This window comes from Pleurodeles waltl, chromosome 7 (genome assembly GCF_031143425.1).
Source record: "Pleurodeles waltl isolate 20211129_DDA chromosome 7, aPleWal1.hap1.20221129, whole genome shotgun sequence".
In the NCBI taxonomy this organism is placed as follows: domain Eukaryota; kingdom Metazoa; phylum Chordata; class Amphibia; order Caudata; family Salamandridae; genus Pleurodeles; species Pleurodeles waltl.
In genome coordinates this window covers 1,425,041,517-1,425,185,695 of record NC_090446.1, presented here as the reverse complement: position 1 = coordinate 1,425,185,695, position 144,179 = coordinate 1,425,041,517, and the positions used below count along the sequence as shown (strand labels likewise).

Here is a 144,179-nt window from a genome sequence, read left to right as displayed (position 1 = left end):
GTAGATTGGAATGTTGGTGCTGCGGGCTTTTACCGGCCAGTAAAAGCCCGGAGCACTCCATGGAGTTGCCAACATTCCAATGTTCTAATAATGTTTTACATAAAAAAGGATAATTCTTTTCAAAGATCTACTTTAAGATTTATTTTTGTGTCTTACCAGAATAATCAATTTTCAATATCAACCTCCACTTATCGATGCCCTAATAATGATTTAAGCTGTATTATCAAGGTTACGATTTTGAGTTTGAATAGTAAATCCATTCTTACATCGCTGTGATGAGCTTGTCAATGTAGTGGCAGCACTTTTGTGGCAATATATGTACAGATTGATATTTCTGTCTTAGATATTTTGAACATATATAAACAATTAACAGAATGTTGTTATTTTTGTACTCAGTGGGAAGTGTCTATTATTAACATATTAGATTTCTCTTCTAACATTTCAAGTTAGGATGCAGATAATATTTTTAATTGCTTTAGCAAATCTGTAAGGTTTCTCACATATTAAAAAATAGTGGCTCTAGAGATCAGTGATAAACATGCATGTGTTCCTTAAGGTTGGAGTAGGCACAGTGTAGTGGATGTAATGAAGGGTAGGGTGTTCAACGTCAAGGAAAAAGGCCAATGTGAGGTGTCCACCCACGTAGAATGCATGGCTACATCACCCAAATCACACTTGCTCAGCAGTGATCCATCTTGTAATGCACTAGACAGGTAGGCCTGAGACCTCTTATCAGGGAAGTAAAATGCTGAGGCTTTGTGTTTAGTCCCTAAAACTCTATGGGCCCTACGACATTACACCGACCATCCTTCTCCATGCACGAAGGTCCTTGCAAGCGAAAATAGGGACAAAGGCAGGCAAACTGCAGGGCATTTTTTCCTGAAATAAGGGCACATGATTGCACACATTTCTGACACGGCAATGACTCGGTGAGTGATTGAGTATACAAGCAAGTGGACGAATAAGTGAAATGATGAGAGAATTGTTGGTGAATTACTTTGTATAGGTGAGAGAGAGTATGTTAATGTGTTTAAACGAGGCAAATGAAAACGTTTGGGGAATTTAGTGAAATTGTGAGTGAACAGCTCGGTGAATGCGGCAATAAGAAATGGTGGGGGACTAGGACCACTGGCAGAAGTGTGTACATATTGTTTATAATAGATTCAAGTGTGGGCTGTAGTATTTAAAGATGGTAGTTGGATTTCTTAAATATGCAGAATACTGTGTGCTGCAGAGGACGTATATGTGTTTTTAATGGTGCATTTGGTACAAATTCAGGTTACAAGGTTTACATTTTAAAAAAATGGTTTGACCTTTGTGAGTACCGCAGCTAAAAATATTTCTCTTTTCAATGTCTGGCCACAAGGGATACAGATGAATGTATGTATGCGGATTATTTGCTGTAAAGCAGCTGGGTCTGCTGGATGCTGCCGCAAAGTAATACTCGGTGTCTGCCTAGTTCATCACTTGGTGAACTAGGCAAGCACCTAGTATTGCCTTCCTGTAGCATCCAACTGACCCTGCTATATTAGAGTAAATAACTTAGACCCAGTACATGTATGGGGGGAGCACCATATTTATCCTGAAACCATACAAAATGTTCTCTCTAATATGGTCTAAAGTCCAAGCAGCATGAATATTTAAGTTATTTTAGATAGTGTACACACATTACTTACAATGTGAGTTTCAGCTCCCTCACAGAACCTTCCAAGCAAATTTAGCGCTCCAGTGTTCCCAACCTCTCTCTAACATGGCCGACCAATTTTACCCTTGACCTAGCCATAAAAGGATATTCGACCCACTCCACTTCCTGTTTTCTTGGTTCTGCTTTGCAGACTCTTTAAGCAAGTTACAGGTAAGTGGGTTGAGGTCATGCTGTAGCAAGCCCTTATATACCGTACAAAAGGTCCTGCTTGACAGACTCACTTGAATATATTTATCTTTCTTTGTTAATATTGCTATTTTACTCAGATTGAAAGTATAGGTGAAGCCCTGCCATAGCGGGCTCTTACGGTGATTTGGTGAAGCCCTGCCTTAGCAGGCCCTCAAACTCTGTATTGCTAAGCTGTCGGCTCATCCAGGTAGCGGATACTCCAATGGTGTTTTGGGGGGATTGCCGACCGGAGGGAGGTCTCCCTCCAGGAAGATTGGAGAAGTGGTGCAGGCCAAAACTGCATTGTTCTGGTTGAGCTATTTTTGTGCTACATGCAGCCTGGTATTTTAGGGTGCCATTTTAGGCACAGAGCACAATTTTGGGGCAGGTGACACGTGGTTTGCAGTTAGCGGTAACTTTTTTGTTTCCATAAATAGTGCAGGTGGTTAGAGTTGCATGGTTAGTCATAATGCGGGAGAGGAATATTCTTTAGCCTTTTGCGAGGTGTTTCGAATCGTGGCTCAGCACAAAGGAAATCCCGCCCCCCCAAAAAAAAAACTAGGAAAAGAAACATCAACTTACCTTCTGCGACAATGTCTTCTGATGACTTGGTACAGCAGGCCCTCTGACTCCTCAGAGAGGTGGGCTACATGTATGTGGTCCGGGAGAGCGCTCTGACAGACCTGCGGCCTGCATGCATGGCAGAGAGCAGTGTGGGGGCAGCCATATTGACCTCCTCACCACCATGCCATGTGAGGAGCATCAGGCCATAGGTAAGGATGGAAGGCCACCCACGTTTGCGGCGAGAGACCTCCGTTGTGGGCAGAGAGGAGCAGAGATCGTGCCCATCATCGCTGCTACCCAGGGACGGTACGCCAAAGAATACTCAGCATGTCCATTCCGACGAGCAGGAAAGAGGCTCATGCGACGCACAGGGGTAGGCCCATGGGAGGGGCGGGACCTTGCAGAGCTCATGTTTGGAGGCAGGGAAGGGGACGTGGAGGGGTGGGATGACGGGAGGCATGATAAGGATAGACGGGGTGGGTGGGGGAGTGGAGGGCTTCAGCCATCACCTTGGTGATAAACCTGGGAGGGAGGGAGCAGAGGGGGACAGGCTGGTTCAGGGAGCTAGGAGCAGGCTGTGGGTGGGGGCATGGGGTATTGGGAGAGGAGTATGGATGGAGAGGAGGGAGGAGGGGGTATGGTAAGTGAGGACATGGATTGCGGAAATGCAGTGTCCTCATGCTGGCCCACCATTTTAGAGTGCAGTGATGAGAAAGGGGAAGAAGGGAAGCAGAAAAAAGGAGGTGAAAAAGGGAGGGAGAAGGGGAGGGACATTTAGTCGTCAAACCACCGTTAAGGGTATATGGCATGAAGGTCTTGGGGGATGGGGGTTGGATTTGTGGGAGGTTGATGAGGAGGGCTGGGAGGGTGCTCAGATATTCGGGAGGATGGGGGAGAAGGTAGAGAGTGCAGGAGGAGGACGGGCCAGGGACAAAAGGTGGTAGTAGAGGGGAAGTAGATCAAGGAAGGGATGGTGCCATCACATCAGTCCTGTTTTATTATTGCCAGGTGGAGACAGGTGAGAAAATGCGTGACTTATGCAGCCAAGTATGGATTGGTGACCCTGGGGAGCTGAGAAGGTGGGGCCACGAGCAGCCAGCCGGATGTCGTCAATAGAGAAGGAGGGCGCCCAGTTGGGGCAAACTAAGGATGCTTTTTCAGGGCCGTGTGTTGGTAAGGGTAGGGCACCCACTGGCATTCGGCATGGAAGAGGCAGCAACCTGGTTCTACGGAGTGGCATAGAAGGCTGGATAAAGCCCCTCGGCGCAAGTCATTGGAAGGAATAGCATGGATGCAGGGAAGCAGTGAGGAGGAGGCACTTGGGGTTGAGGCACCGGATGAGTATGGTCCAGCTAGTATGGAGTCAACCATTGGGCTTTGAAGAGGAGAGTGTAGAAATGATCCACCTGGATAAGTGGAAGGCACCAGGGTGGTCGCCGACCTTGACGCCAGGTAAGGGTGCAAATACGGTGAATGCCATTGTGTCAGTGGTGATTGAGGCCAAGGAATTTGGCGGTGGCTGGGAGGCCCGTTTGCTAAAAGGAGTATTTGTGACAGACGTGGAAGTGTCCACAGATGATGGGGGAGATAGGGGTGACAAAAATGTATCAAGTGGGGCAGAACAGGGTGCTAAGGTGATGGGGACAGGTGATGCAAAGGCGGTGGAGACAGTGGAGGTGGGCTCTACGGACAGTAGGGAAAAAAAGGAAAGAAGCTGCCTTACATGGGCACCGTGAAGCCACTGGGGGCCCACCTTCTGTTAGCTACAAAAGAAATTTTTTTGAAGGGAGAGTATGTAGAAATACTCAACCTGCTGCATAGGGAGGTATGGTCGAAAGAGGGGTCAAAGGAGGAGGAGTATGAGCTTGCAAAGCACCCTAAAGTTCCGGTAACAAACGAGAACTGGACGGCACTATTCTCGATGTTTGCTAGTGTTTACTGCAAGCACTATCCAGAGAGATTGGTCAACCTAATTAAGTATATGGATATAATCCAGAAAGTGCAGCTGAATTATGGGGACTATGCGTGGGTGCAGTATGATGTGGGGTTTTGGCACCAGACCCCAATGTTCAGTGGGGGGAGACTGACTCAGACTTGTGACAGCATACCATGTGCCCAAATAAGTTTGGGAAGACCATCTTTACAGCCAGTGGGCTCCCTATTATCTTTTGGCCCTTTCGAGACCGCCCCACCTGGGTGAGGGGGGAGCAGCAGAAAAATGCACAGACGAGAGCATCAGTAACTAGGACAGCCCAAAGTGGGATATGTTGGGATTTTAACAAGCGGATGTGCACTCTGGAATATTGTACATTTAGACATTCATGCTCAAAATGTGCAGGACCACACACATTTGTCCACTGTTATGGAAACAATGCCCCCTCAACAAGCGCAGAAGGACAAGACCAGCCATAGTATAGTGGAGGAGCCCAACAGGGATGGCAGCCACCAGCAAAGGGGTGAGGGAGGCAAGATGCTGTGGGAAAAGGGTTGTACTCCAGTTAACTTAGAGAGTTTTTGACTAGTACAGTATGACAAAAAGGATGATGTAGAGTTTTCTGAGGGAGGGGTTTACTTGGGGGTTCAGGTTGGGGTACATGAGACGAAGGGAGCAAGGGTGGGCAGAGAACCTAAGATCGGTGAGTGGCAATGAGGAGGTGGTGAGGCACAAGTTGGTGAAAGAGGTGGTGGAAAGTCACATGACAGGCCCTTTTTCAGTTTGGCCGATGCAGAAACTTATTCTGTCACCTATTGGTGTGATGCCCAAAAAAGAGACGGGCCAGTTCCGGCTCATACAACATCTATCGTGGCCGGAGGGCACAACAGTGAATTACTTTATTCTGGAGGATTTGACAAGAGTATCATACGAACCAGTGGATGTGGCCATTGAGATGGTGGAGGCGTTGGGTCCCCAAGCACTAATATCAAAGACTGATATTAAGTCAGCATTTAGATTGTTGCTGGTGCATCCAGAGGATTTTGAACTCTTGGGCATTCAGTTTGACAGGGAGTGGTATGTGGACAAGGCATTGCCAATGGGTTGTTCGATTTCTTGTTCCTTGTTTGAGTACTTTTACACATTTCTTCAATGGCTATTCACAAGTGTCACAGGTCACAGAGCGGTGACCCACTAGCTGGATGATTTCCTCTTTGCAGCGCCCTCAGGTTCTAGGCATTGTGCAGATATTTTAGCCCAATTCAAGAGTCTTACAGGGGATCTGGGTGTGCCCCTGGGACCCAGCACAGCATTATCCTTTTTGGGGATAGAGCTGGTTCAAGGCATTGTGCAGAGATTTTGGGCCAATTCAAGAAACCTGGATGTCCCCCTGGCCCCTGAGAAGACAATGGGACTCAGCACAGCGTTATCTTTTTTGGGGATAGAGCTGGACTCAGAGGCCATGATGGCCTGCTTGCCTGAAGACAACAGGACTGCTATGCTGACTCTGGCAGGACACAAGCTACTTCACCACACGTGAGGCTTGCAGCAGATGCAAAAGAGGACTTGCGCATGTGTTGATCTTTCTGCAATCCTTCAGAGGAATCCCTTTAAAGTCGTGGCAGGAGTGCGAGTGGGATGCACACATATTTTCAGATGTGGCATGCACAACAGGTTTTGGCATCTACAATGAAAGACAGTGGTGTGCTCAAGAGTGGCCACTTGAGTGGAAGTAAGGGGGGAAGAGCAGAGCCTTCTTTGATCTTTTTCCTCTGGTAGTGGCAATTTATGTGCGAGGGCAAAATCTGGAGCACAAAGGAGTTGTTTTCAGGGTAGATAACTTGGCAGTAATGCACATGGTGAATAGGCAGTCGGCAAGGGATCCACAGGTGTTGCAGCTGCTGAAGATATTTGTCTTGGGTTGCTTGTGCCATGATATTTCCTTCAGGGCAAGACATGTGCTGGGCATGAACCATGACATTGCTGATGCTTTTTTACGTTCACATTGGGGAAGGTTCCATGGGCTGTTCACGGACGAGGAACTGGTCATGCTTCTCTTGGTGGTGAATTCTTCAGCGCCTTCCACAAGGCTGGCGTATTTGCTAGCATGACTGGAATTTTTTAGATCTTGGGCAAGAAGATGGGTGACAGCGGCTGAGCGAGTAGAGGATGTAGTGCAGTTCATTATGGACTTGATTGGGAGTGGACAGTCAAGGGTAACCTTTGCAGGTAAGTTGGCAGTGATTGCCTTCGTTGGGAAGTTAGTATGGGGATATCCACTATTTGTCGGGGAACTAGGACAGATGATTCTAGAAGAATGGTCCACAGAGGTTGGTCACAGGGGGATAGCCAGAAAACTGATTATGCTAGGTCTGTTAAAAGAGCTGCTGAAGACCCTCTGCACAATATGCTTTGGGGAGGAAGAGGCATTGCTGTTTGGGAAATTTATGCCCTGGATGTTTTTTGGAGCTTTCAGGGTCTTAGGGCTTTTGGGGACAAGACATTTGGCGACTATAACCTGGCAAGATGTGCATGCAGGCCAAAAAGCAACGGATCAGGCAGGAGCTCATCAGTATTCTTAAAGAAGTACCCGGTAAAAGGGATATGCCCTTTTACCGGGTACTTAGGCAAGCAGTTGTAGGGTCAGAGCAAGGAACAGTTGGGATGTGTTTTTCAGCATAGGGATGGGAGGAGAGTAACATCCTTCCAGTTACTTGCTGTCATGAGGAAGTGCTTGACAGCATTAGGCCGCGACGCAGCTTTACTTGGTACGCAATCCTTTAGAATAGGATTTGCTACAGAGGCCAGTGGGCAAGGGTGGGGTAGGTCAGCAATTATGGGATTGTGGTGTTGGAAGTCATATTGCTACGAGCTGTATGTGCACAGCAGGGGGATGTTGAGCTCCAGGAGAAGCGTCTAACAGTGTGTTTTGCCTTCGCAGGTGTCGTTCCTGGCACCAATACGAGCTACATCTTGATTTGGGTAGTGGGGCATTCATTTATAAAGTGGGTCCAGTGACAGGCAAGGAGGACAAACATTGGGGAAAACTTGGGATTAGACCAGGAGCCCTACAGAGTGCACTGGGAGGGAAAAGGTGAGATGAGGTGCTAAGAATTGTTGTTGGTGCTGGAAAGATTTAAATCTAGGGGCATATGCATAGACCTGCTGTTATTACATGTTGGTGGAAAATGATCTAGTGATGCAAATGGGCCTTGATATGATGAAAGCCATGAAGAGAGATTTACAGGAGATCCATAGGCACTTGGGGGGGGGTTGCCATGTGATATGGACGGCATTTGTCCTGCGGAGTTCCTGGAGGGGAGCTAAGAAACTGGGGGCCATAGAGTGCACGTGCAAGAAGGCTAACAAGAAGATGAGGGGCCTTTGCACCGAAGAAGGGATCACTTATTTGTAGCATGTAGGCATGAAGTCAAATGTTGCATTAAGAATTATGCTAGTTGCATGTTCATATGTTATGTTGCATCAGAAGGCTGTTAATGAAAGGAAACAGTTTCAACGAGGAGTAAACAGTCTGAACAGTTTGAGTACTTGATGGCAAGGTTAAGCTTAAAGTGTGGGGGGAGGTTAGGATAGGGGAGGGGGTGAGTTTTGTTTGGTGATTGGCTGTATAGTAAGGTACTTCATTTTGTAAGGCAAAGGCCAGGTTTTGGAATTGTAAGCGCAACTGTTTTCCAATAAAGCTGCCTTTTTCACACACAAGTAGTGTCAGTGTTGATAATTCCCCCTCTTTCCCAAGGTGTCTTGCTGTTGCTGTTTTATTAAATGCAGGCTTCTGACTAGTGTTTCATCTTGCTGGGAGATGGCCAGGAAGTGTTTATGAGGCTACATCAGTGTCAGGCACCAGCCGCCGTGGGTTATCAGTGCCCTCCCACAGCTTCACTCTAATGGAGGCACATGCCTGGAGGGTGTCAGGAATCAATGTGCTGTGCCTGGATTAGGGGCATTGCGCCTGGAACAGGGTTGTGCTATGTAAGAAATGCAGAACCACATGCCTGGATGCAGCAGCAGCACAGAGGGCAGCACGCACACCGACTGCTAATGTTTTGAGATTGCTAGGCAACAGGATAGTTACGTGTTTGTCATGGCAGTCTCGTTGACTGGTGCCTCGAAAAGCTGGCAGTCAGGGTGAGTTTTGGACTGTGATTGCTGTAGGCATTATAGATTCTTTGGTCCAAGAAGACCGGCAGGCCCTAGTGGTGATGGTTGGACTCAGCCTGCTTCAGCCTTCCATCAGGAGAAACAGCTTATGATTCAAGCTGCTGTGGCTGCAGCTTTCATGGAACGTGCCCAACATGCAGATTCTGGGGGTCCTTCCTCTGCTTAGAGAAAGCACATAAACCCTTCTTCTGGTACTGATGTGGAGGAGGATGATCTGAGAGGCAGATATGTGCAAGGCAGGAATTGAATGAGGTCCTGCAGCATATTGAGGATAATGTGGCATTTACATTACCTCAGGTAGCAGAAGAATAAGAGGATTTCTTTATGCAGTACCAACGTGAGAGCTTGAGTCCCTCGCAATGCATGCCTCCATCAATAAGATGTTGGAAAATGAGTAGCAGGACATTGACAAAAGTTATTTTACATGTTACTTGTGTAAAAGGTATTAGATTCACAACTCTGGTAAGGAGTTTCCGCTGGCAGTGTAGGCGGATTCCCTGATGACAGGGCTGTCCTCCCAGGGTACTATAATTTCCGAGTATGCCTCCTCACCAAATCTGGAGGACAAAAGGGTAAACTAGGCAGTGAAGAACTCGTATGACACAGCCAGTTTTTCCATTAAGGCTTCTGCTTATCTATCACAGATTATCCAGTCTTTGAAGAAGGACTATCAGAATCTGGCAGAGCTAATGGAACAGGGGGTGGCTATCATGCCCACCCTGGGTTTGATGGAACAACAGATATTTTTTTTGATACATTGGGGGAAGCAGCAGCATCTGCTGGCACAGCCATCCAGGCCAGAAGGCATATCAGGTGAGAAATTGGAAAGCAGATGTGGCTCAAAAGGCTCTGGTGATGAAAATTCCTTTTTCAGGGGGAAAATATTTTGGTTCACCATTGGAGACAGTGAAAACGTCTATAGAGGACAGAGGATGGTTGGGCCTGACAAGATTTTCTAGAGGACAGGTCTTTAGTGGTAAACAAGCCTCTGGTCAGTCAACGTCATCCAGGGGCTACCAGCCCTTTTGTGAAAGGGGATGTGGCTGGGGTGTCTTTTCCACAGATAAATCTGGTCTCAAAAATCAGATGGAAGGGCTGGTCAACAATCGAAATCAAGACTATCAACACATCCCCGGCATGCAGATTCCAGGGGGGCGGTTGGTTGTCACAGCTTCTGCACACTTGGAAGAAGTCAATCTCAAGTCTCTGGTTATTGAGGATCATCAAAGAAGGCTACTATGTGGTTTTCAATACTCCGCCCAAGTTTTTTGTGCACACACCCGTTTCATCCAAATCCGTGAAAGAGGGCTGCCTTGTGACTGGTATTCAAGACCTGTTTTTAAGGCCGCATTAAGTGAGTGCCCCATCATTATATGGGTCAAGGAGTATATTCCATCCTCTTTATGTTAAAGAAGGCATCTGGAGATTGTGCTGAATCTAAAAAAGGGTAAACTCTTTTATTCCACAAATTATATTCACGCTGTTGTGTTTACAGGAGATGCTGCCTTTTCTGAATCAAGGGGAAGTAGTGGCATCCCTGGATCTCTAGGATGCATATCTCCATGTTCCAATCCATCCCTCGTGTCAGAGGTTTCTTAGGGTGTTGGAAAATGGGTTATTGGTAGGGCAGGTAGGTACCTACACCTAGCAACAAGCCACAAACCTCCACATAAGTACAGTTAGGTGTCAGTAAATTAATCCCAGCTCTACCCTTGGTAGCTTGGCATCGAGCGTCAAGGCTTAACTTAGGAGACAAAGTGTAAAGCATTCAAATATCACAAAACAGTAATTAAATAAAACACAGGAAACAGTTTAAAAATCCAAAACCAATTTATAAAAATAGCTTATATTTTTATCTTTAAAATGACACAAAAACGATTAAAATCGGTTCAGGGGAACCGGAGATATGAATTTTTAAAGTATTATTATTTTCTAGCGCTTAGAAACAAAAAGCGCCAATCGGGTCATCTGGTTGCACCAGGACCGGGGCAAAGTCAAACTTTCAGGCCGACCGCGATGGAGCCCTGCTCGGCTACAAGTCACGGGAGGCCTCGGTTAAAAAGTTACCTTCTGACTTAGTCTCTTTTTTGATGTTTTTCTTCCCCGGGACGAACCTGCCAGTTGGATCCGACCTCCTGGAGCCCTTGTCCGGATACGCGAAGTCGGTTTCCTCGGTGGTGATTTTTACCTTCGGACTTAGTCGTTTTTTCGAGATGAAAATCCTTCGACCGGGGTAAACCTGGATCTTGATCCGACGTCCGTGGAGCCCTTCTCGGATACGATGGCTGGAAGGTCCCGGTCAACTTTTTACATTCGGACTTAGTCTCTTTTTTGGATGTTTTTCTTTACCGGGACGAACCACGAAGTCAGGCCGGGTTGCGGTTGAGGCAAGCCGGCTAGAATTTCCGCGTCGGGTCGGTCACTTTATGGAGCTTTTTTTCAAAAATTCTCCAATCTTTTCCAAACTTCTGGGGCTTCACCCAGATGTTCTTTTAAGGTTCTTTTGGGGTCCACAGCTCACCCCAAGGGTCCAGAAGTTCTGTGATGGTCCTTGGGAAGTGCGGACTTCAACTCCCAGAATGCACCTGGCGCAAACTCCTTTTTGGCCACTGGACAGTGGTCAGCTGGTCACTTTTTCAGGAGTTGGTGCAGGGGACTCTGGATAGCAATTTTTCACCTGTAGCAAACAGGGAGTCCCTCCTTGAACCAGTGGAAGCCAGGCAAAGTCCTTCTTGTGGTGAAGCCCAAGTGTGCAGCTGGTGCAGTCTTTCTGAGTGCAGGGTCCAGGTGCAGGCCAGGGGTCCAGCAGGGCAGTCCTTCTTCTTCTTTAGTTCCTTTCTTGTTGAATTCTGGAGGGGATCTGAGGCGTGGGTGCAGGTCTGCCAGTTTTATCCTTGCTCCTGGGTGAAAAGCAGGGGGGCCCTGGTTCTCCAATCAGGGACAGGGTCGTCCCCCTGTGATGACCACTTCCTAGGAAGTGTGGCAAAAATCCATCCCAGAAGGCAACAGTCTCTAAAAATCCAAAATGGATGAATCTGATTTTTGGAGGAGAGATCTGGCTGAGCCCACCCACTGGTGTGGCTAAAAATCATAAACACACCCCTCTCCTGCCCTCTCCTAATCTAATCAAGGGGGCACCTAGCTGTCTGGGGTTGCAGGATGTGGGGGTGTTGCTGGGTGCTCCAGATGTCCTTCTCTGCCTTTGAAGACCAGTTTGGCAGCCCTCCCCCTTCCTGCCTCACCATCTGCTGAGGGGAGATTCTCTCCCCCAAGCACATTCCTTTGTGTGAAGCCAGGCCACTTCACACCTCATTAAAGTAGCCTGGCAGAAGCTGCTGCAGGCTGGCCAATCAGAGCACAGCAGCAAAAACAATGCAGAGCTGAAATTGGCAACTTTTTAGGTAAAGTCTAAACTTTTTACCTGAACTAGTTATATTAAATCCAACAACTGGAAGTTGTGGGATTTATTATAACAATCAATTTGATACCAAATTCTTGGTATGTAACATTTAAGGAGACTTTAAAATTTAAAATAAAGTCTGCCCATTCTAGCCTATGAAGGCCATTTACTTCAATGAGGGAAAAACGAATTTGGCTGTTTTTACCTCACCAGGGCTTATAAATCTATTTTTATAAAGTCCCTGCTTATAGTTACATGGCACCCAGCCCTAGGGGCACATAGGGCACACCTTAGGGGTGACTTATATGTAAAAATAAGGTAGTTTAAGACTTTGGAAGTACCTTTAATTCCAAAGTCGAATTTGCATATAACTTTAATTTAAAAGCAGCCAGCAAGGCAGGCTTGCTTTTAAATTGACACTGGGCACCTCAGCAATGCACCTAGGTGTGCACCACCTATGCTGTGGTCCCTAAACCTACATGCCCTACCATATACTAGGGACTTATAGGTAGGTTAACTTAGCCAATTATAATTAGCCTAATTTGCATATCCATTTTACACAGAGCACTGGCCCTGGGACTGGTAAGCAGTACCCAGGGCACAGCCAAGAGTCAGTAACCACCAGTACCTATCCAGAAAGAGTGGGGGTGATCAGGCAAAAAAAAAGGACTTTCCTACACTGCCCCCCCCCAGATGAAAGGTGATGGGTACTAACCTACACCCTGGTAGTCCTCATCAGCTAAGTGGAAAAACCTGGAAAGGCCATCTGCATTGGCATGAGCAGTCCCAGGTCTGTGCTCCACTGTGAAGTCCATCCCCTGTAGGGAAATGGACCACCTTAACAGTTTTGGGTTCTTCCCCCTCATCTGCATCAACCATCTGAGAGGTCTGTGGTCAGTTTGTACACGGAAGTGAGTGCCAAACAAGTAAGGCCTCAACTTCTTCAGGGACCAAACCACAGCAAAGGCCTCCATCTCAATGGCACTCCATTTTTTCTCTCTGGGGAGTAGTCGCCTGCTGATGAAGGCAAATGGGTGATCATGGCCCTCTTCATTAACTTGTGCTAACACTGCCCCAATCCCTTCCTCTGAAGCATCTGTTTGCACTACAAACTCCTTGCTATAGTCAGGGGCCAGTAACACTGGTGCTGAACACATAGCCTGTTTTAGGGTGTCAAAAGCTTTCTGACACTCTGGGGTCCAAATGACCTTCTTGGGTTGTTTCTTGGAGGTAAGCTCAGTCAGAGGGGCCACTATGGTCCCAAAATTCTGAACAAACCTCCTGTAATACCCAGTCAGGCCAAGAAAGGCCCTGACCTGAGTCTGGGTTTTTGGAGCCTCCCAATCCAGGATAGTCTGGATCTTGGGCTGGAGAGGTTGTACATGGCCTCCACCAACAAGGTGGCCCAGGTACACAACAGAACTTTGCCCTATCTGGCACTTGCTTGCCTTGATAGTCAGGCCTGCTTGAAGCAGGGCCTGAAGCACTTCCTTCAGGTGGACCAGGTGGTCCCTCCAGGTGGAACTAAATACAGCTATATCATCCAGATAAGCTGCACTAAAAGATTCCAACCCAGATAGGACTCTATTCACCAACCGTTGGAAGGTGGCAGGAGCATTTTTCATCCCGAAGGGCATCACCTTGAACTGAAAGTGGCCCTCTGGTGTGGAAAATGCTGACCTCTCCTTAGCTCTTGGACTTAAGGCAATCTGCCAATATCCTGAGGTCAGATCAAATGTGCTCAGGAATTTGGCAGCCCCCAACCTGTCAATGAGCTCATCAGCTCTAGGTATGGGGTGAGCATCAGTCCTAGTGACTGCATTTAGACCTCTGTAGTCCACACAGAATATTAATTCTTTCTTCCCACCTTGGGGATTAGCTTTGGGCACCAGTACTACTGGACTGGACCAAGGACTATCAGAGGGCTCAATTACCTTCAGGTCCAACATCTTAGCCACTTCAGCTTTGATGTTGGCCTTGACCTGGTCAGACAGCCTGTACAGCTTGTTCTTGACAGGCAAGCTATCACCAGTGTCAACATCATGGACACACCAATTGGTGAGTCCAGGGGTCAGGGAGAACAGACTAGCAAACTGTCCCAAGACTTGCTTACAGTCTTGTTGTTGCTGATCTGTCAATTTGGGAGAGAGTACCACTCCCTCCACTGACCCATCTTTTTCCTTTGAGGACAGGAGGTCTGGCAGAGGTTCACCCTCCTCCTCCTTCCCTTCATCAGTGACCATCAGCATGGTCATGTCTGCCCTGTCCTGGTGGGGTTTCATCCTGTTTACATGTAGGATCCTGTGAGGATTCCTGGGGGTGCCAAGGTCCACCAAGTAGGTGACCTCACCTTTTTTCTCTAGGATTGGATAGGGCCCAGTCCATTTGGCCTGTAGTGCCCTAGGAGCCATGGGCTCCAAAACCCACACCAGCTGTCCTGGGTGATAGTCAGGCATGGTAGCCTTTTGATCATGCCAGAGCTTCATGAGCTCCTGACTGGCCTCCAGGTTTCTGCTTGCCTTCTTCATATACTCAGCCATGCGAGACCGCAGGCCTAGTACATAATCCAGCACATTCTCCTTGGATTCCTTGAGAGGCTTTTCCCAAGACTCTCTCACCAAGCACAATGGGCCTCTTACAGGGTGCCCAAACAGTAACTCAAAGGGGCTGAATCCAACCCCCTTCTGTGGCACCTCCCTGTAGGCAAACAGCAGGCATGGGAGGAGGACATCCCATCTCCTCCTGAGTTTGTCAGACAAACCCATGATCATGCCCTTCAGGGTCTTATTGAATCTTTCCACCAGACCATTGGTCTGTGGATGGTAGGGTGTGCTGAACTTATAAGTAACACCACACTCCTCCCACATGGCTTTCAGATAGGCTGACATAAAGTTTGTGCCCCTATCTGAGACCACCTCCTTTGGGAATCCCACTCTGGTGAACACACCAAGTAGGGCCCTAGCCACTGTGGGAGCAGTGACTGTCCGGAGGGGTATTGCCTCAGGGTACCTGGTGGCATGGTCCACTACCACCACAATGTACCTGTTACCTGAAGCAGTTGGTGGGTCTAGGGGACCAACAATGTCAATCCCCACCCTCTCAAAGGGAGTCCCAACCACTGGCAGTGGAATCAAGGGAGCCTTTGGTTTGCCCCCTGTCTTGCCACTGGCTTGACAGGTGACACAGGAGCTGCAAAACTCCCTGACTTTTTCTGACATTTCGGGCCAAAAGAAATGGTTGACCAGCCTGCTCCAGGTCTTGGCCTGTCCCAAATGACAAGCTAAGGGGATATCATGGCTTAAGGTAAGGAGGAATTCTCTATACTTTTGGGGGACCACTACTCTCCTAGTAGCCCCTTCTTTAAGGGCCCTTGCCTCAGTGTAGAGAACTCCATCCTCCCCAGTAAACCTTGTGGGTACCACTGGTATCCCCTTGTTCTTGCCTGGCAGCAGTCTGCCTCAGGCCCTCAAGAGTGGGACACTCTCTTTGTCCCTGGCACAAATCTTCTCTGGTGGGCCCACCTGCCCCTTGCAGTTCTGCCAAGTCAGGCAGAGTTTGCAGGGAAGGTGTCCCTCCCTCAGAGTTCAGATCCTCCCCCTCAGGGTTGGATTCTTCCTGACCCTCTGTACTTGTTGGGGCTGGCAAGCCAGACCCAGTGCCTTTTCTCTTTTTCTTGGAGGCTTGGCCCATTGTTCCAGGGTCCAAGTGTCCAGCATTCCCCTGTTGTGCTGCCTGTGACCTGGTCACAGCACACACCCATTCAGGGAGGTCCAGCATCTGTGCATGGACCCTTCTTTCCACTTCTGACCATTCAGATGCTTCAAGATCATTTCCCAGCAGACACTCTACTGGGAGGGCAGGAGCTACAGCTACTTTTTTAGGGCCAGTCACACCTCCCCATTCCAGACTCACCATAGCCATGGGATGGAGTTTGGTTCTGGTATCTGCATAAGTCACCTGGTGGAAGACACCAGGTAAGACCTGCTCTGGAGAAACCAGCTTTTCTGCGACCATTGTCACACTGGCTCCTGTATCTCTCAGAGCTTCCACTTCAGTCCCATTGACTTTAGGCCTCTGCCTATACCTCTCCATGATGGGAGGTAAGGTGGCCATAGTTGCAATGTCCACCCCACCCACGGATACTAAGGTGACCTCAGTGTACCCTGATTCCACCCCTGGGCCAACTTCCACCCCCAACCCTACACTAGCAATCCCCTGGGATTGCCCACCAGTGGGGGGCTTCTTGGTGCAGATAGCATCTCCTCTTTTATGTCCTGGCTGATGACAGTCAAAACACTTGCCGGCCTTAGCAAGCTCCTGAAACTTTCCTGCTTTAGCAGGATCATAATTCTTTCCCTGATACCCTTTCCCTTTAAAAGTGAATTGGCTCGGGGCTCCCCCTCCCTGAGAAGTTTTTGGGGACTCTTGTGAGGACTCTTTGGGTTTTTTGTCATCTTTCCCCTGGTTCTTCCCCTGAGAAGAACCATGTCCTCCCTTTTTCTGATCACCCCCTGGGGGTCTCTCGTTAACCCTAGTTCTTAACCAGTCATCTGCTGCCTCCCCCAGCTCTCTGGGGTTGGTCAACCTAGAGTCTACTAGATACTGGCGGAGCCTCTCTTGGACACAATTAGTTAGAAGGTGCTCCCTCATAATCAAATTGTACAGCCCCTCAAAGGTACTTACCCTGTTGCCCTGTATCCAGCCCTCCAGTGCTTTTACTGAAATGTCCACAAAGTCCACCCAGGACTGGGTGCTTGTCTTTTGGGTGTCCCTAAACTTAAGCCTATACTGCTCTGGGGTTAGACCAAACTTTTTAGTCAAGCAACTCTTCATACTGGGGTATGAGTCTGCATCCTCCCCACTCATGGTTAGGAGCCTATCCCTCCCAGAGTTGGGAACTAACTCCCAAAGGAGTGAACCCCAGTACTGAGGCTTGACTTTCCTCATCTGGAGGGCCCTCTCAAAGGCCCCCAGCCACTTATCTATGTCATCCCCCTCTACATAGGCAGGAACCACCCCTTTGGGTAATCTGGGGGCAAAACCCCCACCCAGGGACACCTCAGTTTCTTTCTCGCTGCTTCCATCTTTTTTTTCTTTGCTTGCCCACTTTTTCTTTTCTAGGGCAAGCTTATCTGCTTCCAAAGCTATGTAGGCTAGCTGGGCTTTCAGCTCTCTTTCTCTGATGGATGGGTTCTCTCCTCCTGAAGGGACCCTCTTCCTACCACTAGCTTTGGGTCTGCCCCTAGTGACTGTATCCACTGAGGACCGTTCTTCCTCTTCCTCACTTAGGCTCGGATGCCTTCCCTCCCCTGAGTGGTTAGAGTTAGCATCTTCCCCTTTTTCTTCCCCCTCTGGAGCTTCCTCTGTCTCTACCTCTACCTCTTGGGCCTCAGCCCATGCTGTCAGGGATTTAATCAGGATTTGCTTCCTGAGATCAGGGGTTGCAGGCAACCCTCTCTCAATACACAACCCCCTAAGCTGGACTACTGTCAGTGTGGGTAGGCTAGCCAGATCAAGCTCCATGGTTCTCTAGTTTTGTGTCAACAAAAACTTTTTGCAAAAATTGGTAACAAGAATTTAGAAAAATTAAAAAAATTCAATAATTGAAATTAATCCCAATTAATTAAAAAAAAAAATTAAAATTAAAAATTAAAAACAATTTTTGCATTAGGACAATTTAAAGGATTTTTTATTTGTTTTATCTAAAACTGTAACGTGATATTGAACACAAGTACAGGATCCCGTCGCTGCTTCCAATTATGTTGGAAAATGGGTTATTGGTAGGGCAGGTAGGTACCTACACCTAGCAACAAGCCACAAACCTCCACATAAGTACAGTTAGGTCTCAGTAAATTAATCCCAGCTCTACCCTTGGTAGCTTGGCATCGAGCGTCAAGGCTTAATTTAGGAGACAAAGTGTAAAGCATTCAAATATCACAAAACAGTAATTAAATAAAACACAGGAAACAGTTTAAAAATCCAAAACCAATTTATAAAAATAGCTTATATTTTTATCTTTAAAATGACACAAAAACGATTAAAATCGGTTCAGGGGAACCGGAGATATGAATTTTTAAAGTATTATTATTTTCTAGCGCTTAGAAACAAAAAGCGCCAATCGGGTCATCTGGTTGCACCAGGACCGGGGCAAAGTCAAACTTTCAGGCCGACCGCGATGGAGCCCTGCTCGGCTACAAGTCGCGGGAGGCCTCAGTTAAAAAGTTACCTTCTGACTTAGTCTCTTTTTTGATGTTTTTCTTCCCCGGGACGAACCTGCCAGTTGGATCCGACCTCCTGGAGCCCTTGTCCGGATACGCGAAGTCGGTTTCCTCGGTGGTGATTTTTACCTTCGGACTTAGTCGTTTTTTCGAGATGAAAATCCTTCGACCGGGGTAAACCTGGATCTTGATCCGACGTCCGTGGAGCCCTTCTCGGATACGATGGCTGGAAGGTCCCGGTCAACTTTTTACGTTCGGACTTAGTCTCTTTTTTGGATGTTTTTCTTTACCGGGACGAACCACGAAGTCAGGCTGGGTCGCGGTTGAGGCAAGCCGGCTAGAATTTCCGCGTCGGGTCGGTCACTTTATGGAGCTTTTTTTCAAAAATTCTCCAATCTTTTCCAAACTTCTGGGGCTTCACCCAGATGTTCTTTTAAGGTTCTTTTGGGGTCCACAGCTCACCCCAAGGGTCCAGAAGTTCTGTGATGGTCCTTGGGAAGTGCGGACTTCAACTCCCAGAATGCACCTGGCGCAAACTCCTTTTCGGCCACTGGACAGTGGTCAGCTGGTCACTTTTTCAGGAGTTGGTGCAGGGGACTCTGGATAGCAATTTTTCACCTGTAGCAAACAGGGAGTCCCTCCTTGAACCAGTGGAAGCCAGGCAAAGTCCTTCTTGTGGTGAAGCCCAAGTGTGCAGCTGGTGCAGTCTTTCTGAGTGCAGGGTCCAGGTGCAGGCCAGGGGTCCAGCAGGGCAGTCCTTCTTCTTCTTTAGTTCCTTTCTTGTTGAATTCTGGAGGGGATCTGAGGCGTGGGTGCAGGTCTGCCAGTTTTATCCTTGCTCCTGGGTGAAAAGCAGGGGGGCCCTGGTTCTCCAATCAGGGACAGGGTCGTCCCCCTGTGATGACCACTTCCTAGGAAGTGTGGCAAAAATCCATCCCAGAAGGCAACAGTCTCTAAAAATCCAAAATGGATGAATCTGATTTTTGGAGGAGAGATCTGGCTGAGCCCACCCACTGGTGTGGCTAAAAATCATAAACACACCCCTCTCCTGCCCTCTCCTAATCTAATCAAGGGGGCACCTAGCTGTCTGGGGTTGCAGGATGTGGGGGTGTTGCTGGGTGCTCCAGATGTCCTTCTCTGCCTTTGAAGACCAGTTTGGCAGCCCTCCCCCTTCCTGCCTCACCATCTGCTGAGGGGAGATTCTCTCCCCCAAGCACATTCCTTTGTGTGAAGCCAGGCCACTTCACACCTCATTAAAGTAGCCTGGCAGAAGCTGCTGCAGGCTGGCCAATCAGAGCACAGCAGCAAAAACAATGCAGAGCTGAAATTGGCAACTTTTTAGGTAAAGTCTAAACTTTTTACCTGAACTAGTTATATTAAATCCAACAACTGGAAGTTGTGGGATTTATTATAACAATCAATTTGATACCAAATTCTTGGTATGTAACATTTAAGGAGACTTTAAAATTTAAAATAAAGTCTGCCCATTCTAGCCTATGAAGGCCATTTACTTCAATGAGGGAAAAACGAATTTGGCTGTTTTTACCTCACCAGGGCTTATAAATCTATTTTTATAAAGTCCCTGCTTATAGTTACATGGCACCCAGCCCTAGGGGCACATAGGGCACACCTTAGGGGTGACTTATATGTAAAAATAAGGTAGTTTAAGACTTTGGAAGTACCTTTAATTCCAAAGTCGAATTTGCATATAACTTTAATTTAAAAGCAACCAGCAAGGCAGGCTTGCTTTTAAAATGACACTGGGCACCTCAGCAATGCACCTAGGTGTGCACCACCTATGCTGTGGTCCCTAAACCTACATGCCCTACCATATACTAGGGACTTATAGGTAGGTTAACTTAGCCAATTATAATTAGCCTAATTTGCATATCCATTTTACACAGAGCACTGGCCCTGGGACTGGTAAGCAGTACCCAGGGCACAGCCAAGAGTCAGTAACCACCAGTACCTATCCAGAAAGAGTGGGGGTGATCAGGCAAAAAAAAAGGACTTTCCTACATAGGGTCTTTGTGGGCTCGGACGATTACCAGTTTCAGGTACTCCCTTTGGCGTTATCTTTTACTCCAAGAGTGTTCTCTAAGACTATGGGCCTGCTTTAGATGTTGGAGGTAACAGGTCTGCCACCACTTTTTTGACGGAAACCCCATCCACCAGCTGGTGGTCCACCTACCAGATTTAGATGTTGGCGGTCTCATAGAATATAATCTGCCCAAGTCCCACCAACTCTGCCAAAAAATTCCCATCCACTGCAATGGTGCCATAGGGGATAGTGGCTGGCAGTGGGACTCCTGCCACACTTACCACCATGCAGATTTAGATGTGCCTTACCACCAAGCAAAATGTGGAGGTCTGACCACCATTTCTGACTTGGTGGATTGGGGGAGTCTAAGACTAAACTTAGACCAAAAGTCTACCTTTACTACAAGTAAAGTTAGACTTTCGGTCTCAACTTAGACTTTTGATGTAAGTTTACCTTTGTGAATTGGGCCCTTGGTCTGTACAGGAGAAGTGGGACCAGCTCCAGGCTGGTTGTCCCATGTACTACAGAGAGCAAAAAGCTGCTCAGTTGGCCTGTCTGGAGTTTGTGTCTTATCTCTGGGGTCAGCATGTTCAGGTCCAAACAGACAATCAGGTGGTGATGAAGTATTTGAATAATCACTAGCGTGGTTGCAGAATACAGTCTCTGTGGCTTCTGACTCAGGAGATCATATCCTGGGCAGAGAACAATGTGTTTTCGCTGAGGGTGGTGTATCTCCCAGGGAAAGAGATTTGGGAGGCAGACGGTGTGAGCAGGGTGTTTTCCCCAATGAGTGTTGTTTCTCTGACCAGGGAGGTGTTCCACCTGTTGTGCAGAAAGTTTGAATCTCTGATGGTGGATCTGTTTGCGGACCGGGACAATGCTCTCCTTTTACCCTTTTTCACAAGTACTCCCTGTGCAGAGGTGTAGAAGAGCGAGGCAATGCCATCCAGGTGGATGGGGGAATTGCTGTACTCATTCCTGATGATTCCAATGATTGCCAGAGTGTTGACCAACATCAAGCAAGGCAAGGCCTGTGCACCATTGGTGGTGCCAGGGTGGGTCAGATGCCCTTGGTATCCACTGTTGAATGCTCTGGTGGTTGTGGAGCATTGGGAAATTTCCAGCCCAATCTTATTCACTTAAGGGGCCTTCTCTTCCAGCGGATGTGTTGAAGAGGTTATACTTTAAGGTATGGGAGTTGAGAGGGTGAGCCTGTTGTCCAGGGGTTGTTCAGCAGAGGTGGTGGCCTTGATTCAGATCTCCTGTCAGCCGGCTACTCTGCAATTTTACTAGGCATTGGGGTTCTTTTTCCAGATGGCGTCTAGGTGGGGGTGTAAACTCTGAGTCTGTTGAACCTGTGAAGATGCCGGATTTTATCTCCCACGGTTTCACTTTAGGGTTGGTTCCATCAATGATATGGGCACAATGTGCAACCTTTAGGGCTTTCAGAAGTCTACATTTGGATCATTTGGATCCATTGGTGTTGAGGCTGATGAGTAGTTTCTTTCTGCAGCGCCCTAGATTGGTGAGCCCGGCTTGGGATCTTCACTCGGTATTGAGGGCCCTTCAGGCCCCTATGTTTGAACCTTTCCTGGAGGTTGACATTAAGTGTTAACTCTGAAAGTTGGTTTTCTGGTGGCAATTGTGTCATCCAGGAGAACCGGGGAACTGGTCTTTTTCTTTAGATCTACCCCATTTTTTAAGGTTTTTCTGAATAAGATTGTGTTAAGATCTGACCCCAAGTTTCTTCCCAAGGTTCCGTCATTGGTAAATAAGTCCTGTGATGTAATCCTTTCAGCTTCCTGTCCTGAGCCTCAGTCAGAGGAGGAGGATGGCTTACATTGGTTGGATGTAAAGCAGACGGTTTTGGTATATCTGGGGAGGACAGCTGGCTTCCAGAAGTCAGACATCTTGTGTTTGACATTTGGTCCAATTCGGAATGGCTTTGAGTCTTCCAACTCAATGTTAAGCAGATGAATAAAACAAACTATCTTGCTTACTAATGAGAGTCAAGGAAGGTATATTCTGAATATTTACATTAGTGGGCTTCTTTTAAGGGGTTGTCCATTGAGGACATCTGGAATGCCACAGTTTGGGATTCCCCTCATGTGTTTATGAGCCATTGGTTTTTGCAGGCACTGCTAGCATTGATTTTGCTTCAGCTGTGTTGGATATAGGCATTAGCAGTTGACAGCACTATGACCTGTGTATTACTGCTGGTTGTTCGTATTGTTTTGTTTCATGTGTGTTCTCTGGATTACATTTTGCGTGTTACATTCATTATTGATTCTGGTGTTCTTCATATACCCATCATGCCAAGTCTGGCTTTGGTATTAGCTCGCTTTGCAAGCAATGTGGCAAGGAAGACTGACAAGTAGGTAATGTGTTGATTACTTATTGGTAATTTCTTTACTCCAAGTAGTGTCTTCCTTGCCACAGGTGGTTTCCTATCCCTCCCTTTCCTTATTCATTTTATGGTTTAATGTGCTGTGGGGCTTGGGAGAGGAACAGGAAATGGGATGGGCCGAATCTCCTTTTATGATTAGGACAAGGATAAAGGAGGTCGGCCATGTTAGGGAGGAGTAGGGAAGGCTGGAGCACTAACATTGCTTGGAGGGTTTTGTGAGGGAGCTGAAGCTCATTTTGTAAGTAATGTGGCAAAAAGGACATAATTCAGAGTAATGAAGTTTACTGCCAAGTGGCCGGGGCATTCACTGATCACTGGGCATGCTTTCAATGCAGGATATCAAATAAGGCAGGTGGACAGTGCATTGAAACTTAGAAGAAGAAGGTATTTTCAAGGTAGCTTCTGCTTGTCTTGTGGTGTGACCTCCTTGGTGCTTGTGTCTTGCCTGCCTCACGTTTATAGGAGAGTATGGTACATTTAAATGGACATCTTGTATAAAAGAGTGGATTTCATTAACACAAACTCTAAAACTGTACAAATGTATTGTGATTTTTTACCAGTGCAGCTACAGTTTGGGGGTTAGCATTATTCAATACCATTTAGATGCAAAAAGTATGTAAGAGATTATGGGGGTGATTCTGACCTCGGCGGTAAAATGCCCTTACCGCCGGTCATAAGACCGCCATAACACTGCCGCGGCCAACCGCCACGGTCATTCTGACCCACAACGGCCAAACCTCCAAAAATCCGTCCTCCACTGCAGCCCGCCACATCGGCGGGCAGCGATAAACTGGAGATGACCTAACCTCCACCGTCACGCCAACAGAAATACGCCCATGCCATTACGACCCACGAATCCACACGGCGGTCATTCAAACGCGGTATTTCATTGGCGGTACACCCCGCCGCGGTCAGATTACACACACATCACCAAAACACAGCCACATTGGACAATTTGAAATACACACACCTGATACACATACACACACCACTCCCACACAATCAACCAACTATAAAACACACACCCACATCACCCACAAACCCCTGCGACCCTAATCACTGAGAGAAGGAGAGAGAGACACAGCAGACAATCCATAGCAAGACACACTGAGGCACACTACACCATCACACACACCACATAGTAGCACAAAGCACCACTCACCAACACACTCCTCATCACATACACCACCCCACACCTCACCCACACCACCCCATGGCACCCCAAAGGCACCCACGCTTTTCGGACCAAGAACTCCGGGTCATGGTGGAGGAAATCCTAAGAGTGGAACCCCAGCTCTTCGGCTCGCAGGTGCAGCACACCAGTATAGCCAGGAAGGCGGAGCTATGGCAGCGGATCGTGGACAGGGTCAACGCGGTGGGACAGCATCCCAGGAATAGGGAGGACATCCGCAAAAGATGGAACGACCTACGGGGGAAGGTCCGATCGATGGTCTCCAGGCACAACATCGCGGTCCAGAAGACTGGCGGCGGACCCCCACCCACCCCTCCCGAATTTACATCGTGGGAGCAAGAGGTCTTGACCATCCTGCATCCTCAGGGCCTCGCAGGAGTAGCCGGAGGAATGGACTCTGGTAAGTCCAATCTCAACTACTATATCCCCCCCACCCCACCAGCATGCCAACCCACACCCCCACCCTCACCCCCAACCCCCCAGCACACATCCTCCCTGACAATGTCTCACCAGCACAACCCACCCATCCCAACACCAACTCCTGCATGCCAACACAAATCATGGGCACCCATCACCTAAGCATGACCACTGCACCAACCCCTCCCCCCCACTAAATACCCTCACAACACCTCCCTCCAGGGAATGCCTGCACTGGGGGACAAGGGCAGCCACAACACGCATGCTATTGCACACACAGAAATAATAACCAAACTCTCTTACCCCATGCAGGACCCGAACGACAACACACCAGCCAGGAGGGTCCAGAAGTGTCCATCCCACCACCGGAACAGGCCCACACTGAGGATAGCAGCTCTGTCGACAGTGAACCTGATGACCAGCCCGGACCATCGGGGACCTCTGGGCAGTCGGTTCCCCTCAGGCAGCCACAGGCCACACCAGACCCGACCCCCTCTGCCGACACCAGCACAGCTCCCACCCAGCGGGCCCATGCCTCTGTCTCTAGGACAGCTCAATCAGCGGTGTGTCTGCCACTACAGGGCACCCAGGCTAACCCAACACCCCAACAACAACAGGGACCTGGGGGCAGTGGTGGCGGGCACACCGTCCAGGGGACAGAGGCCGGGGGAAACCGGGCAGCTCGGAGGGCTGCTGTGCGACAGGGGGGGGGAGGAGAGGCCCAGGGAACCCACTCTCCAAGAGGCCCTCACCACCATCATGGGGGCATACCACCACTCCCAAGAAACGATGGCGACGGTACTGGCCAGGTTCACTGAGATCCAGGCACAGCAGGAGGAACGCTACATGGGTTTCAGGGAGGAGCTGAGAATCATCGGGACCGCAATGGGGACCATCGTCCTGGCCCTCCACAGGATAGAGGACGCGTTGCGGGACCATGGTGCACCACACAGGGCCCCTGTCACTAGCCCGGACCAGGAACAGCCTACCACCTCCGCCGGCGCTAGTGGACAGGAGGTCCCAACACCTCGACAGCCCCCCAGAACCCCACCTCCTGCTGAAGAACAACCACCCCGTAAGAGGAGCCTGAGACCAAAGAAAAAGACAGAGTAGGATGTCAAGACCCCCGCCTGCAGGACATACCCCCTCAAGTCTTCCCACTGTCCCACATTGCCACCCTGTCCAACCATGAACTGCCTATGCTCCATCCTTCCACAGGCAAAAGGACAATGCACCTGTGAGACTGAGAACTGGACTCTGCCATGGATATTCCTCCACCCCCACCCATCACCCTAAGAATCACATGTACCGATATCTAGCACTGTAAATAAATCACATTTTGCACACAAATCCGTTTTGAGTCATGCTGTATTATTGACAAATGTATTACATATTACTGTTCGATTTCTGTTCTGTCAATTAGTCATGACAACATACCAATGTCAATACGCTGTATTTCATGGGCGAACCAAGCAGAAGTCAGGTACTGAGTCAGAAAGCACTGAGAAGGGAAGGGAAAGGCAAAAATCAATGACAAACATCTGTGGGGAACTACAGAAAGTACAGATGCAGGAGGCTATAAGCAATTGTGAAATGGCGTGGGTGATTCTTACCTGGGTGTTACTGGAAATACTGTTGTATCACTCTGTCCCTATTGTCTGTGTCGTCCTCTGAGTCTTCCTCCTCTTCACTCTCCACAGGCTCCACGGCTTCTACAACACCACCATCTGGACCATCCTCCTGCAGGAAAGGCACCTGGCGTCGCAAAGCCAGGTTGTGAAGCATACAGCACGCCACGATGATATGGCACACCTTCTTTGGTGAGTACATTAGGGATCCACCTGTCATATGCAGGCACCTAAACCTGGCCTTCAGGAGGCCAAAGGTTCGCTCAATCACCCTCCTAGTACGCCCATGGGCCTCATTGTAGCGTTCCTCTGCCCTTGTCCGGGGATTCCTTACTGGGGTCAGTAGCCACGGCAGGTTGGGGTAACCAGAGTCACCTATTAGCCACACACGTTGTCTCTGTAGCTGCTCCATCACATAGGGGATGCTGCTATTTCGCATCACATACGCGTCATGCACTGACCCTGGGAACTTGGCATTTACATGGGAGATGTACTGGTCAGCCAAACAGACCACCTGGACATTCATCGAATGATAATTCTTTCTGTTTCGGTACACCTGCTCATCGTCTTTTGGGGGTACCAAAGCCACATGGGTCCCATCAATGGCACCAATGATGTTGGGGATATGTCCAAGGGCATAGAAATCACCCTTCACTGTAGGCAAGTCACCCTCCTCGGGGAAAATGATGTAGCTCCGCATGAGTTTCATCAGGGCAGACAACACTCTGCTCAAAATCTTAGAAAACATAGGCTGAGACATTCCAGATGACATGGCCACTGTGGTCTGGAATGACCCACTGGCCAAAAAATGGAGGACTGACAAAACCTGCACCAGAGGGGGAATCCCTGTGGGTTGGCGGATGGGGGACATCAGGGCTGGCTCCAGCTGGGCACACAGTTCATGGATAGTGGCACGGTCAAGTCTGTATCGAAGTATTATATGGCGTTCTTCCATTGTCGACAGGTCCACCAGCGGTCGGTACACGCGAGGATTCCTCCTTCTCATCGCAAGTCCCAGCGGACGGTGCCTAGGAAGGACAACATGGAGCACAGAGTCAGCCAAACCACAGGTACGTACAGACAGCTTGCACAGTTAAAGAATGGCAATGGGTTGAAAGGCGTGTATGTGTGGCAATGCAAGGCCTAGGCCTGTGTGTCGCAGTCAAAATTAAGCCATGTGGGCCCTTGAAATGGCGGCTGCCTGACCTGTGAAGTGGGACAATGGGATGTGAGGTCAATGCGCTGGCGGGGCACACCGTGGCGGTAGGCGGTCGAAGACCGCGGCGCAAAGCCGCATTGGTTAACATTGAAGCCTATGGGTTTCAGGAGCCAATGACGAAGTGCGCCGGCGGTCGCGGTACGCACCGCCGCGGTACGCACCGCCGCCGTACGCACCGCCGCGGGCGTGACCGCCATTTTCTATCTGCTTAATCACTCGAGACCTGATCATCCACAGGAGAGGACCTATACTGCAAGTGCTGCTGTGACCTCGGTCTGGAAGATACAATGGCTGCTGCGCCTGGGGAAAGGGCCCCTGCCTTCACGTCTGAAGAGTTGGAGAAGCTCGTGGATGGGGTCCTCCCCCAGTATGCGCTACTCTACGGTCCTCCAGACCAACAAGTGAGTACACCGGGTGCTAATGGAATGGGCTATGCCTGTGTGGATTGGGGTGGATGTAAGTTGGTGGGGTGGGGGGCGAATGAGGAGTGCAACGCCCGACAGATGAGAGCATGTGCCATATGGCAAAGTGGGTGGGTGGGGGCCAATTACATCTAACATGCAGGTCATTGATGATTTCCTCCTTTCCACCCTGTACATGTCTAATAGGTCAGCGCCCATCAGAAGATCGAGATTTGGCGTGCCATCGCCAAGGAAGTCCGGACCTTGGGGGTCCACAACAGACGGGGCACCCACTGCCGCAAGAGGTGGGAGGACATCCGCCGCGGAACAAGGAAGACCGCTGAAACACTGCTGGGGATGGCCTCCCAACCTAGGAGGGGTGCCAGTCACACCATGACCCCCCTGATGTCCCGGATCCTGGCGGTGGCCTACCCTGAATTGGATGGGCGCTTTAAGACATCACAGCAGACACAAGGGGGTGAGTATCAGCACATTCTCCTATCTTTCTGCGCAGTGGAAGCGTCTGGGTGGGGGAGGAGGGCTGTGGGTGACATTAGGCCAGGGCGCTTTCTGTAGTGTAGTCCTCTCCCTTAGGCATGGCCCTGTGCCCCCGGCCCCCACCTCTGTAGGGTGACAAGTACAGCCATTGAAGGTCCAGCATCTCCCATGTGCGCGTTTGACGTCTCTTGGCCTGTTGTCTTAGTCAGTAGTACTGAGTAGTGTACCCCGAATGCGCGGCTTAGTGCATTAGGCACCTGTGTCTGTCCTCTCCGCCAACGGTGTTGACATTGCATGCACTCAACCTGGTCTTCTTTTTTCTCCCCCCACCCTTTCTCTTCATCTTCTTGTGCATGTGTGCATTAGCATCATCAGGCGGAGGAGATATGGCATCGGAGCACGAGGGAGCTGCAGGACACAAGGCCCCGGTGGGCCCAGGAACAGACACCGAGGGCACCAGTGATCCGGATGGCGAGGGGAGCACCACGACGGGGACCGCTGGTGAGAGCAGCGAAAGCGACACGTCCTCGGATGGGAGCTCCCTAGGGGTGGCGGCAACATCCGTGCCCCCCGCCTCTACAGGTACAGCCGCCACCCAGCGCACCAGCCCCGCCCTCCCAGCAGCCCCTCAGTCTTCGCTCCGTGCCGGTTCGCCCAGGAAGGCGCGCGTCTCCTTCGCCCCAGGCACCTCAGCCCCTGCCCCTGTTGCCCCTGCTGCCCTCAGTGCGGAGCTCATTGACCTGGTAAGGACGCTCATTGTTGGGCAGACGACCCTTTTGAATGCCATCCAGGGTGTGCAAAGGGAGGTGCAACAGAGCAATGCGTACCTGGAGGGCATTCATTCGGGTCAGGCTGCCCATCAACGAGCGTTCACTGCTCTGGCCTCAGCACTGACGGCAGCCATTGTCCCTGTTTCCAGCCTCCCTCTTCTGACTGCCTCCAGCCTGTCTCTGTCTCCTGTTCCTCAGCCTATCCCATCCACACCATCAGACCAGCCTGCACACACCTCAACACCCAAGAGCAGCTCATCCAAACACAAGCACCACAGATCCCGCAAACACTCACCCGAGCAACACCCAGATGCAGACATGCCAACAGCCACTGCCACCCCTGTGTCCCCCTCCTCCTCGTCTCCCTCCTCCCTCCCTGTGACGTCTACACTCACACCTGCATGCACCCCAACATCAGCCAGTGCTTCCATCACCACCTCACCCTCCAGTACAGTCCACACTCGTGCAGTCACCACCCCCACTGCCATGTACACGTCCCCTGTGTCCTCTCCCACTGTGTCTGTCACCCCCTCTTCCAAGACACACAAACGCAGGCAGCCACCCACCCAACAGCCATCCACCTCACGACAGCCTACAGCACCAGCACCTTCACCCAATGACAGCACACCTGACTCTCCTACAACCACCTCCTCTACCTCCACTTCCATCTCCACTTCTCCTACCCTTTACCTTGGCCCTAAAAAACGTTTCCTGGCTAACCTTAACCTCTTTCCCCCCGATGACCTCCCCCATCCATCTTCAAAGAGTCCCAAGAGCACCGCAGCCGCCACCAGCCCAGCTTCGGGTGTCACTGTTGTGCCTGGGTTCTGGAGCCCACCCTTTGCCAGCAGTGACACATCGATCAGCAGCAAGGACACGTCCAGCCCCCCCCCCGGCAAGAGGACCCGCAAAACCAAGGACCGCCGTGCGAGGACCGACAGGGCTGCCCCCAAGGAGCAATGTGCGGCCACTTCACCCCCGACACCATCTAGGGGAGGCAAGGGCCCGAGAGCCCCATCAAAGGAGCGGAAGGCCAGCAGGAGCGCGGAGAAGGTGGACCCCACATGCCACATCCCAGCTTGGCATGAGGACACTAAGGAGGCCGTCCCCGAAGGGTCCAGAAACGTCACGGTCCGAGGTCGACTGAGCAGGGAGTCGAGGCCAGGTCTGGCTCCCTTGACCTTCTGGATGAGCACCGCTGAACAGGGCCCGCGGTGCAGAAGAGCACCGCTGAACAGGGCCCCGCCGTGGAGAAGAGCACCGCTGAACAGGGCCCGCGGTGCAGAAGAGCACCGCTGAACAGGGCCCCGCCGTCTCAAGCACCGCTCCGCTGGGCCCCGCCGTCTCAAGCACCGCTCCGCTGGGCCCTTCCTCTCAAGCACCGCTCCGCTGGGCCCTTCCTCTCAAGCACCGCTCCGCTGGGCCCTTCCTCTCAAGCACCGCTCCGCTGGGCCCCGCCGTCTCAAGCACCGCTCCGCTGGGCCCTTCCTCTCAAGCACCGCTCCGCTGGGCCCTTCCTCTGAGGCACCGCTCCGCTGGGCCCTTCCTCTCAAGCACCGCTCCGCTGGGCCCTTCCTCTCAAGCACCGCTCCGCTGGGCCCCGCCGTCTCAAGCACCGCTCCGCTGGGCCCCGCCGTCTCAAGCACCGCTCCGCTGGGCCCCGCCGTCTCAAGCACCGCTCCGCTGGGCCCTTCCTCTCAAGCACCGCTCCGCTGGGCCCTTCCTCTCAAGCACCGCTCCGCTGGGCCCTTCCTCTCAAGCACCGCTCCGCTGGGCCCTTCCTCTGAGGCACCGCTCCGCTGGGCCCTTCCTCTGAGGCACCGCTCCGCTGGGCCCTTCCTCTCAAGCACCGCTCCGCTGGGCCCTTCCTCTCAAGCACCGCTCCGCTGGGCCCTTCCTCTCAAGCACCGCTCCGCTGGGCACCGCCGTCTCAAGCACCGCTCCGCTGGGCACCGCCGTCTCAAGCACCGTTTATGGTTCACTGTGCCCACCATGCCTCCTCCTTGACCAGTGGAGACTGTCATCCACCTGATGGACTGTGGCTTTGCACTCCCCAGGATGGTCCAGTGGGCAGCCCACCCACTGTAGAGACTTGAGAGACTGTGGCTTTGCACTCCCCAGGATGGTCCAGTGGGCAGCCCACCCACTGTAGAGACATTGAGAGACTGTGGCTTTGCACTCCCCAGGATGGTCCAGTGGGCAGCCCACCCACTGTAGAGACATTGAGAGACTGTGGCTTTGCACTCCCCAGGATGGTCCAGTGGGCAGCCCACCCACTGTAGAGACATTGAGAGACTGTGGCTTTGCACTCCCCAGGATGGTCCAGTGGGCAGCCCACCCACTGTAGAGACTTGAGAGACTGTGGCTTTGCACTCCCCAGGATGGTCCAGTGGGCAGCCCACCCACTGTAGAGACATTGAGAGACTGTGGCTTTGCACTCCCCAGGATGGTCCAGTGGGCAGCCCCCCACTGTAGAGACATTGAGAGACTGTGGCTTTGCACTCCCCAGGATGGTCCAGTGGGCATGGTGGCTCCTCGTGGATCTGGCGTCGTGGACTCATGTGGCTGTGGTGCCCCCCCCTTCCCTTCCCCCTGAGGTGCCTGTAGTTTTTACATCTGATGCCCCTGCAGTGTTCTCTCCAAAGGACTCAGGTCTCCTGTGTGGGCTTTGCCCTTGTTTCTCAAGACTTTGGCCCACGGACATGCTGAATTCGTAGGATGTGCAGGACTTGTTACTTCAGTTATACACTGATGTGTATGTCATTAGTTTTGTTGTGGATATCTTTCATGGTTGTACTCTAATTTTCTGGAGCTTTTTGGTACATAAATATTTATTCCAAATATGATTACGTCCTGGCATTTTTCAGGGGTGTTTGGTGGTATCACTGTGACTTGGTGCTCTGCATTGGTGAGTACATAGTTGGGGGGGGGGGTCGCATATGTGTGTGCCCGTGACCTTTCGTCCTCCCCCTCCCGTGTGTCGTAGGTGCAGTACTCACCGTTGTCGTCTGCGCTGGACTTCGTACTCGTGGTAGATGAGTAGGTAGACGAGAGCAGGTAGGATGTTTAATTCGGGTTCCATGCTGTCCTCCTTCCTCCTGGAGTGCGTAGTGGTGAGCGTTTTCCCGTCCGTAGTCTGTTTCCGCCGTGTTTTTATCGGCGGTGCTCCCGCCCCGGAAATGGTGGCGTATTGGTGAGTTGGAATAGTGTGGGCGGTACATTGTCTCCCGCCTGTCTGTTGGCGGTGACCGCCGCACTGTTTGTACCGCCGTGGCGGTCGGAGTGTTATGGTGGCTGTCTGTGTTGGCGGTTCCCGCCAGGCTCAGAATCCCATTTTTATTACCGCCAGCCTGTTGGCGGGTTGGCCGCCGCTTTAACACCGACCGCCAGGGTTAGAATCACCCCCTATGTATGGTTTCCAATCATTCAAATAAGAATTGCAGAGAAAATAAGACAATACCAGTGTTGGTGAGCAAGAGTGTTGTTTCCCATGTTCCCATCCGTGCCTACCCCTTTATGGCTTCTGACACTGAGACTTTTTCACACACATGCCTTTTTTCTCGCTCCTAAAGACAAAACCTTTCTTGCAGAAGCACCCCGTAACACATTCCTTTGTACATTTAGTGGGTGGATGTAAGTAATTCTGACAGTTCAGAGGGCAGGCTGTGCCACAGCTAGTGTAGACGGCATTGTTCTGCTTGCAGGATGAACATTCGCTCTTGGGTATACATCTTGTGCTCTTTGAGTCTTCCAGGATGTAGCCATCGTTGCAGACACACTTTGGTTTACACTGCAATGTGCAAACGGAAACCTCACCCAGTTGGGGGCAGTTTTCAGGGCATGCACTTCCACAGTCGTCAAAATGCATATTTGCTGGGCATATACCTGCAGAGAAAACATCAAGAGGCATGTCATATTCAAGTGACTTTATACATTAATCTACAAATAAAGCCATTTAGCCATTCCCTACCCCCCTCTGTCTCACTCTCTAGCTCAAGCATTTTTGTTAGACCTGGCAACCTTGGTGTGGTTTCCCCTAACTTTTTGCCCTCTGACCTCCTGTTTTTCTGGCTCATTTTCGCTGGCTGTAAGGATTCTGTGCCCTTTACCACTGCTAACCAGTGCTAAAGTGCAGGTGCTCCGTACTCCTAATATGGAAACATTGTCTTATCCACAATTGGCATATTTAATTTACTTGTAAGGCCCTAGTAAAGTGTACCCATAGTGCACCTATGGCCTGTACATTAAATGCTACTGTTAGGTCTATAGCACCGATTGTGCCATCCACTGCAGTAGTCTTTCCAGTCTGTCTCAAGCCTGCCACTGCAGTGCCTGTAGATGCAGGTTTAAACTGCAATTTCAACCTGGCAAGTGCACCCATGTGCCAGGCCCAAACCTTCCTTTTTATTACATATGTCAACATTAACATAGGCCCTAATTAACTCCAGGGGCAGGATACGGTGTGTTTACAATGTTGGACATGTACTTTTTGGTTTAACATGTCCAGGTAGTAAAGAGCTCTTAGATTCGTTTTTCACTGTTGCAAGGCCTATCTCTCCCATTGGTTAATATTGGGATCGCCTTAAAACATCTTTTAAGTGTAATTTCCAAATGGGAAGAGATAGAAATATTGAGTGTGGTGACTCTTTAAATCACAGCTTATGGTAAAGTTGGATTCTGAATTGTAGGTCTGAAAATGCCACTTTTAGAAAGTTGACAATGTCTTACTTTAACAATTTTGTGCCTCTACCTGTTTCTGAATACTCATCTGGGGTAGATGACAGTTGAGCTTTGTGTATACCTTCTAGACAGTCACACACAAAGGTAGCTTGGATGTGACATCTGCATGCTGATGAGCCATCACCTGACTGATGGGTCTTCTTGGGCTAGACAGGAGGGAGGAGCTGACAACTGCACCTGAATAGGGCTATACCTCTCCTCACACAAAGGACTGCATGTCCCCGGAAGAGTGTCTGGAGCCAGGAAATGAAGGGAAGGGATCCCCACACTTCAAAGACACATTTTGGTATTAGTACTGGACTACAGACACCACAAATTTATTTCACTTTTGGGTCCTGAGGAAACTCTGCCAAGAAGAAGCACTTGCGCCACTGTGTTGGCCTACTGCCTGCTGATTGCTGTGCTGCTAGGAGAAACTGCCACTTTGCTACTTGTTCTGCTGTGTTGGCCTACTACCTGCTAATTGCTGTGCTGCTAAGAGGGAATACCACATTGCAAATTGCTCTGCTGGGTTTGCCTGTGAGAATGGTCTACTGCCCTACAATTTCAAAGGCCATCTCAAGTAACTCCAAGGACTTGTTGGATTTCCCCCTTTTGGAAATCTCATGATCATCAAAGATTTTAACTGTGGACCACTACTGTGGGATCTGCCACCCATGAGTCAGATAACAATGCGTTTCAAAGAGGAACCATGTACTTGACTGCTCTGAGTGCACAACACGCTCTCTCTGACCATAGTATGTTGAGCTCTTCTCTCACCAAAATCATCACATGCTGAGCACTTCTTCATTCACTAAAATCAGCACTTGTCAAGCGCTTCTATGTTCAACAAAGTCAGCATGTGCTGAGTGCTTCATCATTCACTAAAGTCAGCACATGTAGAGCGCTTCTTCGTTCACCAAAGTCAGCGTGTGCTGAGAGCTGCTTCATTGATAAGTCAGAGCGGGAAGTCCTTTTTTTTTCACTAAGACCATCGTGTGTAGTGCTTTGTCGTTCACCAAGGTCTGTGTGTGTCCCCCACTGACCAACATTCTGCACCACTGCGTGGTATCCAGCCCAGCCACTGCAACTGAGGACATCTGCACACGGCTGTCCAGACACCTACAGAATACTGTGAGTAAGGGGAGCGGGACGACTGCTCAGCCTCTGTGCATGCTTACCCAGCAAGATCCTGTGTCACAGCTCTGGGCCGCCTGTTGCGTGCTTCTGCCCACATTGACTTCCAATCTCGAGGGGACGGGGAAATCGAGATCCCCTGCAAATCATTCCGATCGTGAGACCGCATCAGAACTTTCATTATGAGTGCCTTCCTAGTACTCTGCTAAAGAGAACTTACATAACTCCCTGAAAGGAAGCGCCCACATCTTTCTAAGTGCTGTGAATTCAACACTACACTCTAATCACGATAATCTATGAAAATGGGATTTTGTTGTTTGGGTCTAAGGTTGATCAGATAAATAATATCTATTTTTCTAAACTGGTGTGGAGTCTTTTTATGGTGTCTTCACTGTGTTTCTGTAGTTCAAGTGTTGCACAAATACTTTACACATTGGTACTTAGGTTAAGCCAAGTTACCAGAGGTTGAACACAGGTTAATTTGGAAAGTGTTACTGACTTACCCTGACTAGAATTGTTGTCCCTAATTGGACAGGGTGCCTACTGCTGCCAACTACAGACCCAATTTCTAACAATTATCCTCAATGTTATATCTCCTTGTCTCTATTAGCCTATATTTATCTTTTTTTTCTAACTCTTCTCTTCCTTATTATCCCTTGCTTTCACTCTGTGTGAGAAATTGGGTTGTTGGTTGACTGGAGTGTTAACCCGGTAAAGCAACAGCCACAGACTCCATCCGGGTGAATCACAAAATCATTCAATTAAACTGCTAAACACTCTGGTACCTTGGCACAATAGCAGCCAGGTTTAACTTAGAGACAAATTTAAAGTATTTCTGCAGCACACAAACAGTAATAAAGTAAAAATACAGCACAAGAGAAATCTCACACCAAATTAGGAAAATAGAGTAAACTATAATACATTATTTGGCACCAAAACAGCAAAACTCTAATCAGTAGAAGCAGAGTAATGTTTTTTTTTTTAAGTAAGAACCTTAATGATCAAAGCATCAACTTCACTCTTCTATTCGTGCAAGACTGAGTCGAAGTAAAAAAATATGTTCAACTACGATGGAGCACATGTCAGACAGTCAGTGGATTGGGCCAGTCAGAGCTTAATTTTGGACTTGGAGAAAGTAAAGTTCAGCTGGACAAGGCTGCAGGCGGTGTCCAAGGAGGGAACCTCATCGTTGGGGAGCCAGTGAATAGACTTGCTATGAAGATTTGCATGTCCGGACTTAGGCCCTCATTACAACTCTGGCGGTCAGTGTTAAAGTGGCGGTAATACCGCAAACAGGCCGGCGGAAAGAAAATTAAATTACGACTGTGGCAGAAACCGCCAACATAGACAGCCACTTTAAAATTCCGACCGCCATGGCGGTACAAACAAACAGCGTGGCGGTAACCGCCAACAGACAGGCGGAAGACAATGTACTGCCCACCCTATCACAAGATGCCAATCCACCACCTTTTCCGGGGCGGAACCAACGCGAACAAAAACACGGCGGAAACAGTACACAGAAGGGAAAACATGCACCTTTCCACACCCCATGGGGAACCAGATCACCATGGAGCCAGAACTGCAGATACTGCTGGCGCTGGTCTTCCTGCTCCTCTATCAGGAGGACCAACGACGGCGGCGACGACCACGGTGAGTACTGTACCTATAACACAGGGGAGGGGGAAGGGAAAAGAAAGCGACACACACACGGAACACGCAACACCCCCACCCTCACCCACAACACCATACACACAAATACATGCTGCATCATTACATATACACCCCCCACCGCCCCTGGAAGAATGCAAGGACAAAAGGAAATGAGTTGAACGATTGTAATCAATAAAAATCCAGCAGTCAAAACTCAAAATACAGTAGATACAATTATGTACACCAACTACACAAGTCCGGATAGTGCACCAATCATTGTCCATGGACCACTGGGCCCAAAATGCATGGGCGAGGCCCACACAGATACCTGACTCCAAACAGAGAGAACACTGCAGGGGTATCAGATTGAAAATACACCTGCACCTCAGGGGGAGGGGGGTGCACCTCAGCCTGATGAATGCACGACACCACTGCTCCATGAGGGGGCTCCATGCCCACTGCTGTATCCTAGGGAGTGCAAAGCCACAGTCTCTCAAGTCTCTCCAGTGGGTGGTTTGCCCACTGATTTATCCTGGGGAGTGCAAAGCCATTCTCTCAAGTCTCTCCAGTGGGTGGTTTGCCCACTGCTGTATCCTGGGGAGTGCAAAGCCACAGTCTCTTAAGTCTCTCCAGTGGGTGGTTTGCCCACTGCTTTATCCTGGGGAGTGCAAAGCCACAGTCTCTCAAGTGGAGAACAGTCTCCACTGGTTCTGGAGGGGGCTTTGTGCCCAGAGTGCTTCATCCTCCTAAGGACTGGGGTAGTGGATGCCTTTCTCCACTGGTTCTGGAGTGGCCTTTGTGCCCAGAGAGCTTCATCCTTCTAAGGACTGGGGTAGTGGATGCCTTTCTCCACTGGGTCTGGAGGGGGCTTTGTGCCCAGAGTGCTTCATCCTGCCAAGGACAGAGGTAGTGGATGCCTTTCTCCAATGGTTCTGGAGGTGGCTTTATGCCCAGAGTGCTTCATCCTGCCATGGACAGAGGTAGTGGATACCTTTCTCCACTAAAAGTGATGCATCATGGAAGCTGCGTAGGCTCCTCGAACTCACCACCAGCCTCGGACGACTGACCACTGGGGATGGCAGCCATGTCAGCGGTGGTGCCACTGGCTCAGGATGTCGCGGGGCCGCTGGCGGTGCTTGCGGTCGTGTCATTCGCAGCGGTGCTTGTGGCGGGCTCTGTGGGAGCGGTGCTGACGGCGGGTTCTGTGGCAGCGGTGCTTGCGGCGGGCCATGTGGGAGCGGTGCTGGCGGTGGACTCTGTGGTGGCGGTGCTGGTGGCGGGCTCAATGACAGCAGTGCTGGTGGCGGCCTCAATGACAGCGATGCTGGTGGCAGCCTCAATGACAGCAGTGCTGGTGGCGGGCTCAATGACAGCGGTGCTGGTGGCGGGCTCTGTGGGAGCGGTGCTGGTGGCAGGCTCTGTGGCGGTGCAGATGGTGGTGCAGGTAGCGGTCTTTTCTGCCGTACAGGTTGGCGTGGATGTGGACAGAAGGTGTGACACTGGTCCCTCAGTCGGTGCCACCATGCCCTCTCCTGACCTGCCCTTCATTTTCTGGCCCTTCCCCACCTTGGATGGTGGTGCAGCAGGCTTGCCACTATTCCCTTTTGTTTTCCCTGAGCTCTTGGTGGCAGGTGTTTTCTGCTTCTCCCTCCGGGATGTGGGCACCTTTTTAAGTTTTGCAGGTGGCGGAATGTCCTTGCCCTCGCTCCGTGGCACACTGGCAGCCCTGATGGTTGGCGCTCTCCAATAGCCTGCAGTTGCTGGCACCACAGTGCCTGGGGATGTGGTGGCTGAGGTGCTGGGTTGGGACCTGGAAAGCCTGGCCCTAGGGGACGGACGGGGGGAGGTGTAGGGAAAAGGTCATAATTAGCTAGGAAAAGTTTTTTTGACACACTGTGACGGGTAGATGGAGGGGGTTTGGGAGTAGAGGAAGAGGTAGTGGTTGTAGTAGGTGTACGCCTGCTGAATTTGGGTGAAGGTGCATGGGCTGGAAGCTGTTGTGAGGTGGATGGCTGTTGGGTGGGTGTGTGCCTGCGTTTGTGTGCTTTGGGAGGAGGGCTCACAGACACACTGGTAGAGGACACAGGGGATGTGTGAATGGCATTGGGGGTGGTGAGTGCATGTGAGCGTTGTCTGGTGATGGGCGTGCTGGTGATCGAGGTAGTGGCTGAGGATGTAGTGCATGCAGGTGTGAGTAGAGATGAGACTGGGAGGGGGAGGGAGACGTGGAGGAGGGGGGCACAGTGGAGACAGTGGATGTTGGTATGTCTGCATGGGTATGATGCCTGTGGGAGTGCCTGTGGGATGTGTGGTGCTTATGTGTGCCTGAGCCACTTTTGTGTGTTGATGTGTGTATGCTGGTCTGATGGTGTGCTTGGGATAGGCTGAGGTACAGGGGATTCGGTCTGGGTGGAGGAAGTTGGAGGGGGGAGGCTGGACACAGGGACAATGGTTGCCATCAGTGCTGAGATCAAAACCTTAAATGCTCTCTGTTGGGCTGCCTGACCAGAATGAATTCACTCCAGGTATGCATTTGTTTGTTGCAAATGCCTCTCAACACCCTGGATGGCATTCACAATGGTAGACTGCCCAACAGTGAGAAATCTCAGGGGGTCAATAGCCTCCTCACTGAGGGCAGCAGGGCTGACTGGGGCAGGGCCTGAGGTGCTTGGGGCAAAGGAGATGCACACCCTCCTGGGTGAGCGGGCACCAGACACACGCTGAGGGGCTGCTGGGAGGGCGGTGCTGGTAGCGGGTTGGCGGCTGTACCTGTTGATGCGGGGGCCACAGAGGGGCCCGCCCCCGCAAGGGAGTACCCATCAGGGAAGGAGTCGCTGTCCATGGTCTCTGCTCATGTCCCCGCCGTGGAGCTCCCCTCGCCCTCCGTCCCACTGGTGGCTTCATACTCTTTTGTTTCACCCTCCAGGGCCAAGCGGGATGCAGCTCCCTCCTGCTCCGGTGCCACTGCTCCTCCACCTGATGATGCTATTGCACACAAGAACAGGAGAGTTGCCTTACCAGAGTCCATTCCTCCTGCTACTCCTGCAAGTCCCTCAGGATGCAGTATTGCCAAGACTTGCTCCTCCCATGTTGTTAGTTGTGGGGGAGGAGGTGGGGGTCCTACCGCCAGTCCTCTGTACTGCGATCTGGTTTCTGGAGACCACGGAACGCACCTCCCCCATAGGTCGTTCCACCTCTTCCTGATGTAATCCCATGTTCTGGGGTGCTGTCCCACTGCGTTGACCCTGTCGACGATTATCTGCCATAGCCCCATCTTCCTTGCAATGGAGGTCTGTTGCACCTATGATCCGAATAGCTGTGGCTCTACCTGGACGATTTCCTCCACCATGACCCTAAGCTCCTCCTCAGAGAACCTGGGGTGTCGTTCAGATGCCATGATGTGGAATGGGTGATGTTTGGGGGTGTGTGTGTTGTGATGTGTGAGGGAGTGTGATAGTGTGTGTTGTCTGAGGTGCATGGATGTTGTGTGAGTGATGATGTTGTGTGTCTGTGGATGCTGTGGTTGTTTCTGGTGGTGTCTCTCTCTGGCCTTCTTTCGAATTTTGGTAGTAAGGGTTTGTGGGTGATGTGGGTGTGTGTTTTATAATGGATTGGGTGTGTGGGAGTGGTGTGTGTATGTGTATCAGGTGTGTGTATTTCAAATTGTCCAATGTGGTTGTGTTTTGTAAATGTATGTATATTTTGAGCACAGTTTTGTGTACCACCAATGGAATACCGTGGTTGAAAGGTCGCCGCGTGGGTTCGTGGGTCGTGATAGTGTGGGCGTATTCCTGTTGACGTGATGGTAGAGGTTCGGTTTTTGCCAGTTTATCACTGACCTTTGGTGTGGCAGATTTGTGTGGGTGTCTGGATTTTGGCGGATTCCGAGTTGTGGGTCGTAATAGATGAAGTGGAATTCCGCCACCGCAGCAGTGTGTTGGCAGTCTTCTGCACAGCAGTAAGCGGAATTTACCACCAGGGTTGTACTGAGGGCCTTAGTGCTTTCGAAGTTGAAAATAACCATCAGGATGAGGCAGTAGGCTATAGCTGATCAGAGTTCCAGGAAGTCAGATAATCCTTTGCTGCAAATTCTGGCCGATGTGCCTTAGGTGGAAAGACTGACATGATGGTTTGGGTCTTCCTTCGGATCTCAGGGTAGTTTTTAGCCAAAATGTTCCAAGTCCCATGTTTTGCATTTTGGCTATCTGGGCACTTTTAGCACCACCGCTAGAACTGGAGGAGTACCATTTGGTTAGTTAGTACTCACTTAGTCTGGGTCCAGTTGTGAATGGTAAGAGCCTATTAGACCCTTGTGGCCCTGTGGCTCTGGACAGAAGTCCAGCAACTTAGTCCTTGGGGTCACTATGGTAGTCCTGGGTTCAGATGAAAAGCAGGGCTCAAGCATCAGGGTAGGCCTCTGAGGGTTCAAGGAAGGCTCCAGGAAGCAAAGAAGTCCATTTATTTGCAGCAAAGCAACAAATCAGTCTTGCAGAGTACAGAGCAGGCCACAGCAGCAGGCAGTACTTTGAGGCTACTTCTGCAGATCTAGAAAGTCAACAGAAAAGTGGGTCTGAGGTCCCTATTTTTATACCTGCTGCCTTCTTTGACATTGGGAGACGTTTCTAGAGGGTTCTCTTTGAAGTGCTTGTAATGTTCTGACCCCTCTGCCCTGGTTTCAAGTGGCTGCAGAAAATTGAAAGTAGTGACAATCCTTTTTGTGAAGGCAAATCACAGCCTATTCAGCTGCAAGTGGGGCTGTGCCCAGCTCCAGAACCCCATCTGCCAGCAGCTGGCAAATTCAGGCACACCTAATCCCTCTATTTTGTGACTGTCTGGGGGGAATTCACAAAGTCTAACTGACAGTAACACACAGCCATGTGACGTAAGACAGGCTGCAGGCACCAAAAATGCAAAGGGCAGGAAATGCCTACTTTGTAAAAGATGCCTTTTCAAAACATAATTTAAAATACTACTTTACAATTAAAGAGGATTCTTAATTATAATTTCAGAGATACTAAACCTGAAATTATTATCTGTCCACAATCAAAAGCTAGTATTTGTTAGATGAAATAAGGCCACCCAGTTTTATGTTATGGGACAGATGGGCCTCACAGTGGTATAAAATGAATTGAGACATTTTTCACTAGCAGTAAATGTGACATTTAAAAGTATATGTCCAACTCTTTAATTAAATGTGCTCTGCCCTGCAGGCAACCTAGAGACTGCCTTGGGCTGACATATGCAATTAAAGGGGAGTTTAAGGCTTGATAAGTGGGTGGTATTGTAAGTGGATTATTATGTTGAGTTGAATTGGCAGTTTTGAACTGTATTTAGGCCGCCAAGGCAGGCTGGGGACTTATTTCAAGGGGTTACTTAAGTGGTTGGCATGATAAGTGCTTTTGGCCAACTAGTAGCATTTAATTTACTGGCTCTGCATATATGGTATATCACTCTACAGAGGGCTTATGATTAAATTAAATATGGCAATTAGGTATAAGCCAATCTTACCATGTTTAGGGGAGCGAGCATAAGCATGTTTTTACTGGTTAGCAGTACTAAGGCAAACTAAATGAATTTCAGCAAAAAAGGTTTGGGAATGACAAATCTACGCCTGACAGCACTAACAATCACTCTCTCTTTTACCTCTTTTCCGTAATTCTATTTTTTTCTATCCCTATTCTTTATTTACTTTCCTTTTATAGGAAAGTACTCTCTTTCTTGCCATGGTTACCCACACAGATGTCAGTGTGTTTGACTGTGTTCACTGGTATCCTGCTAATCAGGACCCCAGTGATTATGCGCTCTCTCCCAAAACTCTGTATTCACCCCACAATTGGCATTCTGGTGTCCCCATATAATCCCCTAGTATATTGTGCCTAGATACCCAGAGCAGTGGGATTCCAGGGGATCCCCATGGGCTGCAGCAGTTATTCTGCCACAAATAGGGAGCCCATGCAAAGGGTTCTGTAGGCCTGCCATTGCAGTCTGCCTGAACCGGGTACATGCACCTGTTTTCACTATAGGTCACTACACCAGGTCACCATAAATCACCCCTATGGTAGGCCCTCTCATCCCAGAGGGTAGGGTGAAGGTACCTGTGTGTGAGGGCACCCCTGTACTAGCAGAGGTACCCCCACAAACTCCAGACCCACTTTACTGGACTTTGTGAGTGCGGAGTGCAATTTTACATGTGTACTGGACATAGGTTACTACCTATGTCAGCTACATAACGGTAACTCTGACCCTAAGCATGTTTGGTATTGGTTGTATGATTCCATGCACTCTGGGGGCTCCTTAGAGGACCCCCAGCATTTCTCCTACAGTCTTCTGAGGTTTTCCAAGCAGCCCCAGCTGCTGCCACCTCACAGACAGGTTTCTGATCTACTGTTGAGCAGCTCAAGACCAGGAAGGCAGAACAAGGGATTTCCTTTGGGAGAGGGGTGTTACAACCCCTTCCTTTGGAAATACGTGTTTCTGGACTTGGGAGGGGTAGCCTCCAAAGCACACTGGTATGCTTTGAAGGGCACATTTGGTGCCCTACATGCATAAACCTGTCTACACCAGTTCAGTGACCTTTAGTCCCTGCTCTGGTGTGAAACTGGACAATGGAAAGGAGAGTGACCACTCCAATGTCCATCACCATCCCAGAGGTGGTGCCCAGAGCTCCTCCAGAGGGTCCCTGGGTTTTGTCATCATAGATTCAAGGTTGGCAGGTAACTCTGGGAGCATCTAAGTGGCCATGCCAGGCATGCGATGGAAGATCCCCCTCCTTGTAGGTGGTCACCCAGCTAGGTGACCAATACCCCTTACAGGGCTACTTAGGGTCTCTCCTTTGGGTGGTTCTTCAGATACGGCATGCAAGATTCCAGCAGGAATCCTCTTCATCTCTTACTTTGACTTCTAACCAAAGAAACTGCATCTGGACTGTCAAGGACCCAACAATCTGCAACAAAGACTTCACCTGCAACATTGTTTCTCCGGCTCCTTCCAGCTTCTGCCACATTTCCCTGGTCATGCATCCTCTGAGGAAAGCCAAACTTCAGTCTGCACAGGAAAGGAATCTCTCCTGCTGAGTTGTGTGGATCCTGCAACACAGGTGGTGGTCAGAAGTGATCTACACGTCCTTTCTACCAACTTTCCAAATTGGGTGGAGGTAAGCCCTTGCCTTCCCACAGAGGACAGTACCCCTGTGCACCACATCCTTTGCAGCTGCCAAGGCTTGTTGGCACTTCTTCCAAGGGGTCTTCAGCCTTTGTGTAGCTCCAGCCCCCAGCACTCCTTCCTGTGATGCACAGCTCCCTCAGTGACTCTCCTGGGGCGTGGGGCTCCTTTTTGCACCTTTTGCAGTGCTACCTGGGCTCCATTTGCACCTTCTAGGTCCCTGTCTTGTGGGACTCCTGTGCATGCTGCCTGCGCTCCTGTGGGCTCCCTGAAATGCTGAGGGCCCCCTCTGACTCCTACTCCTGAGCTGAGTCCTCAGCTCCCCAGCAGCACCATTTTCTGCCAACTGCAAATTTTGCCTATGCCAAGGCTTGTTGGTGGAATGTGGACACACAAACCGATCTGCAATCTTTCTTACGGCATGGGACATCACCTGCATCCTTCAGGAACTTGACTCTGACTCCAGGGCTGCAGTGCTGACTTTCCTTCTTCACCGTCGACCAACTCCTGCAACCCTCAGCTTGGTGGGTAGGCGCTCCTGCCCCCACTGGACTCTGCTGTGTCTTCTGGTCTTGGTCCCCTATGTCCACAGATCTTCCTCTTCAGGAATCCACCATTGGTTTCTTGCAGTTGGGTTTTACAATTCTCTTCTTTTCTTCTAAGTTGGTGTTCTGGGGAAATTCTAGTAATTTAGTCCTGCTTTCCTAGTTTCTGGGGGGTGTTGTGGTACTTACCTTTGTGTTTTCCTGGTACCCCCAGTGACCCTCTACACATTCCACTTACCTCGGTGGGGGTGACACTCTTGCATTCTACTTTTTTAGTATATGGTTTGTGCTCCCCTAGGTCAACCATTCTCTATTGTGTTTTACACTATTTGCACTGTTTTCTAACTAATTTTATGCCCATTTCTGACGAGTGTATATAACCTGTGCATTACTTACCTCCTACGGGAGTATTGCCTCTATAGTAATTTCAGTGTTGTGTTACCATAATATAGTACCTTTATTTTCTTAACACTGAGTGTATTCATTCATGTGTGTAAGTGCTGTGTGACTACAATGGTATTGCATGAGCTGTGCATGTCTCCTAGATAAGCCTTGGCTGCTCACCCACAGCTACCTCTAGAGAGCCTGGCTTCTAGACACTTCGTACATTTCATTAATAGGGGATACCTGAACCTGTATAAGGTGTAAGTACCTTAGTTACTCACCCCACACCAGGCCAGCTTCCCACAACATTTTATACCATGTTTCACAAATACTTGGTTCTTAGGTGCATGTTTCTCTGCTTATCCACTACATGACCTAACACATTCATCCCAGATGTTGCAGGTAATGGACAGCTCATCACATAGTGGCTCTGGCTGGGCATCCTACGAGCAGGAAGGAGTGTGAACAGACCTCCAAAGCTTTGAATCTGATGAATTCACCAAGCTCCAATCATTTCAGGAAAAGCTTGACAAATGTTGCAGGGACCAATTACCTAAATCCTAAAACTCAGAGTGTATTGAATGAAGGTATAGGGTCTCTATATCACATGCTATCCCCACTTATACTTACCCTCTAAGGAAATAAAGGCAAATTTAAGATAAGTGATGTATCCGGAGTGGTTCTCCTTCAAAGACTCTGTGGTGTAGCCCTGCCTCCTGTGAGGGCAAGGAGCCACTGCTAAATTAAATTATTACATTTGTAATAAATTCAATTTAGCAGTGTAGATGCAAACACGACTTTGGGTTTTTACATAAAATCTGTTCAGTCCTCAACCTCTCCTCTAGGCTCTTGATGATAGGAGGAGGACGAAGTGGCTGAGCCATGATCCAGCTACAGGACGTTGTTTAAAAACACAACACTCTGTAGGTAAATACTGGAATGCACATGCCTGAGGGATGTAGTTTAACTATGATCCCTTCACAAAAGGACAATCCATTTTATTTAGCAGACATAGGCCCTCATTACAACCTTGGCTGTCCGTGGAGAACTGGGGGTAATACCCCCAACAGGCCGGCAGTAAAAAATAAATAATTATGACCTTGGCGGTTACTGCCATGGTCAACTGACACTTCTCCTCTCCTCTCCGACCGCCAGGGCGGTGGGGTCTCCAGCCTGGCGGCCATCACCAGACCGCCGATGGTATCAGGACCCTGCATACCACCATGGATTTCGTGGGGTGTGAAACCACCACGAAATCCATGGTGGTAGGCACTATCAGTGCCAGGGAATTCCTTCCCTGGCACTGATAGGGGTCACCCCCTCCTAAAATGTGGCAGAAATTAGGCCCTGCTGCTCTGTCTGGCTCCTTGTTAGGAATCACGGTTTGCTGGTTCCTATGCCCAGCACCTGATGCCTGCTCTGCTGCTGGCATGGAGCCTATAGGTTGCCTCAAAAGAAGGAACGTTAAGTAAAAAATCAGTGTTCTTTCTTTGTGGAAGTGTGAGTGGAATGTGTTTGTGAGAAAAAATTGATTGAGTGAGAGTGTATGTTAGTTTTATGTGTTTTAAGAGTATAATGATAATGCAAGATGGAGAATCAATGAGTGAGTGAGAGTGAATATTAATAAGAGAAAGTATGGGAGTGAGTAAAGCAGTGTGAGTGAATTAGAATGAGTTAGTAAGGGAGTGATTGTGAGCGGGAATGGAAGTGAGTCAGGGTGTCTGTTTCAATGGTGCAACAGGTGCAACAGGAAACAGCTACACTATTAAAACAAAACATATGTACTGCAGAGTTCAGTAACATTAACCAGTGGCAAATATTATGACCCTCCACTTTCAGGGTTCACCTCCCACCATGTGTGATTAAATTCTTAAATTCTAGTTATAGACAATGTTGTAAATGTAGTATTATTGTAGGTCAATAATTCCAACCTGGATATAGTGGCATACCATATGAATGAATGATATGGGGCAAAATGTTTTCACAAAATTAATTCTAACAATTTGATTTTGGATGTCACACAGCTTTCTAAAAGAAGGCAAAAAAAGAAAGCAGCCTATAAAATCTCTACAAAAATAAAAGAAAGAACACACAACTTACCTAACATAAATATGCTGCAGCACTGGATAATAACTGGATTAAACATGAAGTAAATAGCATCTGGGGACCAATTTGGAAGGGTAGTTGCAAATGTGGTGGCAAAGGAGAGGGATGACCAATCTTTTAAAGCTAAGAACTCCAATAATATTACCAACACTCTAGCTTTCATATATGGCCTTGCATACAACTGAAATACTTGTTGACAACTTTTAATCACTTAAGGAACATTTCCCATGAAATGTGGGATGTCCAAAAGGGGAATTCAATGGCAGGTCCAGCATGTTGTAGATGTTTCTAAATATAAATGCAAACCACCAGACAACATCAATTCAGTAAGTAAAATGAGACTTAACCTCAGAGATGTCAAGATCCTACATCACTGCCATTGGCCCCCACACAATATCTATATGAAGTGGGTGTAGAGAAAGCCATCAGATGTTGGAGTGTAATGGGGATACTGCCCATATACTCTCAAAGTTCCCAAAAGTAGGGTAGGAAATATTTATTTATTTTACTCTGTATTTTCTTTCTTTAATCTATTTTCGATATGGTACATGACATTTCTGGGAGTAATAAAGTTACAATAAATTATCACTGGCAGTAGCCCCTACCAAAAGTCGCACATACAGTGAACATCCGGAAGAAACTAAGAGCCTCATTTACGAGGCCCTAGTGGCACACTGCGCTACTGGAGCATCATATTTTTTTACGCTCCGGTGGCTCAGTGTGCCAGCCCATATTTAAAATGCCACACAAAGCCACATTGCTTAGTTTTTCATGACCCTGTAAATATGGACCCCTTTCACACATAATACTGCGTGAAAGGGTGTTCCATGGGTCTTGCTTGGCGTGTTCCCATGCAACACCCATGGAACCCAGTGTAATCTGATGCATTCTCAGATTTAGAAGTCTGGGAATGCTTCAGAGTCCTACACCTCCTCAGGGGTAGCATAAGAGTGATGCAACAGGGAGAAATATCTTTATTCATTGCATTCTGCAGCACACATAGATAAAATAAAACACCTCTTGTGCTTGTTTTTATACAGAAAGGGGTCCCTTCCTGCACAAAAACAATCACCCCAAAATGCAGGCCCCCTTGCACAATGGTGCAAGAGTGCCTGCATTGGTGCATGGCAGCAATATGTGCACCAGTGCAGGGGGAGAGGTCAGAAATGAGTGTATCTTGTAGATACAGTAAATTTCTGCCCTTTCCTGTTGGTGCAGGGTGGCACAGCAAGGCACTTGCTGCGCCGCATTGTGCCAAAGTGTTTTAAATGTGGCCCCAAGTGGATAGCAAAACAAGAAACAACACTGTGGGGGCATGGCTAGAACAGCCATCATAGCAGATGTCTACGCTGACCCAGCATTCCCAGCTCATGGCTCAATTATTTGCTTAATCCTCTGGCTTCAGGCAACCCCACTACTTTAGATAACCTGGGGAAGATCGACGGCTCCCTGGTGACACACCAGAGCTGATAGGGCAGAGGAGGGCTCCTGCAATGTTGTCCTACCGGCAATGGGACCTAGGTGGGGCTGCTGGCCTGGGTGTGGTTTAGAGTTGGCTGGGCTGCCCGACCCTGACTCCTGGCAGCCTTAAACTCCTGTGGGGGTAGACAGCACTGAGGTAGTAAGTGGGGGATGGCAGCTGCCACCTTGCGGTGGGCAGGACAAAGAGGCCCGATTACAGGCCTGACAGTGAGACACCTGAGGGACTTCAATATTCTGTTGGAAAGCTCTATGGTGGTCATTACAACACTGGTGGACGGTGTTAAAGCGGCGGTAGGACCACCAACAGGCCGGCGGTAAAAAAATTGGAATTACGACCGTGGCGGAAACTGCCAACAAAGACAGCCACTTTAACACTCCGACCGCCACGGCGATACAGACAAACAGCTTGGTGGTCACCGCCAACAGACATGCGGAAGACAATGTACCGCCCATAGTATCACAACCTACCAATCCGCCACGTTTTCCGGGGCGGATTCACCGCAGACAAAAACACGGTGGAAACAGGACTTCAAAGGGAAAACGCTCACCTCTACACATCCCACGAGGAATCCGGATGCCATGGAACCCGAGCTGCACATCCTGCCAGCCCTCACCTTCTTGCTCCTCTACCAGGAGCACGAACGCCGGCGGCGAAGACAACGGTGAGTACTGCACCTACGACACTGGGGAGGGAAAAAACAGGGACACACACACGCAACACCCCCACACTCACCCACTACAACACACACACTAATATATATTTATACATTATAGTTACACCCCCCTAAACCCCCCGGAAGAATGCAAATACAAAAGGAAATGAGTGTAACCACTGTAATGTATTAAAATCAAGTACGCAAAAATATCTATATACACCATAAACAAAATATACACCAAGCTTAGTAGTCCAGGTAGTGCTCCAATGAAGTCCGTGGAACACTGGGCCCACACAAGATCCCCGACCATGACGGAGAGAACACCGCAGGGGCATCAGAGAGCAAGAAAACAGGCACCTCAGGGGGAGGGAAAGGGGGGCACCTCAGCCGGTTGAGTGCACAACGCCAAATCCACGAGGGGGCCACATGCCCACTGTTCAATCCTGGGGAGTGCAAAGCCACAGTCTCTGAAGTCTCTACAGTGGGTGGGTTGCCCACTGTTCCATCCTGGGGAGTGCAAAGGCACAGTCTCTCAAGTCTCTACAGTGGGTGGGTTGCCCAATGTTCCATCCTGGGGAGTGCAAAGCCACAGTCTCCCAAGTCTATACAGTGGGTGGTTTGCCCACTGTTCAATCCTGGGGAGTGCAAAGCCACAGTGTCTCAAGTCTATACAGTGGGTGGGGTGCCCACTGTTCCATCCTGGGGAGTGCAAAGCCACAATCTCTCAAGTGGATGACAGTCTCCATTGGTTCTGGAGGGGGCATGGTGCCCAGAGTGCTTCATCCTGCTAAGGACAGAGGTAGTGGATGACAGTCTCCACTGGTTCTGGAGGGGGCATGGTGCCCAGAGTGCTTCATCCTGCTAAGGACAGAGGTAGTGGATGACAGTCTCCACTGGTTCTGAAGGGGGCATGGTGACCAGAGTGCTTCATCCTGCTAAGGACAGAGGTAGTGGATGATAGTCTCCACTGGTTCTCTGGAGGGGGCATGGTGCCCAGAGTGCTTCATCCTACTAAGGACAGAGGTAGTGGATGACAGTTTCCACTGGTTCTGGAGGGGGCATGGTGCCTAGAGTGCTTCATCCTGCTAAGGACAGAGGTAGTGGATGACAGTCTCCACTGGTTCTCTGGAGGGGGCATGGTGCCCAGAGTGCTTCATCTTTATAAGGACAGATGTAGTGGATGACAGTCTCCACTGGTTCTGGAGGGGGCATGATGCCCAGAGTGCTTCATCCTGCTAAGGACAGAGGTAGTGGATGTATCTCTCCACTGGTTCTAGAGGGGGCTCTGTGCCCAGAGTACTTCATCCTGCTCGTGACGGACTCAGTAGCGTCAGTACCCTTGCTGCTCATGGGCCAGCGGTGCTTGTGGCAGCGGTGCCCTGTTCAGCGGTGCTTGTAGCGGCAGTGCCCTGTTCAGCGGTGCTTGAGGCAGCGGTTCCCTGTTCAGCGGTGCTTGTGGTGGCGGTGCCCTGTTCAGCGGCGCTTGTAGCGGCGGTGCCCTGTTCAGCGGTGCTTGAGGCGGCGGTGCCCTGTTCAGCGGTGCTTGAGGTGGCGGGCTCCTTTGCAGTGAATCAGCTGCTGGCGGTCCTCTATGTTCCAGCGGGGCTTGTGCTGGCGGTCCTCTATGTCCCAGCGGGGCTTGTGCTGGCAGTCCTCTCTGTCCCAGCGGGGCTTGTGCTGGCGGTCCTCTCTAGCCCAGCGGGGCTTGTGCTGGCGGTCCTCTCTGTCCCAGTGGGGCTTGTGCTGGTGGTCCTCTCTAGCCCAGCGGGGCTTGTGCTGTCTGTCCTCTCTCTCCCAGCGGGGCTTGTGCTGGCAGTCCTCTCTGTCCCAGTCGGGCTTGTGCTGGCGGTGGCCTCCTGGGCAGCAGGGCAGGTGCTGGCGTTGGCATCCTGGCAGCGGGGAAGGTGCTGGCGGTGGCCTCCTGGGCAGCGGGGATGATAGCGGTGGCCTCCTGGGCATCGGGGATGATGGCTGTCTCCTCCACTGTGCTGCTCTTCCCAGACTTGCCGGGTTTCTTGTGGCCCTTCCCCACCTTGGAAGGTGTTGCAGCGGACTCCACACTCTGGGAGCGGCTTTGGTGGCTGGAGTCTTCCCCCTCTCCCGCCGGGCACTGGCCAACGTTTGATGCTTGACAGGTGGGGGACTGTCCGTGCTGTGGCTCCGTACCACACTGGCTGCCCTGGTGGCCAGAGCACTCCAGATTCCGGTGACTAGGTTGGGACCTGGAAAGTCGGACCCTAGGAGACGGACTGGGTGGGGGAGGTGTGGGAAAGAGGTCAAGGTTGGACAGGAAATGTTTTTTGGAGACACTGGGAGGGTAGCTGGAGGGGTTTGGGAGTGGAGGAAGAGGTTGTGGTTCTAGGAGGTGTTCGTTTGGTGACTTTGGGTGACGGTACATGCACTGGAGGCTGTCATGAGGTGAATGGCTGTTGGGTCGGTGTGTGCCTGCGTTTGTGTATCTTGGGAGGTGGCGTCACAGACACACTGGGAGAGGACACAGGGGACATGTGAATGGTAGTGGGGGTGGTGACTGTACGTGAGCGGGGTGTGGTGGTGGGTGTGCTGGTGATGGCAGTAGTGGCTGTAGATGTAGTGCATGCAGGTGGGAGTGTAGACGAGACTGGGAGGGTGGAGGGAAACGAGGAGGACGGGGACACAGTGGAGGCAGTGGATGTTGGTGTGTCTGCATGTGTGTGATGCTTGCATGAGTGCCTGAGGGATGTGTGGTGCTTATGTTTGCCTGAGCTTCCCTTGTGTGTTGACGTGTGTGCATGCTGGTCTGAAGGTGTGCTTGGGATAGGCTGGGGTAGAGGGGATTGGGTCTGGGGGGAGGAAGTTGGAGGGGGGAGGCTAGAGACAGGGACAATGGCTGCCATCAGTGCTGAGGCCAGAGTCTGAAAAGCTTGCTGAAGGGCCGCCTGACCAGAATGAATGCCCTCCAGGAATGCATTTGTTTTTTGCAACTGCCTTTCCACACCCTGGATGGCATTCAAAATGGTAGACTGCCCAACAGTGAGGGACCTGAGGAGGTCAATGGCCTCCTCACTGAGGGCAGCAGGGGTGACTGGGGCAGGGCCTGAGGTGCCTGAGCGAAGGTGATGCCCACCCTCCTGGGTGAGCAGGCACGAGGTAAAGGCTGAGGGGCTGCTGGGAGGGTGGTGCTGGTGGGGGGGGTGGTGGCTGTACCTGTATATGTGGGGGGCACAGATGTTGCCTCCACCACAAGGGAGCTCCCATCAGAGGACGAGTCCGTGTCGCTGGTGTCAGCTCCTGTCCCCGCTGTGGAGCTCCCCTCGCCCTCCGTCCCACTGGTGAACTCCGAGTCCGTTGTCTCGCCCTCCAGGGCCATGTGGGATGCAGCTCCCTCGTGCTCCTGTGCCACTGCTCCTCCGCCTGATGATGCTATTGCACACAAGAACAGGGAGACCACAAAAAGGGGGGGGGAACAGAAGAAAGACATGTTCAGTGCATGCATTACCGCTACTGTTGGCAGACACAACAGACACAGAAGCCCCCTGCACTACGCCGCGGTCTTGGGCTCCACTGTTCAATCCCTGGGAAATGGCCTACAAGGCTATGGACAACATCTGCACACATGGATGACACAGGGGCACAACGAGGTGTATTTGTTCTCTACAGAGGTGGGGTGGGGTGCCACATGGCCTGCCTTATGGAGGGACCTTGCCTACTAAACTCGCCCTGGCCTAGGATAACCCACAGGCCACCTCCCCCACCCAGACACCTCCACTGCGCGCAAAATCAGCAGAATGAGAGTGTACTCACCCCCTTGTGGCTGATGTGATGCCCTCAAGTGCCCATCCAACTCCAGGTACGCCACCGCCAGGATCCTGAACATCAGGGGGGTCATGGTGCGACGGGCACCCCTCCCACGTTGGGAGGCCATCCCCAGCTGAGCCTCCGCCATCTTCTTGCTCCAGCGGCGAATGTCCTCCCATCTTTTCCGGCAGTGGGTTCTCCATCTGTGGTAGACCCCCAGGGTCCGGACGTTCTTGGCGATGGCACGCCAAATATCTTTTTTCTGGTGGGCGCTGACCTACATGAATTGTACAGGGGGAAGAGAAGCTTATTACCAACTGCACCGTCACAGTCATTGGCCCCCATCCCTACCCTTGCCATGTGGCACATGCACTCACCGTTGTTTCATGCACGCCACAATCTTCCCCCCATCTTACATCCACCCCATTCCACACAGGCATAGCCCATACAGCATGCTCCCAGTGTACTTACCTGTTTGTCTGGAGGACCGTAGAGTAGCGTGTACTTGGGGAGGACCCCGTCCACGAGTTTCTCCAACTTCTCCGATGTAAAGGCAGGGCCCTTTCCCCAGACACTCAAGCCATTGTCTCATCCAGACCGAGGTCACAGAAGCACTTGCATTGTAGGTCCTCTCCAGTCGAAGATCAGGTATCGAGTGATTGAACAGATAGAAAATGGCTGTGACGTCCGCGGCGGTGCGTACCGTCACCGCCGGCGTACATTGTCATTGGCTCCTGGGACCCATAGGGTCCAATGTTAACCAATGCAGCATTGCGCCACGGTCTTCGACCGCCTACCGCGACGGTGTACAACGCCAGCGTAGTTACCTCACATCCCATTGTCCCACTTTGGAGGTCAGGCAGCCGCCATTTCAGGTGCCCACATGGCTTAATTTTTAACTGCGTCACACATACCTAGGCCTAGACTCAACACACATACAGGCCACTTTTCGGATTAGGATTCGTGTTCTGTGTAAGCTCTGGGTACGTACCTCTAAGTTGGTTGACTCGCTTTTTTCCTTCAAAGGCACCGTCCGCTGGGACATGTGAGGAGATGGCAGCATCCTCTGGTGTACAGACCGCTGGTGGACCTGTCGACAATGGAGGAAAGACATGTGATCATCACATACAGGCTTGACAGTGCCTCAATCCAGGAACTGTGTACCCACCTAGAGCCAGACCTGATGTCAGCTATCCGCCATCCCACAGAAATCCCCCCTCAAGTGCAGGTGCTGTCAGTGCTCCATTTCCTTGCAAGTTGGTCATTTCATACAACAGTGGCCATAGCATCAGGGATGTCCCAGCCTATGTTTTCAAACATGTTGTCCAGAGTGTTTTCTGCCCTGCTGAAACACATGTGGAGCTACATCGTTTTCCCTAGGTGGAGGATTTGCCTACAGTGAAAGGCGATTTCTATGCCCTGGGACATATCCCCAACATCATAGGTGCCATTGATGGGACCCATGTGGCTTTGGTCCCCCCCCGCAGGAGTGAATAGGTGTTCAGAAACCGGAAGAGTTATCATTCCATGAAAGTGCAGATGGTGTGTTTGGCAGACCAGTACATCTCCCATGTGAATGTCAAGATTCCTGTTTCAGTGCATGACGCCTACATCCTGCGGAATAGCAGCATCCCTTATGTGATGGGTCAACTCCAGAGGCACAGTGTGTGGCTATTAGGTGAGCACCTGGAAGCAAGACAGTGGGAATGGTTGTCTGGGTCTGGGATTATCCCTACAGGTTAGTGTGTGTTTAACAGTTGTCCCTCACCATTTGCAGGTGACTCTGGTTACCCCAACCTGTCATGGCTACTGACCCCTGTGAGGAATCCCAGGACAAGGGCAGAGGAACGCTACAATGAGGCCCATGGGCGAATACGGCGGATAATAGAGCGGACCTTCGGCCTCCTGAACGCCAGGTTCAGGTGCCTCCATATGACAGGTGGATCCCTATTCTACTCACCAAAGAAGGTGTGCCAGATCATCATGGCCTGCTGTATGCTTCACAACTTAGCTTTGCGACGATAGGTGCCTTTTCAGCAGGAGGATGGTCAAGATGGTGGTGTTGTTGCAGCTGTGGAACCTGTGGACAGTGAAGACGAGGAAGCAGAAGAAGAGGACATGGACAACAGGGACTCGTGATCATCAATATTTCCAGTGAGACACAGGTAAGAATACAAACCTGCCTACTACATGTACTTTAACCCTACTACCTGTTTACTGTCTGTCGTTTTCACCCAGTGTATGGTCACTGAGTTGTCACTTTTCCTTACGATTTCACAGATGTGGGTCCCACTGTGGGACATCTGCTTTGATTCCTCATGGACCAGAGCTGTGTGACATAGGTATGTTGAAATTACAATTGAAAGAGCTTTTTGACACAGTAATTGCTAATACACTATTCTGAAATCACAGACTGACTCCAGATTGTTTTGTGCTTCAAGGGGGACAGAGGCTCAGGGAAACAGGGGAACTGAGAGGGCTGCTGTGCGACAGGGGGAGGACAGGCCCAGGGAACCCACTCTCCACAAGGCCCTCTCCAACATCATGGGAGCCTACCATCATTCCCAGGAGATGATGGCAACGGTACTGGCCAAGTTTCAGGAGACCCAGCGGCTGCAGGAGGAACCAAACAAAAAGTACTAGCGGAGCACAACAATTTTTTTCTTTTTTCTAAAGTATTGATAATCAAAAAGTCAAGAACTCAAATATGACTATATAATTAGTAAACTATGATAGACTGTCCACAATCCATATACACTCATATATTATTAACTTCAAACAATGAAGGTTCTCATAGTTTTATATAATGAAAATATTTATTTCAAAAATTGGTGACAATGGTAAATAACATACAACACTAAACCCCTACAGTAGAAAACCAACCAACATAAAAGACATAATGTAAATAGATGCAATAAAAGTCCATAATCTAACACAGAAATGAACTATGAGTCAAAAGACCGGATGATATTTTGTTGAATCCACATGTAACATCAGCCGACACGTGTTTCGTCCACACATTGGACTTCTTCAAGGCTGATAAATCATAATTCATAAACATTACATTAATAATTTAAAAATTACAAAATCTAAAAAACAACTCCAAAGAATAAAGAAAGGGTCACAGTTAGTCAACCTGCACCAAGAGTGTGTTGGAAATAGAAAACGTGCCATAGAGAACCTACATCCCAAATTAGTCTTTGAGATTAATAAAATGATGTAGTACGTATGAGTGATAGGGATGAAATTTAATATGAATGTGAAGGTGAGTCACTATTTTTAAGTATGAAAGAGAGACCTATGCAACCCCCAAAAAGAGTTTTGAAGGGAAAGTACCTTGATCTCTCCATTTACCACTTGTATCTCCAAATGATATTCAAAGCTCTAAATAACAGAGAAACAGGGGAAGAGAGCCAATCATCAACTGTCAAAATGTAGACCATACGTGTTACCTATATTTAAAATCTGGTACCCCACTAACCTTGGTATTGTCCGCACTATGCTTGTTCATAGTACAAAAAAAACGCAACTGATTTTAATTTTTTTGATAATATAATTTTAGTTCATCAGCTTATAGTTGGTCCTACAAATAAATGAAAAGAACATGTATGCACATATTAGTAGCTGATACAGGCCATGTTATGACCTTTATTTATCATATCCTTCTTATCAAAGGAACCGTAATCCAATCTAAGCAAAATACCTAAACCGTCACAATAACATGAGACCTGGTTCCCTACAAAGTGCAATTTTAACTCCATATAGATACATCACGTCACAAATAAAACTAACCTCTATATGTTGTTCAAAGTGCTTGACCATAACAATGTCAGGCCACAAATAGAAAGTCACATAAGAAAATGTATCGCCGATATTAAATAAGGTCGATGATATGAGAGAGAATATTCCAGCCTGAATCAATATCAAATGGGTGTAATAAAGTCAGAAAACCATATTCAAAAGAATACGTCTTGTCCATGATAGTATAAACCGGAATGTCCCACATAACTCTGTAACCAATGAGTAATAAAAATCAATGGGGCACCCCCAAGACAAGCTAGCCGTACCGCCTTCAAAACTAACCTGTGTCCTCGTAACGTCCGCATAATAGCAATCCGCGTCCAGTGTTGCTTCGTTGCAATAACAAGGAAGGTGTGTGCGTTGAAGAGAACACGGATGTCTTCCTAAATCTGGTTGGTGTCGTCAATTTAGCCAATGCCGACCCTGAGTTTCAAACCCACAATTAGAATATTCTTATAGTAGAAAGAGAAAAGGGCCCACGACAAACATCGCGAACATGGCGGCCATCTTAGAATAGTTTGTTTTCTTATTACTCAGACCTGTTGTCCTATTGTCAGAGAACCTAATTAATACATACTAATCATCAGACAGAATATATGTAAGTATATATGAGTGAAGCTCTTATCAAATACTCTGATCTGTAGATTTAAAAAAATAAACATAAATTGAAAACTCTTTAGTGTTGGTAATAAACCATACTCAATGTATGGACAGAATGAGGTAACCAACGAGACTCAGAATGATAGGAAGGAGAAATGAGGAACTGGAAGAAAGAACCTATATATATTAGTCCAATATGTGCACATTATCATAGAAAATTATATATGATAAACAGTGATTGGACAGACAGGAGATATCCGAATATCGCTCAAAGAGAGGCATCCATCACCATGGTATGTGAGTATACATCAGTTAAACATATAGGCACAACAAACCACTGATCCCAATGTATTGTCAGCCTGTAGAAAGATGTATTGGTAATAAAAAGAAGACATATCTTATAATCCACAATCATATATACATTATTGTAAAAAATGATATAGTTCATCATCAATGTTCATCCCCATTTCTATAGTTCTTAACCTGATAATCCATTTCGCCTCATTTTGTCTTAGCTCCAATGTTCTATTACCTCCTCTAGGGTTAACAGGGGTATGATAAATTCCAATGTATTTAATCGAAGGAATTTCTCTCCCTGGATGTTTGATGTTCATGTGTCGGACTACTGGTGAGATTGTGTCATTGTTTCTCAGGGCACGGATGTGTTCCTGAATGCGTTCTTTCAAGGGCCTGATAGTACTTCCCACGTATATCTGGCCACATTCGCATTCCAAAATATACACAGTAAATTTGGTGTTACAATTTATAAAGGTGGTAATTTTATGTGGTCCGCTTCCATTATACTGAAATTCCAGGGTTTTATGCATTGTGAAACGACACATATTACAATGACCACATTTGTAAAAACCATTGATTTTGCCTGGTAACCATATCGGTGTTTCTTCCCTTAAAGGTGGCAAATAACTTTTACATATTACATTTCTAATTGTTTTGCCCCTTTTGTGAATCATTCTCGGTCTTTTGGGTAATATTTTTGCTAGTGTATTGTCCATTTGTAATATGTTCCAATGTTTTTGTAGAATACGATGTATATTGCGGCTATTCTGACTATACTCCGTACAGGCTGCAGGAGGAACAGTATTTGGGCTTCAGGGAGGAACTCAGATCCATCAGTTCCACCCTGGGCACCATCGTAGTGTGCTGAAGGAAGTCATCAACACAAGGAGGGACACTGTGGAACAACAATGGGCCCCTGACACTAGCCTGGACGATGAACTGCCCACCGGCGCTAGTGGACAGGAGGCACCGCCAGAGGACCACCACACCAGCACCCCAACCACTGCAGAGGGAGAACCACCCTGAGATCCAGGACAAAGACAGAGAACGATGCCAAGACCCCCACCAAGAAATGAGACCACCCTGAATGTCATCCTTTTGTCCCACCTTGTCACCCTGTCCATCCTCAAACTGCCCCAGCTCCACTTCCTATGCCCCTTTGGACAATGCACCTGTGAGACTAATAGACTGGACTCTGCCATGGACATTCCTCCACCATCACCCCTCACCATTTTACAACCCCCTCCAATATTGAGCACTTAAATAAACACCCTTAAAACAAAAAACAATCAGGAGTCTGTCTGTGATTTCGAATTAGTGTATTAGCAATTACAAAATGCTCTTTCAATTGTAATGTCAACATACCTATGTCACACAGCTCTAGTCCATGAGGAAACAAAGCAGATGTCACATAGTGGGACCCACATCTGTGAAATCGTAAGGGAAAGTGACAACTCAGTGACCATACACTGGGTGAAAAGGACAGACAGTAGAGAGGTATTAGTGTTAAAGTACATGTAGTAGGCAGGTTTGTCTTCTTACCTGTGTCTCACTGGAAGTATTGCAGGATCACATAGTTCCTGTTGTCGATGTCCTCTTCTTCTGCTTCCTCGCCTTCACTGTCCACAGGCTCCACAGCTGCTACAACACCTCCATCTGGACCATCCTCCTGCAGAAAAGGCACCTATCATCGCAAAGCTAAGTTGTGAAGCTTACAGCAGGCCACGATGATCTGGCACACCTTCTTTGGTGAGTAGAATAGAGAACCACCTGTCATATGGAGGCACCGGAACCTGGCCTTCAGGAGGCCGAAGGTCAGCTCTATAATCCTTCTGGTTCGCCCATGGGCCTCATTGTAGCGTTCCTCTGCCCTTGTCCTGGGATTCCTCACTGGGGTCAGTAGCCATGACAGATAGGGGTAACCAGAGTCACCTGCAAATGGCGAGGAACAATTGTTAGACACACACTAACTCTTAGGGATATCCTCAGACCCAGACAACTATTCCCACTGATTTGGTTCCAGGTGCTTACCTAGTAGCCACACACGGTGCCTCTGGAGTTGCCCCATCACATAAGGGATGCTGCTATTCCGCAGGATGTAAGCGTCATGCACTGAGCCGGGGAATTTGGCATTAACATGGGAGATGTACTGGTCTTCCAAACACACCATCTGCACATTCATCGAATGGTAACTCTTCCGGTTTCTGTACACCTGTTCACTCCTGAGGGGGGGACCAAGGCCACATGTGTCCCATCAATGGCACCTATGATGTTGGGGATATATCCCAGGGCATAGAAGTCACCTTTCACTGTTGGCAAACCCTCCACCTGAGGGAAAACGATGTAGCTCCGCATGTGTTTCAGCAGGGCAGACAACACTCTGGACAACACGTTGGAAAACATAGGCTGGGACATCCCGGATGCTATGGCCACTGTAGTTTGAAATGACCCACTTGCAAGAAAATGGAGTACTGGTAGCACCTGCACTTGAGGAGGGATTCCTGTGGGATGGCGTGTAGCTGACATCAGGTCTGGCTCCCACTGGGCATACAGTTCCAGGATTGTGGCACGATCAAGCCTGTAGGTGATGATTACATGTCTTTCCTCCATTGTCGACAGGTACACCAGAGGATGCTACCGTCTCCTCACATGTCCCAGTGGACGGTGCCTATGGAGGACAACAGCGAGCACAGAGTCAACCAACTCAGAGGTACATAAACACAGCTTACTCAGAAAACTATTCATAACCCGAAATTTGCCTGTATGAGTGTTGAGCCAAGGCCTAGGTATGTGTGACACAGTTAAAAATGAAGGCATGTGGGCCCCTGAAATGGCGGCTGCCTGACCTGTAAAGTGGGACAATGGGATGTGAGGTAACTGCGCTGGCGTTGTACATTGTCGCAGTAGGCGGTCGAAGACCGCGGCGCAATGCTGCATTGGTTAACATTGGACCCTATGGGTCCCAGGAGCCAATGACGATGTACGCCGGCGGTGACGGTACGTACCGCCGTGGACTTGTCCGCCATTTTCTATCTCTTCAATCACTCGATACCTGATCTTCGACAGGAGAGGACCTACACTGCAAGTGCTGCTGTGACCTCCGTCTGGAAGAGACAATGGCTTGTGCGACTGGGGAAAGGGCCCCTGCTTTCACCATGGAGGAGTTGGAGAAGCTCGTGGATGGGGTCCTCCCCCAGTACACGCTACTCTACAGTCCTCCAGACAAACTGGTAAGTACACAGGGAGCATGCTGTGTGGGCTATCGCTGTGTGGAGTGGTGTGGATGAAAGATAGGGGGGGGAGAATGATGCGTGCATGAAACGACGGTGAGTACATGTGCCACATGGCAAGGGTAGTGATGCGGGCCAATGACTGTGACGGTGTAGTTAATAATAACTTCTCTTTTTCCCCTGTACAATTCCTGCAGGTCAGCGCCCACCAGAAGAAGGATATTTGGCGTGCCATCGCCAAGGACGACCGGATCCTGGGGGTCTACCACAGACGGAGCACCCACTGCCGGAAAAGATGGGACGACATTCGCCGCTGAAGCAAGAAGATGGCGGAGGCCCAGCTGGGGATGGCCTCCCAACGTGGGAGGGGTGCCCGTCGCACCATGACCCCTCTGATGTTCAGGATCCTGGCGGTGGCGTATCCGGAGTTGAATGGGCACTTGAGGGCATCACAGCAGCAACAAGGGGATGAGTACACCATCATTCTGCTGATTCAGCGCACAGTGGAGGTGTCTGGGTGGGGGAGCTGGGCTGTGGGTTTCCCTAGGCCAGGGCGAGTTTGCGAGTTAAGTCCCCTTTTTCAGGCAGACCCTGTGGCACCCCACCCCACCTGGGTACAGTGCCAACTACACCTAATCAGGCTCCTGTGACATCCATGTGTGCAGATATCGGCCATAGGCTTGTAGGCCATGTCCCAGGGATTGAATAGTGGACCCCAAGTGCGCGGCGTAGTGCAGGGGGCTTCTGTGTCTGTCGTGTCCGCAAACGGTAGCGGTAATGCATGCACTCATCATGCCTTTCTTCTGTCTCCCCCCCCTTTTTGTGGTCTCCCTGTACTTGTGTGCATTAGCATCATCAGGCAGAGGAGCAGTGGCACCGGAGCAGGAGGAAGCTGCAACCCACATGGCCCTGGAGGGCGACACTACGGAGTTTGATTTCACCAGTGGGACGGAGGGAGAGGGGAGCTCCACGGCTGGGACAGGAGCTGACACCAGTGATACGGACTCAGCCTCGGATGGGAGCTCCCTTGTGGTGGCGGGCCCATCTATGCCCCCCGCATCTACAGGTACAGCCACCACCCCCCCTCCAGCACCGCCCTCCCAGAAGCCCCTCAGCCTTTGCCCCATGCCCGCTCACCCAGGAGGGTTGGCATCTCCATCGCCCCAGGCACCTCAGCCCCTGCCCCAGTCACCCCTGCTGCCCTCAGTGAGGAGGCCATTGACCTCCTCAGGTCCCTCACTGTTGGACAGTCTATCATTTTGAATGCCATCCAGGGTGTAGAGAGGCAGCTGCAACAAACCAATGCATTCCTGGAGGGCATTCATTCTGGTCAGGCAGCCCTTCAGCGAGCTTTTCAGACTCTGGCCTCACCACTGATGGCAGCCATTATCCCTGTCTATAGCCTACCCCTCCAACTTCCTCCACCCAGATCCACACCCATGTACCTCAGCCTATGCCAAGCGCACCATCAGACCAGCATGCCCACACCTCAACACACAAAGGAAGCTCAGGCAAACATAAGCACCACACATCCCACAGGCACTCACGCAAGCATCACACACATGCAGACATACCAACATCCACTGCCTCTACTGTGTCCCCTCCTCCTCGTCTCCCTCCTCCCTCCAGTCTCGTCTCCACTCACACCTGCATGCACTACATCTTCAGCCACTACGTCCATCACCAGCACACACACCACCACACCCCGCTCACGTGCAGTCACCACCCCCACTACCATTCACACATCCCCTGTGCCCTCTCCCAGTGTGTCTGTGAGGCCACCTCCCAAGGTACACAATCACAGCCACACACCCACCCAACAGCCATCCACCTCCCGAGAACCTCTAGCGCATGCACCTTCACCCAAAGTCAGCAAACAGACACCTCCTACAGCCACAACCTCTTCCTCCACTCCCAAACCCCCTCCATCTACCCGTCCCAGTGTTCCTAAGAAACTTTTCCTGGCCACCCTTGACCTCTTTCCCTCGCCCCCCACCGCGTCACTCTCCTAGGGCCCGACTCTCCAGGGCCCAGCCTAGCACCTCAGCCACAACATCAGCGGGACCAGTGGTGACAGTAGTCACTGGATTCTGGAGTGTACCAGGCAGCAGGGCAGCCAGTGTGGCAAGGAGCCACAGCACGGACAGTCCCCCACCTGTCAAGCATCAAACGTTGGCCAGTGCCTGGTGGGAGAGGGGGAAGCACCAGCCACCAAAGTCGCTTCCAGGGGTACAGGTGGGAGTGTGGAGTCAGCTGCGACACCTTCCAAGGTGGGGAAGGGGCACAAGAAAACTGGCAAGTCTGGGAAGATCAGCACGGCGGAGAAGACCGCCATCAGCCCCGCTGCCTCAGACAGGACCGCCAGCAGCAGCCCCGCTGCCCAGGAGGCGACCACCAGCAGCAGCACCACTGCCCCAGACAGGACCGCCAGCTGCAGCCCCGCTGCCCAGGAGGCCACCACCAGCAGCCTGCTGCCCCAGACAGGACTGCCAGTAGCAGCCCTGCTGCCCAGGAGGTGACTGCCAGCAGCCCTGCTGCCCCAGACAGGACCGCCAGCAGCTGAACGGCTGCCCAAGACAGAACCGCTAGCAGACACACTGCCACAGACAGGACCGCCATCAGCTGAACCGCTGCCCAAGACAAGACCGCCAGCAGCCACACTGTCACAGAGAGGACCGCCAGCAGCTGAACCGCTGACAAAGACACCACCGCCACAAGTAACACTGCCAAAAACACCGCTGCCACAAGCACCGCTGGCAAAAACACTGCTGCAACAAGCACCGCAGGCCCATGAGCGCCAAAAGCTCTGACGCTACTGAGGCCGCCACGAGCAGGACGAAGCACTCTGGGCACAAGGCCCCCTCCAGAACCAGTGGAGAAAGACATCCACTACCTCTGTCCTTGGCAGGATGAAGCACTCTGGGCACAAGGCCCCCTCCAGGCATCCTCTACCTCTGTCCTTGGCAGGATGAAGCACTCTGGGCACAAGGACCCCTCCAGAACAAGTGGAGAAAGACATCCACTACCTCTGTCCTTGGCAGGGTGAAGCACTCTGGGCACAAGGCCCCCTCCAGAACCAGTGTAGAAAGACATCAACTTGAAAGACTGTGGCTTTGCACTCCCCAGGAGTGAACAGTGGGCAAACCACCCACTTGGGAGACTTGAGAGACTGTGGCTTTGCACTCCCCAGGATTAAACAGTGGGCAACCCACCCACCGGTAGAGACTTGAGAGACTGTGGCTTTGCACTCCCCAGGATTGAACATTGGGCAACCCACCCACTGTAGAGACTTGAGAGACTGTGGCTTTGCACTCCCCAGGATTGAACAGTGGGCATTTGGCCCCCTTGTGGATTTGGCGTTGTGCACTCAACCGGCTGAGGTGCCCACCCTTTCTCTTCCCCCTGAGGTGCCTGTTTTCTTGCTCTCTGATGCCCCTGCAGTGTTCTCTCCGTCATGGTCGGGGATCTTGAATGGGCCCAGTGTTCCACGGACTTCATTGGAGCACTACCTGGACTACTAAGCTAGGTGTATATTTTGTTTATGGTGTATATATATATTTTTGCGTACTTGATTTTAATATATTACAATGGTTACACTAATTTCCTTTTGTATTTGCATTCTTCTGGGGGGCTTGGGGGTGTAACTATACTGTATAAATATATATTAGTGTGTGTGTTGTAGTGGGTGAGGATGGGGGTGTTGCATGTGTGTGTCCCTGTTTTTTCCCTCCCCAGTGTCGTAGGTGCAGTACTCACCGTTGTCGTCGCCGCCGGCATTCGTGCTCCTGGTAGAGGAGCAAGAAGGTGAGGGCTGGCAGGATGTGCAGCTCGGGTTCCATGGTGTCCTGGTTCCTCGTGGGGTGTGTAGAGGTGAGCGTTTTCCTTTCGAAGTCCTGTTTCTGCCGTGTTTTTGTTTGCAGTGAATCCGCCCCGGAAAAGGTGGCAGATTGGTAGGTTGTAATCCTGTGGGCGGAACATTGTCTTCCGCCTGTCTGTTGGCGGTGACCGCCGCTGTGTTTTTTTGTACCGCCGTGGCGGTAAGAGTTTTAAAGTGGCTGTCTATGTTGGAGGTTTCCGCCACGGTCGTAATTCCATTTTTTTTACCGCCGGCCTGTTGCCGGTCTTACTGCCGCTTTAATACCGACCGGCAGGGTTGTAATGACCACCAGTGTGTCTTCCTTGAAATCAGATTAGATGGCTCACCTAGCTTTATAGGCAAACTCTATACCCCCAGTTCAGACCAATCAAAGTTCCCACATCAACTGTCATCTCACCTTGCTAAACAGACACGTATCCCCTGGTTGCTGGGAGGAGACTTTAATTGTGGAATGGACCTGTCCCTAGATTGCTCACATCCTCCACCCCGCAATAACCATGCAGTGTAACACTTAGATCATGGTGACATGGCTACGAAAATGTCCTTGATAGAAGCCTGGTACCAACACAACCCTGGGATCAACCTTTATTCCTACTACTCCCCAGTACACAACGTGTATGCATGCCTGGATAGGATAGTCTGCTCATCTCCACATTGCCCTTACATTTTCTCTCCTGACTACCTCGCTAGTGAACTGTCCAATCATAATCCTTCGATAGTGAGCCTGGGCTGGGGCCAAACCCCTTCGCCTATTGCCACTTGGTACCTGTAGGCTTGCACTCTTGAGGACCCACCATTTAGGAACACCCTATCAGACAAAATTCTTGAACACTTTGAGCACAGTGATGGCTCAATGACTTTGCCTACTATTGAATGGGAGGCCTTCAAGGTAGTTGTTTGAGGCATTCGCATTCCCACAGTCTCAGGGTTATGAACAATGATACTCTGAGAACTAGACTGCCAAATAAGAGTACATAGCAGAAGAGAGAATAGCGGCTGAGGCCCCATCGCACTGGTCCTCAGTGGCCCAGATCATCGATGCGCGGGGTTCAATTGATAGAGCAGATTTGCTGCTTGGATTATGCCTCCTACACAGCCAGCATATATCTGGAAGACGATAAGTCTGACCGCCTTTTAGCATTGCTAGCCAATAGGTAACTTAAATAGCTTCAGCCAGTGTCTTTTCTGAGACTGGATGGTATGTTTTTCCATTTACAACAGGATGTATATAAAGTCCTTGTCACCTACAGCATGGCTCTCTATTTCCCCCTCACTGGGGGCCATTTGGGCATAATGCTTGCCTTCCTAGCAACAGCCACTCTCCATTGAGCCTCCCTGGAGAACGGTGAAGAAGAAGGCTGTTAGAAATGGGGTCTTTGGTTGCCAGTCAGGTTACCCCCAGCCCAAGCAAGGACCCTCACTCTCATCAGGGCAAAGGAGAAACACATCTGGTTAACCCCCACTCACCCCCTTGGTAGCTTGGCACGAGCAGAAAGGCTTAACTCAGAAGCAATGTGTAAAGTATTTGTACCACTAAACACAGTAATACAGTGAAACACTACAAAATGGACACCACACCAGTTTAGAACAATAGGCAATGTTTATTAAAATCAAACAAGACCTAAACGACAAAAATCAAACATCCACAAATCAAGATATGAATTTTCAAAAGAGTTTTAGTCCATAGAAAACAATGGAAACGTTGATTTTACACAAAGTGCAAGGTTTGTGTCAAAAATAAAGCGGCACTGGTGAGCGTGCATTGGAAAAGCCAGTGATGCGTTGTTTAGTTACTTGCAAGTGAGGCCGTGTATCATTTTTATCTCCAGCCGGGTTGTAAATGCGTTGTTTTTCTCCCATGCAAGATAGTGATGCATCGATTTCTAGAGAGGAGACATCCGATCCGTGCACATTTACTATGACTTTGACGCCTGGCGATGATGTGTGAGAAATCCGGTTGCATGGTGTTGGAAAACCACGATGCATGGGGTTTGCATCATTATCAGTAGCAGCAAGCGGGTGTTGCATCGTTTCTCCAGCAGCGATGTGTCAAACTCCCAGTTGAGATGCAGGTGGAGTGTTGATCTTTGCCGCAAAGCGGGTGGCACGTCATTTTTCAGCTGCATTGCAGGTGTTGTGTTGAAAACTTCCCCCACACCGTGTTCTCTGCGTGGATTTCAGTCCTTGTTCTGCCAACTTCACCTCTCAAGGGCCCAAGGACTGAATGGGGCACCAGTTGGCAGGGCAGGAGTCTCAGCAGAGAGTCCAGGTGCTGATAGAGGAGGTCTTTGATGGCCCTGGGATTTCAGAACAGGGGGCAGGCTCAGTCTAAGCCCTTGGAGATTCTTGTCAAGCTGGAATGCACAACAAAGTCCAGTCTTTGTCCCCTTTCACAGGCAGAAGCAGCAACTGCAGGAAAGCCCAACAAAGCACAGTCACATGCAGTGGCAGCACTTCCCCTCAGCTCTTCAGCTCTTCCTCTTGGCAGAGGTTCCTCTGGAATCCAGAAGTGATCTAAAGTCTTGGGTTTTGGTCCACTACTTATATCCCTTTCTGCCTTTGAACTAGGCAAACTCAAAGGAAAGCCTCTGTTGTTTACAGGATCCTGCCTTGCCCAGGCCAGGCCCCAGACACACAACAGGGTGTTGGAGACTGCATTGTGTGAGGGCAGGCACAGTCCATTCAGGTGTAAGTGACCACTCTTCCCTCCACTCCATCCCAGATGGTTTATCAGGATATGCAGGCTACACCCTAGCTCCCTTTGTCTCACTGTGTAGAGGAGATTCTCAAACATCCCAACTCGGTTTGTCCCAGGTAGGGAATCCACAGACAGAGTCACAGAATGGTTTGAGCAAGAAAATGCCTACTTTCTAAAAGTGGCATTTTCAAACTAACAATCTAAACATCAACTTCACTAATATATGTATTTTTAAATTGTGAGTTCAGAGACACAAAACTCCATATTTCTATCCACTCTCAAAGGGAAAGTGCACTTTAAGGATATTTAAAGGCAGCCCCCATGTTAACCTCTGAGAGAGATAGGCCTTACAACAGTGAAAAACGAACTTGGCAATATTTCACTGTTAGGACATGTAAAACCACACAAGTACATGCCCTACATGCCCTACCTTTAACATACACTGCTACGTGTCCATGGGGCTACTTAGGCCTACCTTACAGGGGTGTAAGGAGTGCCTTACATGTATTAAAAGGGAAGGTTTAGGCCTGGCAAGTGGATACACTTGTCAAGCTGAATTGACAGTTTAAAACTACATACAAGGACTGCAGTGGCAGGTCTGAGCCATGATTACAGGGCTACTTATGTGGGTGGCATACTCAGTGCTGCAGGCCCAATAGTAGCATTTGACTTACAGGCCCTGGGCACCTCTAGTGCACTTTACTAGGGACTTACTAGTAAATCAAATACGCCAATCATGGAAAAGCCAATTACATCTGTAATTTCACATAGGGAGCACTTGCACTTTAGCACTAGTCAGCAGTGGTAAAGTGTCCAGAGTAACAAAAACAGCAAAAACAGACTCCATCATACAGAAACAACCTGGGAAGCAGAGGCAAAAAGTTATGGGAGACCACGCCAATGATGCCACGTCTAAAAACGGCTATAACAGAGCTAGCAGCTGTGAATCTCCTGAGACTGAGAGCCTCTTGGACAAATTTTACAAAACATTTGCAAGCTAGCTAGCTCCTAAATTGGCTAAGCTGTATGAATTGCCATCGGAGACCATATGACTCCTGGAAATGCTTCGTAAAGCTTTGCCACTCTCTTAAAACCTGGGAAGGATCCCACCGACTGTGCCTCGTATTTCACCATTGCTATGCTAAATATGGATTATGTAATCCTCAGCAAGATCCTGGCTAATTGAATCTAACAAGTGACAAGTGCTTCCGTGCCACTTTTACTGCATCATGGAGGCTGTCCAGGGGAGACGTGCATGTGCCACTATCCTGGTGCTAAAGAAAAAAACGTATTTGACACCCTAAGGTTGGATTACCTGTTTTGCATGCTGTCAAAATTTGGCTTTGGCACACATTGTTAGATTAATCCGCATACACAGTCTGTGTTTGCTATGGGGGGTTGCCTCTCCGAGGCCAGATCTTTTAGCAGGGATACAAGAAAGGCTGCTTATTCCCTTCATATATATTTGCATTGCCAATGGAACTCATGGTGGCAGAGAGTGGGGTATACCTCCCCCAATGGAATTCATGCAATATACTTTTACACTGACTATGAGCCTTATTTGGAGTTTGGCAGAGGGGTTATTCCATTACAAGGGGGATGGATATCCCATCGCCAAAAAATATATACATTTATATTTCGGTGGACAGGATATCCATCATCCTTGTGATGGAGTAGCCACTGCGTTAAACTCTACATCAAGCTGTCTTGTTTTACCTAAAAGACCTGTTGTCTCAACACTCCCCATAACTAGTTTCTTTGCAGGGTTTGGGATAGCCTCAGGGCTCCACGTGAGTTGGAACAAATCTTTCATCTGGTACCTAGTGCAGGGCTCGTGACCCTGGATCTGGGAGAGAGTCCAGTCCATTTTGAGCCTATCTCCTTCGAATACTTGGGTATTTGCATGTACCATACTGTTCAGGACCAGGGTAATTTGATTGTGGTGTTATCATCGCTTGGACCACAGGAGACATTCTGGTGATAACTTCCCTTTTGGGTGATAGGCAGCCTAGGCGTTTCCAAAATGGTGATGCTCCTTTGCCTCCTGTATTACTCCGCAAACATTCCCATTGCCCTCACTAGTAACTTGTCCCAGAAGTTACACAAGCTTTTATGGGACCTAATGCGGCATATTTCTTACTTCTCCTTTCTGCTACACCACCTAACACCTCAGGATGTTGCATCCCTGTGGGGGTAACTCCTTCCCAAATGTTAACTTGCTCTTCGATTGTAGGAATGGGTGGCCAATCAAATTGTAGATTGATATGTTACATGATTATGTGGTTGTTATATGTGTCATAAAATCAATAAACTGTTTGTTTTGTAAATATTAAAGAACATTGTCTAGGTTTCAGGACCAGGCCTTCATTCATAGGATATGAACTCCATTGCAAAGGAAAAAACATGTAAGGGAAGTGCAATCAGATACAAAATATGAAGAATATGATTTATCGATAGGATATCCCAGTAGTTTTCAAAACAATTGAATGATCCAAAGACATAACACTAATTCACTGCCAGGTTTTCAGTTTAGGAGGGAAATTCAACTCCTTGGAAATACTATCTTACCTTCTCTTATGGTCATATCTTCTAGCCCCTTGTTGAAAATATGACACCATTGCAAATTAGTGTTTATTCACTTGTTATATTATGTTTGAACTTCAGTTGTATACAATTTTGAAGTTCAAGCTTTCCAGTAAAGTGATGACTTTTAAGGCCTTCAACTCTATTTATTATATTTTGAATTCATATCAGGGATTTAATGCCAGAGGATTATTTATCACTTTATTTGATTTCTGTTTTCTATTTTTTCCAGAAAGCAGATCATATTGCATAAACAATGAAGGGAATAACTGCTGCTAAATGTTTCTAGAAATGTATAGGGGTGGATAAAACACATTTCAATGTGGTGAAATTGATTCATGTGAAAAGATTTGTTTAACATGAATTGACACTTGTTGACCTGGATTGACATGAACTCTAAAATCATCACCTACCAGCACAGGAAGTGATATCACTGAATCTACCATCATCCACCTGCATAGGAAGTGACGTCACTGAATTTCCCATCATCCATCTATACAGGAAGTGATATTACTGGTTTTCCTGGCAAAACCATTATTGGTGCTGATTCAGTCATTGCCCAGTGATTCTCTTAAACAGTCTTTAAGACGCTAGACCAAGGACACTGTGTTTCCTAAACTGCTATTGTGCTGCACCTCACACCATGATAGGAGGTTTCACCTGCACCCTCTGATGGTTCTCTAGTAACCACCCCCCATACTACCCACACAAATAATAACAATGCCTTCAACAACCCCTCCCAATACACAAGCACTAACAATGCCTATACCCTGACTCTACAACACATACCACAGCAAACCCGCACATCAAGACCCACTCACATGCATGCTTCTCAACACACAATCACTCAGCAAACTCACAACTGAAATATTGGACCTGCTGAGTAGTAATGCACTCAACATCCTCTCTATCACATGGGCTTGGATCAACCCTTCATTGGTTCTTGACATCGCCACTGCAGTTTCAATGGACTAAAAGATCGCTTGACAGGACCGCCTTCAGAAGACAGGAGCAGAACTCGCTAATATGTACAAGAAATCCATCAAATGCACAGCATCCACAGATTAAGCCATTCCATTTATGTAACACCTGCACTTTAAGCTACAAATCTCTGAAAACTGCACCGTGAAGAGAACCTTCACCTACTGACCACCCGGACCACAATCCATCTTTACTGTTCACCATTGACTCTAAAGCATAGATTCTCCTTGGTGACCTCAACTTTCACCTGGAAGATAGAAAAGATCAGCACCACCATGACCCACATCATCAACACCTCCATCACATCTTCCACTTTTCCAAATGATCAACATCCCCCTTTCTGAAAGAATCCCACAGCCAGCCAGAGTCAACTGAGCAACGTCCGAACAATCTCCCTGACACCTTATCCAGTCAAATTGATTGAAAAGGCCATCAACAAGCAACTCACAATCCACCTCAAACTTCAGCATCTTCTATACATCACTCAATCAGGATTCAGAAAGAAGCACATCACCAAATCATCCCCCATGGGGCCACAGATGACATTTGAATCATCCTGGAACCATGAGAAACAGTCACCCATATCCTACTCAACCTCTATTTACATCAGAGACCAAGACATTGATATGCTGAATTTCACAGGGATCGTCCCTGAGCCCCACCTTTTTTAACATATACATGAAACAACTTGTCAATATCATCCAATTGCAAGACACCACTGCCATCTCCTGTGTCAATGACACCCACCTCATCCTCTCCCTGACAGACAATATAACCAACACCAGGACCACCTTGACTGTCTGCATGATCATGGTAGCAGACTGGATGCTAACCAACTGCAGCCAACTCCTCTGACAAGATGGACAAACTGATCATTGGCAACTAGACCTCCCCAAGGGATTTTATCCTAGCCATTGGAGCAAGGACCAACACCCACACCCATAAACATCTAGGAATCATGATGGCTCCAGCCAACTCAGAGTGCACCTCCTGCTTCCCCATCCTACACACGCTGCTAAAACTCTTCAAACAGTTGCCTTCGAACAGGAGATAGACCATCACACAAGCACTCATCACCAGCAGACTGGACTACCGCAGCGCAGTCTATGCCGAAATCTCCAAACAACTTCTACATGGACTCCAGATCATCAAAACCATTGAAACGACTGGTGCAAGTGTCATACTTGATCTCCCATACTGCACCCACATCTCATCGCACCTCAAGGAGCTTCACTGGCTCCCCATTCAAGAAGCTTCACTGGCTCCCCATTCACAAGTGCAGACAATTCAAACCTCTCACACACACATACAAAATCCTACACAACACATGACCAGAATACCTGAACAGCTGCATATATTTTTGTCAACTCACCATACACCTACACTCAGCCTCACTCACACACATTCCCCACATCAGCAAAAACAAAATGGGAGGTCGCTCAATCTTCTACACACATCCAAGACATGGAGCGACCTCCCTCAACACTTCAGAGCCTCCTCCTCACTTGTTGAGTTCTGCAAGAAGCTGAAGACCTGGCTCTTTGCATAAGTACCTTGGGAGCCACACACCTACACACCTGCGCAAGGGCCTGGATACTCTTGGATGATTAGTGTGCTATACAAATCGATGCAACATAACATAAACTGTTATGGAAGGTTGTGTACAGATGCTTCTGAGCCATTTGCTGATACAATATGTTCTTAGAGTCAATGCAATTCTCGAATTATAAAGCAAACTACCAAATCAACACGTGTAACTTAGACACACAGGGCATATTTACTATTGTTTCATGGAACGCAGGGCATCAGGAATGGAACTGCACTAAGTGAACTGGAGAGAGCAAACATTCTCCATACATACTCAGATGTTGGTGCACATTTGCTCCCTCCTAGTGGTGGTGGAGTGCCCTCTGCCTAGCGCCAATGCGGACTCCCTTGTAACATGCTGCAAGGGAGCCTGTGTAGATATGGGCAGACATTTTCTTTGCATGAAGACATACCTTTATGCACAAAAACAATGCAAATAAGAAATAATGAGGAGAAAAAAGATTTCTCTCCTTGCTACATTATCCTCTGAGTGTCATATCAATTTGACAGAATCCAAGGCTTACAAATCTTTCTATATTTCTCTCTTACTCACTTCTTTTCAAATAGAATTGGGCACAGTGAAAAAAAATCACAGATATATTTTCTGTCTTCTACTTTTAAAAGTTAGTGGCAATTACTGCCTGGAGTGATAATGTTAATGTCACACCTTTCACAATTGTCAGAATTTGTTGCGCCAGTGAGAGTCCACTAGAGATAAGATGAGAAAATGAGCAGAAATAATACAAGTGATTGTTACAGTTATTTACCAGACGTGATCTTAATACAGTGGTGATGTCTGCAGTAATGCTAATACAGCTGTTGCTCTTGCTGCCACATTTACATTCATTGCTGTCAAACATAACAAGCTTTACATCTGAGGGAAAGTTAAGATGAATACTTACTGGTGGTTTGTGTATATGCCAGCATCAAGGCAAATCCTGTGGGATAAAAGACAGAAATGTGTTATGTTAAAGTTTTTTGGGGTAAAAAATGAGCATTATCTCCCATGACTCTCATGAGCTTAAGGGCAGCTCTCGGCAGCAGGACTCAGACCATTAACCAGCATGGATCTGGCAGACTATTTATTTGTAGCTGTAAAAGTGGCCCCTCCATGTTTTCCTTACTGAATGTTTGCTTTGAGCATCACAACTATGGGCCTAGCCCCACATGCCCCACAGTAACCTTGGTTACTTTTCACACAGATACATTTAGAATGTGGCCAAGCACAGAAGACACTTTTTCTAATCTACAACTGTCAGATCTTTCTTTAAGTAGAACAGGCCATTTTGTATGGAACCTCACTGTTGAATTAAATGCTATCTGTATATAATAATTAACTGTCTGAAAAAAGTTACAGACCCCAACTTTGTGAAATTTCTGGTGTCCGTTGGTGAGGCCAAGCCTGTACCCTTGCCAAATCAAATAAAAACAATGTGAAGCTAGTGTTTTTTATCCTGCCATTTCTCTTAATTAAGAGACGGGCAGAAACTTGTAGTGTAACAGAAATTACATTATTTACTCCACACATATCCTAAATGGGATCCATATGAAGTTTCACATGTATATGAGGATAAGCTAATCAAATAAAGGGGATTGGTTTCTTGCGACTAAATGAGATCATAAGTTACAACTCTGTGGGGTATTCATGAATCTTTCTGACCAATAGAGGAATGACTGTCTGATGGAACAGATGTGTTGGAAAACTGGGCAGATGATTGCAGAAACCCCCTCACTTTTAGCCCCCATTTTTAGCTGATATTGGTGTTTTCTGACTCTGACTGTGCCCTGGGCACTTCTAAGCAGTCCAAGGGCCAGTGCTCTGGGTAAAGTGGTATGTGAAAATTAGGCATAATTATGATTGGTTCCAAAAACCTACCTATACGTCCCTAGTATATGGTTGTGCATGTAGGTTTAGGGACCCCAGTGTAGATAGTGCACCCTTGGGTGCACTGCTGCGGTCCTGGGTGTCATTATAAAGTCAGCCCTGCATTGCTGGCTAATTTTAAGGTAAAATTAACCCAAATTCGACTTTGGAATTAAAAGTACTTCCACAGTCTCAAACTACCTTATTTCCTTATTTTTACATATGTCACCCCTAAGGTCTGCCCTAGGTACCCCAAAAGATGGGTGCCGTGTAAATATTAGCAAGGTCTTAATAAAAGATGTTGTATAAGCCCTGGTGAGGGGAAAACAACCACATGTGTTTTTCCCCATTGTAGTCAATGGGCTCTATAGGCTAACATGAGGAGACTTTATTTAAAAATAATAATGGCTCTCATTTTGATACTGGCAGTAAAAACTGCCTACTGCCGTGGTGACGGCCGCCAAAAGACCGTCGCTGCAGCTACCAGCTGTCTGCCGTATTATGACCACAGCTGGACTTCCATTGGAAGAATGGTGGAAATCCAGATGTGGCCATGTCGGCGGATGCGGTAAGGTGGCACCACTGCCACCAGCAGCGCCACGCCAGTATACAGCCGCCAGTTGTATTATGAGAAATAATACTGCCTGGTGGTGTTCCTCTGGCGGGCGCTACTGCAGCGCCCCGTACCAACTCCTGCCGGAGGACCCCATGAACACAGGTAAGTCGGCTCTCCGACTGGGGAGGGGGGGTGGAAGGTGTTTTGTTTGTGGGGGTGTGTGTGAATGTTTGTGTGTGCTTGGATGCTGGTGTGTGTTGCGTGTTGAATGTGTGTGTGCACATATGGAGGTGTGAGTGCGTGTATGTTGTGTTCTGTGAATGCATGGCTGCGTGTATGTATGAAAGTGTGTACGGATGTGTGTGAATGGATGTATGGATGTATGGATGCTTGGATGCATGTGGGAATGGATGTGTGTGTATGCGTGTGTGTGTGAAGGAGGGCGTGAATGTAGGGGTGCTTTGGAGTGGTAGGGGGTGGGGGCTAACTAGGGGGGGTGGGGAGAGACCCCTATCAGTGTCAGGGAAGGAATACCCTGTCACTGATAGTGCCTACTGCCATGATTTTTGTGGTGTTAAGTAAGTCCCGAAAACCATGGCGGTAGGTGGGGTCGTAATCCCGCAGGCGGAACAGTGACAGGTGCCGGGACAGATATCTCCAGCCTAGCGGCTGATACCGCCATGGCGGTCGGAGTGGTACATTGGTGGGTTGGCTTCAGCAAACCCGCTGATGTCATAATATGGCGGTAAGTACCGCCCACCTGTTGGCAGTACTTATCGCCATATTATCTCCAACCGCCGGGTCGTAATGACCCCCAAAATCTTATTTCCAATAGAGATGAGCTAAATATAGCAAGGCTGGTACGAAATTAAATGGTATAATAAACCCAACAACTTGCCAATGTTATGTTGCACTTAATATAACTAGCACAAGGAAAGAGTTTTAGAATTTATTCTGAAAGTTACCAAATTCAGCCCTGTAGTGCCCTTTCCTGATTGGTCAGCCTCTGGCAGCCTGAGCCATTCTACCTTAATAAGGTGTAAAGTGGCCTGGGCTAAGACAAAGAGAGCATCTGGTGGTCAGAGAACTGCTGCAGCAGATGGGAGAGCAGTATGGAGGAACAATAGCCAAAGTGGTCTTCAAATGAGGGAAAGCCACACGGGACAGAAACTGGACATCCCCCATTTCCTGCTCCCCCTGACAGATGGGAGCCCCACTGATTAGATTAGGAGAGGGGCTGGAGCAGGTGTGTTAAGGGAGAGTTAGCCACACCAGTGGGTGGACTCAGCCTGATCTAACCTCCAAGGATGAATTTTCTCCATCTTGGATGTTTTGAGAATGTTGGTTTCTGGGATTGATTTTTGCCAAGGAAGTGGTCACCCCAGAGGATGGTGGCCTGCACCCTATTGGACAGGAGCTCCCCCCTGCTTCCCACCCCAGGAGCAAGGATAAATATGGCAGTGCTGCAAAACCATTCAGATCCCTGCTGGAAGAAGAACTGCACTCACCAGGACTACGCCAGCTGAAAACTTTTGGCTTCATCAAGAAAATGACTTTGCATTGCTTCTGCAACTCGAGGAGTGCACTCACTGTAAGCTACAGGTACAGAGGATCTGACCAGAGTCCCCTGCACCAAGTAATGCAAGAAAAACCCAGCTGACCAGTGCCCAGTGGCCTTTTGAGGATTCTGACCAGGTGCAGTCTCAGAATTGGAGTCCCAACTTCCAAGGAGCAACTCAGAGCTTCTGGAACCTTGGATCAAGTTTGTGAACATGACAAGGACCCGAAAAGGACTTCTGGAAGAAGATACAGAAGTTTGGATAAGTTTGAAGCAACTCTGAAATAAAACTCTGTAAGTGGACCGACCCGATGCTGAGAGTCAAGCGAGCTACCTTCAACCTCGACCCGGCCTGAAATTCTGGTTCATCCTGATATAAGCTCCGGAGCTCCAGACTTCCAGGATTTTAATGGGGGCTTGCGGAAAGGCAATCAAACAATGTTGCATCAAAATCGGCTTGCTGAGGAGGACTGCACAAAGTCAAAGAAGAAAAGCTCCAAGTGTGAAGGTAAACTTTGACCGAGGCCTCCCGCTCAGTGTATCCAAGCAGGGATCCATCACAGTCGGCCTCAACTTTTTACTTTGACCCGGTTGAGATGTCCCCTGATGGCAATGTTGGCTTTTAGGTGCTGGAAAGCATTATTTTCATTTAATCTTTAAAAATTCATATTTCCAGTTTCTTAGTGTCATTTTAAATATAAAAATATTTCCTATCTGTATAAATTGGTGTTGGAATTTTGTGTGTTGTGCTTTACTTATTTACTTTTTTTAAAATATTTAATGCTTCACACACCTGTCTCCTAATTTAAGTCTAACTGCTTGTGGGCCAATCTACCAAGGGTTGAGCAAGGATTAATTTACTAAGACCTTGATTTGACCTAGTAGGGATCTGTAGCCTATTGCTAAGTGTAGGTAAGTACCTGCCCCTACCATTAATCCACTTTCCAACAAGATGTAAATGGATGTCATAATATTCATAAACTAAATAAATCTATTTTAATCAGCCCACATGTGCACATACAACACTTAGAATATGCCTTTTGGGAGCTGGGAATGTAAACACGTTTTCAGTTTTAATTCAGACATTTATTTTACCTCTGCTTAAATTATGCCTCTTTAAAGTATTGTTTCTCATTGGACCTTTGCCACCTCCAATGAAAGTGCATATTTTGGTGAAAAGTGGTGTTTTCTGGTAGATCAGTTAGTAATAGTTATGGAAGGTACAGGTTTCACAATTCTGGGTCTCAAGAATCATTGCTGATTTTTGCAGAGTCATTTGGAGGAGGATGGCACCAAATGTGACAGGCCATATGTTTTCAGTAGATCTTAAATTGGTCACCAGTGGATTTCTCTGTATTACTAAGCCAAGGCAGTACTTAATCCTTCCTTGACTGATATATGAAGGCCTGCAGCCTCCGGAATATACAATTTACATTGTGAGGTCCACCTCCAGACACAACGGGGTCTAATTCATCCTTCTGGCTCAGCCCATTTTATTTCAGAGACAGATCATTGTGGATTCAGTTATTACGTGAGTTGTGATTTTTTTAAGATTATAGTTGTGTAAAGGAGCCAGGTGGCTGAGAGCTTTTATGACTTTCTTTCCAGAGGATGTACTGCAGTAAGTGGACTAAGGGCACAACAGGCATTTGCACTCACTTCTTGTTTCCCTACGGCTCTTTGGTATTATAGAAGTGTCCATTGTTGTTTTTGCAGCCCCTTCTATAATGTAGATTGTGTTAGAGCAACTTTTTTAGCCAGTGCGAATATGAGGGGGAGAGCACTCTTTTGCATGAGGGCATGGGCAATGCTAATGAGACAATGCAAATGAGAAAACACTTTGCTTCTGAGCCCATGCAGTATCACCAAAGAATGCACAGTGCCAAGTGACACTCTTGGGGAACAATAAATGTGTGCCACATAGTTGGTGGGGGGGGGCTGCACAGTGGTTCCATGGAGCCACCCAGTCAACCCACTGCAGGTGGGTGCAGTCACTCACTTCATCCACCAACAGAGGTCTCCCTGCCCACCTTTAAATGTGAAGCGAGGTCAGCCGCCTCATTGAAAGGTAGACTTGCATCTTTAAACCGATGCTAAATGATAACTGCTCCACTCCATTTATATTTGAACCTTCTTTTATCAGGTTGTAATATTTTATATGAGTACATCTGTGAGGGTAAGCTACCTAAATTACTGCATATTTCAGTGAAGCTCATATATTTCCTAAAACCGGACTGTGGCCCATGTAGTGTTAGGTAGTTATGTAAAATGGTTTCACTGGTTGATATAAATAGATATGCTAGCATCCTACAGCATAAAAGCCTGGTTTGAAATCTGATAAACACTGTGGTCATTTGAATCACTGTATCCTCACCCATGATGAGCGGCAGTAGACTAATGTCCTTATTTCCCATTGCGAGTGATGGCAGTGATGTTGATCTGCAAAAAAGAGTACGATTGCCATTGTTATGTGTCAGCTAAATCATGTGGCTAAATCATTAAAAAAAAGGCATTATTCTTCTAAAATAAATGTGAATGTTTAAGCTAATAAAGGTCTATTGACGTTTTATGTGAATTCAATGTAAGAATTATAATGTTCAAGTACATGAAATTATCAACCAGAACTTTGTGAGAGTACAGATCTACCTGAAAACAGATGTTGACTTCTGAGAAAAATACCATGAGTGTTGGAATGAACATTGTGTGCTAATTATATAGCATCTATTTGTAGAGGACACATGAGTCAGCAGTTTATTGTGACAGTGTTGCCATTTTTGCACCTAAGCAATGTATGGAAGATATGAGGAGGATCTGATGCAGAGCTAGGACATAAAAAAAAGAACCCATAGTGGCCTGGCCAGGTTATATGTAAATTGAGGCCTCCCATTATAGTATTTCTAGAAATATTTTTTGAGTGACTGTCAGAGAGCTGACCATGACAAATCTTCAAACAAAAGTTGAATTGAATACAAATAAATAAAAACAAAACAGATAAAGAAGTTGCACTGGAGAACAATTATGTAATCAAACTAAAAGCTGTCTGCTGAGAGCTGTTAAGCTCCACATTCCCTGGATTCTCCTTTTTTGTGCCTTCTTTGGACAGTGGAGAATGTGAGTTAACTCATTCCCTAATCACAGTAGGAACAAATCAGGGATTTATCTTTTCATTTGGCTAGAATAACGGTGATGATACCGAGAAGAAAAGCTTACAGTGGGTCCGGTTTGGTTTCTCCCATCTTAAATTTCCCACCAGTCTTTGAGGAAAGAAACATGAAAAAGGGGTGCAGAGAAACTGGCATCTGGATACAGAGAAACATTTGCATGAAGTTAATCGAATCAGGATTCCCACCCAGCCCAATTTAGGACTCAGAGAGAGGACAAGGATGAGGATGAGGACAAAGGGCCTCTGCCTCCGTGATATCTGCCCCTCATGACACCTACCACTTATCCTCCAAAAAACACACAAACATAAAGAGACCTAAAACCTTAAATATGAAGAAGTATTGGGATCTAAACTCAGAGCTTTTGAGGAAATTGATCCAGTACGATTTAAAAGATAAATGTTGGGATTATGATCCACAAGCCAGTAAGTATCCCTGGAGAAGAATTATGTAAGGCATGTAAGAAGCAAGGGCTGGATTACCAACATTTTCCCTAAGGGTTGTGCCATTTTCATGGCACAGCTATAATGCAAAATGCTAGTAGATATTTACAAAGCCACACAAGGGGTGATTAGTGCCACCTTGTGTGGAATTTGTAGCAAAATGTATTGCAAGTCAGCAGTTTGCACTTTATTGCATTAATTATTGTTCTGGGGGCACTGAATGGGTGGGACACTAGCATTCCTGTGCATTCTCCTCTGGATTTCACACAATCCCGGATTTACAAAGGTATGTAAACCTGGGATTGTGTGAAATCACTATGCCTCACATAGGAAGCCGTAACATTCTGCAGCACACATAGAAGAAGGAAAATGTCTAGAACAATTGTTTTTATGGAGGAAGACATCCCTTCCTGCACAAAAACAATTTTCCCTGTAATGCTGGGACCCTTTCATCATGGTGCAAGGTTGCCTGCATTGGCGCTAGGCTGCCCGGACCATACCAGTGCTATAACTTAGTAGATGTGGCTCATTTTTGTTTGCCAATGCTTAGCAAGTGATATGACTGACTTTGCCAAAGCCAGACCAGTAGTTTTCTGTTTTTTAAAGCTGACTACTATGTTGCATGATACAACAGGACACATTTCAGCTGTAAGGATAAAACACAGAGGGCTTCTTGCTGTGCTGTCCTGCTTTAAAAAGAAAGGGCAGGAATGTGCTGTATTAATTACATATGGTGCATTCCTGTCGTTTCTGCCTCCGCCGGTGGCAAAATTGGTGCTTTGCACCAACACAGGCAACCTTGTACCAATGTGCAAGGGTGTCTGCGCTGTTGGCACAATTATTTTTGTGAGGGAAGGGGCACCTTCCTGCACAAAAACAATCAATGGAGGCTTTTTCCTTTTTCTATGTGTGCTCTAAAATGCAGCACATATAAGGAAACAATTAGGAGAAATAATGTTATTTCTTCTCCTTGTGCCTCCCTTACGCCTCCCCTGGGGAAGCATAGGCTTTTGATGCATTCCCAGGTTTACAGCATGGTGTAAATCTGGAAATGTGTCAAATGCCATCGCTGTTACGTGAGGACACCCACCGTACTGCCCACGGCACATCTCTCTATCACAGTGTGAGGCAATGTAGCAACTTAAGCTGCGTTGTCTCACTCCATACCTACAAGACCATGAAAAGTCATGCAGGGTGGCTTTATGTGGCCTTGTAGATAAGGCTTTGGTGTGTGCACAACCACATCGTCATTAAAAGTGACTTTCCGGCGGTGTAAGGGGCTTGTAAATAAGTCCCATTGGTTCATTCACATTTAGAAGCCAGCACATTTCGTGATGCAACTATGGAATAGTGAGTAAATGTTTTCTATACTTTTACATGACTATTCTCCGCTGTTTACCTTGCATTGCCAGTGGATTTTAAAAGTCTCCAGCATTGTTATAGCCAATAGCAGCTACCATCATGGTACATGGGGGGGTTGGCAGGGCAGAAGAGCATTTAGAGGACAAGGGAGTGAGTGGGGACAAGTAGCCACAGGAAAAGAAAGAAAAGATAAGTAGCAGGAGAGGCAAATATTCAGACAACAGATTGAGAGGGGATCATGAGCAGTGGAAAAAAGGAAAGAGACAGGCAGTGGTTAAGGAAAAGATTCAGTAAATTGCAAACATAGCAGAATTTGGATTGACATAAACTATGAAAAGAATGAGCAGGGATCAGGAGCAATGAGAAGAAATAACAAAAGTAAAGAGGTCAAAAACATGTACTGCCATGAATTGCTAAAAGACAAATGATATGTAAAGATGCACAGAGAAAAAACAATCAGCTATGTGGGGATACAAAACATAAAATTAAAATCCATGGCGAGAGAGCTATGCTCCAATGGCGGATGAGAATCCCCGTGTCCTTCATTCTGTCTTGCACAAACCTACAGTCTGTTGACACCCCAACATAAGATTTCACTTTTACATGTACATCTTCAAACAAAGTTTAAAGTACACCATACATTTTGAATAATCTGATTTACTTAAAGAGACATGCACTTAATTAGAATGATCTGGTGCCTCACTTCCTCGAGACAAATGGGGTCATTATGGCCCTGGCAGTATTCAGACTGCCACGGTCGCGATGGCGTTCTGACTGCCTCCAAAGAGGATTACGACCCCCTTCTCCACTACCAGAGACAGGATGCAGGGCCCCCCATGGCCAGCCCCATTGCACTGGTGAATTCTGTTTGCAGCTAGTGCACCCTACGCACTGCAGCATTGCCGCCGGCACAATCATGAGCCAGCGTCAATGTTGTAGGCTGTTTCCCGCTGGGAAACTCCTAATAGGGCCCGCAGAAAGGCGGTCGCACTGGTGGCAACCTGACTACGGGAGTTTGGCAGACGGCCTTTTTCATCCGCCAAACTCATAATGACCCCCAAAATGTTGTGTGTTTGAATGTCACTTGCATATGGAAGGTACATGAAACATCCCTACTGATAATATGAATACTGTAGCTCTCTTTGTTTCTATGTCAAAAATGGAACTGGGGAAGTGGAAGCCCTGTAAAGTCATGAGGTGCAATCTGCATTTATGAAGGACACCATTTCTGCTTTCTTCCCAATTGCATTTTCAGGACGTGGGCACTGACACAGAATCCAAAAAGAGTTTTGATTCACTTATCTGGAGCATTACATTACTATTTAACCTTGTAGTGATAGACGCTGTCGAAAGTTAGATTTTATTGTTTAACTTATTTTCTTTACAGGAATAGTGGTGCAACAGGCTATTTTTTAATACATAGAGGAATTAATACAAAATTGAACATGCTGTGAAAAGCCACACGTTTGGACCATTAGCAAAAAATAGTTTTTTTTTTTGTGGAACGGATATAATATAGAGGTTCAGCCCATGAAAGTAAACCCCGAAAAATATCTCACTGAGACAGTGACTATCTGTCTGAGAGGGTGAGGCAATGAACAGGCTTGGTAGGGTCTTATAGGGCAATTCTCATTCTGAATATTTCTTCAGGGGCAGCATTGGCCAGGAATAATGTAACTGATGCCATTGATGAAGACCTTAGCACTAGTAGAGGTAGGTGGTACCTACCACTGGGAACCTGATACTGCATAGCTTAACACATGTTAATCAGTGGTATTTATTATTTACAATGAGTGGTCTCCTTTTGGAAATTGGGTTACTGGTTGTCACACCTGTCCCTTTTTGCAGGGTCACTTTCAAACTTTTTGCCTTCCTCCTCTTATTTTTCTGACATCTTACTGTTGGTTCTAGAGCTCCGGGCACTTTATCACTGCTGATCAGTGCTAAAGTGCATGTGCTCTTCCTCCCAAATTTGATATGATTGGCTTACACCTGACTGGCTTACTTAATTTACCTGTACGTCCCTTGTGCAGTGGTATCCCTTGTACCTAGGCCTGTAAATTAAATGCTACTAGTTGGCCTGCAGCCCAGCTTGCGCCACAGAAGTAGCCTTGCAAACCTATCTTAGGCCTGTGCATGCAGGGCCTGACAGTTTACTGCCACAGGGACCTGGCATCTAAATGTACTTGCCAGGCCTGGAAATCCCCTTTTAATACATATAAGAGACCTCTAAGGTATGCCCTAGCTGGTCCTATGGGCAGGGTGCTGTGTAGGTAAAAGTTAGGACATGTGCCTAGTTGTGTGACTTGTTCTAGTAGTGACAAACACCCTATTTGGTTTCTCACTGCTGCCTCTCTCATAGGATTGCTTTGGAAATTCCCTTTCATATGGCTAAGCACCATATTCTGATCCATGAGGGGTGACATGTGCATGTTTAGTATGGATGGAATGATAGTGAGAAATGCTGCTTACTGGTGTAGGTGTATTTTTTATTACCATGATATAAATGCCACTTGAAGAAAGTGGGCATTTCCCTGTGCTTACAACTCCAGGGGTTTTTGCAGCCTGACTCCAATCCACATCCAGGGTAGAGTGACAGCTGGGCTTTGTGCATCCTTTCCAGACAGCCATCACACAGGGAGGGTGGCGGTGTAATAGGAGTACATCTGCATACTGTGTTGTTTACCTGGGCTGGAAGAGGTGAAGGTGGGGAGCATATGCATCTGTAAAGGCTGTGCCCTGGTCTCACACAAAGGGCTTGTTTATCCCCTATTGATGTCTGGAGCCAGTGTTGGAAGAGAAGGGGACATTCCTAGAATCGGTTAGCGCTGGCTTGCTTTCCTGGGCCCTTCAGCCTTCTGCCCCCATAGTGGTATCCAGGGCCAGTGCGGTAACCCCTTCAGAATGAGGGCAGCTCTGTGCCTTGCTGTCCAGGAGCATGGAAGGCACTTTATTTGGTCCCTCCAGTGTGTGAAGGTTATTTACTGTGATCACTACTGTGATTCCGCTGATTGGAGGTGCAAGGAAGTGCCTGTGTCATTGTGGCTGTGAGACCCAACCCCTTCTGATGCAGGATACACTAAGAGGAGCCTGCCAGCAGCCTTTCATTGAGCACAAATGAAGTGCTCCCCTATATGTGTCCATGGGACAAAAGTGGGCACTTCCTTCTGTTGATATCACCACCACGACCTTGGCGGGTGAGTGGAGCCTCGCGGCCCGAACAAGGAGGCTTGTGCCGCTGAGCTGCGTCATTCAGTGAGTAGACACGCAGTCGGCGACAACAGAGAAGAGAGGGAGCCGGCTGGAGCCACCTATCCCTCCCCTTATAACACCAGAGAGTCAAGGAAGGCTGCCCTGTACCCACAAGAAGAGTGCACTGGGTGTGGGGGTCTTTTTCCTTCCCCTGATGTTGCCCATACCAGGAGGGGTGGCTTTGACTTTGAAAGATCAGCCCTCAAGGCACTGTTTGTGGGCAGCATACTACGGATGACAAGACGGGAGGAGAATGTTGACGACAGACCCGTGCCTGCCAAGCTGCCTTTGGTTACTGCATTACCCCTAAGAGGAGCACAGGAGATCTTGGAATGTGACATGGATGTCCCTGTTTGCTCTCATTGTTTTTGCATTGTTCGGATACCCTGACTCACACTATATATCTTGCTTACCATGTTGGGGGGATGGGTATATGTTTAGGAGGCACATTGCAGAGTGTGTTTATGACAAATGCCTTAGGAAAATGTTTTCATGATGTGTACATTTATCTGGGTGATAATGACAACATGCCATATGTGCATTAATTTTTTGGCATTAATGTGTTTACCTGTCTACTGCTGTTTTGCAGTGTATAAATAACTTGTGTGACAATCTGACACCTTCTTGTGTAGCAGGGTATTACTGTTACATGTTGTTTTTGGTCTAAGATTGTTTTATGTACTACAGCTTATTTTTATATAACTTGTTGTGGAGTTTTCTTTGTGGTATATTTATTGTGTAACTAGTGTTGTGTGTGTTGTGAAAACACTTTATATATTGCCTCTGCGATAAGCCTGACTGCTCTTGCCAATCTACCAAGGGGGTGAGCAGGGGTTATCCTATGTGTGTAGCTTCCTTGCTCTGACTAGATTGGTGGTCCCTTCCTGGCTGAGGTGCCTACCCTCACCAACCACGAACACCAGCCTGGTTGACTGGGCTGTGAGCCGTGGTCAAGCAGCAACCACAATCCTAGTCAGGAAAATGCACAAGCAATTCCAAATTAACCTGTGCTCAACTCCATGGTAGCTTGGCACAAAGCATTCAGGTTCATCTTAGAGGCAATGTGTAAAGTATTTGTGCAATACTTCAAGAAGTAAAGCAGTGAAAACATCACAAAAAAAGGATCCCACACCAGGTTAGGAACATAGAGCTTAATTTAATAAATAAAACAATACAAAAATCCAATCAGCAGAACTGGTGTTATGGAATTCTAAAGAATAAAAGGCAATATAATGCCTAAAAGTATAAAGCATCAACCATTGTTATCTGGTTGCGCTAGACCATGTCAAAGTCAAAAGCTCAGGCCAACTACAATGAAGCATGGGTCAGATACAGTCCCAGAGTAGTTTTACTGAAGGTTTATTTTCTCAAGTTTTGTGCAAAAGAGCCCAGTTTGCATTGAGGAAACTCACCTGAAGCAAGCAGAGCATTGCTGGTGGTGGTCGGCATGGCACCAGCAGCAGGCAGGGCGTCAGGGATGGGTGGGCTGGAGCTTCCTGTTGGTGGTTCCCTGTGGGGTGACAATGCTACTGGGAGAAGGGATGCGTCTTTAGCAGCTCACACTGATTTTTGTTGTGAGCAGTGCTGTTCTAGTGCAAACGGGACTGTTTGCAGTCACAAAGAGCCAAATAGCTTGAATTTGTGAGCTCAAGGGCCACACAAAGGGGCCAGGACCTGAGAGGCATCATTTGGGGGATCAGAAACTTGCTGAAGAATTATACAAGAGCTGTTGGGTATCCTTTTATGTCCCTGAGACTCAGATCAGGAGACAAGTGGACTAGTCCTTCAACTCACTCTGGAGTCCTGGGCTATAGATAAAGTTGCAGGTCAAGTTCTTCTTCCCCAGGAAAGAGAGCAGCAAGTCAGCACAGCAGAGCAGCAGTTCTTCCAGAGACACAGTCCAGCAGAGTCACACTTCTTGTAGCAACACAGCAGTCCTTCTTCCTGGCAGTGTATCCACAGGTCCAGAAGTGCACTGAAGAGATGAGGTGCATGTCCTATTTCAAAACTTTGGTGCCCTTCTCCTGAAAGGAGGGATACGCTTCTGGCAAGGTTCTTGGAAGTGCATGGAATTTCCTGACTCCCCTGCCCTGGTTCCATGCTTGCTGCAGTGACATTACAGGGTCATTAGGCCCTTTGCGTCAAGGCAGAGCACAGGCTATTCAGGTGTAAGTGGGGCTGTGCCTAACTATTGAGACACACCTAATTCTCTATTGTGTAACTGTCTGGGGTGAATTCACAAAGTCCCATCTGTCAGTTATACCCAGTCATGTCATCCAAGGCAGGCTGCAGGCAAAAAGGTCTAAGGAGAGGAAAATGCCTACTCCCTAAAAGTGACATCTTAAAACTTGGAATAAAAAACAAACTTTACAATTAAAAAGGGTTTATCATTATAATGTTATATGTACCAAACATGACATACCTACATCCTCTCAATTAGGAATTACACCTTATTAAAGGTAATAAGAAATCCTCTATGTTATCTGATGGTAGGGGTAGGCCTTACAGTAGTGAGAAATAAATTTGGGAGTTTTTCACTACCAAGACATCTGAAACATAAACATACATGTCGAACCATTTAATTACACATCACCCTGCCCTTTGGCTACAAAGAGCCTACCTTAGTGGTGACCTATAGGTTTTAAAATGGAAGGTTAAGGCTTGGCAAGGGGGTTTAAATGCCAAGTAGATATGGTAGTTCAAAACTGCATTCAGCCTACAGGGGCAGGCCTGTGATATGGTTTATGGTGCTAATTAAGTTGGCGGCACAATAAGTGTTTCAGAACTACTGGTAGCATTTATTTTACAGACCCTTTGTTTATGGTATGCCACTCTACAGGGAACTTATGAGTAAATTAACTATGTTAATTAAGTATATGTAAATTGTGAGGAATGGGGTTGTTGGTTGACTGGGATGTGAACCTTGGTCAAGCAGCAACCACTATTCTTTTCACATGAAGGTACAAGCAAACCCCAAATTAACCTGTGCCATACTTCTGGAGCACTCAGACTTAACCCAAACGCAATGTGTAAAGTATTTGAGCAACACTTCAAATAGAAAAACAGATTAGAAAAATAGAACTTAATTTCATACATAAATCAAGACCAAACAACACGAATTCAATAAGTAGAACTTAAGTTATGGATTTTTAAAGAATAAACTGCTGAATAGCGTTTAGAATATCTGGTTGAGCCGGACCAGGACGAAGTCAAAATTTCAGGCGAACTGCAATGGAGCATAGGCTAGCTACAGGGACCCAGTTCGGCCATGCTGTGGCTGTTCTGAGGGCTATGCATTGGTCCTATTCCATGCAGCATCAGCAATGTGATGGTTCTGCTCCCGCAGCAGAGGATGCATCAGTACTGTTGAAGCAAACACCTTAGGACCACTTCTGAGGATCCAGGACAGGGGAGGCACCATTTTGCAGGGCAGTCTCACAGATAGCAGAATCCATGTGCAGGAGCAGGGTATTTAGAAGTCTGTTATGTCCCTGAGCCAGCGATCCCCAGGAGTCACTTTGGGTTCTGGGTTGGAGAGATGCTCATCCTGCCCTTTACACTCCCAGGCAACAGTGCTGCATCAGGTCACCGGTTAGCAGGTGTCCAACAGAGTGGAGGCCGGCGGAGTGGAAGTCCTTCATCTTCACAAGTCCTTCCTGGCATAATATCTACAGGTCTAGAAGTGTATTGAAATTGTGGTGTCTAAGGTCCTGTTCTTATACCTACTGGTGCCTTTGATGTGAGAAAGACTTCAAAAACATGCCTTCAAAGTACACAGATGTCTTTGCCTTCCTGCCCTGGCTCCAGACTCACTACAGGGGGTTATGCAGCCTTTTGTGTATGAACAGGACAGAGCCTGTTCAGTTGTAGGTATGGCTGTGCCCAACTTCTCCTCCCCCTCTTCCCAAGGATGGCCCATCAAGGCCCATCACTCATTGTGTGTGGCTGTCTAGGGGGAATACACAAAGCACAGCTGTCACTCACTCCAGACAAGTGATCAGAGACAGGCTGCACCAAAAGGCTAATGGAAGAAAATGCCAACTTTCTAAGAGTTTTCTAAAAAAACATTGGGGGTCATTACAACATTGGCGGTAAAAGCCACTTACCGACGTGCAGAAGACTGCCAACACACCGCCGCGCCTGCGGAAATCCGCCACAGCCATTATGACCCACAGCACGGAATCTGCCAATATTCAGACACCCACACAAGTCCGCCACACCAAAGGTCAGTGATAAACTGGCGAAAACAAAACCTCCACCGTCACGCCAACAGAAATACGCCCACACTATCACGACACACGAATCCATGAATCGGTCTTTTAACCGCGGTATTCCATTGGCGGTACACACCGCCGCGCTCAAAATACACACACACATACAAAACACAACCACATTGGACAATTCAAAATACATACACCTGATACACATACACACAGCACTCCCACACACCCAATACAATATAAAACACACACCCACATCACCCACAAACCCCTACGACCACAATTGAGAAAGAAGCACAAAGAGAGACACCACCATCAACAATAGTAGCATCCACAGGCACACAACACCATCACCCACATAACTTCCACGCACCTCACACAACACCACACTACATATCAGCATACTTATCACCATACACACCACCCGACACATCACCCACACCACCCCATGGCACGGCAAAGACACCACAGGTTCTCGGAGGATGAGCTCAGGGTCATGGTGGAGGAAATTGTCCGGGTACAGCCATAGCTATTCAGATCACAGGTGCAGCAGACCTCCATTGCAAGGAAGATGGAGCTATGGCGAAGAATAGTGGACAGGGTAAACGCAGTGGGACAGCACCCAAGAAATCGGGGTGACATCAGGAAGAGGTGGAACGACCTACGGGGGAAGGTACGTTCCGTGGTCTCAAGAAACCACCTTGCGGTTCAGCGGGCTGGCGGCGGACCCCCACCTCCTCCCCCACAACTAACAACATGGGAGGAGCAGGTCTTGGTGATTCTGTATCCTGAGGGCCTCACAGGACTAGATTTAGGAATGGACTCTGGTAAGTCAAATCTTAACTACTACATCCCCCACCCTACCTGCATGCCATCACATACCCCCACCCCCACCCTCACCCTCCAACTCCTCACAAATGTCCCAACATCACAAACCACACATCCCAACACCAAGCCCTGCATGCAACACCAAAGCATGGACACCCATCACCAAAGCAGGCCCACTGCACAAACCCAGACACCCCCATAAACCATCATCACACAAGGTCCCACACAGGAATGCAAGTACTGGGGTACACGGTCACCCATCCATTGCACACCATGGCACACATAGATGTAATAAACATCCTTTTATACCCCTGCAGGACCCCTACCCAACGTCACCGGACAGGAGGGTCCACACATGTCCACACCACCAACAGAAGAGGCCCACAGTCATGACAGCACCTCAGTCCAACTGGATCTAGATGACGAGCCCGGCCCATCGGGGACCTAGGGACAGTCGGTTCCCATCACACAGTCACAGGCCACTACAGAGCTACCCCCTCCGGAAAGTCCAGCACAGCACCCACCCAGCGGGCCCATACCTCTGTCCCCAGGACACGTCAATCAGCAGTGTGTCCACCACTACAGGGAACCCAGGCTAACCCACCACCCCAACAACAGGGATCTGGGGGCAGTGGCAGTGGGCACACGGTCCAAGGGACGGAGGCCCAGGAACACAGGGGAACTGGGAGGGCTGCTGTGCGACAGGGGGAGGACAGGCAAAGGGAACCCACTCTCCATGAGGCCCTCTCCAACATCATGGGAGCCTACCACCACTCCCAGGAGACAATGGCAACGGTACTGGCCAAGTTTCAGGAGATCCAGTGCCTGCAGGAGAAACAGTATTTGGCCTTCAGGGAGGAACTCAGAGCCATCAATTCCAACCTGGGCACCATCGTAGGGGTGCTGAAGGAAGTACTCAACACCAGGAGAGACACTCTGGCACAACAAGGGGCCCCTGACACTAGCATGGACGATGAAATGCCCACCACCTCCGCCGGCGCTAGTGGACAGGAGGCACAGCCACAGGACCACCACACCAGCACCCCACCCCCTGCAGAGGGAGAACCAACCCGCAAACGGTCCCTGAGATCCAGGACAAAGACAGAGAACGATGCCAAGACCCCCCCAAGAAATTAGACCACCCTGAATGTCATCTTTCTGTACCACTTTGTCACCCTGTCCATCCTTAAACTGCCCCAGCTCCACTTCATATGCCCATTTGGGCAATGCACCTGTGAGACTAATAGACTGGACTCTGCCATGGACATTCCTCCACCATCACCCCTCACCATTTTGCAACCCCCTCCAATATTGAGCACTAAAATAAACACCCTTCAAGCACAAAACAATCTGGAGTCAGTCTGTGATTTCGGAATAGTGTATTAGCAATTACTGTGGCAAAAAGCTCTTTCAATTGTAATGTCAACATACCTATGTCACACAGCTCTAGTCCATGAGGAATCAAAGCAGATGTCATACAGTGGGACCCACACCTGTGAAATTGTAAGAGAAAGTGACAACTCAGTGACCATACACTGGGTGAAAACGACAGACAGTAGAGGGGTAGTAGAGTTAAAGTACATGCAGTAGGCAGGTTTTGTATTCTTACCTGTGTCTCACTGGAAATATTGCAGGATCACTGAGTCCCTGTTGTCCATGTCTTCTTCTTCTGCTTCCTCGTCTTCACTGTGCACAGGCTCCACAGCTGCAACAACACCGCCACCTGGACCATCCTCCTGCAGAAAAGGCACCTGTCGTCGCAAAGCTAAGTTGTGAAGCATACAGCAGGCCACGATGATCTGGCACACCTTCTTTGGTGAGTAGAATAGGGATCCACCTCTCATATGGAGGCACCTGAACCTGGCCTTCAGGAGGCCGAAGCTCTGCTCGATTATCCGCTATGTTCGCCCATGGGCCTCATTGTAGCGTTCCTCTGCCCTTGTCCTGGGATTCCTCACTGGGGTCAGTTGCCATGACAGGTTGGGGTAACCAGAGTCACCTGCAAATGGTGAGGGACAACAGTTAGACACACACTAACCTGTAGGGATAACCCCAGACCCAGACAACCATTCCCACTGTCTTGCTTCCAGGTGCTCACCTAATAGTCACACACGGTGCCTCTGGAGTTGACCCATCACATATGGGATGCTGCTATTCCACAGGATGTAGGCATCATGCACTGAGCCAGGGAACTTGGCATTAACATGGGAGATGTACTGGTCTGCCAAGCATACCATCTGTACATTCATCGAATGATAAGTCTTCCGGTTACTTTACACCTGTTCACTCCTGCGGGGGGGACCAAAGCCACATGGGTCCCATCAATGGCACCTATGATGTTGGGGATATGTCCCAGGGCATAGAAATCACCTTTCACTGTAGGCAAATCCTCAACCTGAGGGAAAACGATGTAGCTCCGCATGTGTTTCAGCAGGGCAGACAACACTCTGGACAACACGCTGGAAAACATAGACTGGGACATCCATGATGCAATGGCCACAGTTGTTCGAAATGACCCACTTGCAAGGAAATCAAGCACTGACAGCACCTGCACTTGAGGAGGGACTCCTGTGGGATGGCGGATAGCTGACATCAGGTCTGGCTCCAGCTGGGTACACAGTTCCTGGATTGTGGCACGGTCAAGCCTGTATGTGATGATCACATGTCTTTCCTCCATTGTCGACAGGTCCACCAGCGGTCGGTACACCAGAGGATGCTGCCATCTCCTCACATGTCCCAGCGGATGGTGCCTATGAAGGACAACAGAGAGCACAGAGTCAACCAACTCAGAGGCACGTGCCCACAGCTTACACAGAACATGAATCATAATCCAAAAAGTGGCCTGTATGTGTGTTGAGTCTAGGCCTAGGTATGTGTGACGCAGTTATAAATGAAGCCATGTGGACCCCTGAAATGGCGGCTGCCTGACCTCTAAAGTGGGACAATGGGATGTGAGGTAACTGCGCTGGCGTTGTACATTGTCGCAGTAGGCGGTCGAAGACCGCGGCGCAATGCTGCATTGGTTAACATTGGACCCTATGGGTCCCAGGAGCCAAAGACGAGGTACACCGGCGGTGACAGTACGCACCGCCGCGGACGTGACCGCCATTTTCTATCTCTTCAATCACTCGATACCTGATCTTCGACAGAAGAGGACCTACACTGGAAGTGCTGCTGTGACCTCGTTCTGGAAGAGACAATAGCTCGAGTTTCTGGGGAAAGGGCCCTTGCCTTCACAGCGGAGGAGTTGGAGAAACTCGTGAATGGGGTCCTCCCCCAGTACACGCTACTCTACGGTCCTCCAGACAAACAGGTAAGTACACTGGGAGCATGCTGTATGGGCTACGCCTGTGTGGAGTGAGGTGGACGTAATGGGGGGATTGAGGCGTGCATGAAACAATGGTGAGTGCATGTGCCACATGCAAGGGTAGGGATGGGGGCCAATGACTGTGACGGTCTAGTTGGTAATAAGTTTCTCTTCCCCCTGTACAATTCATGTAGGTCAGCGCCCACCAGAAAAAAGATATTTGGCGTGCCATCGACAAGGACGTCCGGACCCTGGGGGTCTACCACAGACGGAGCACCCACTGCTGGAAAAGATGGGAGGACATTCGCTGCTGGAGCAAGAAGATGGCGGAGGCTCAGCTGGGGATGGCCTCCCAACGTGGGAGGGGTGCCCATCGCACCATGACCCCCCTGATGTTCAGGATCCTGGCGGTGGCGTACCCGGAGTTGGATGGGCACTTGAGGGCATCACAGCAGCCACAAGGGGGTGAGTACACTCTCATCCTGCTAATTTTGCGCGCAGTGGCGTGGTTGGGTGGGGGAGGTGGGCTGTGGCTTTCCCTAGGCAAGGGCGAGTTTAGTAAGCAAGGTCCCTCCGTAAGGCAGGCCATGTGGCATCCCACCGACCTCTGTAGAGTGCCAAGTACACCTAGTCAGGCCCCTGTGTCATCCATGTGTGCAGATGTTGTGCATAGCCTAGTAGGCCATTTCCCAGGGTTTGAACAGTGGAGCCCAAGAGCGCGGCGTAGTGCAGGGGACTTCTGTGTTTGTCATGTCCACCAACGGTAGCGGTAATGCATGCACTCAACATTTCTTTCTTCTGTCGCCTCCCCCCTTTTTGTGGTCTCCCTGTTCTTGTGTGCATTAGCATCATCAGGCGGAGGAGCAGTGGCACCGGAGCACGAGGGGGCTGCATCCCACATGGCCATGGAGGGCCACACTGCGGACTTGGACTTCACCAGTGGGACGGAGGGCGAGGGGAGCTCCACGGCGGGGACAAGAGCTGACACCAGCGACACAGACTTGTCCTCTGATGGGAGCTCCCTTGTGGTGGCGGCAACTTTCTGTGCCCCCCCCATCTACAGGTACAGCCGCCACCCCCCTACCAGTACCGCCCTCCCAGCAGCCCCTCAGCCTTTGCCCCGTGCCCGCGGACCCAGGAGGCTGGGCATCACCTTTGCCCCAGGCACCTCAGCCCCTGCCCAAGTCACCCCTGCTGCCCTCAGTGAGGAGGCCATTGACCTCCTCAGGTCCCTCACTGTTGGGCAGTCTATCCTTATGAATGCCATCCAGGGTGTAGAAAGGCAGTTGCAACAAACAAATGCATTCCTGGAGGGCATTAATTCTGGTCAGTCAGCCCTTCAGCGAGCTTTTCACACTCTGGCCTCAGCACTGATGGCAGCCGTTGTCCCTGTCTCTAGCCTCCCCCCTCCAACTTCCTCCACCCAGACCCAATCCCCTCTACCTCAGCCTATCCCAAGCACACCTTCAGACCAGCATGCACACACGTCAACACACAAGGGAAGCTCTGGCAAACATAAGCAGCACACATCCCACAGGCAGTCACGCAAGCATCACACACATGCAGACACACCAACGTCCACTGCCTCCACTGTGTCCCCCTCCTCCTCGTCTACCTCCTCCCTCCCAGTCTCGTCTACACTCACACCTGCATGCACTACATCTACAGCCACTACTGCCATCACCAGCACACCCACCACCACACCCCGCTCACGTGCAGTCACCACCCCCACTACCATTCACATGTCCCCTGTGTCCTCTCCCAGTGTGTCTGTGACGCCACCTCCCAAGATACACAAACGCAGGCACACACCCACCCAACAGCCATCCACCTCACAACAGCCTCCAGCCCATGCACCTTCACCCAAAGTCAGCAAACGAACACCTCCTAAAACCACAACCTCTTCCTCCACTCCCAAACCCCATCCAGCTACCCGTCCCAGTGCCTCCCAAAAACGTTTCCTGTCCAGCCTTGACCTCTTTCCTACACCTCCCCCACCCTGTCCATCTCCTAGGTTCCAAACTAGCACCTCAGCCACAACATCTCCGGGACCAGTGGTGCGTGTAGTCACCGGAATCTGGAGTGCACCGGCCACCAGGGCAGCCAGTGTGGCACGGAGCCACAGCACGGACAGTCCCCCACCCGTCAAGCATCAAAAGTTGACCAGTGCCCGGCTGGAGGGGGAAAGACTCCAGCCACCAAAGCTGCTCCCAGGGGTCCCAGTGGGAGTGAGAGGTCAGCTGCGACACCTTCCAAGGTGGGGAAGGGCCACAAGAAACCAGGAAAGTCTGGGAAGAGCAGCACAGCGGAGGAGACCGCCATCATCCCCGCTGCCCAGGAGGCCACAGCCATCATCCCCGCTGGCCAGGAGGCCACCGCCATCATCCCCGCTGGGACAGAGAGGACCGCCAGCACAAGCCCCGCTGGGACAGAGCGGACCGCCAGCACAAGCCCCGCTGTTGACAGAGAGGACCACCAGCACAAGCCCCACTGGGACAGAGAGGACCGCCAGCAGCTGAGTCACTGCAAAGGAGCCCGCCGCCTCAAGCACCGCTGAAAAGGGCACCGACGCTCACAGCACCGCTGAACAGGGCACTGCCGCTCCAAGCACTGCTGAACAGGGCCCCGCCGCTCCAAGCACCGCTGAACAGGACACCGCCGCTCCAAGCACCGCTGAACAGGGCCCGCCGCTCCAAGCACCGCTGAATAGGGCCTCGCCGCTCCAAGCACCGCTGAACAGGGCACTGCCGCTCCATGCGCCGCTGAACAGGGCACCGCCGCTCCAAGCACCGCTGAACAGGGCCCGCCGCTCCAAGCACCGCTGAACAGGGCCCCGCCGCTCCAAGCACCGCTGAACAGGGCCCCGCCACTCCAAGCACCGCTGAACAGGGCCCGCCGCTCCAAGCACTGCTGAACAGGGCACCGCCGCTCCCAGCACCGCTGAACAGGGCCCTGCCACTCCAAGCACCGCTGAACAGGGCACCGCCACTCCAAGCACCGCTGAATAGGGTACCGCCGCTCCAAACACCACTGAACAGGGCACTGCTGCTCCAAGCACCGCTGGCCCATGAGCGCCAAGGGCACTGACGGTACTGAGTCCGTCACAAGCAGGATGAAGCACTCTGGGCACAGAGCCCCCTCCAGAACCAGTGGAGAAAGGCATCCACTACCTCTGTCCTTAGCAGGATGAAGCACTCTGGGCACAAGGCCACCTCCAGAACTAGTGGAGAGATACATCCACTACCTCTGTTCTTAGCAGGATGAAGCACTCTGGGCGCCATGCCCCCTCCAGAACCAGTGGAGACTGTCATCCACTACCTCTGTCCTTAGCAGGAGGAAGCACTCTGGGCACCATGCCCCCTCCAGAACCAGTGGAGAGATACATCCACTTGAGAGACTGTGGCTTTGCACTCCCCAGGATGGAACAGTGGGCAATCCACCCACTGTAGAGACTTGTGAGATTGTGGCGTTGCACTCCCCAGGATGTGACAGTGGGCAACCCACCCACTGTAGAAACTTGAGAGACTGTGGCTTTGCACTCCCCAGGACTGTACAGTGGGCAAGCCACCCACTGTAGAGACTTGAGAGACTGTGGCTTTGCACTCCCCAGGATGGAACAGTGGGCAATCCACCTACTGTAGAGACTTGTGAGGCGGTGGCTTTGCACTCCCCAGGATGGAACAGTGGCCAATCCGCCCACTGTAGAGACTTGTGAGACTGTGGCTTTTCACTCCCCAGGATGGAACAGCGGGCAACCCACCCACTGTAGAGACTTGAGAGACTGTGGCTTTGCACTCCCCAGGATTGAACAATGGGCAACCCACACACTGTAGAGACTTGAGAGACTGTGGCTTTGCACTCCCCAGGATTGAACAGTGGGCAATCCACCCACTGTAGAGACTTGTGAGACTGTGGCTTTGCACTCCCCAGGATTGAACAGTGGGCAACCTGCCCACTGTAGAAACTTGTGAGACTGTGGCTTTGCACTCCCCAGGATTGAACAGTGGGCAACCCACCCACTGTAGAGACTTGAGAGGCTGTGGCTTTGCACTCCCCAGGATTGAACAGTGGGCATGTGGCCCTCTCGTGGATTTGGCGTCGTGCACTCAACCGGCTGAGGTGCCCCCCCTTTCCCTCCCCCTGAGGTTCCTGTTTTGTTGCTATCTGATGCCCCTACAGTGTTCTCTCCATCATGGTCTGGGATCTTGTATGGGCCTCGCCCATACCGTGTGGGCCCAGTGCTCCACGGAGTTCATTGGAGCACTACCTGGACTACTAAGCTTGGTGTATATTTTGTTTATGGTGTATATATATATTTTTGCCTCTTTGATTTTAATTACAATGGTTACACTCATTTCCTTTTGTCTTTGCATAATGTATCAATATGTATTAGTTTGTGTGTTGTAGTGGTTGAGGGTGGGGGTGGGAGTGTTGCATGTGTGTGTCCCTGTTTTTTCCCTCCCCCCTCCCCTGTGTCGTAGGTGCAGTACTCACCGTGGTCTTCGCCACCGGCGTTCGTGCTCATGGTAGAGGAGCAAGAAGATGAGGGCTGGCAGGATGTGCAGCTCTGGTTCCATGGCGTCCGGATTCCTCGTGGGGTGAGTAGAGGTGAGCGTTTTCCCTTCAAAGTCCTGTTTCTGCTGTGATTTTATCCGTGGTGAATCCGCCCCGGAAAAGGTGGCGGATTGGTAGGTTGTGATACTGTGGGGGGTACTTTGTCTTCCGCCTGCCTGTTGGCGGTGACCGCCAAGCTGTCTGCACCGCCGTGGCTGTCGGAGTGTTAAAGTGGCTGTCTTTGTTGGTGGTTTCCGCCACAGTCGTAATTCCAATTTCTTTTACCGCTGGCCTGTTGGCAGTCTTACCGCCGCTTTAACGCCGACCGCCAGGGTTGTAATGACCACCATTGTGTTTCTGAAGGAGTCACATGTTATGTATTTATGCTGGTATAATTATCCAACAATAGATTTCAAATACAAATCCAAAATAATAGTGAAAATAATGTGGCGTATCAACAACAACACTATTTGTTTTTACAAAGATAACTTTTTTATTTTTATTGTTTCCCCAGTAACTAAAACTAAATATGTTATACAGTCCAATCGTTCCAAATATTCAGTCAGTGTTCTTGTTACAGTTTATATTCAAAGCAATTCTGGACCACACTGAGAAAACATTAAACCTAATTTAATCTGATCAGTGGGGGAAGAGCATATGCCTCTAACCAACCATGCATTTATGAACAATAAAGTTTATTTTGGATTCTCAGAAAAATGCACACAAATGGCTTATATTCAGTTCATCGATGTTAGAGAGGGTACACACCATTCTCAGGACTCAGTCAGATACACAATCAAAATGGAACATTTGGAATGTATAACATATTCAGCTTTGTTATAACAAAAAAAAAGTAAAAATGTTTTCATTTCAAAATAAATTAATGTTGATGCTGGTATGCCACATTATTTGTACCATTATTTTTATTTTATATTTGAATGCTACTGTTGGATTTTTATAGCAGCAATAACATGAATACATAATAATTGACTCCTTCAGTAACACATTGCTTTCCCAGAAAATGTGTACCCAGATTCCTGGAGGAACACTGGGTGGTCCCATCTGATTTAATACTTTCTATAAGGGTCAGTTTCCGAACTGCAATTTAAAATTCGACTTCACTATAGGTAAAAAAAAATAATTGTGATTCCAGAGACAACAAACTTAGGGGATCTAACTCTTCCTATTTGAAAATTATACTTACTGACTAGAACCAACCTCACTATCTGGCCCTTTCAGACGTGTGTTGTGTTATTCAATGAGGTTGGTTCTAGTCAAGCACTCTGATTAAAAATGTTGACAGAATGAAGTCTATTTGTTGTTTTATATTCTCTGCCAGAGTAAACCACACACCATTCTAAGATATAAAAAGACAAAAAATGCATCTCTAGATTTGTTACTAAGGGGAAAGAAACACTTTACCACACATATTTAAGTTGAAAAATGTTACTCTTTATCAGTTTGATATTTATTGCTGGCCACCTGTTGCCACCCCAAGAATGCCGGAAAATTGTGAGTAGAATAACTGAGCGGTACTAGGGCTGTATGGTGTCAAGGGTGTAGCCCCCTGTGGGCAGAAAACCTTCTCAGCACTTTCTCCTCCTTGAAGCCCAGGCGTGTGGGACAGCAGCAACAGCTATTCCCCCAAAGCCTCTGCAGCAGCAAGAGGCACATGTGCCATGCCATGTAGAGCAGCATGAAAACTTGTCTAGTATTGTAGGCACTTGTAGAAGTAGATGGGCAGTACCATATGCAGGTCTCTGAGCACTCATGAGAACAGGAAACTGGTACAGTAAGAAAACAGGAAACTGGTACAGTAAGAGCTGGAAAAAACAATAGCAACGTTGGAGGTCAATGTAGGCTCTCTCTCGCCTCCTAATAAGTAAAAATGCAGCGGAGCAGCAAGCCTGTTATAGCCACAAGAGTGGAGCACTTTGCATTCATCTGGTACCATGGTCTCCAAGGAGCCACTTTTAAAATAGTCTGGGGACTCTGTCCTATCAGGCCTTGGCAGGGACTGGGGAAAGCAGCAATTGAACCCCTTGGCACCTTGATTTTCCCATGGTCTCCCAGGCTTGAGGAGCAGTACTGCATGATTTGTTGGAACTGGACCATACTAATTTATGTACTGCTCCCCACTGCAAAGTGCATGAGAGAAAATGTAAACATGCTCAATATGCTATCTTATGGTATGAAATGTGAGGGGCCTTCAGGGAACCAATCAATAAAGCCAGATATCCCAGAGGAAGACCTGGCAGGACCTTCAATTACATATTGACAGTGTATTTTTTTCTTCCTTACTGCATTTATCATAGACAATGATGCTTCTCACACCTGATTTCTGCTGAGGATGGCATTACATATTTTATTTAATGATCATTTATTTAATATGCATCACAAATTGTATTGTTTGTGACATTTGATAGGAAGTGGTGTGATTACTCAGATCAACTGTAATCTGTGCATTCTCCTTGCATGGATTTAAGGCAGTTTCAGTAATGCAGGGATTAATGTATTTGACTTTTCAACTTCGCAAAGTAGACCACTACTGCTTCTTTGCATTTTTCCTTTTAAGGCTCTCATTATAAGTGACCATTTGGTTCAGTATTTTCAGCCCACTGGGAATCCATTTGGACAAGAAGGGCATCACTAGGTGAAAACAATGTTGTACAGTGAGTACGGAAATGACAAATAATCAGTGGAATCAGATTCAACACAAAGAATTTCAATGGGACCAGTAACTGGGTTCATGTTTCAAATACTTTTTGAACATTTGAAAATCCACAAATATGAATGGTAATAAACAAATTACAACACATCTGTAATTTGTGTAGTCTCCTTATATGCATTTAAATCAGTTTCAGTTGCGCTGGGATTCATATGTGTGACCTTTAGACTCTACACAGTAGTGGTCTTCTTTGTCTGTTTCCCATTAAGGCTCTCATTGTGAGTGGTCCTCTAGTCGGTTTGGTAATTTCAGCCTGTTGTAATTACTTGACATATGGGTCGAACCATTGTGTATATTATCTTACTTCTTTCCCTCATCCATTTTCCTTTCCCCCTCCCTTTCCCATTCTAATGGAATGCTCCTGTCAGTTGAACACCAATAGTGATTCTGTTTAGATTGGGATGTGAGAGTTACCTTGACTGAAAAGCTGATGGTTTATTATTAAACATTACTGAAGAACTACTAGGTGCTTTGGACTTATTATAACACAGCCCTATGGGAAACAATCAATCAATCAATATTTGTAAGGTGCGGCTACTCACCCAGAAGGTCTCAAGGTGCTGAGGAGGAGGGGCCTCATCCGAAGAGCCCTGTCTTGGTGAGTGACGGGCTTTGTCTGAGGTGCAGTGGGAGATTGTTCCAGCTCTTTGGTACAGAGTAGGTGAAAAATCATCCTCCGGTGGTGGTTTTGCAGATTCGAGGGACGGTGGTCAGGGCCATCTGGGAAGAGCGGAGGGATCTGGCGGGGAGTGGAAGGAGACGCGTGGTTCAGGTTAGCTGGTCCTGCGTTGTGTATGGCCTTGTACGCGTGGGTGAGAAGCTTGAAGGTGATTACCTTCTCTACCACTAGCCAGGTGTTGGGAGATGTGTTCTCGGTGAGGGAGGTCCAGAATGAGTCTGGCGGTGGCGTTCTGGATGAGTTGAAGTTCTTTGATGTTCCCAGTTGAGGTGCCAACATAGACGGTGTTGCCGTAGTTGAGCTTGCTAGTGACTAAGGTATGGGTGACTGTCCTGTGACAGTCTTATGGGATCCATCTGAAGATCTTCCGAAGTTTGCAGAGTGTCTGCCAGCAGGAAGAGGTGACGGAGTTTGCCATTATGTCTAGAAGGACATCACTGGGGTTTTGAAAAAAAGTTCTACTGTGAGTTGGGAATGGCAAATAATCAGTGGAATTGGATTTAACACAGATGATTTCACTGACAATTCGTCATTCCTATTTGGATTTTTACACAGATTTTTAGGCAGCTTTGAGAATCTGGTGTGCCTGGAGTAAATGGTCCCTGTAACTCTTGTTACTGAGTCCATTGGATATTGTAGGAAGTTGGCTCTGTATGTGCTATTTCAAAGTAAGGAATAGCATGCACAGAGTCCAAGGGTTCCCCTTAGAGGTAAAATAGTGGTAAAAAGAGATAATACTAATGCTCTATTTTGTGGTAGTGTGGTCGAGCAGTAGGCTTATCCAAGGAGTAGTGTTAAGCATTTGTTGTACATACACATAGACAATAAATGAGGTACACACACTCAGAGACAAATCCAGCCAATAGGTTTTGTATAGAAAAATATCTTTTCTTAGTTTATTTTAAGAACCACAGGTTCAAATTCTACATGTAATATCTCATTCGAAAGGTATTGCAGGTAAGTACTTTAGGAACTTCAAATCATCAAAATTGCATGTATACTTTTCAAGTTATTCACAAATAGCTGTTTTAAAAGTGGACACAGTGCAATTTTCACAGTTCCTAGGGGAGGTAAGTATTTGTTAGGTTAACCAGGTAAGTAAGACACTTACAGGGCTCAGTTCTTGGTCCAAGGTAGCCCACCGTTGGGGGTTCAGAGCAACCCCAAAGTCACCACACCAGCAGCTCAGGGCCGGTCAGGTGCAGAGTTCAAAGTGGTGCCCAAAACACATAGGCTAGAATGGAGAGAAGGGGGTGCCCCGGTTCCGGTCTGCTTGCAGGTAGGTACCCGCGTCTTCGGAGGGCAGACCAGGGGGGTTTTGTAGGGCACCGGGGGGGACACAAGTCCACACAGAAATTTCACCCTCAGCAGCGCGGGGGCGGCCGGGTGCAGTGTCGAAACAGGCGTCGGGTTCGCAATGTTAGTCTATGAGAGATCTCGGGATCTCTTCAGCGCTGCAGGCAGGCAAGGGGGGGGTTCCTCGGGGAAACCTCCACTTGGGCAAGGGAGAGGGACTCCTGGGGGTCACTTCTCCAGTGAAAGTCCGGTCCTTCAGGTCCTGGGGGCTGCGGGTGCAGGGTCTCTCCCAAACGTCGGGACTTTGGATTCAAAGAGTCGCGGTCAGGGGAAGCCTCGGGATTCCCTCTGCAGGCGGCGCTGTGGGGGCTCAGGGGGGACAGGTTTTGGTACTCACAGTATCAGAGTAGTCCTGGGGTCCCTCCTGAGGTGTTGGGTCTCCACCAGCCGAGTCGGGGTCGCCGGGTGCAGTGTTGCAAGTCTCACGCTTCTTGCGGGGAGCTTGCAGGGTTCTTTAAAGCTGCTGGAAACAAAGTTGCAGCCTTTCTTGGAGCAGGTCCGCTGTCCTCGGGAGTTTCTTGTCTTTTCGAAGCAGGGGCAGTCCTCAGAGGATGTCGAGGTCGCTGGTCCCTTCGGAAGGCGTCGCTGGAGCAGGATCTTTGGAAGGCAGGAGACAGGCCGGTGAGTTTCTGGAGCCAAGGCAGTTGTCGTCTTCTGGTCTTCCGCTGCAGGGGTTTTCAGCTGGGCAGTCCTTCTTGTAGTTGCAGGAATCTAATTTTCTAGGGTTCAGGGTAGCCCTTAAATACTAAATTTAAGGGCGTGTTTAGGTCTGGGGGGTTAGTAGCCAATGGCTACTAGCCCTGAGGGTGGGTACACCCTCTTTGTGCCTCCTCCCAAGGGGAGGGGGTCACAATCCTAACCCTATTGGGGGAATCCTCCATCTGCAAGATGGAGGATTTCTAAAAGTTAGAGTCACTTCAGCTCAGGACACCTTAGGGGCTGTCCTGACTGGCCAGTGACTCCTCCTTGTTTTTCTCATTATTTTCTCCGGCCTTGCCGCCAAAAGTGGGGCCTGGCCGGAGGGGGCGGGCAACTCCACTAGCTGGAGTGTCCTGCTGGGTTGGCACAAAGGAGGTGAGCCTTTGAGGCTCACCGCCAGGTGTGACAATTCCTGCCTGGGAGAGGTGTTAGCATCTCCACCCAGTGCAGGCTTTGTTACTGGCCTCAGAGCGACAAAGGCACTCTCCCCATGGGGCCAGCAACATGTCTCGGTTTGTGGCAGGCTGCTAAAACTAGTCAGCCTACACAGATAGTCGGTTAAGTTTCAGGGGGCACCTCTAAGGTGCCCTCTGTGGTGTATTTTACAATAAAATGTACACTGGTATCAGTGTGCATTTATTGTGCTGAGAAGTTTGATACCAAACTTCCCAGTTTTCAGTGTAGCCATTATGGTGCTGTGGAGTTCGTGTTTGACAGACTCCCAGACCATATACTCTTATGGCTACCCTGCACTTACAATGTCTAAGGTTTTGTTTAGACACTGTAGGGGTACCATGCTCATGCACTGGTACCCTCACCTATGGTATAGTGCACCCTGCCTTAGGGCTGTAAGGCCTGCTAGAGGGGTGTCTTACCTATACTGCATAGGCAGTGAGAGGCTGGCATGGCACCCTGAGGGGAGTGCCACGTCGACTTACTCGTTTGGTCCTCACTAGCACACACAAGCTGGCAAGCAGTGTGTCTGTGCTGAGTGAGAGGTCTCCAGGGTGGCATAAGACATGCTGCAGCCCTTAGAGACCTTCCTTGGCATCAGGGCCCTTGGTACTAGAAGTACCAGTTACAAGGGACTTATCTGGGTGCCAGGGTCTGCCAATTGTGGATACAAAAGTACAGGTTAGGGAAAGAACACTGGTGCTGGGGCCTGGTTAGCAGGCCTCAGCACACTTTCAATTGTAAACATAGCATCAGCAAAGGCAAAAAGTCAGGGGGCAACCATGCCAAGGAGGCATTTCCTTACACAACCCCCCCCCAAACGAAAGAGGATGAGACTAACCTTTCCCAAGAGAGTCTTCATTTTCTAAGTGGAAGAACCTGGAAAGGCCATCTGCATTGGCATGGGCAGTCCCAGGTCTGTGTTCCACTATAAAGTCCATTCCCTGTAGGGAGATGGACCACCTCAACAGTTTAGGATTTTCACCTTTCATTTGCATCAGCCATTTGAGAGGTCTGTGGTCAGTTTGAACTAGGAAGTGAGTCCCAAAGAGGTATGGTCTCAGCTTCTTCAGGGACCAAACCACAGCAAAGGCCTCCCTCTCAATGGCACTCCAACGCTGCTCCCTGGGGAGTAACCTCCTGCTAATGAATGCAACAGGCTGGTCAAGGCCATCATCATTGGTTTGGGACAAAACTGCCCCTATCCCATGTTCAGAGGCATCAGTCTGCACAATGAACTGCTTAGAATAATCTGGAGCTTTGAGAACTGGTGCTGAGCACATTGCCTGTTTCAGGGTGTCAAAGGCCTGTTGGCATTCCACAGTCCAGTTCACTTTCTTGGGCATTTTCTTGGAGGTGAGTTCAGTGAGGGCTGTCACAATGGATCCATATCCCTTCACAAACCTCCTGTAATACCCAGTCAAGCCAAGGAATGCCCTGACTTGAGTCTGGGTTTTTGGAGCTACCCAGTCCAGAATAGTCTGGATCTTGGGTTGGAGTGGCTGAACTTGGCCTCCACCTACAAGGTGTCCCAAGTAAACCACAGTTCCCTGCCCTATCTGGCATTTGGATGCCTTGATAGAGAGGCCTGCAGATTGCAGAGCCTTCAAAACCTTCCCCAGGTGGACCAGGTGATCCTGCCAGGTGGAGCTAAAGACAGCAATATCATCAAGATAAGCTGTGCTAAAGGACTCCAAGCCAGCAAGGACTTGATTCACCAACCTTTGGAAGGTGGCAGGGGCATTCTTTAAACCAAAGGGCATAACAGTAAACTGATAATGCCCATCAGGTGTGGAGAATGCTGTCTTTTCTTTTGCTCCAGGTGCCATTTTTATTTGCCAGTACCCTGCTGTCAAGTCAAAGGTACTTAGAAATTTGGCAGCACCTAATTTATCAATGAGCTCATCAGCTCTTGGAATTGGATGGGCATCGGTCTTGGTGACAGAATTGAGCCCTCTGTAGTCCACACAAAACCTCATCTCTTTCTTTCCATCTTTGGTGTGGGGTTTGGGGACTAAGACCACTGGGCTAGCCCAGGGGCTGTCAGAGCGCTCAATCACTCCCAATTCCAGCATCTTGTGGACTTCCACCTTGATGCTTTCCTTAACATGGTCAGACTGTCTGAAGATTTTGTTCTTGACAGGCATGCTGTCTCCTGTGTCCACATCATGGGTACACAGGTGTGTCTGACCAGGGGTTAGGGAGAACAGCTCAGGAAACTGTTGTAGGACTCTCCTACAATCAGCTTGCTGTTGGCCAGAGAGGGTGTCTGAGTAGATCACTCCATCTACTGTGCCATCTTTTGGGTCTGATGACAGAAGATCAGGGAGAGGTTCACTCTCTGCCTCCTGATCCTCATCTGTTACCATTAACAGATTCACATCAGCCCTGTCATGGAAGAGCTTAAGGCGGTTCACATGGATCACCCTCTTGGGGCTCCTGCTTGTGCCCAGGTCCACCAGGTAGGTGACCTGACTCTTCCTCTCTAGCACTGGGTAAGGGCCACTCCATTTGTCCTGGAGTGCCCTGGGAGCCACAGGCTCCAGAACCCAGACTTTCTGCCCTGGTTGGAACTCAACCAGTGCAGCCTTTTGGTCATACCAAAACTTCTGGAGCTGTTGGCTGGCCTCAAGGTTTTTGGTTGCCTTTTCCATGTACTCTGCCATTCTAGAGCGAAGGCCAAGTACATAGTCCACTATGTCTTGTTTTGGCTCATGGAGAGGTCTCTCCCAGCCTTCTTTAACAAGAGCAAGTGGTCCCCTTACAGGATGACCAAACAGAAGTTCAAAGGGTGAGAATCCTACTCCCTTCTGTGGCACCTCTCTGTAAGCGAAAAGCAGACATGGCAAGAGGACATCCCATCTCCTTTTGAGTTTTTCTGGGAGCCCCATGATCATGCCTTTTAATGTCTTGTTGAATCTCTCAACCAAGCCATTAGTTTGTGGATGGTATGGGGTAGTGAATTTATAAGTCACTCCACACTCATTCCACATGTGCTTTAGGTATGCTGACATGAAGTTGGTACCTCTGTCAGACACCACCTCCTTAGGGAAACCCACTCTGGTAAAGATACCAATGAGGGCCTTGGCTACTGCAGGGGCAGTAGTCGACCTAAGGGGAATAGCTTCAGGATACCTGGTAGCATGATCCACTACTACCAGGATATACATATTTCCTGAGGCTGTGGGAGGTTCCAGTGGACCAACTATGTCCACACCCACTCTTTCAAAGGGAACCCCCACCACTGGAAGTGGAATGAGGGGGGCCTTTGGATGCCCACCTGTCTTACCACTGGCTTGACAGGTGGGGCAGGAGAGGCAAAACTCCTTAACCATGTTGGACATATTGGGCCAGTAGAAGTGGTTGACTAACCTCTCCCACGTCTTGGTTTGTCCCAAATGTCCAGCAAGGGGAATGTCATGGGCCAATGTTAGGATGAACTCTCTGAACAGCTGAGGTACTACCACTCTCCTAGTGGCACCAGGTTTGGGGTCTCTGGCCTCAGTGTACAGGAGTCCATCTTCCCAATAGACCCTATGCGTTCCATTTTTCTTGCCTTTGGACTCTTCAGCAGCTTGCTGCCTAAGGCCTTCAAGAGAGGGACAGGTTTCTTGTCCCTTACACAGCTCCTCCCTTGAGGGTCCCCCTGGGCCTAAGAGCTCAACCTGATAAGGTTCAAGCTCCAAAGGCTCAGTTCCCTCAGAGGGCAGAACTTCTTCCTGAGAAGAGAGGTTCCCTTTCTTTTGCTGTGTTGCAGTTGGTTTCCCAACTGACTTTCCTTTCCTCTTGGTAGGCTGGGCCATTCTTCCAGACTCCAGCTCTACTTGTTCACCCTGTGCCTTGCACTGTGCTCTTGTTTTCACACACACCAGTTCAGGGATACCCAGCATTGCTGCATGGGTTTTTAGTTCTACCTCAGCCCATGCTGAGGACTCCAGGTCATTTCCAAGCAGACAGTCCACTGGGATATTTGAGGAGACCACCACCTGTTTCAGGCCATTGACCCCTCCCCATTCTAAAGTAACCATTGCCATGGGATGTACTTTTCTCTGATTGTCAGCATTGGTGACTGTGTAAGTTTTTCCAGTCAGGTATTGGCCAGGGGAAACCAGTTTCTCTGTCACCATGGTGACACTGGCACCTGTATCCCTCAGGCCCTCTATTCTAGTCCCATTAATTAAGAGTTGCTGTCTGTATTTTTGCATGTTAGGCGGCCAGACAGCTAGTGTGGCTAAATCCACCCCACCCTCAGAAACTAGAGTAGCTTCAGTGTGGACCCTGATTTGCTCTGGGCACACTGTTGATCCCACTTGGAGACTAGCCATACCAGTGTTACCTGGATGGGAGTTTGGAGTGGAACCTTTCTTGGGACAGGCCTTGTCTCCAGTTTGGTGTCCATGCTGTTTACAGCTATGACACCAGGCCTTTTTGGGATCAAAGTTTTTACCCTTGTACCCATTGTTTTGTGAAGAGGCTCTGGGCCCACCCTCCTGTGCAGGTTTTTGGGGGCCTGTAGAAGACTCTTTACTATTTTTAGTTTTGGTTGTCTCATCACCCTTCCCCTGGGGAGTCTTTGTGACCCCTTTCTTTTGGTCACCCCCTGTTGAAGTCTTGGACACCCTTGTCTTGACCCAATGGTCCGCCTTCTTTCCCAATTCTTGGGGAGAAATTGGTCCTAGGTCTACCAGATGCTGATGCAGTTTATCATTGAAACAATTACTTAACAGGTGTTCTTTCACAAATAAATTGTACAGCCCATCATAATTACTTACACCACTGCCTTGAATCCAACCATCTAGTGTTTTCACTGAGTAGTCAACAAAGTCAACCCAGGTCTGGCTCGAGGATTTTTGAGCCCCCCTGAACCTAATCCTGTACTCCTCAGTGGAGAATCCAAAGCCCTCAATCAGGGTACCCTTCATGAGGTCATAAGATTCTGCATCTTTTCCAGAGAGTGTGAGGAGTCTATCCCTACACTTTCCAGTGAACATTTCCCAAAGGAGAGCACCCCAGTGAGATCTGTTCACTTTTCTGGTTACACAAGCCCTCTCAAAAGCTGTGAACCATTTGGTGATGTCATCACCATCTTCATATTTTGTCACAATCCCTTTGGGGATTTTTAACATGTCAGGAGAATCTCTGACCCTATTTATATTGCTGCCACCATGGATGGGTCCTAGGCCCATCTCTTGTCTTTCCCTTTCTATGGCTAGGAGCTGTCTCTCTAAAGCCAATCTTTTGGCCATCCTGGCTAACAGGAGGTCATCTTCACTGAGAGCATCCTCAGTGATTTCAGAAATGTGGGACCCTCCTGTGAGGGACTCACTATTTCTGACTAACACAGTTGGAGACAGGACTTGAGGGGTCCTGTTCTCCCTATTTAGGACTGGAGGAGGGACATTGGCCTCCAAGTCACTAATTTCTTCCTCTGTGAGGTCATCATCAGAGGGGTTGGCTTTTTCAAACTCTGCCAACAGCTCCTGGAGCTGAATTTTGGTAGGTCTGGAGCCAATGGTTATTTTTTTGATATTACAGAGAGACCTTAGCTCCCTCATCTTAAGATGGAGGTAAGGTGTGGTGTCGAGTTCCACCACCTGCATCTCTGTATCAGACATTATTCTGCTAAGAGTTGGAATACTTTTTTAAGAATCTAAAACTGTTTCTAGAATCTAATTTCAAACTTTTAACAAACTTTTAAACTCTAAAAGACAATGCTAACAGGGACTTAACACACAAGGCCCTAGCAGGATTTTTAAGAATTTAGAAAAATTTCAAATTGCAAAAATGAATTTCTAATGACAATTTTGGAATTTGTCGTGTGATCAGGTATTGGCTGAGTAGTCCAGCAAATGCAAAGTCTTGTACCCCACCGCTGATCCACCAATGTAGGAAGTTGGCTCTGTATGTGCTATTTCAAAGTAAGGAATAGCATGCACAGAGTCCAAGGGTTCCCCTTAGAGGTAAAATAGTGGTAAAAAGAGATAATACTAATGCTCTATTTTGTGGTAGTGTGGTCGAGCAGTAGGCTTATCCAAGGAGTAGTGTTAAGCATTTGTTGTACATTCACATAGACAATAAATGAGGTACACACACTCAGAGACAAATCCAGCCAATAGGTTTTGTATAGAAAAATATCTTTTCTTAGTTTATTTTAAGAACCACAGGTTCAAATTCTACATGTAATATCTCATTCGAAAGGTATTGCAGGTAAGTACTTTAGGAACTTCAAATCATCAAAATTGCATGTATACTTTTCAAGTTATTCACAAATAGCTGTTTTAAAAGTGGACACAGTGCAATTTTCACAGTTCCTAGGGGAGGTAAGTATTTGTTAGGTTAACCAGGTAAGTAAGACACTTACAGGGCTCAGTTCTTGGTCCAAGGTAGCCCACCGTTGGGGGTTCAGAGCAACCCCAAAGTCACCACACCAGCAGCTCAGGGCCGGTCAGGTGCAGAGTTCAAAGTGGTGCCCAAAACACATAGGCTAGAATGGAGAGAAGGGGGTGCCCCGGTTCCGGTCTGCTTGCAGGTAGGTACCCGCGTCTTCGGAGGGCAGACCAGGGGGGTTTTGTAGGGCACCGGGGGGGACACAAGTCCACACAGAAATTTCACCCTCAGCAGCGCGGGGGCGGCCGGGTGCAGTGTCGAAACAGGCGTCGGGTTCGCAATGTTAGTCTATGAGAGATCTCGGGATCTCTTCAGCGCTGCAGGCAGGCAAGGGGGGGGTTCCTCGGGGAAACCTCCACTTGGGCAAGGGAGAGGGACTCCTGGGGGTCACTTCTCCAGTGAAAGTCCGGTCCTTCAGGTCCTGGGGGCTGCGGGTGCAGGGTCTCTCCCAAACGTCGGGACTTTGGATTCAAAGAGTCGCGGTCAGGGGAAGCCTCGGGATTCCCTCTGCAGGCGGCGCTGTGGGGGCTCAGGGGGGACAGGTTTTGGTACTCACAGTATCAGAGTAGTCCTGGGGTCCCTCCTGAGGTGTTGGGTCTCCACCAGCCGAGTCGGGGTCGCCGGGTGCAGTGTTGCAAGTCTCACGCTTCTTGCGGGGAGCTTGCAGGGTTCTTTAAAGCTGCTGGAAACAAAGTTGCAGCCTTTCTTGGAGCAGGTCCGCTGTCCTCGGGAGTTTCTTGTCTTTTCGAAGCAGGGGCAGTCCTCAGAGGATGTCGAGGTCGCTGGTCCCTTCGGAAGGCGTCGCTGGAGCAGGATCTTTGGAAGGCAGGAGACAGGCCGGTGAGTTTCTGGAGCCAAGGCAGTTGTCGTCTTCTGGTCTTCCGCTGCAGGGGTTTTCAGCTGGGCAGTCCTTCTTGTAGTTGCAGGAATCTAATTTTCTAGGGTTCAGGGTAGCCCTTAAATACTAAATTTAAGGGCGTGTTTAGGTCTGGGGGGTTAGTAGCCAATGGCTACTAGCCCTGAGGGTGGGTACACCCTCTTTGTGCCTCCTCCCAAGGGGAGGGGGTCACAATCCTAACCCTATTGGGGGAATCCTCCATCTGCAAGATGGAGGATTTCTAAAAGTTAGAGTCACTTCAGCTCAGGACACCTTAGGGGCTGTCCTGACTGGCCAGTGACTCCTCCTTGTTTTTCTCATTATTTTCTCCGGCCTTGCCGCCAAAAGTGGGGCCTGGCCGGAGGGGGCGGGCAACTCCACTAGCTGGAGTGTCCTGCTGGGTTGGCACAAAGGAGGTGAGCCTTTGAGGCTCACCGCCAGGTGTGACAATTCCTGCCTGGGAGAGGTGTTAGCATCTCCACCCAGTGCAGGCTTTGTTACTGGCCTCAGAGCGACAAAGGCACTCTCCCCATGGGGCCAGCAACATGTCTCGGTTTGTGGCAGGCTGCTAAAACTAGTCAGCCTACACAGATAGTCGGTTAAGTTTCAGGGGGCACCTCTAAGGTGCCCTCTGTGGTGTATTTTACAATAAAATGTACACTGGTATCAGTGTGCATTTATTGTGCTGAGAAGTTTGATACCAAACTTCCCAGTTTTCAGTGTAGCCATTATGGTGCTGTGGAGTTCGTGTTTGACAGACTCCCAGACCATATACTCTTATGGCTACCCTGCACTTACAATGTCTAAGGTTTTGTTTAGACACTGTAGGGGTACCATGCTCATGCACTGGTACCCTCACCTATGGTATAGTGCACCCTGCCTTAGGGCTGTAAGGCCTGCTAGAGGGGTGTCTTACCTATACTGCATAGGCAGTGAGAGGCTGGCATGGCACCCTGAGGGGAGTGCCACGTCGACTTACTCGTTTGGTCCTCACTAGCACACACAAGCTGGCAAGCAGTGTGTCTGTGCTGAGTGAGAGGTCTCCAGGGTGGCATAAGACATGCTGCAGCCCTTAGAGACCTTCCTTGGCATCAGGGCCCTTGGTACTAGAAGTACCAGTTACAAGGGACTTATCTGGGTGCCAGGGTCTGCCAATTGTGGATACAAAAGTACAGGTTAGGGAAAGAACACTGGTGCTGGGGCCTGGTTAGCAGGCCTCAGCACACTTTCAATTGTAAACATAGCATCAGCAAAGGCAAAAAGTCAGGGGGCAACCATGCCAAGGAGGCATTTCCTTACAGATATTATGAGCATTTGATAATGAGGCATCAAGTGTCATTGTTAAAGAAAATTCTCATATACTACCATTCAATCAATCAATCAATCAATCATAATACTTGTAAAGTGTGACTAGTCACCAGCTAGGGTTTCAAGGTGCCGGGGGGGCAGTAAGTGAGAGGCTGTCGATGATCAGGTAAAGAGCCAAGTTTTGAGGTCCTTTCTGAATTGTGATACAGTAGGAGATCTTCTGAGGTGGATGGGAAGGGAGTTCCAGGTCTTGGTGGCATGGTGGGGGAAGGATCTTACTCCTGCTGTGGCCTTCCAGGTGCGTGGGACAGCGGCAAGTGCGAGGTAGGAGGAGCAGAGCTGTCTGGTGGGCGTGTAGAAGTGGAGTATTTGATGAGGTATTCTGGTCCGGTGTTGTGGAGGGCTTTGTATGCATGTGTGAGAAGCTTGAATGTGATTCTCTTGTCTATTGGATGCCAGTGCAGATCTCTCAGTAGGGCAGATGTGTGGCTGTGTTTGGGGGTGTTCATGATGAAACAGGCAGAGGCGTTCTGGATGCGTTGCAGTCTTTTCTGTACCTTGGTGGTGTTTCCGGCATAGATTGCGTTGCCGTAGCATGAGCATGGTGTTGAAGCAGGTGGAGGAGACTGCGCTGACTTGACAATTCATCGAGAGTGCTGAGTCCAGGATAAAGCCGAGGTTGCGGGTGTGGTCGGTGGGGGCAGGAGCGCTTCTGAGGGCAGTGGGCTACCAGGAGATGTTTCAGGCAAAGGGATTGTTGCCGATGACGAGGACTTCTGTTTTTCCAGTATTAAGCTTGAAGCAGCTCTCCTTTATCCAGGTGGCAACTACCCTCATTCCGCTGTGGAAGTTGGTTTTGGCTGTGTGCGGGTAATTGGTGAGGGAAATGATTAGCTGAGTGTCATCGGCGTATGAGACGATGTTGAGCGTGTAGTGTCCGGCGATGGTGGCTAGGGGGGCCATGTAGAGGTTGAAGAGAGTGGGGCTCAGAAAGGAGCCTTGCAGGATGCCGCGGGTGATCTTGGTGGCCTCTGAGTAGAAAGGGGGGAGTCGGAATCTTTGGGTCCTGTCGAGAGGAAGGAGGTGATCCATTCTAGTGCTTTGTTTCGAATACCAGAGTCATGGAGACGAGTCTGTAGCATGCGGTGGGAGATGGTGTCGAAGGCGGCGGACACATCGAGGAGGATGAGAGCTGCGGTCTCACCCCTGTCTAGGACGATGCGGATGTCGTCAGTGGCGGCAAGGAGGGCTGTCTCATGCTGTGGTTGCTCCGGAAGCCTGACTGTGAGGGGTCCAGGATGTTGTTGAGTTCGATGTGTCTGTAGAGTTGTCTGTTGACAGCCTTTTCGATGACCTTAGCTGGAAAGGGGAGCAGAGAGATGGGCCGGAAGTTCTTGAGGTCATATGGGTCTGAGGTGGGTTTCTTCAGTAAGGGCTTGATTCCAGCGTGTTTCCAGATTGCTGGGAAGATGGAGGTTTCGAAGAAGCAGTTGATGATGTGCTGGAATTTGGGTGCAATGGTTTTGCTTGCTTTGTTGAAGATGTGGTGGGGGCAGGGATCGGAGGGAGAGTCGGAGTGGATGGAGTTCATGATGTTGAGGGTTTCTTCATTGGAGATGTTGGCCCACCAGAGTAGGTTGTGGGGGTTTGGAGGAGCTTCGGTGGTGGATATGCCAGTGGTGGGCGTTGGAAGGTCCTGAGTCAGGAAGCTGTCGTAGATATCTGCTATCTTGCGGTGGAAGTAGGTGGAGAGGTTATTGCAGAGTTCTTGTGCGTTGTTGTGGAAGCATTCCTGGAAAGCATTTCTCCTGGTGGTCATGATGAGCTGGTGGTGTGTGTTCATGGCTTTTTTAAAGGCTTCATGGTTGGTGGGGGTCATGTCGGTGCGCCATTTTCTTTCAAGGGGTCTGCAGTTTTGTTTGATGAGGGGGCTTAACCAATTGGCTTTCGTTGATGTGCGCCTGTTGGAGAGTTTGTTGATGGGGGCTAAGGTGTTGGTGTAGTCTGAGATCCAGTTGATGAGGTCTTGGGCAGCTGTTTTAGTGTCGAGGACGTCTGGGGGGTGAGTTGTTGAGGCTAGTGAGTAGCTGGTCCTTGGTGATCTTGTTCCAGCTCCTGCGGGTGGGTAGGTGAGAGAGGTGTCAATCGGAGGGTGGTTTTGCTGAAGGTAAAGTGGATACAGTGGTGGTCGGTCCATTGGAGTTCAGTGAGGTGGCTAATGGAGATGTGGTTGCTGGCGGTGAAGATGGGGTTGAGTGTGTGTCCAGCAGAGTGGGTAGGCAAGGTGATGAGGTGCTTGAATCCAAGGTTGGCGTGGTTTTCGAGCAGCATCGTGGAGTTGTGGTCATTGGGGTTCTCCAGGTGGAAGTTGAGGTCCCAGAGGAGGATGTAGTCTTTGGAAGCAGGTGCGTGGGTGGTGGCGAGGTCAGCGATGGTGTCGCAGAATGTGGGGTGGGGGCATGGTGGCCTGTAGATGAGGGTGCCCTGCAGAGTGGTGTTAGGGTTGATTACAATCTGGAAGTGGAGGAGTTCCATGTTGGTTGTAGAGTCTTTGGTGCTGGTGGAGAGAAGTAGGGACTCTTTGTGGACGATGGCGATGCCTCCCCCGGGGCGGTTTGTGCGGTCTTTGTGGATGATCTTGTAGCCGTCTGGGATGGCGATGTCTGGAGCAGAGGAGGGGTTAAGCCAGGACTCTGTAAGGAAGGCGACGTCCGGGGATGTGGTGTCGATGAGGTTCCAGAGTTTGACGGCGTGCCTGTGGATGGAGCGAGTGTTGATCAGGATACATCTGAGGTAGTGTTCTGCTTTGTGGGTCCTTGGGGGTGGGCTTGAATGACGAAGGCTGGTTAATTTGCAGTGGCGATAGGTGAATGGTCCCTTGGTGTTGCTTGGTGATGCCTGCTTACAGTTGTTGTCGTGTCCCGGGTTGAGAGCGATGAGTGCTACTGGCGTGTAGCGTGATGGGCAAGAGGTCCAGGGGTCCTGGTGCTGGTCACTGTTGGGTTGCAGACGGTCACAGAGGGGCTTGCCTTAGGCGCGCCTTTGCCACGCCAGCTGCGCAGCCGCACAGCAGCTGCCATTAAGTAGGGAGGGGGAAAGGAGAGGACAGATGGGAGGCAGGGACATCGTGAAAAAGGGTGGTGGGTGGCTGCAGGGCAGCAGAGGCGTGGAGACTGACAGGAGGGGCGGGCCTCAGAGGCAGCAGCGGCGGGGAGAGTGAGAGCGAGGAGAGAGAGGAGGATGCAAGAATGAGAAGATTGAGGAGAAAAACGAGGAAAAGATTAAAGGAAAGCGCCGAAAACGAAAGGCACAAAAACAGCACACAAAAGAAAAAACGAGGAGAAAAGAGAAAAGAGGCAGAGGGCAGCCCAGCAGAGCTCTCCCACTAGACACCAGGGATGAGGTGCAGGCAGAAGCCTGCGGGTGGAGGAGGGCCTTGAACTTCTGACTGAGGTCAGAGTTCAAGTCAGAACAGATTTCCACTTACTGGGGGAGTTATGCGGAGGCAGAGCAGTTCACTGACCATTCCCTAACTGTAGGTTCTTTTACACATAGCCAGTCTTGTTAGTTATAAAAAAAAATTAAACTATGAACAGATATTTTGTTTTTCAGACCCCTATTAGCTTTTGATGGCTAGCTCGGTTCATGTTTAATGTTTTTTCAACATTTGAAAAGGCACAAAAATTAACTGTAAAAAAACAAATCACAGCAGGTTTGTAGTTGGATGTAGACTTTTCATTGCAAATCATAGTTTTTTTGATGGATGTTAAAAATCAGTTTTGATTTTGAATTCCCACTGTACCCAGTTACTTAATATGATATGTACAGAAGCTCTTCTAAATCTGGTGTCTCATCAATCATCAATCTTTATTGAATAGTTAATTAAAACTACTACAATTTCTAAATATACTATATCACAAAATATGCGAGTAAATGAAATATAAAAAAATATTAATTAATTTCTTCTTAGGAGCAACATCTATGCCAGTAAAGATCGCTAATGCTGTAACAGAATACATAGATTGAAGCGTAAATGCGAGTGAACATTTATTAGGCTCGTTCTTCTTCTTTCTCTGTGTCCAAAAATAATTATTTTCCTGCCTCTTAAAGTTTTCTGTGCAACAATCCTTGCATGCACTTGTGAATGAGGATGGACGCTCAGTTTTAAAAAAAAAGTGAACTTCCTTGTGCTAGGTCCTGTACACGTGGAGGAGATGCCACCAGGTGACGTGGATTCAGGATCTTCAAACAATACCTATCCTAAATAGGGTTGGTCAGTGAAATAGACCATGGATTAATGTGTTGGCACAAACTGGTGCTTACTTCAACGCATACAGACAGAGTGGGGGAAGGCATCCGGAACCTTTCATCCAAAGGGTGGTAATCAGGTGGTTTACTTCAGTGTAAAATGCCAGCACACCCCACTCTACCCTACACCTGGTTCAAATCCCAGTTTCAAAGTAAATGCGCCCTTCATTCCTGAATCATATTCCTCAGCAACATGGCAGTGCTGTAGTCGACTACTGCTTCTTTGCATTTTTCCCTATAAGGCTCTCATTATAAGTGGCCCTATGGTTCCATAATTCCGCCCTCCTGGGAAACCATTTGGCTAGAAGGAGATCACTGGGAGAAAATAATGTCTGACTGAGAGTAGGAAAACTAAAAATAATCAGTAGAGTCGGATTTAACACAGAGAATTTCCATGGAACCAGTAATTGGGTGTGTGTTTCGAAAACTTTTTGAACATTTGAAAATACTCAAATATGACCTGTAATAAACAAATTACAACACATCCGTAATAAACAAATTACAACGCATCCATAAACTGTGCATTCTCCTTGCGTGGATTTAAATCAGTTTCAGTTATGCTGGGATTGATGTGTGTGACCTTTTGATTTTACACAGTAGTGTTCTTCTTTGCATGTTTCCCATTTAAACTCCCCTTGCGACTGATCCTTCAATTGGTTTGGTAATTTCAGCCCTAGGGAAACCATTATATCTAGAAGGATATCACTGGGGTTTAGAAAAAAAATTCTTCTGTGAGTTGGGAATGGCAAATAAATCAGTGGATCCGGATTTAACACACACGATTTCGCTGACAATTCGTCATTCCTACTTGTTTTTTTACACAGAGATTTAGGCAGCTTTGAGAATCTGGTGTCCCTTAGGTAAATGGTCCCTGGAACTCTTGTTACTGGTTCCATCGGAAAATATGAACATTCCCTAATGATGCCTTAAGTGTCATTATTAAACAAATTCTCATGTACTACCAATCCCTCTTTTTTTCTTTTACACATAGCTAGCCACGTTAGTTATACATTTAAAAAAAAACAAGAACAGATATTTTCTTGAAAACTCTATTTCGTGTTTGATGGGTAGCTGGGCTCATATTTCATGTTTTTTGAACAGTTGAAAATACGCAAATATTCACTGTAAAACACAAATCACAACACGTTTTGTGGTTGGCTGTACATTTTTTATGGGAAATCATTGATTTTGTTGATGGATGTCAAAAATAATGTTTGATTGTTAATTGCCGCTTTAGCTAGTTCTGGTTATAACTTCATATGATATGTACAGAGGGTCTTATTGATCTGCTGTGTCATCGATCATCAATCTTTATTGAATAGTTATTTAAAACTACTACAGTTTCCAAATATACCACATCACAAAATATGTGAATGGGAGAAAAGTAAAAAAATATTAATTAATTTCTTCTCAGAAGCAACATCTCAGCCAGTAAAAATCGTTAATACTGTAATTGAATACAGAGATTGAACTGTAAATGCGAGCAAACTGTTCTTAGGTTTGCCCTTGTTCTTTCTCAATATCCAACAATAATTATTTTCCTGATTCTTAAAATTTGCTGTGTACCAATCCTCCTTGCAAGTAGTGTGTAAAAACGGACATAACACAAAGAGCAAATAAGACCCTAAAGAAGTGGTTCCCAAACTTTTGACTTCTGTGTACCCCAGCTTTATCATTACTGGAACCTGAGGACCCCCACTGAATCATTATTTTAGGAATCCGGGAAACCCCCCCACTGAGTCATTACTGAAAGCTAGGAACTTAAACTGTTAATGTTATTTCATTTTCTAAGCAGTGGCGAACCACGTGAGTATACTGCGCGGACACCCAGGGGTCCCCAACACCACAGGTTGGGAACCACTGCCCTAAAATAAAGAGGAAATGCAGACACATTTTTATTATAATGTATCAATTCTTAGCAAAATATCAAACTAAAATCACTTTCCTGCCGCTTTGACTTTCACGCCACCTTTCTTGTGTTAGGTGGAGTAAATCCTTGCATGCACTTATGAAGGAGGATGGACACTCAAGGCTTAATTTACGAGGCCCTTGCGGCACACTGCACCACTGGAGCGTCATTTTTTTTCAATGCTACAGTGGCGCAGAGGGCTAGTCCAGATTTACAAGGCCACTGAAATCCAACTTGAATGGCTTTTGATGTCCTTGTAAATATGGACCCCTTTCACGCATAACACTGTGTAAAAGGGGCATTCCATAGGTGTTGCTTGAGGTGTTCCCATGCAAACCCCATGGAAACCGAAGGACTCTGACGCATTCCCAGATTTGCAAGCCCAGGTTTGTCAGATTCCAATGCCACCTCAGGTGTGGCGTAAACGTTATGCAATGGGGAGAAATCTCTTTATTTCTCCCCATTTGTTTCCTCTTTCTATGTGTCCCTTCCTGCAGAAAAACAATCATCCCACAAAGCAGGCATCCTTGCACCATGGTGCAAGGGTACCTGTGTTGGTGCTAGACAGCAATTTGTGCACTAGCGCAGGGGTAGATGACAAACTTGTGCAGTATCTTGTACATATCTCACATTTCTGTCCTTTCCCAGTGGTGCAGGGTAGTATAGCAAGGCACTTGCTGTGCTGCATTGCGCCAAGTGCCTCATAAATTAGGACCTCAGTTTTAAAGAAGTGAACTTCCTTGTGCTAGATCTTGTACACGTGAAGGAAATGGCATTAGTTGACGTGGATTCAGGTTTTCAAACAATACCTATGCCAAATTGGGTTGGTAAGTGAAATGGACTATGAATAATGTGCTGGCACAAACTGGAGCTTAAATCAACAAATACAGACAGAGTAGAAAAAGATATACAGAACCTTTCATCTAAAGGGCCATAATGAGATGGTTTGCTTTAATTGTTTCCAACTTTTTGACTTCTGTGGACCTCCACTTTATCATCACTGGAATCCAGGTTCCCCAACGGAATCATTGTTGGAATCCAGGGACCCCTCCACTGAGTAATTACTGGAAGCCATGGACTTTGGCCCAAACATTGTTGATAATTTGAAATGCTGAACAATCCACACAAAAATACAAAAACAAGCACTCATCAAGCACATACACACATTTTCTTTAATTTGCAAACAAATAGAAATTAAAAAAAGAATAGAAAACAGTGGAGCTTTCTAAATGCAGTTGAGCTATGCATTGTCTATACTGTGTTCTGTTTGATGCACCTGCACTGGTCTCACAAATCAATCTGAGGATACTAATTACATTTTTAGCCTCCAATTGCAAATGCCTTGGCATTTGCTGTATATTTAAACTGTTTCAATGTACATTTAGCCATTTTATTAATATACAGTTTATTAACCTCTTACAATTAATTAATTTTCTAAGCAGTCGAGGACTCCCTGAGGCAGCTTTGCGGACCGACCACAGGTTGGAAACCACTGGTTGTCTTTATTGTAGAATGCCAACATACCCTACTCTACCCTACACCTGGTTCAAATCCCACCTTCAAAGTAAATGTGCGCTTCATTCCTGAATCCTATTCCTCTGCGACATGTTTGTGCTGTACTGGCTCTCACAGGTATTTTGAGGAGATAATGGGGTATGAAGACTGTACTAATTAAAGGATTTTCAAAGAATAAGAGAGAGAGAAGAAATAGCAAGCCCTGCCTTCCATCGCTCTGTTATATTCATTATACTATACATGTATGTAACTATACCATTAAATACCTTTTTAATTATCATCTAATACGAACGAAATTGTTTTCAGTGATTACTAAAATATTCTAAAAAATGAAGCTCTGGCAACATTAAATCTTACTCCGCTCTGATAAACATGGAGTTGTTCGCAGCAGGGCCTTAAGCCACTAAAATATTTTTAGGATCAGATCATAACCAGTAGGATGTATAGCAAATGCGTTAACCCACCGAGCTGCCTCACTGGGATTAGAACCTGCAGTAGAAAGGTATCACTAGGAAGAAGGCAGTCTAACACTACGATTGAGCTGCCTGACTCTGCAAAAAAGTTTCCAGTAAACGAATTCCATAGATATGCATTAATTGAAGAGTGAACACAAGGACCTGGAGTATTTTTTAGCTAAGGAACAGGACAGGATAGCGTGACCTAACAAGTGCAGCGAGGGCCTGAAAATGTCTGTAAAGCTCAGGTATCCCACTTCACAAACAACTCCAGTTCTCAGTTACAGAATATCCACTCAGACACGCCTCTGAATAAAATCTGTAAAATTTGAATCAGTTACTGACAAATAGTGGGTAGAACATGCAAAATCTGACCCCATCTAAACATGTCCTTTTCAGTTCAGTCGGGCTCGTACCATTTGTTCGCTCAGTTGGCCCACTGGCTACAGGAAAAATTGCAACCCGGCCGCAGTTAAAAGCGTTGTCACTCCTGCTATGGATCAACATAGTGGAGACAGAACAACATGCAGCCACGTACAGCCGCATAAGTTCCGGCTGCTCTTCAGATGTGCCCAGGGCCAGAGATCCTGTGCGGCAATGTAAAGCAACAGCCTTAGAGTAACGTCGCTCAGTGGCATCAAATACTAATAGCTTGGAATCCCTGAAAACAGTCATTTTCTTACTGAGGGGGTGGCACTCTGGTGGGAACAATATATTTTACCTGGAGCAACATTCTTGCCCCATGCCTGCATGTGCCACATGCCCCCAAGTCATAAAGACCGCTTCGGGGGTGGGGAGGCTCGTGGGTGGGAAGGGGAAATTAGATTTTGCACTTCCATAGTCGTTGATTAGAGTTCACATGGGTGCTCGCTCATGGTAAAATGTTTCTTTTTTTGCTGACCTTTGTCATCCCAATAATCTTCATGTAAAATGCTGTTGCAAACTTGATGTACCTGCTTAGGCATAAAACAGCATCCTAACTTTAAAAGAGTCTTTTATTTATTTATTTTTAAATTAAAACATAGCTATTTATCAGCACACAGCAGACCGATATTAGTATTATTTAATACAGTTCTCCGCTATGTAACACATTGTAGTTACAGGGAATGTTTCTTTGCCTTACCTCAAGTTTTACCCCTTCCGAGTTGCGACTGGAATGCTGTTCTAACGGGAGCTGCGACTGGACTGTTTTCTAACAAGAGGCGAGGTATCTGTATTCAAAGAGTGCAGCGAGGCGTGAAGAGAACCACCAGTCCTGTAGGTGTGCCTGATTTATTGAAGGTAAGAACAATCATGCAGCAGAGTTCTTTGTGTTTTTCACTTGGCATGTACTGGTTGTGCCACTTCATGACATTATTGCAGGGCTATTTCACAAGTGCACGAATTCCCAACATATACAAATTCCCCAAATTAAGTACTGAGAAGCCTCTGGCCCACTTTCTAATTTTAATTGACGTGAGGGACTTTTTTTAGGAATTTGGAGGGATGAAGGGAGTTAAAATAAACATTTCAAATGACTTAACAGTGTAACCTATTTGATCCCACCTTAAATCTATGAGTGGGAAAATAACGTTCAAAGGTTTATTACAAATATAAGGCCAAACCTATATAAATAAGTCCCAAGAACATGCCTTGTAAGTACACAATCACCAAAGATGAAGTAAAGCATTGAATCAGGATAAACTGTACAAACATAAGGCATACAAGGTTCTCAATACAAAAAATGAGAAATAGAATCTGGTGGTCAGTGTACAAATCAGTCTTCTAGTCTAATCATTTGAAAATTAATTTAATCTAAACATCCTAACTGAGCTATAGGGGAAATGGTAACTATCTCTCATGGGATATGTTAGACTTTTGCTTCTTGGCGTGGTCTCCCTTAACTTTTTGCCTCTGTTTCCCAGGTTGTTGATGTGTGTTGGACTCTGTTTTTGCTGTTTTTGTTACTCTGGGCACTTTACCCCTGCTGACCAGTACTGAAGTGCAAGTGCTCCTATACAAAATGTGTATGTAGTTGGCGTATCCATGATTGGCATATTTGATTTACTAGTAAGTCCTTAGTATATGGCACTAGAAGTGCCCAGGGCCTGTAAACCAAATGCCACTAGTGGGCCTGCAGCACTGGTTGTGCCACCCACATGAGTAGCTCTGTAATCATGTCTCAGACCTGCCACTGCAGTGTCTGTGGGTGCAGTTTTAACTGTAAATTTGACTTGGCAAGTGTACCCACTTGCCAGGCCTAAACCTTCCCTTTTCTTACATGTAAGACACCCCTAAGGTAGCCCCAAGGGCAGGTTGCAGTGTATGGTTAAGGTAGGACATATAGGCCCTCATTATAACCCTGGCTGTCGGTGATAAAGCAGCGGTAATACTACCAACAGGCCAGCAGTAACAAAAATGTAATTATGACCACGGTGGACACCGCTCACACAGACAGCCACTTTAACACACTGACTGCCACAGCAGTAGCAACAAGCATCCCGGCGGTAACCACCAACAGCCAGGTGGAAGACAATGTACCGCCCACTATATTACAACAGGCCTATCTGCCACCTTTTCTGAGGCGGTACCAATGACATCAAAAGCACGGCGGAAACAGTGCACAGAAGGGAAACAACTCACCTCTGGAGAAACAAGGAAGAACCAAGCCACCATGGAGCCCGAGTTGCAGGTGCTCCCCATGCTTGTCTATCTCCTTCTTCACCATAAATACCAACTCCTGCAAAGATGACCACAGTGAGTACTGCCGCATAGCAGACAAGGGAGGGGGGAGGAAAAAGAAAGTGACACACACACGCAACACCCCCACCCCCAACACCATACACACAAACAGATGCAATAACATTACATATTCACCCCGTACCCCTCAGGAATAATGCAAGGACAAAAGGAATTGATTAAAGTGAGTGTAATAAGAGAAAATGCTAGAAAATTGTGCTTCAAAATAAAAAACAGTATTTACATGTATACAAATGGAGGGACACAGCCCAGTCCACAATGTCCGTGGGCTAGAGGTCCACATCACGTAGGCCAAGGCCCCACATGACTTCTGCAACAACAAGGAGAGAACACTGCAGGGGCATCAGGTCCAAAATACACAGGCACCTCAGGGGGATGGGGAACGGAGGGCACCTCAGCTGGAAGATGGAACAACACCACTGGTCCTGGAGGGGGCAACATGCCCATCACTCTGTCCTGGGGAGTGCAAAGCCACAGTCTCTCTAGTGGGTGGTCTGCCCACTTCTTGGTCCTGGGGAATGCAAAGCCACAGTCTCTCTAGTGGATGGTCTGCCCATTGCTTGGTCCTGGGGAGTGCAAAGCCGCAGTCTCTCAAGTGAGTGGCTTCTTCCACTGGTTCTGGAGGGGGCTTTGCACCCAGTGTGCTTCATCCTGGCAAGTAGGGGGTGAGTGGATAGCTTCTTCCACTGGATGGATTCTTCCCCTCCAGGAATGCATTTGTTTTTTGCAAATGGGCTGCCAGCCCCTGGATGGCATTCACTATGGTTAACTGCCCAACAGAGATGGATCACAGGAGGTCAATAGCCTCCTCACCCAGGGCAGCAGGGCTAACTGGGGCAGGGCCTGAGGTGCCTGGGGCGAAGGAGATGCCCACCCTCCTGGGTGAGCGGGCATGGGAATCCTGCTGAGGGGCTGCTGGGAGGGCGGTGCTGGTACAGGAGTGGCGGCTGTATCTGTAGTTGGGGAGGCCACAGAGGTGCCCGCCACCACCACGGAGCTTCCATCTTAGGAGGTATCACTGTCCGAATTGTCCCCTCTTGTCTCCACTTTGGTGCTCCCCTCACCCTCAGTCCCACTGGTGCCCTGACCGTCCGTGGATTCGGCCTCCTTGCCCATGTGGGATCCAGCTCCATCCATCGCCGGTGCCTCTGCTCCTCCACCAGATAATGTTAATGCACACAAGGACAGGGTGACAAAACAAAAAGGGGGGGAGACAAAGGATACACTTGGTCAATTGCTTCACCAACACCACTGTTGGCATACACAGCACACTCACACAGGGAACAGGCCTATGCACTATGCAATTCACTATCAGTCACAATGCTAGACACCAGCCCAAGGACAGGAATCCCTAACGCCAAAAGCAGCATACCTGAGACCCACAGACCCCTGCCCGGTAGTGGATGCCTACTAGCTTTGTAGGAGGTGGTGTTCATCAGCCCCTGCCCAACATGGGACCTACCCTGCAATGTCCAGCCTGGCCTAGGGGCACCCACAGGCCCACATCCCCCACCTGAGACCATCCCACCACACACAAGTTGTAGATTTGGAAACTCACCCCCTTGTGCCTGCTGTGATGCCCTCAAGCACCCGGATAGCCCACCGCCAGTATTCAGGCTATCTAGGGGGGATTCAGGATTCGACGGGCACCCCTACCTCATTGGGAGGCCATCCCCAGCTGGGCCCCCGCCTTCTGTGCTGAGTGTCTCAGGTCCTCCCACCGTTTGTGAGAATGGGTACTCCGCCTGCCATAGATCCCCAGGGTCCACACGTCCTTGGCGATGGCACGCCATATACCCTTTTTCAGATGGGCACTGACCTGCAGACAAATAAACATAGAAAAAGGTATCAGCCATACCGTCCGGCCAGTTACACTCATGGCCCACCTTATCCCTCACTTCCCCTTACGCACAGATATTGACCACCATACATGCAGCACGCTGCCCAGGACCCTTCCACCACCAACCCCCCTTACACGAGGCCCTCACACACAGCAATCCATGCATTCATGTCCCATGCATCGTGCTCACAGTGTACTCACCTGTTGGTCTGGAGGCCCATACAGCATTCGATACTGGGGTAGGACCCCATCCACCAGTCTCTCCAACTCCGCAGCAGTGAAGGCAGGTGCCCATTCCCCAGTGACTCAAGCCATGGTTGGTTCCAGACACAGGTCACAACAGCACTTTCAGTGTAGGTCCGCTCCTGTTGAAGGTCAGATAGCAAGTCAGAGAACAGATAGAAAAAGGCGGTCATGTCTCTGGCGCTGCGTACTGTCACTGCCGGCATACACCACCATTGGCCACTGTAACCCATCGGGCCCAATGACAACCAATGAGGAGTTGCACGGCGGTACTCAACTGCCTCCAGTAATGGCGCACCATGTCAGCGGCATTACCTAATTTCCACCTGTCCATCCACACAGGACAGGCGGGACGCCATTTCATTAGGGGGCAGGCCATCGTACCTAACTGCGTCACAGTACACATAGGCACCATTTGGGCCAATCCAACAACATACTGTTTCAGTCACAACATGCAATGCAGTGTACAGTTTGGAAATGTGGAATACTGACCTGTTGCTCCCCGTTTTGCCCCCTAGATTGCAACCGCTGCAGATGAATAGGAGATGGAGATATTCCCCTGTGTACAGACCTCTGGTGGACTTGGCAACTATGGAGGACAGGCACCTTATCCTCACCTACAGATTTGACAGGGCCACAATCCAAGAGCTGTGTGCCCAATTGGAGCCAGACCTGATATCTGGTATCCGTCAGCCCATTGGGATTCCCCCTCTTGTGCAGGCGCTATCTGTGCCCCATTTCTTGACAACTGGTTCTTTCCAAGTGACAATGAGCTTGGCAGCAGGAATGTCACAGCCAGTGTTCTCAATAGTGCTGACCAGAGTGTTGTCTGCTCTGATTAAACACATGAACAGCTACATTGTTTTCCCCCAGGTGGAGGATTTGGCCACAGTGAAAGCCGACTTCTATGCAATGGGACATATCCCCAACATTATTGTGGCAATTGATGGTACACATATAGCATTTGTCCCCCCCGGAGAAATGAACAAGTGTTCAGAAATTGAAAGAGCTTTCACTCGATGAATGTGCAGATAGTGTGCCTGGCGGACAAGTACATCTCCCATGTCAATGAAAAGTATCCTAGGTCTGTGCATGATGCATTTATCCTGAGGAATAGCAGCGTACCATATGTGATGGCTCAAATCCAGAGGCACCGGGTGTGGCTAATAGGTGAGCCTATGGTTCCCACCCAGTATATGTTGGTGTTTTGGTATGGGGTTGGCCCTAAGCATTAGTGTTTGGCTAACAGGTATACCTCGATATTTGCAGGTGACTCAGGTTACCCCAACCTCTCATGGCTACTGACCCCTGTGAGGAATCCCAGGGCAAGGGCAGAGGAACGTTACAATGAGGCACATGGGCAAACAAGAAGAACAATCGAGAGGACATTCGGCCTCCTGAAGGCCAGGTTTCAGTGCCTCCATCTAACAGGTGGTTGGTTCCCTGTGCTACTCACCCAAGAAGATCTGCCAGATCATCGTGGCATGCTGTATGTTGCACAACCTTGCCTTGAGACACCAGGTGCCTTTTCTGCAGGAGGATGAGGCTGAAGATGGGCTTGTGGCAGCAGTGGACCCTGTGGAAAGTGCCGAAGAGGAGGCAGAGGATAAGGATGAGGACAACAGAACAGCAATCATACGACAGTACTTCCAGTGACACACAGGTAAGACACTGTAACTTCACCTTCCATTGACAGTTTTGTGTTGGACATTGTCACTGGTAGGCTGATTTTCCCACTTCTATGGCCACTTACTGTACCCTTTGACATGTCTATTTTCAGATATCTGTGCCCCACTCCTGGTGTGTTGACTTCAGCCAACTACAGGTCATTCCTATGTATATATTACTGTACAGTTGAATTGCAATGTGTACAGCTTGTTAAACGAATACATAGTTCAATCAATTGACAGACTCCATAATTGTATTTTTTACAAGGGTGTTAATCTGCTAATAGGTTGATGGGGTATTGCAATGGGCTGGGGTGGAGGTGGAGGAGAGTCCAGGGTAAAGCTCCAGTGTTTTTGTATCACAGGTGCATTTTCCAAGGGGGCATAGAAAGTGGAGCAATGGCAATTCAAGGTGGGCAGGGTGACATAGTGGGACACAAGGGTGACATTCAGAAGAGCGTTTATTCCTGGCGGGGGTCTTGGCAATAGTCTCTGGCTTCTGCTTGGATCGCAGGGACCGTTTGCAGGGGTGGTTCTCCTTCTGCAGGGTGAGTGGTGATGGTGGCCTGTTGTTCCTGTGGCGGGGCCTCCTGTCCACTAGCGTCAGCGGAGGTGGAGGGCTGTTCATCAGTGTGGCTAGTATCAGGGGCCTGTTGGTGTGCCACTGCCTCCCTTGTGGTATTGGCCATGTCTGCCAGCACCCCTGCAATGGTGACCAGCCTGATGTGGATGTCTCTCAGGCCCTCCCTGATCCCCAGGTACTGTCTCTCCTGCAGCCGCTGGGTCTTCTGCAACGTGGCCAGTATCTGGCCCATCGTCTCCTGGAAATGGTGATAAGCTCCCAGAATATTGGCGAGTGCCTCCTGTAGAGTTAGTTCCCTGTACCTGTCCTCCCCTTGTCACACAGCAGTCCTCCCAGCTTCCCTGTTGTCCTGTGCCTCTGTCCCCTGGACCGGGTGCCCACTGCCACTGACCCCAGGTCCCTGTTCGTCCTGTGTTTGTGGGGTGGCCTGGGGTCCCTGTAATGGTGGACACATTGCTGATTGACGTGTCCTGGGGACAGTGGTATGGGCCGGCTGGGTGGGTGCTGTGGTGCTGTTTCCTGAGGGGGAGGCTCTGTGGAGGTATGGGACTGTGACTGGGTAACCGACTGTCCGGAGGTCCCTGATGGGCCAGGTTGGTCATCCAGTTCCAGGCGTCCAGAGCTGCTGTCATCACTGTGGGCCTCTTCAGTGGTGGGACTGGATGTTGCTGGCACCTCCTCTCCTGTAACGTTGGATGGGAGACCTGTGGGGATGTAAATGTAGTGTTATTGTTTCTGTGTGTGCCATCTTGTGCATGGATGTGTTGCCCTGTATGGTTGTTATTGTCCTGGCAGCTTAGGCTTGAGTGAGTAGTGATTGGGTGGGCTAGGTGATTGCCTCAAATGTGTAGGCCTTGTTGATGGGTGTCCATGCAGGGCTGTGATGGGGGTCCATGCATTGTGTTGCATGCAGAGCCTGGTTGGAGGGGTGGGTTGTGATGGTGGGGTGTGTGGGAGGTGGTGGAGTGATGGGAGTGAGGGTGAGGGTGGGGGTATGTGATGGCATGCAGGTAGGGGGTGAAAGTAGTAAAGATTTGACTTACCAGAATCCAGTCCTCCTGCTACTCCTGCCAGGCCCTCAGGATGCAGTATTGCCAAGACTTGCTCCTCCCATGTTGTTAGTTGTGGGAAAGGAGGTGGGGGTCCACCGCCAGTCATCTGTACTGCTATCTGGTGTCTTGCTACCACAGAACACACCTTCCCCCGTAGGTCGTTCCACCTCTTCCTGATGTCATCCCTTGTTCTGGGGTGCTGTCCCATGGCGTTGACCCTGTCCACAATGGATGTCTGCTGCACCTGTGATCTGAATAGCTGTGGCTCTACCCTGATGATTTCCTCCACCATGACCCTTAGCTCCTCCTTTGAGAACCTGGGGTGTCTTTGTGGTGCCATGGGTGTGGTGTGAGTGGTGTGTGAGGATGTGTGGGGTGATGTGTTGGGGTGTGTGCTTTAAGGTGCGTGGATGGTGTTTTGAGGCTCCGGTTCTGTCGGTGCTCTTGGTCTGTCTCTCTCAGTTGGCAATATTTTTGAATCGTAAGGGGCTGTGGGTAGTGTGGGTGTGTGTTTTATAGTGGTGTGTGTATGTGTGTCAGGTGTGTGTTATTCAAATTGTCCAATGGGTTGTTGTTTTGTTTGTGTGTGTGTATTTTGAGAGCAGCCGGGTGTACCGCCAATGGTTTACCGTAGTTGAATGTCCGCTGCTGTGATTTGTGGGTCATAATGCTGTGGGCATAGTTCTGTTGGCGTAACAGTGTGGGTTTTGCTACCGCCAGTTTATCACTGACCTTTGGGCTGGCGGACTTGTGTGTGTGCCTGTATAGTGATGGATTGCTAAGTGTGTTCCATAATATGGGTAGCGGTAAACCGCCACCGCGTCGGTATGTTGGCAGCAGTCGGCATGGCGGTAAGCAGGAGTTACCATCAATGTCATGATAAGGGCCATAGTAATGTGTTTTATATGTCCTGACAGTGAAATATTGCTAAATTAGTTTTTCACTGTTGCAAGGCCTGTCCCTCTCATAGGTTAACATGAGAGTTACCTTTAAATCTGATTAAAGTGTAGATTCCCTTTGGGAGCGGATAGACATGTGGAGTTTGGGGTCTCTGAGCTCACAATTTAAAAATACATCTTTTAGTAAAGTTGATTTTAAGATTGTGGGGGTCATTCCAACCCTGGCGGTCATCAACCGCCAGGGTGGATGACCACAGAAGCACCGCCAACAGGCTGGCGGTGCTTCCCTGCCCATTCTGACCGCGGCGGTAAAGCCGCGGTCAGAAAAGGGGATCCGGCGGTTTCCCGCCGGATTTCCCCTGTCTGAGCTGAATCTCCATGGCGGCGCTGCAAGCAGCGCGGCCATGGAGATTCCGACCCCCTTCCCGCCACCCTGTTTCTGGCGGTTTTTACCGCCAGGAACAGGATGGCGAGAACGGGTGTTGTGGGTCCCCTGGGGGCCCCTGCACTGCCCATGCCACTGGCAGTGCAGGGGCCCCCTAACAGGGCCCCAGCATGGTTTTCACTGTCTGCTTAGCAGACAGTGAAAATCGCGACGGGTGCAACTGCACCCGGCGCACCCCTGCAACACCGCCGGCTCCATTCGGAGCCGGCTTCTGGGTTGCAGGGCCTTTCCCGCTGGGCCGGCGGGCTCTCCCTTGGCAGGCGCCCGCCGGCCCAGCGGGAAAGCCAGAATGGCCTCCGCGGTCTTTTGAACGTGGAGCGTCCAAATGGCGGGCGAATGACCGCCTGTGTGTTTGAAAATGCCACTTTTAGAAAGTGAGCATTTTCTTGCTTATACCATTTCTGTGACTCTGCCTGTTTGAAGATTCCCTGTCTGAATGAGTTTGACAGTTGGGCTGGTTGCACCTCTCACTAGACAATGACACAAAAGGAGCTGGGGTGTAGTCTGCATTTCCTAATGAGCCATCTGTACTAGGAGGGAGGGGAGAAGTTGTCACTCACACCTGAAAGGGCTGTGCCTGCCCTCACCCAGTGCAGTCTCCAACTCCCTGGTGTGTGTCTGGGGCCTGGCCTGAGCAAGGCAGGAGTTCACAATCAAAAGAGACTTTGCTTTGAAGTAGGCCGACTTCAAAGGAGAAAATGGGTATATGAAGGACACCCAAAACCACAGACTTTAGAACACTTCTGGAAACCAAGAGGAACCTCTGCCTGGAGAAGAGCTGAAGAGCTGCCCTGCCTGTGACTCTGCTTTGTGGAGGTATTCTGCAGTTGCTGCTTCTGACAGAGTAAGAGGACAAAGACTGGACTTTGTGTTACCTTCCTTCTTGTGAAGAACTCTCCAAGGGCTTGACTTAGAACTTGCCTCCTGTTGTTTGAAGTCTCAGAGACAGCAAAGACTTCTCTCTGCCAGCACCTGGAGTCTCTGGAGAGACTCCTACCCTGCCAAGTGGTGCCCATCCAGTTCCTGGGGACCTGAAAGGAGAAGCTGGCAGCCCAAAAGTAAGAAATCCATGCACCGACTGCCGAGCGGAAAAAAGATCGACGCAACTCTGATCTGTGGCTGGATCGTGACCCGAAGATCAGGGGTTAGCTGAGGGTGATTCTCTTTTACCCTGACTAGAGTGATGGTTCTTGCTTGGACAGGGGGTAACCTGACTGCCAACCAAAGACCCCATTTCTAACAGGATATAAAGGCAAATAGAAATAGTCGGAAAGTGTTAACATGCAGAAACCTCAGTAGAAGTTCTGATAGAGAGGTATGCATAGCATAAAGCCACTCAACCAGATGAAGGATAGAGAGGTCTCAAGGAAATCTGTTCTAGTCAAAGGGAAAATGGGGTCTGTCTAGTCTATCTGAATACTAATTTAGACCTTGTAGAACCTTTGTGAAGCCACATCATCAACATAAGTAGTTTGCTCAGTTAGAATTTGCAACTCCTATCAGTCTTTCATCCCATGAAAGAAGACTTGAGATGACCTTGGGTATCTCCCAGATCCTGGTGCACACAGAGGAGTCTTTCTTTTCCTAGTTTAATAGTGCTCCTTACCAACATATCCTATTGTACCCCACTATCTCAAATACACAATAAGCCTTTCATTTACTTTAGACTTGTGCAGACACACCTGCAAATAAGGAATAATACAACACAGGCAACATCCATGTTGAAGGTTAAGCAAAGAGAAACAATATTTTAGGCCTGCAGCCAAGCTAACTTTGAATGATATTCAATTCGTATTCAAAATGCATCATATATGTACATTTCTCTTCATAGCTGTAACATGATTATGAATAACTGTGATTATACATCTTTTAATTATAAGACCACATTCAAGGTACATGAATATAAATGCATAAACAATTGATAAAGTCAATATTAAACACACATATAATATTGTTACCTTTCTATTTGCAAAAGCTTCTTGGTTAATATGATTTTGATGCATCACTTGGCCTCAGTAATATTAAAACACACAATATATGTTTGTTGATTACACTTTTTATCACACTTTTACAGTGCAGGATGGCACAGCCAAGCTATGCGTTCTGAGTACCAACAATAAGGTTCTTTTCACAGAGGGTATTAAGAAGAGTTAATAGTGTTGTGACTTTGTAGCTTAGAGAAGTAAGTTTCATGTTAGCAATTCCATGTTATATATGTCCCAGCAACCCCTGACCCGCTGTCTATTTCAACAAGCAAAAGGACATTTGTTACAGTGGGCTCCTCTGAACACCATGGACCTCTAGGGTCTCTGGTGGTGAGGGACATCTGTTACATATGAAGACTGGGCCAAGAACCGGCCCGTCTGCTCCCTTCTGAGCTTGGATGATGGTGGGCTGGGCCTACTCTTGTTGCATGATGATTTGAAGGAAGAGCTCTAGCTCTCCTTCAACATAAAGCATAATTAAGCTCCTTTTTGTACCAAACCTTAAGGTTGGCCTTTCTTTTCTTTATTGTACATCATCAGTAAAAGGAGGGTCAAGTCACCCAAAAGGGCAAAAGAAATGGCGGTATATGGATCGACATCTATAAATAACTGTCGGACAACTGTAATGGGGGCAATTTCTACTGAAAACTACCTTGTAAAAGAGAGAATAGGTGCATTCAGTGACTTTCTCTGAACTCACATTCCACTTTTTATGAACTCGCATTCCAATTTACATGAGCAAACTCTGGTCCGTGTCATCACTCCGTCCACCAAAGTAACGTAAAATCTGCTGAGATGCACACCATGGTACCTGACTAACACAGGGGTTCATGCCGCAGTGCCAGCAGGGTATACAGTAAAACTGACACTTCTAATTTAGCTTTTTTCAAGGACAACGTAACTCATTGTCCAGAGAAGTGCCCCTAGTAGTGGCCATGTGATAGCAAATGCACTGCCTCTTGGAAAAAGAAAATTAATTGATGGCCAGTCTTTAAAATAAGCAAAGTAAATGCTTCAAGTCTGTTGTGTCGCAAGTCACATGGAGGGGGGCGAACTGGTAGCAATACACATGCTAGATAATAAATTGGAAAATCACAGCAAAAATATCCTTTCATTACTTGAAATGACATTCTAAGAGTTTTTAAAGAAATCCAGGATTTCTTGAAATTGGTAGAGGATAAAAAATCAACTCCACTAGCATAACATCTCATCAAAAAACATCTGTTGCGAGTGTCTTGAGAATGGAAAAGCATGGTCCACTTATTTTGCCACATTATAAATCTGATTCCAGTCTATTGTGGATCCTACACACTTAAAACTACTTCAAATGGTAAGGGAAAGTAAAACCCTGACGTCTCCTCCCCGTTCAATAAACCAAAATGCTTGTCTCAAGGGAAAGGAGATACTTAACAACAACTCCTCCTAGAATCTACTCCCTGTATCATTGAACTTGAATCAGTCCCTCCTTTAAACGCTACACAGAAAGAAGATGGCTTGGACCTGATCCAGAAGAGTGCTCACTGGGTTAGGGAAAATTGTGGGTTAACATAGTGTTCTAAAGAAGGAAATACTTTCCAAAAGAAGTTTGGACTGAAAGAGCAAAGAACCTAAACAATCTACAGGGGCCTGTGTAATCATGAATTTTAGTAGACCAAACCTTGTTGAAATATTACTATAAGATTAAACTGTTTGAAAAAATTGCCCAGAAGAATTCAGAACCTCCCACTTGGATACATCTATTGACCACCGCCCCATCTTCATATCGTAGATCATGATAAAATTAGTAATCATTTGGTCAGGCCTCTACCAAACTTGTGTTTTAACTTGGACTTAACAAAAAACTTTGCTCCTCTTGGCCCCACACATAATTTTGAATGGCTGGATAGCTGACACATTTTTATAGATCCAGGTTCTACACAAGTTGATGTTTTAAGTATGAACCAAACTCTTACTCCTATCGCAGAAGGATTGCATGGTCTGCAAACTCAAAGGAGTAGTTTCATTTCTGGTAAAAACAAAGGTCTAAAATTTCTTTCCTGGAATATAGATGTCAGGAGTGGCCAGGGTATGCCCAGATGTGGGTCCCTTGCTCACAGTGCCACTGAAATCAATCTACCCTGGCTGAGGAGGGGTGATGCCCTGAAACCAGTCCCAGGATGCTTGTTTCCAGTTCAGGGAGGACTTGGCTTGGCAGTACGAACTGGACTGTTCCCATGGGAGCAGGGTCAAGACTGATTTGCATATGACTGGGTCCAAACAGGGAGAGCTTCGTGAGCAAAAGAACCATGGATTTAACCCAGATCTGTGACTGGGGGTGAGTGTTTGAAAGATGTCAGCACTCCATCCATCATCCTTTTGTGTTGTTAAAGTTGCCCTTAGTGGCCAGGTTATGTCAGAAATGTTGCCAGTTCAAGATGTTGACCCATGCATACAAAACTCTACAGAACAAAGGGTCAGCATACATCAACAAATGAATGACCTTCAACTAACTGACCAGACACCTTTGATTCTTCTCCCTCTTATACGCAGACACCCTCCAGATCCGTCGATCCAACAGCGGACTACGCTCCTTCTCTCACCTAGAGCCAATCCTGGAACAACCTGCCCCTGCACCTCAGGAACATTGCATCATACATGGCTGTTCAAATGAACAAAGCACCACAAAACAGCTAGCGACTCCAGTACCTTGTGATCCTCATGCGTGATTTGCTGCACTTCATAATTCCTGATTGATTGATTGATGTTTGTATTTAAAAATGACTAGATAATCTGTTTTAATTGAATGATTGGTCATGTTTTTTATTTTACTCCTATGGTATTTTACTGAACAAAGTTTTTGACTCACTGACTCACAGGCAAAGGGGTGACAACTCCTGTTGTGGGACAGACATGAATAAAATACATAAATAACATATCCTACACGCTGACACAAATCATTTAGCTAAGGTGATTCTGCCTTCAGCCTCACTGTCTCAGTGCTCCCTACCACATCTATGTAGAAATATACGATCTGCTTCCACTCTCAGCAAGATTTCCTAAATACTGCCTGGTCTCAGCATTCCCCAACATTAAAAGAATGCTTGTGGACCACATGCACACCTTTCTCCCATGTTCCTATGTGTTAGAAATTGGGTTGCTAGTTGACTGGGGTGTGGGCCCTGGTCAAGCGACAGCCTCAATTCCTTGCAGGGTAAGCCACAAAAAGTCATTAAACGCTGGGTAGCTTGGAACAAACGTTGGTCAGGCTTAACTTAGAGGCAATGTGTGAAGTATGCAGCACACAAACAGTAATTAAGTAAAAGCACAAGAAAATCCAAAATCAATTTGGAAAAATAGAGTAAATATTAATACATTATTTGACAACAAAGGCAGGAGAACAGAAGTAGAACAGAAGTTATGAATTTGTAAAGGTTAAGGTTCATAATAACGGCTAAAAGATCAAAGTGTCAACTGTAGACATTTAGGGGGTCATTACAACATTGGCGATAAAAGCCGCTTAACGCTGTGCAGAAGATCGCAAACACACCGCCGCAGCCGCAGAATTCCGCCACGGTCATTATGACCCAAAGCCCGGAATTAGCCAAAATCTAGACACCACACAAGTCCGCCACACAAAAGGTCAGTGATAAACTGGCAATAACAAAACCTCCACCATCACGCCAACAGGAATACGCCCACACTATCACGACCCACGAATCCACGCGGCGGTCTTTCAACCGCGGTATTTCATTGGCAGTACACACCGCCACGCTCAAAATACACACACATTTACAAAACACAGCCACATTGGACAATTCCAAATACACACACCTGATACACATACACACACCACTCCCACACATCCAATACAATATAAAACACACACCCACATCACCCACAAACCCCTACGACAACAATTGAGAAAAGAACACAGAGAGAGACACCACCATCTACAAACTAGCATCCACAGGCACTCAACACCATCACTCACATCCATGCACCTCACACAACACACCTCTAAATATCACCCCACACATCACAACACACACCACCCCACACATCACCCACACCACCCCATGGCACTGCAAAGACACCCCAGGTTCTCTGAGGAGGAGCTCAGGGTCATGGTGGAGGAAATCATCCGGGTAGAGCCACAGCTATTCGGATCACAGGTGCAGCACACCTCCATAGCTAGGAAGATGGAGCTAAGGCGAAGAATCGTGGACAGAGGTGGAACGACCTACGGGGGAAGGTGCGTTCCGTGGTCTCAAGACACCACATCACGGTATAGAGGACTGGCGGTGGACCCCCACCTCCTCCCCCACAACTAATAACATGGGAGGAACAGGTCTTGGCTATTCTGCATCCTGAGGGGCTCGCAGGAGTAGCTGGAGGAATGGACTCTGGTAAGTCGATTCTTTCATTACTTCATCCTCCACCCACCTTCATGCTATCACATACCCACACCCTTGTGCCCTCACCCCCATCACTCTAACTCCTCACACATGTCGCAATATCACAACCCACACATCCCAAACCTAAGCCCTGCATGCAACACCAAAGCATGGACACCCATCACCAAAGCATGGCCACTGCACATACCCATACACCCCCTTAAACCATCATCACACAAGGTCCGACACAGGAATGCAAGCACTGGGGTACACGGTCACCCACCAATTGCACACCATGGCACACACAGATGCAATAATCATGCTTTTAGACCCCTGCAGGACCCCTACCCAACGTCACCAGACATGAGGGTTCAGATATGTCCACTCCACCCACAGAAGAGACCCACAGTGATGACAGCAGCTCTGTCCAACTGGATCTAGATGACCAGCCCGGCCCATCTGGGACCTCGGGACAGTCGGTTCCCCTCACACTGGCACAAGCCACTACAGACCTTCCCCCCTCTGGAAACACAAGCACAGCACCCACCCAGCGGGCCCATACCTCTGTCCCCAGGACACATCAAGCAGCAGTGTGTCCACCACTACAGGGAACCCAGGCTAACCCACCACCCTAAAACACCAGGGACCTGGGGGCAGTGGCAGTGGGCACACGGTTCAGGGAACAGAGGCCCAGGAACACAGGGGAACTGGGAGGGCTGCTGTGAGACAGGGGGAGGACAGGCCCAGTGAACTCACTCTCCACAAGGCCCTCTCCAACATCATGGGAGCCTACCACCATTCCCAGGAGACCATGGCAACGATACTGGCCAAGTTTCAGGAGACCCAGCGGCTGCAGGAGAAACAGTATTTGGGTTTCAGGGAGGAACTCAAATCCATCAATTCCACCCTGGGCAACATTGTAGGGGTGCTGAAGGAACTCGTGAACACCAGGAGGGTCACTGTGGCACAACAAGGGGCCCCTGACACTAGCCTGGATGATGAACTGCCCACTACCTCCGCCGGCACTAGCGGACAGGAGGCACCACCACAGGACCACCACACCAGCACCCAACCCCCTGCAGAGGGAGAACCACCCTGCAAACGGTCCCTGAGATCCAGGACAAAGACAGAGAACAATGCCAAGACCCCCGCCAAAAAATAAGACCACCCTGATTGTCATCCTTTTGTCCCACCTTGTCACCCGGTCCATCCTTAAACTGCCCCAGCTCCACTTCCTATGCCCCTTTGGACAATGCACCTGTGAGACTAATAGACTGGACTCTGTCATGGGCATTCCTCCACCATCACCCCTCACCATTTTACAACCCCCTCCAATATTGCACACTTAAATAAACACCCTTAAAGCACAAAACAATCAGGAGTCTGTCTGTGATTTTGAAATAGTGTATTAGCAATTACATTGGCAAAATGCTCTTTCAAATGTTATGTCAACATACCTATGTCACACAGCTCTAGTCCATGAGGAAACAAAGCAGATGTCACACAGTGGGACCCACATCTGTGAAATCGTAAGGGAAAGTGACAACTCAGTGACCATACACTGGGTGAAAATGACAGACAATAGCGAGGTAGTAGATGTAAATCAGATGTAGCAGGCAGTGTTGTCTTCTTACCTGTGTCTCACTGGAAGTATTGCAGGATCACTGTGTTCCTGTTGTTGATGTCCTCTTCTTCTGCTTCCTCGTCTTCACTGTCCACAGGCTCCACAAGCTCCACAACTGCCACGACACCTCCATCTCGACCATCATCCTGCAGAAAATGCACCTGTCGCCGCAAAGCCAAGTTGTGAAGCATACAGCAGGCCACTTTGGTGAGTAGAATAGGGAACCACCTTTCATATGGAAGCACTGGAACCTGGCCTTCAAGAGGCTGAAGGTCTTCTCTATAATCCTCCTAGTTCGCACATGGGCCTCATTGTAGCATTCCTCTGCCCTTGTCCTGGGATTCCTCACTGGAGAAAAGACCCACTAGCGAGGAAATCGAGTACTGACAGCACCTGCACTTAAGGGGGGATTCCTGTGGCATGGCAGATAGCTGACATCAGATCTGGCTCCGACTGGGCACACAGTTCCTGGATTGTGGCACTATCAAGCCTGTAGGTGATGATCACATGTCGCTCCTCCATTGTTGACAGGTCCACCAGCGGTCTGTACACCGGAGGATGCTGCCATCTCCTCACATGCCACAGCGGACGCTGCCTATGGAGGAGAACAGCAAGCAGAGAGTCAACCAACTCTGAGGTACGTAAACACAGCTTACTCAGAAAATATTAGGAAATCGAAATATGCCTTTATGAGTGTTTAGGCAAGGCCTAGATATGTGTGACGCAGTCCAAAATAATGCCATGTGGGCCCCTGAAATGGCGTCTGCCTGACCTGTAAAGTGGGACAGGGGGATATGAGGTAACTGCCTGGCGTTGTACACCGTCGTGGTCGAAAACCGCGGCGCAATCCGGCATTGGTTAACATTGGACCCTATGGGTCCCAGGAGCCAATGACGATGTACGCCGGCGGTGACGGTACGCACCACCACGGACGTGACCGCCATTTTCTATCTGTTCAATCACTTGATACCTGATCTTCGAGGAGAGGACCTAAACTGCAAGTGCTGCTGTGACCTCAGTCTGGAAGAGACAATGGCTTGTGTGTCTGGGGAAAGGGCCCCTACCTTCAGCACGGAGGAGTTAAAGAAACTCGTGGATGGGGTCCTCCCCCAGTACACGCTACTCTACGGTCCTCCAGACAAACAGGTAAGTACACTGTGAGCATGCTGTATGGGCAATGCCTGTGTGGAGTTGGGTGGATAAAAATAAGGGGGGGATGAGATTGATTGAGGGGTGCATGAAACAACGGTGAGTGCATGTGCGTCATGGCATTGGTAGGGATGCGGGCCAGTGACTGTGACGGTACCGATGGTAATTACTTCTCTTTTTCCCCTGTACAATTCCTGTAGGTCAGCGCCCTCCAGAAGCCAAGGAAGTCCGGACCCTGGGGGTCTACCACAGACGGAGCACCCACTGCCGGAAAAGATGGGAGGACATTCGTTGCTGGAGCAAGAAGACGGCGGAGGCCCAGCTGTGGAGGGGTGCCCATCGCACCATGACCCCCCTGATGTTCAGGATCCTGGCGGTGGCGTACCCGGATTTGGCTGGACGCTTGAGGGCATCACAGCAGACACAAGGGGCTAAATACACTCTCATTCTGCTGATTCAGCACACATTGTAGGTGTCTGGGTGGGGAGGTGGGCTGTGGGTTCCCCTAGGCCAGGGCAAGTTTAGTAGTCAAGGACCCTTCTTGAGGCAGGACCTGTGGTACCCCACCTCACCTGTGTACAGTGCCAACTACACCTAGTCAGGCTCCTGTGACATCCATGTGTGCAGAAATCGGGCATAGCCTTATATCCCATGTCCCTGGGAGTGAATAGTGGACTCCGAGTGCGCGGCGTAGTGCAGGGGGCTTCTGTGTCTGTCGTGTCCGCCAGCAGTATTGAATGCACTCAACATGTCTTTCTTCTGTCTTTCCCCCCTTTTTGTGGTCCCCCTGTTCTTGTGTGCATTAGCATCATCAGGCGGAGGAGCAGTGACACTGGAGTAGGAGGGAGCTGCATCCCACATGGCCCTGGAGGGCGACACTACGGAGTCTGAATTCACCAGTGGGACGGAGGGTGAGGGGAGCTCCACGTCAGGGACAGGAGCTGACACCAGCGATATGGACTCCTCCTCTGATGGGAGTTCCCTTGCGGTAGCGGGGGCATCTGTGCCCACCGCATCTACAGGTACAGCCGCCACCCCCCCACCAGCACCGCCCTCCCAGCAGCCCCTCAGCATTTGCCCCGTGCCCGCTCACCCAGGAGGGTGGGCATCACCTTCGCCCCAGGCACCTCAGGCCCTGCCCCAGGCACCCCTGCTGCCCTCAGTGAGGAGGCCATTGACCTCCTCAGGTTCCTCACTGTTGGGCAGTCTACCATTTTGAATGTCATCCAGGGTGTAGAGAGGCAGTTGCAACAAACAAATGCATACCTGGAGGGCATTCATTCTGGTCAGCCAGCCCTTCAGCAAGCTTTTCAGACTCTGGCCTCTGCACTGATGGCAGCTATTGTCCCTGTCTCTAGCCTCCCCCTCCAACTTCCTCCACCCAGACCCACACCTCTGTACCTCAGCCTATCCCAAGCACACCATCAGACCAGCATGCACACATGTCAACACACAAGGGAAGCTCAGGAAAACATAAGCACCACACATCCCACAGGCACTCACGAAAGCATCACACACATGCAGACACACCAATTTCCACTGCCTCCACTGTGTCCCCCTACTCCTCGTCTCCCTCCTCCCTCCCTGTCTTGTCTCCACTCACACCTGCATGCACTGCATCCTCAGCCACTACGTCCATCACAGCACACCCACAACCACACCCCGCTCACCTGCAATCACCACCCCTACTACCAGTCACACGTCCCCTGTGCCCTCTCCCAGTGTGTCTGTGAGGCCACCTCCCAAGGTACACAAACGCAGCCACACACCCACCCAACAGCCATCCACCTCACGACAGCCTCCAGCCCAAGCACCTTCACCCAAATTCAGCAAACGTACACCTCCTACAACCACTACCTCTTCCTCCACTCCCAAACCCCCTCCAGCTACCCGTCCCAGTGTTCCTAAGAAACTTTTCCTGGCCAACCTTGACCTCTTTCCCTCACCTCCCCCACCCCTTCAGTCTCCTAGGGCCTGACTCTCCAGGTCCCAACCTAGCACCTCAGCCACAACATCGGCGGGAACAGTGGTGCCAGTAGTCACCGGATTCTGGAGTGTACCAGGCAGCAGGGCAGCCAGTGTGGCAAGGACCCAGAGCACGGACAGTCCCCCACCTGTCAAGCATAAAAAGTTGGCCAGTGCCATGCGGGAGAGGGGAAAGAAATCAGCCACCAAAGCCGCTCCCAGGGGTACAGTTGGGAGTGTGGAGACTGCTGCGACACCATCCAAGGTGGGGAAGGGGGCACAGTAAAACCGGCAAGTCTGGGAAGATCAGCATGGCGGACAAGACCGCCAGCAGCAGCCTCCCTGCCCAGGACAAGACCGCCAGCAGCAGCCTCCCTGCCCAGGACAAGACCACCAGCAGCCCCGCTGCCCAGGACAAGAACTCCAGCAGCAGCCCTGCTGCCCATGACAAGACCGCCAGCACCACCGCAGGACAGTGAGAGCCAATGATTACAACGCTACTGAGGCCGCCACGGGCAGGATGAAGCACTCTGGGCACCAAGCCCCCTCCAGAACCAGTGGAAATTCACATCCACTACCTCTGTCCTTGGCAGGATGAAGCACTCTGGGCACCGAGCCCCCTCCAGAACCAGTGAAGAAAGGCATCCACTACCTCAGTCCTTGGCAGGATGAAGCACTCTGGGCACCAAGCCCCCTCCAGAACCAGTGGAGACTGTTATCCACTTGAGAGTGTGGCTTTGCACTCCCCAGGATTGAACAGTGGGCAACCCACCCACTGTAGAGACTTGAGAGACTGTGGCTTTGCACTGCCCAGGATTGAACAGTGGGCAACCCACCCACTGTAGAGACTTGAGAGACTGTGGCTTTGCACTACCCATGATTGAACAGTGGGCATGGAGGCCCCTTGTGGATCTGGCGTTTTGCACTCATCCGGCTGAGGTGTCCCCCCTTCCCTTCCCCCTGAGGTGCCTGTTTTATTTCTATCTGATGCCCCAGCAGTGCTCTCTCGGTCTTGTTTGGGTATTGAGTGTGGGCCTCGCCCATGCCTTTTGGGCCCAGTGGTCCATGGACTATGATGGCGGAATCCCTTGGACTTGTGTTCTTGGTGTATATAATTGTTTATAGTGTAAATGTATATATGTGTAAATATTTTTGATTAATGTAATTGAATATAACAATTATTCTACTCATTTCCTTTTGTCCTTGCATTTTTCCAGGGGGGGTTGGGAGGGGTAACTGTAAGAGGAAAGGAAGGCAGCTGCAGCTACAACTCTTGCTCTTGCACTGTTCAAGATACAGCTGACCTTCAACTTAGAAAAGAAGAAGGCCCTGCTGATCTAAGGGAGGTGCCAGTACAAGATAGACATCTATGTCTAGTTATCATCATTGCAGTGATTCAGAAATGCATAGAAGAGGTAAAGAAATAGTTCACATTCCAAAAGACCTGGGGCTTATTTACAAGTGGCTTGCGCTACTGGTGCACCACTTTTTGTGGTAGATGGGTTACACAGGCTGCAATTTCATATCAACAAGGCCAGGAAAATCCACTTTGTGTGGCTTTTTATTGCCTTGTACATATGAAATAATGCAACATAGTGCGAGACATTGCATTGCCTTACTTTGTGTCAGAGGCCTTCCATGTATTTTGACACCTTCTCAGATTTACACATTTTTGTAAACCTGGGAATGCGTCAAAAGCCTACACAACTAAGGGTGGTGCAATGGGGAGAAATATCTTTATATCTCCCTGTTTTTCCTCTGTCTATGTGTTCTGCATTTTGCAGCAAGCATAGAAAGACAAAAATGTCTCTCATGATTGTTTTTGTGCAGGAAGGTCTCTTCCTGCACAAAAACAGTCATCCCAACAGTGGGTCTGTGCAGGAAGGTTCCTTCCTGCTCAAAAACAATCATCCCCACAACGTAGGCCACCTTGCACCAGCGCAAGGGAAAAGAACAGGAATGCACCATATCTTGTAGATGCGGCACATTCCTGGCCTTTTGTTTTAATATAGGGCAGCACAGCAAGACAGCTTACGGCATTGCCCTGTGCCAGAACATTGTAAATGAGACCCCTGGTGCATAGGTATATGACAGGGAATGACTTTAATATTTGGTTTGGCCTTCTGTTAGTCGCAAAGGAAATATGAGGGGGCTAGCCTGCTGAAGCACATGATCATTGTTGGGAGGGATACACTTTTGGCCCTAGATGCACTGACCAGCTTAACTATTTTCTCAGAAAGCAGCCTGCATATTAAAATTTGGTCTAAACCAGTAAAGTATTGCCTGAAGTTTACAGTGGACTGGAAAAAAACACACTAAGGACAATTTTGCTGACTTTTCCAAGGATGGGTGAAAATCAGTAAAGGATTAAGATAGACTGTGTAATCTAATTATGCAGGGTCACATTTTGAGTAATTACATTACAGATTTCTACCAGCACCTAATAGTTTCTAAGCTCGCTGTGCCCAGAAAGCTTTGGAATGAAGCTCACTTATGGCATAGCACCAAAGCAGCTATCTTAGAGTCACCACAAGAAGAGTGACCCAGGTTCCCCTCCACAGAGAGAAGGTAATTGCCAGGATCACCAAAGGGCCCCAAAACATTTTTGAGGGGAGTCATTCTCAGACTTCTTCTGAGCAGAATAAGGAGAGTCTTTGTGGGATACAGCCCGTGATCAATTGCATAAAATGGTGATGTAGGGGATAACCATAGCCCCCCCAGTTCCCTAATCACATACTTAACTTAATGCACCTAAGGAGCGGGAAGTTATTCTTATTCCCACTAATAGGTCTGGTTTACCACTAACCATCTAACTCATCACACATCCTCTTTCATCAACGGATAAGCCTCACCCACATAGTTGTGGCCTGTCTGTCCTATCAACTTAAGACATTACTCACCCAACTACCTTAACATTGGCCTAAGAAAAGCACCTTTTACTGGGGAAAGGAGTTCAAAATAAAGGCCCTTATTGCAACCCTGGCGGTCGGTGATAAAGCAGCGGTAATACCGCCAACAGGCCAGAGGTAACCAAAATGGAATTATGACCATGCCGGAAACCACTCAGGCAGGCAGTCACTTTAACACACCGACTGCCACGGCGGTAGCAACAAGCACTACAGCGGTAACCGCCAACAGCCAGGCGGGAGACAATGTATCGCCCACTGTTTTAAGACACACCTACCCGCCACCTTTTCCGGGGCAGTACCAATGACATCGAAAGCACAACGGAAACAAAACACAGAGGTCAAAAGACTCACCTCTGGAGACTAAGGGAACAACCACCACGCCAAGCCAGAGTTGCACATTTTCCCCATGCTTGTATACCTTTTCCTGCATTATGAACATCAACACCAGTGAAGATGACCATGGTGAGTACTGCCGCCTAGCACACAAGGGAGGGGGGAGGAAAAAGAGAGTGGCACACACATGAAACACGCAACAACCGACCCCCAAAACTATGCACGCAACCAGATGCACTAACATGACATATCCACCCTGTACCCCTCATGAATATTGCAAGGACAAAATGTTTACAAGAAAGTGAGTGTAATACGATAAAAGGACATGAATAAGTGCATCAATTTACAAACATATATGCATATTTACAAATGGAGGGACACTGCCCAGTCCTCAATATCCGTGGGCCACAGGGCCACAACACATAGGCCAAAGCCCCACCTCACTCCAGCAACAACATGGAGAGAACACTGCAGGGTCATCAGGTCGAAAATACAAAGGCACTTCAGGGGAACAGGGAATTGGGGGGACCTCGACGGAAGATGGTACAATGCAACTGGTCCTGGTAGGGGCAACATTCCCTGT

General features: G+C 48.7%; 1 protein-coding gene across 1 annotated transcript; it reads right to left on the bottom strand.

Annotated features, from left to right (window-relative positions):
* Positions 1–31,943: 31,943 nt before the first annotated feature.
* LOC138247419 (inducible metalloproteinase inhibitor protein-like) lies at positions 31,944–121,029 on the bottom strand. The gene is made up of 4 exons (XM_069202053.1): positions 120,914–121,029; positions 78,364–78,428; positions 72,914–72,949; positions 31,944–32,625 (listed from the first exon to the last, which is right to left on the bottom strand). Exons 2-4 carry the CDS (start codon positions 78,401–78,403, stop codon positions 32,255–32,257), a joined length of 447 nt encoding a protein of 148 aa, XP_069058154.1. The 5' UTR covers positions 78,404–78,428; positions 120,914–121,029; the 3' UTR covers positions 31,944–32,254.
* Between the last annotated feature and the right edge of the window lie 23,150 nt (positions 121,030–144,179).

What these genes read in the sequence shown, in the direction of transcription:
- LOC138247419 (XM_069202053.1), bottom strand. Translation starts at nt 78,403, where the DNA reads ATGGGAAATAAGGACATTAGTCTACTGCCGCTCATCATGG. An exon ending in TCTACTGCCGCTCATCATGG is followed by an intron (nt 72,950 to 78,363) that starts GTGAGGATACAG and finishes TTTATCCCACAG; the next exon opens with GATTTGCCTTGATGCTGGCA. An exon ending in GGCATATACACAAACCACCA is followed by an intron (nt 32,626 to 72,913) that starts GTAAGTATTCAT and finishes TTTTCTCTGCAG; the next exon opens with GTATATGCCCAGCAAATATG.